We start from the raw sequence: 134,145 nt of genomic DNA, 5'->3' as shown, positions 1-134,145 counted from the left end.
ATCCACCTCTGAGGATCACTTGCTCCACACTGTCCCAGGTCCATCGATGTTGAACTTCAGCTCTGCGTCTGTCCGACCTTTTCCCAAGGATGGGTCCAGGAATGATGTGATAAAGGGCAGAAGGAGAAGATCAGGGCAGAAGGAGAAGATCGACTGCCATCCTCACTGATACACCTGTTACAGTAAGTGTGCCCTGGAAGTGGAGAAAATAAATTAAGTGAGACCAAAGGCCAAACCAAAGGCCAAGCGCAGCTTGAATGAGTGTGGCAAGGGCGCTCAGAAGAGAGCTAACCAGAAACGTACCACTAACCAATGTCACATGTCTTGTCTGTGAGGAGTTTTTTGGCTCCTCCAAGCCAGGGAGGTCTGGGTGCAGTGCCTGTTCTGCCATGGGAGGTCACACGAAGACTGCACTAAAAAAGAGCAGCCCATATATCTGTGACACTTGTAAGGAGGTGTAGAACAAACACAAATGCAAGGGTTAGCTAAGGGTTTTTGTTCTACAGTGCTTCTATAATAATTATTTTGAAATGGTTATTGTTCATGCACCTCTTATTGCCCTTTCGTTACAGCTGTTTAACCTGGCAGTACTTTTCCATTTAGGTCTTAACTAATTAGGCCTACCTTGAATAATTCTGACAAGAATAGCTTGAGCGCAACTGATTGGTAAGGCAATGATGGATTCGGGTAGAATAGTCATTGAAAATGGTGGAAAACATCTCCTACTCCATTGCCATGAAAGTGAATTAGGAAATAATGAAATAATCTCTGTAACCATTACTGAAAATGTTGTTTAAGTTAAGGATACACTGGTCTTCAAAATAATTTGAAGGTATGCGTCGAAATCGCTGAGCAGTGTACTTCAAAGCCGTGTGCCAATGCCTGTATCATTTTATCAGAAGCATGTGATCAATAATGTCTGAAGCTTTGTTTCGTCTAACAACCACCTGATTGGTTTGGTATTGATTCGGTAGAAGGCAAAAAAGCTACGCTGTGCATGCACTATGGAGTGTGGGACATCGTCTATAATAATTTGGCTGCTCTGAATTCTTTTGACCTGCAGGTGCCACTAGTGTAAACTTTGTTGATCAAAGCCTCAAGTAAATAACCTATTTTTGACACAAATGTCTGGAAAGCCTCAATGCTTCAAGAAGCTTTGTTTCCCCACCACTAATGAATACTAGGTGTTTTATATCACTTGCACTTCTATAGGCCTAAACAAAGACTTTGAAATTGGCTGTGATTACAGGGCAAAACAGATCAAATGGTCATGGTTAAATATTCAACCATTAAACGTTTAAGACCTGCTGCCACTCGGATCAGTCCCCTATATAAATGTAATTGTTAGGGAACTATTACACATATCACTTAAATTCGTACAGGACTCTCAACAAATATGGCCACTTACAAAGCATGCCTTAAAATATGTTAACGAATCAAAAAATGTTTAGATTACATGGGCTAATTGAGTGACTGCGGTGACCGATATAACAAGAGAAAACTGCTGATACACAACCACATTTCAAAATTGCACCTTGTGTATTATAGTATTCTAACGCTCAACAGTACGTTGAGACTGCCAATTGAGTTCCTAAATATATATTTTGTTTACTTTGTTGAGGCCCCCTATTGGCCATGGGGCCCTAAGCGGTTGACTTTACTAGGGCCGGCCCTGAGCACCATATAACGATCCACATATTTTCTGTTCCTTCTCTCCCATTTGTATGGCTGTGCTGGGATGCTGATGGCTAGGTTGAAGATGACATATATTTTCGACCTAGGCTGATGGCTATCTGTGCTGAGTGTGCTCATGCTCTCCATGCTCTTCTTGCCCCAAAGAACAAATCTAATGGCTGCCCATGACGTCATGCACAAATCCGGACAATAGGGTCTGCTATGGGTTTTGCTCAGTACAATTCAGCAGGCAAGCAGTTCCCACTGGTTTGCTATAACTTGACCTTCTCCAAACATGGGAATTAATCACTGCCATGCTACAGCAGATGATGGCTTAATAATGCAATGCAAAGTTGCGTAATTATATTTATCTATCAAGTCAAATGTATCTTTTACATTTAGAAAGAAATAGATAAACAATCAACTTAGGCTACACATAAATATTGATAGGCAATTCTACAATAAATGTATTGGCCTGTTTTGTGTTAGAACATGATACACACTGGTAGCATCCCACATCGCTAGTCTAGTGTAGCCAAACCTCCAAAATCTACTTTTTTGTCTCCTCATAGAGTAGTAATAAAGGCCCAGTGCACTAACTCTGTTGAAAACAATATTTTCAAAAAAACTCAAACTAATTTGTATTCTGATTTGTCAGGGGGTGCTTCAGCACCCGTACTTCTCGCAGCTATGGTTGTTGGGGAAGCCTAGATCACAAAGTGCCTATATAACCGATGTGAAATGGCTAGCTAGTTAGCGGGGTGCGCACTAATAGCGTTTCAATCGGTGACGTCACTCGCCCTGAGACCTTGAAGTAGTTGTTCCCCTTACTCTGCAAGGGCCGTGGCTTTTCTGGAGCGATGGGGTAACGATGCTTCGAGGATGGCTGTTGTCGATGTGTGCAAGAGGGTCCCTGGTTCGAGCCCAGGTAGGGGCGAGGAGAGGGACAGAAGCAATTTTATTTATTTCACCTTTATTTAACCAGGTAGGCAAGTTGAGAACAAGTTCTCATTTACAATTGCGACCTGGCCAAGATAAAGCAAGCAGTTTGACACATACAACAACACATAGTTACACATGGAGTAAAAAAAACATACAGTCAATAATATAGTAGAAAAATTTTTTTAATGTAAAAATAAGTCTATATACAAAGTGAGCAAATGAGGTGAGATAAGGGAGGTAAAGGCAAAAAAGGCCATGGTGGCGAAGTAAATACAATATAGCAAGTAAAACACTGGAATGGTAGATTTGCAGTGGAAGAAAGTGCAAAGTAGAAATAGAAATAATGGGGTGCAAAGGAGCAAAATAAATAAATAAATAAATAAATACAGTAGGGGAAGAGGTACTTGTTTGGGCTAAATTATAGATGGGCTATGTACAGGTGCAGTAATCTGTGAGCTGCAATACTGTTGCTCCTTTCCAATAAATATCGAGGGTCTTATTCTTTATGCGGATTTTAGAATATTCGCATGAAAATCTCTTGCCAATTGGAAGAACACCTACTGTAGCTAGAGTTACACAAACCAGACAGTTTTCACAATTATATGCAGCAACATATCATAGTGAGACTCCAAGTTTACTTCGATATGATGGTTATTATATAAGTATTTGCGCATAAGGCGTTCCACCACCATTTCTCGAATCATTCATTTTACTGACACAAAAAGATCCCACCATGTTGTCTTGTTTTGTACGCTTTGTACAAATAATAAAACGCAGAACTACAGGATGTTTCTTAACATAACTCTTTATTAACTAGCTACAACTACATGTTCGCCTATCTCCAACCACGATCAACTGACTATGCCCTAACCGTCTGGGTGGTCTTAACCAATCACTGAACAGTAGGATACGGCGGTAAAATGCATCCAATTATAATTCAGTATGTATTCACATATGAATATTACATCCCCCTTCTTTTAAAACAAAATACAAATGTTTACATATTCTAAGCTTTTCTTTTGAATACATGCTCTGTAGTTTGAACTCAAGGTAAGTAACCATTTATATTGCATAATACACCAACTGAATCAACATAGACTCTGAAACAATGATCCAACATACTGTTACTTTTAGAACAAGGGATTCTCAGCAACTCAGCTTTCACTGTAGAAATGACATCTTAACATTTCAAACAAATACAATACTAAAGCATTTCAAGTGAACTTTCAATAACAAGTTTACAGTCTGGAACTCTTTTAGGGCAGCGATCCGCCTACACCCTTTGACATTTCACAGGTCGAGGACAGCTCTGGGCTTGACCTCTCTTCCTGACCTTGTGCGATATGATGTTGAGCATGCTTCTGTGTCAGTCAACAGCTCTTGTGGTGTTGCAGGTAAGTATGGTGTATGTTGTGCTGTGTGTGTGTTTAGTCCATCACGTTCTCTTTCAGGGGAACAGTTCATCTCATCAGTGTGTTGTTCTTTTGTGTTCAGTAAGTGACGACGATTGCGGCGGTACACTGCTCCTTCTGCTGTGCGGACGTAATATGAACGTTCAGTGTCAGCTGGCTGGATGACGACTGCTGGTTTCCAGAGGCCATGCTCTTGGATTCTAACTGACTCTCCGTCGATCAGTGGTGGCAGTGGTCTAGCTGACCTGTCGTAGTATCGCTTTTGTTGTTGTTGTCTCTGTGCACGTTTTCCATGCATTTCATTGTAGCTGACGACCTCAGGTTGCAGCTGCTGGTTGGTGCTGGGAAGGGTTGAGCGAAGTCTGCGGCTCATCAACAGCTGGGCTGGTGATTTGAAGTTGTCAACTGGAGTGTTGCGGTATTCAAGGAGACTGAGGTAGGGGTCTCTCTTGTCTGCTTTTGCTTTGTCCATGAGTGATTTAGCAATCTGCACAGATTTTTCAGCAAGGCCATTACTTTGAGGGTAATGTGGGCTTGTGGTGACATGTGTGAACTCCCATGCTTTTGTGAAGGATTCAAACTCATTTGATTTGTAACAGGGCCCATTGTCAGATATTAAAGTCTCTACAATGCCATGCCTGGCAAAGGCTGCTTTTAGCTTGTGTATCACAGCTGCAGATGTGGTGCTGTGAAGCTTGTCGAGTTCGAAGTATCTGCTGTAGTAGTCCACTGTTACGATGTAGTCCTCGTTGTTCCAGGTGAACAGATCGGTTGCCACCACCTGCCAGGGTCGGTCTGGGATACAGTGAGGTAACATTGGCTCTTTGGTGTTTGAGGGGCGTCTTTCAAGACAGATGGTGCATCTACCAACAATGTCCTCTATTTGTTTGCACATTCCAGGCCAAAACATAATGTCCCGTGCTCTCTGTTTGCACTTTTCCATGCCCATGTGTCCAGCATGGATCTTTGTCAAAATCTCTTCTCTGAGACTGGTAGGAATAATGATTTTCTCTCCTTTGAAAATGATTCCGTTGATCTGTGATAGTTCATCACGATGGTTCCAGAATTCTGAGACGCTCTGAGGGCATTTTCTCCTCTCCTCAGGCCATCCATCCTGTATGACTTCCCTCAGCTGTGTGAGTTGAGAGTCCTTTCCTGTTTCTGCTTGGATCTCCTTCAGTTTTGTGTCACTAACTGGTAAGTTGCTGTACACAGTGTGTACTTGCATGTCCATGCCTTCACTGAGGCTGCTGTCCTTGTAGGTAAGAAACTTCCTGGAGAGTGTGTCTGCGACAGGGATGTCTTTGCCTGGACGGTGAGTGATTGTGAAGTCGTATTTTTGTAGTTGAAGGATCATTCTCTGTAGCCTTGGCGGGGCTGCAGCTAGTGGTTTCCTCATGATTGACTCAAGGGGCTTGTGGTCGGATTCCACAATGACTTGTCGTCCATATACGTACTGATGGAACCGTTTACATCCGAATAGAATGGCATAGAGCTCCTTTTCAATTTGAGCGTAGTTGATTTCACAGTCTGTGAGAGATTTGGAAGCGTAGCCGATGGGCTTTCCTTCTTGCAGTAGCACTGCACCTAGTCCATACTTCGACGCGTCCACTTGGAGTCTGAGCTCTTTGTTGGGGTCGTAGTAGGCAAGGATTGGTCCTGGTTCTCTCGTGATCAAGTCTTTCACATTCTGGAAAGCAATGTCGTGTTGCTTGTCCCAAAGAAACTCACTGGACTGCTTTAGCAGTTGACGCAGGGGTGCATTAGCATTGGAGAGGCTGGGTGCGAACTTGGATAAGTAGTTGACCATGCCAAGCACTGTTTCCAGCTCTGCACGGTTTTTTGGTGGCTCCATTTCTTTTATGGCTGAGATCTTCTGTGGATCTGGCTTGATTCCATTCGCTGTGAGAAGATGTCCGAAGTAGCTGACCTCTGTAGCGCCGACTGTGCTCTTCTCTGGGTTGAGCCGGACTCCTCTCTCGCGGGATCTTTGCAGCATCGCGCGGAGGTTTCGGTCGTGCTCCTCTTTGGTTCGACCATAGACAAGGATGTCATCCACAATTGCCACAACTCCGTCGAGGCCTTCGTACACTTCGTCGATCTTTCGCTGAAACTCGTCTTGGGCTGAGATAATCCCAAAAGGCAGGCGACGGAACCTGTAGCGTCCAAACGGTGTGTTGAATGTTGTAAGCTTAGATGACTCTTCTGTGAGCTTGATAGCCCAGTAGCCTGATCTAGCGTCCATGACGCTGAAGTAGTGTGCTCCCGCTAGCTTGTGTGTGATGCCATCTAGCGTCGGTAAAGGGTAATGGGGCCGTTTGATAGCCTTGTTCAAGTCTCTTGGGTCGAGGCATACTCGGAGCTTGCCTGTGCGTGGTTTCTCCACCACCACTAACGCGTTTACCCAGTCGGTCGGTTCTGTAACCTTGGTGACTATGTCAGATTGTTCCATGCTCTCCAACTCTTTCTTCAGACGGGCACGGAGAGCAAGGGGAATCTTTCTCGGGGGGTAGACCACAGGGGTTGCGTCTGGGTCAAGGTGAATGGTACATTCTCCTGGGAATAATCCTATTCCTGTAAAGACATCAGCAAACTCCTCCAGTACATTTCCTGTCTCTACTGGTGCTGTTACTGATAAAACTAGCTTGATGAGGTCCATGTCTAAACATGCTTTAAGACCTAGCACTGCAGGTGCTCTAGTGTCAACAACGTAAAAGTCCAACATCATGTCACTTTCCTTGTATTTGCATTTGAAAGTGCATGTGCCTTTTACTGGGAGCTGTTCACCACCATAACCAGTCAGTCTGCGCATGGTGGGCTGTAGCTCGCACTCAGATGTCAAGCTGCGGTACTTATTCAGAGGAATAATGTTTACTTGTGCACCAGTGTCTAGTTTGAACTTTAGCTTTGTGCCTTGTGTTCCTATCTCAATGTCAGCAAAGGCTTGCTCTGTCTCTGATATGTGACTTTTTTGTGTCACTGAATCAATAAACAGTTCATCATCATTTGACTCTTTGATTGACATTTCATCTTCACTCACTGTGTGTACTGTTTTTCCACGGTAAGCTCTGCACACTTTTGCAAAGTGATTCCATTTACCACATTTAGTACACTGTTTGCCTTTAGCTGGGCAATTTCCTTGTTCGCCATGCACTTTGTATCCACAATATCCACATGTTTTGGGGCGTTTTGAGTCTGTGTCGCTCTGTTTTGGAGTTATGTCTCTCTCCGTTCTGAAACGCGCTCTCTGGGCACCGGAGGTGTGCTTTGATGTCTGCCTGACTGCGTGCACTGCTTGTTCACGTGATGTGCTCGTGCTGCGGCGCGAAATGGTTTTCATCTGAGCCTGTGCTAGCTCGTGAGATCTGGCTATGTCGATAGCTTTGTCCAGCGTTAGCTCAGACCCAACATTCAAAAGTTTCTCTCTCACTCGCGGTGAGTGTATTCCAAATACGATACGGTCCCTGACCATCTCATCCTTGTTTGCATAATCACAGTCTTTCACAAGCAGACGCAGCTCAGTCACAAACGGTTCAAAAGACTCGCTAGCTCCCTGTACTTTCTCATGGAATTTGTACCTAGCGAAAATTGTATTAGTCTTCGGCACAACATATGCTTCAAAACGATCGTAGTATGTTTTCAGTACCTTTGATTCAGCCTCGGTAAGTGTCCATGTGTTGTAAATATCTCTCCCTTTTTCACCGATCCAGAGGAGCAGGTAGCTACATTTTTCCTCTTCTCCTCTTTCCTTCAGAGGACCCGTGAACATTAGCTCCACATGCTGTTTGTACTTACGCCATGCATCGGGTAAGTTTGTAGACTCCCAGTCCATTCGAGGTGAAGGAACTCCAGAAAAATCCATCTTTTAAGACCATTTACTCTGACACCATGTCTTGTTTTGTACGCTTTGTACAAATAATAAAACGCAGAACTACAGGATGTTTCTTAACATAACTCTTTATTAACTAGCTACAACTACATGTTCGCCTATCTCCAACCACGATCAACTGACTATGCCCTAACCGTCTGGGTGGTCTTAACCAATCACTGAACAGTAGGATACGGCGGTAAAATGCATCCAATTATAATTCAGTATGTATTCACATATGAATATTACACATGTCTAACAAGCAAATCATCTGTCAGCATTTATAACATTGTAACGAAATTTACTGTTTCCATCACAACTGCCGTGATTTTTTAAAATATGGTATGCCTTACTGGCATAAAAACAGAATAGAAACGTGGTTTCTGTTGTTATTTTCATCTTGACACGGTCAGTAAGCAATCTAACTGTTCTGCCACTCCAATCCGCTACGGCGCGCTGTAGTTCCAAGAGGGAGTAGTTATTAACCCGCCTACCAGCCAACACAAAAAGGAAGCTCCTGAGCCGCCATTTCATGTGCGAGCAGCTGAGAGGACGGGGTGAGTTGGTTATACAAATCAGAAAAACAAATTTTGTTTACAATAACGATTTTAATCTTCGTCTGGCTATCTCATTTTGAGGAGCAAAGATGAGCTACGGAAGGCCTCCGCCCGATGTCGAGGGTATGTCCTCGCTCAAAGTGGACAATCTCACGTACCGGACCTCGCCTGAGACCCTACGCCGAGTTTTCGAGAAGTATGGCCGGGTGGGAGACGTGTACATCCCCCGCGATCGATACACCAAGGAGAGCCGCGGTTTCGCCTTTGTGCGGTTCCACGATAAGCGCGACGCTGAAGACGCGATGGACGCCATGGACGGGGCCTTGCTCGATGGGCGGGAACTGCGAGTGCAGATGGCGCGATATGGCCGTCCACCAGACTCCCACTTCGGGCGCCGAGGCGGCAGTGGACCCCCAAGGAGGCATGGAGGCTACGGGCGCAGGAGCAGGAGGTAAGCTCTGATTCCAGTTTTAGTAAAAAAATATTGTAGTTAGCCAAGTGTACCTAGCAATTGTAATATTGATGTAACAACAGTATACTGGCCAATTTCAGCTAAATGTGCAATGTTTTTGACTTTAGCTAACGTTAGCTAGTTTGACTTTCTATAGTTAACGTAGCTAGTTAGTAGCCCAAAGGCCGGCAGATGGCGATAATGAAGTATTTCATCTTACCAATCCAAAGGCAATGTATTCAGCGGCTATACCCATCCCCGTGGACCGATTTTGTACATAAAATGTTGTACATAAAATATTCTCCATTCAGGCTGCAAAGGTGTTGATTTCCTAAACTATATTTAATGGCGAGAAGGCGGTTAAAGAGGAACTAAAACCTTTGTAGCCTGAATGGAAATTGTTATGTAAAAACCAGTCCACGTGGATATAGCCAGCTACATAAATTCCCATTGGATGGTAAGATGAAGCAACTTGATATCGCCATTTGCCGGCCTTGGGCTACTTAGTTAGCTACTACGTTATCGGTTGACTTTGCAAGCTGCAATCGCAAATCTCTAATTAGTCAATACAAAACAGACTTGTATAAACCAGGTTGCAGTTAATTTATCTAGCTAAACATTATTACATTTTCTTCTGATCCTCCCCAGTCGTTCGGCCAGCCCCCGCCGGCGTAGACGCAGTCGTTCCCGGAGCAGGAACCGCAGTCGTGGCCGTGACTACAGCCGCTCGCGGTCTCGTTCCTACTCTAGATCCCGTTCCAAGTCCCGCACACCCCGCAAGAGCAAGTCCCCATCCCGATCAAGGTCCCGCAGCCGCTCCCCGGCTTCTAACAGAGGCTCAAGGTCGAGGTCCAAGAGCATGCCCAAATCCCCCGATGACAACGGAACCGAGTCTTAGTAACAACAGTTCCAGCCCAGACCAAGTAAGATGGTACGCAGGGCATGGGAGAATGGGGTGACCATCAGACAGCCACATATGTTTGAGTCATAGAGATAGTTATAGGATGCCGCATTGCATCTGTCCTGTTATGGTGTCTGTGAGAGCATGTGCAGCGCCATTGAGGCCATTTCCATACATTTTATTCTACTATGAGTTGGTAAACAAACTGGATGGTTGGTGATTTACTGCCACCTGCAGTTATGGAATGTTTGCTCACTAGTATAATTCATTTGCTGTTGACCTGGATGGAATTATGTGATCCTTAAACCATAGGAAGTCAGTTGACTACAAAGTGATACAATTCCTCAATGGTGTTGCCCATGCTAAAACTGGCTTCTGGGCGCTAGTCTGTCTACGGTTTGAGTATAGTTTGCTGAATGTAGGGCACATCATTACGTAAGGAACAATTATAGGAGCTCTATGGTAGGACACTACAGGACAGGTTAAATTCAAATGCAGTTGGACAGTGTTCTGCAACCTTAATAGTCCTTTGGATATTTGTGTTTAGTCACCAGAGTTGCAGTGTACCAGTCAATACTGCCGAATCCTGACCCTGGCATTTTACTTGGTGTTGTGGAGGAAACTGGAAATAGAAGTAGTGTACAAAACAAACGTTAAGTTGTGTGTAGAACGTGCAAGCTACACAAAGTGAAGTCAGGAAATAGAGATGGATACCTGCAGTGCACACTGAATGTGCCCACAGATCTAATCAACAGTGTGTGGGTGTCACATCAGCTAACATTGGTTTGGGGTGGGTGTTATCTGCAGGTCAGGGGTATAGTTGGCCAAAATTGTTTACAACATTTATAAAATGTGCCAGGGCTTATATCATTTTTTTTTTGAGATGGGGTATATTTATTGCGGAGTGCTAAAATCAAACATTCGTTTACCTAAATATGGAATTCTCTCCTCCAAGCTGCGGTGTCCTGTTGTCAAACCGAGAGGGTGTGGCAGATGGCAGTGTAAGAGCAGTTAGTGTGTTGTGACGCGACCTGCCTGAGGCTGTTGGTGGGGGGCGATGGCGGTTGCTATGGAGCAGGTCGTCACTGGCGGTGCGGTGGTCCGTGCTGTCAGTTGGTGAGGTACTGTATGTTCACAGGACCACAGACAGAATGCTGCTGGCTGTACCGCTGTGTGTCTGGTCTCACTGGTGCAGGAGGGAGGACCCCAAGGTTTGTTGTCCAATAAGTGCCTGGGTAAAAATAAGAACATATTGAGTGGTAGCTGTGGGTGGGGGGGCCCTTGTAGTGTGAAGACATCCTACGTTGTTAGGAACTCTGTTCTATGCCAGTAACGTGGACAACTGACGAGCCCTCAATGGAATGGTTAAAAAGGGGTGTTTTCTATCTGATTTTAGGTTGAGAACAGTTGATTGTCTAGTTGTGTCAAACTAGCAACCTACCCTTTGACCTCCACCAATGCAGCTTGTCTTGTTTTCTTTCCAGATGTCAGACGATTGAGACTTCTTCTCTGTGGACGTCGACCAGAGCTTAAGTCTGCCCGTGGACACCTCTCTACGCCTAACAGAATACTGACCAAAAGGTTGTGACTTGGTCTAAAATGTTTTAAATGATTAATTTTGGTTTGTTGCCCAGAAATAGACTGTACTACATATTTACCAATGCGTGTAATGCCGTTGACTATAGAGTGAAGGACATGTTTTGAGGTGAACTGTATTTTGTCTCATTGTTAGTGCAGGTTTGTTGCATATTAATTTGATTTCAACTTTTATGAAGTAGCCCCCCCTCCCTTTTTTATTAATTCTTATTTAGTGTCTAATTCTCTACAGAAGGATTCCCGTATTGAGTTACTGTTCTTCTTTTGGAGGGTTGGATTTAGCAGTTAACCCAAAGAAAATGTTTTCTGTTATTTTCTAAGCAAAACCAGCAACATGTAGAGGGAAACCATATAAGCCAAGATTGCATCAAAAATATTTAACATTTTATGTAATTCGCTAACTTAACTAGGAGTGCAGATATTTTTTTTATTTTTATGTATGTACACTGAGTATACCAAACATTAGGAACACCTTCCTAATATTGAGTTGCACCTCCCCCTTTGCCCTCAGAACAGCCTCATTTCGTCGGTGTCGAAAGCGTTCCACAGGGATGCTGGCCCATGTTGACTACAATGCTTGTCACAGTTGTCAAGTTGGCTGGATCTCCTCTGGGTGATGAACCATTCTTGATACACACGGGGAGCTGTTGAGCATTAAAACCCCAGCAGCTTTGCAGTTCTTGACACAAACCCGTGTGCCTGGAACCTACTATCATACCCTGTTCAAGGGCACTTAAGTCTTTTGTCTTGCGCATTCACCCTCTGAATAGCACACATACACAATCCATGTCTCAATGCTTAAAAATCCTTATTTTACCTGTCTCCTCCCCTTCATCTACACTGATTGAAGTTTATTTATCAAGTGACACCAATGAGGGATCATACTTTTCCCTGGTCAGTTTGTCATGGAAAGAGCAGGTGTTCTTAATGTTTTCTATACTCGGTGTATATTGTTGATACATTTTATCATCTCTGGAATGCATTTGCTTTCCTGTGAATTCTAATCCCCTCTTGTGTCATCTTTTGTGCACTAGGCGCAGTTGTGTAGCAGTTGAGTATTGCTGGTTAGCTGTTAAGGTGCGATGCAGTGCTGATGGTGAGGTGACAGTGCAGTGGCTGGCGGGGGTGTTGCGGTGCCCGGTGAGTGCCCGGTGCAGTTGCCGCCCTGCTATCGACTTGGTGCTGCTGCCGTTTGCCTGGTTCTGGTCTGTAAGAATAAATCAATCACAGCTGTGGTGGCAGATCTGATCATCCCATCTCTCTCCCACTGTTGTCTTATGGTCTCTTACCATTGTTGATGTACCAATACTATTCTCTTCATCCCCTGTTTCTCCATCCCTAGCCTGGTGGAACCAGTCTGATCGCAGTGTTTAACATTGTATTATCAATCAGGCTTGTTCCACCAGGTTATCCTACCCCCCCCAACTGTGGTATAGTCCTCTGTTGTGAGCTGGTTGTACCCAGTGTTGTTGGAAGTCTTATGGCTCGATAGAGGGTTGGATAAAGGGCATCCCACTAGCTTGATAAATTAGTCAGTGCATTCTTTTGCGAACCCTCGCAAGATCTCTTGTAAATGCTCCAGGTGAAGGCTAATAAAAATGTTAGATTTGTTTTGTTATGGACTGTTATTTCGAACGGATCTTGCGAGAGCCTGTCTAATGGCAGCTTTGCACCTTCAGAGCTAGCCAAGACACAAATAAATTCATTGTTATTGAGCCAATACATTTTTTTGTAAGCACAATCCTTGAGTTAATAAAGCCGACTACAAACATGGTCTCTTGAGTAAGGTGAGAGCGCCAACCTGAACATCTGGTGGGAAAAGTACCCAATTGACTAAGTGGCAGACCACGTGTAACAACACCTGCACAGGATCGGTACATCCGAACATCACACCAGGTACAGGATGGCAACAACAACTGCCCGAGTTACACCAGGAACGCACAATCCCTCCATCAGTGATCAGACTGTCTGCAATAGGCTGAGAGAGGCTGGACTGAGGGCTTGTAGGCCGTTGTAAGGCAGGTCGTCACCAGACATAACAGGCAACGACGTCGCCTATGGGCACAAACCCACTGTCGCTGGACCAGACAGGACTGGCAACAAGTGCTCTTCACTGACGAGTCACGATTTTGTCTCACCAGGGGTGATGGTCGGATTCACGTTTATCATCGAAGGAATGAGCGTTACACCGAGGCCTGTACTCTGGAACGGGATCAATGTGGAGGGTCCGTCGTGGTCTGGGGCGGTGTGTCACAGCGTCATCGGACTGAGCTTGTCATTGCAGGCAATCTCAACACTGAGTTACAGGGAAGACATCCTGACATGACCCCAGCCATGCTGCTCGTTCTGTGCGTGATTTCCTGGAAGACAGGAATGTCAGTGTTCTGCCATGACCAGCGAAGAGTCTGGATCTCAATCCCATTGAGCACATCTGGGACCTGTTGGATTGGAGGCTGAGGGCTAGGGCCATTCCCCCAGAAATGTCTGGGAACTTGCAGGTGCCTTGGTGGAAGAGTGGGGTAACATCTCACAGCAAGAACTGGTTATCTGGTGCAGTCCATGAGGAGATGCACTGCAGTGGCCACACCAGATACTGTGTTACTTTTGATTTTGACCCCCCCCCCCCCCCCCCCCCGTTCAGGGACATATTATTCCATTTCTGTTAGTCACATGTCTGTGGAACTTGTTCAGTTTGTTTCAGTTGTTGAATCTTATGTTCATACAAATATTTACACATGTTAAGTTTGAAAATAAACGCAGTTGACAGTGAGAGGCCGTTTCTTTTTTTGCTGAGTTTTAAAAGTAAAATCAAATTAAGTTACCCAGTAGAAAGTACTACTTGAGTAAAAGCCTAAAAGTATTTGGATTTAATACGCTTAAGTATCAAAATTAAATGTAATTGCTAAAATATACTTAAGTATCAAGTGAAAGTATAAATCATTTAAAATACCTTTATATTACGCAAACCAGGCGGCACCATTTTCTTGTTTATTTTTAAGTAACAGATTGTCAGGGGCACACTCCAACACTCAGACATAATTTACAAATGAAGCATTTGTGTTTAGTGAGTCTGCCAGATCCGAGGCAATAGGGATGTTCTCTTGATAAGTGTGTGAATTGAACCATTGTTCTGTCCTGCTAAGCATTCACAATGTAATGACTACTTTTGAGTTTCAGGGAAAATGTATGGAGTAAAAAGTACATTATTTTCTTTAGGAATGTGGTGAAGTAAAAGTTGTCAAATATAAGCAGTAAAGTTTCAGATACCCCAAATAAACTACAGTAGGGTACTATTAAAGTATTTTTACTTAAGGACTTTACATCACTGCTGAAGGTCACTGACACGATTCAACCTAGTTTTTTTCCCCCCTGAGTTCTCCGTTGTCTTGAAAGCACCATAAATCCAGAGACTGACAGACTTTGATGACAACTTTTGTCACAAAGAAAGACCAACCTTCATGTTCAAGTGAGCACAGCACAACAGTGAATCCAAAAATGTCTTGTATGCTGTTGCATAAAGGATGTAATATGCCAGAATATATATATATATACACACACTGTAACTAAGAAAGTAATACCAAGTGTATGTTAGTGTAAGCTGTTAATAGCCCATGTGTCTCAGCCTAAGCATTTGGTCCCTCTCCCCCTCAGAATTTAGCCTACTGTTCTGACTTGGTGGTGCACATGTAGCCTATAGCCTGTTTTAGAGAAATGTCACCGACTATTGTGAGAGCTTTCATTGTCTGCTTATATGCCCCTGTTATTTATCCTACGGTTCTGACTTGGTGTACAGGGAGAATACTGTAAGAACGGCCCATGTTCTGAATTCTGTCGTCCATTTCAAAAGTGTTGAACAAATGGGCATATCGATTACGTCCATCTTAGCTCGCTCGTTAATGTCTTAATCGACAATACGGCTTGCCTCTTATCTGCCCCACTCATCGTTCCCTTATGCCATAGTTTGAAGCTGATTAAACCGCATGATCATTACACAGGTGCACCTTGTGCTGGGGACCAAAGGCCATTCTAAAATGTGCAGTTTTGTCACACAACACAATGCAACAATGTCTCAAGTTTTAAGGGAGCATGCAACTGACATGCACAAAAGTACCATTATGAGATCCTGAGACCCATTTTTTTTAAAGGTATCTGTGACCAACAGATGCCTATCTGTATTCCCAGTAATGTGAATTTCATAGATTAGAGCATCATTTATTTCAATTGACTGATTTCCTCATACGGTATGAACTGTAACTCAATCAAATCAACAAAATTGTTGCATGTTGTGTTTATATTTTAGTTCAGTGTATATATGTCTTTGGGTCTGTAACCATGTTTGCAAAGTTCAGTAATAGACCCATGTAATTCCAGTTGATATTGTGAGGGTTGGTTTGTTTGCGCAATGCACTGCCTGTGCGTCAGTATGGGCCTATTGTCTGATAAAGTGGATCTTCGTGATTGTATTTTCCTTCCCTTTTAGACCAAATAGGAAGTGCTGAGCAAAGTCCTACCTTGTCACAGCTCATTTGCTTGCACTTATACTTAGAGCTATGTGTTAATGATATAAGAACAAACATTTGTTTACTGAACATGAATGTAATAATGTTTGTGTGTGGTTCAAAAGTCAAAACTCATGTCAGTATTCATTATCATTGAAGGAGAATGCGGTTCTTATCGAGTTACACAAATCCACAAGGAGTCATAGAAACCATACAGTGCATCCGGAAAGTATTCAGACCCCTTTAGTCAGGATCAAGGGAAAGAAGAACGGAGCAAAGTACAGAGAGATCCTTGATGAAAACCTGCTCCAGAGCAGGTGAAGGAAGGTTTGCCTTCCAACAGGACAATGACCCTAAGCACACTGCCAAGACAACGCAGGAGTGGCTTCCGGACAAGTCTCAATGTCCTTGAGTGGCCCAGCCAGAGCCTCTGGAGAGACCTGAAAATAGCTGTGCAGCGACCCTCCCCATCCAACCTGACAGCTTGAGAGGATCTGCAGAGAACATTGGGAGAAACTCCCCATATACATGTGTGCCAAGCTTGTAGCGTCATACCCAAGAAGACTCAAGGCTGTAATTAACTGTTTTTCTACCAGAGGTTCCACTGATAGCCAGATGTAGCGGGGCAATAATTCAGTAAGGTGTCGGGACAGCTTTATGTAGGCCTTAACAGTTTGTGGGCACCGTTTGGCACCATTATAGTGCAATTCATGTATTCGTGTTGTGTAGTGGCTTTGCTGGCATGCGATATTTACATGCTAAAATCGCCACGGGTCATAAGTATGCTCACTGATAGGATTATACCTGTAAAGCACCTACTAAGTGAGAAGCTTGCAATGTGATGGTCACCCCATCTATCATGTCCTGTGTGTTTTGGTGCTGCTTGGATGAAGCTTTCCTAAAGCATTAGCTATGGAGGCGTGGCTTTAGGAAATTACGTTTCGTTTCGAGGCGTGTCAAGGCGATCAAAGTAGAGTACGTTTTTTCTCCCACTACTGTCTCGGAGCTATAGTGGGCACGGTTGTCGGTAGGCTAATATTACAGCAACAAAGCCAACGGGATGCAGGGTAGGCAAACCGACTGACAATCGCATGAGTGAGGATACCAGGGAGAGGCTTTTTTAACGGTATTTCTCCGGTATAGGCTGTGGCGTCTACATGTTTTATAACAGACAAAAATAGAAGACAAAAGGACAAACGGGTCATATTTTGCCGGCTCGAAAAGTCGACTCGCTTTCAGTCTGCAACAATGGAATTAAGTTTTATATTGCCTGCTATTCTTTTCACGCTGTTCGCTATTATTCTGGTGACAACATTGTTCAGTGCCAACGATACTTCTACTGTCTCGTCCTCTGGCTCTGCTGCATCCAAAGCGGATCACTCAGGGGAGGGATCTTTGGCGCAGTCCGGGAGAGAGGAGATGAAAACGGGATTAGCTAAATCAGGACCGTCGGTAAATCTTACGGAGAAACAGGGGACAGCAGCAGGGCTAACAACTGACAAATCGGAGGAGGACAGTGAATGTCGATCTGTCGGAAAAATAATGGATCCGGTGGCAGCGGACAGAAGGACAGTTGAGGGGCTGCCCGCTGCAGAAGTTAGGACCCATGCTGCTCACGAGAAAAAGGTGAAATCTGGCATTACCATCTCCCTGGTAGGCTAATATAATGTGCAGTATGAGTAGTGTATATGCCTAATATTTTTCATCAGGTTTGGGGAGTAGTGGATTACAAAAAAAACCTAGGTGTAATCCGTTACATTACAGAAATTTAATCAGATTACATATTTGTGAAAACATTACTTTAGGATTACTTTTCAATGCAGAAGGGATGTTTGCGGAAAAAATATTTGACACTTCTTTTTTCTGAATAGCTAGGTTTCTATCCAAATGGTGACAGATTTTAATGGAAATACTCTAGAATCCACATAAGAAAATATGTGCATTTTCCAACCAGTGGTGTTTTCACCAAATATACTTTTTGCTGATAAAAATCTGTGCACACAAATTGTACTTTTCCAGCTTAAGTTTTCATGTATCGAATAAAAATCTAAAATTCAATGTTTCCATCCCATTTTCAACTCTTCCTATAGTTTTGTCACAAAAACGGTTTCTTAAAAAAAATGTTGCTTACTGTGCAGGCTAGGGTGTGCAGGTATAGTCTACACATGATGAAATTACTATGGACAAGAACGAGATTATTTTTTTGTCAAACGGCAGCCAAACATCGATGATCATGTCACCAGAATAAGATCCTCGATATTTATTCCATTCAATTGGCAACAGATTTTCGTGCAAGTATAAAAAAAATCGGCATAAAAACAATATGCTCATTTTCTCACCAGAGATGTGTTTCCATCAAATTTACTTGTTGTGGATAAAAGTCTGTGCGTGATGACGTGGTGTACCTAATAATACATTTTTAAAAACAATTTAAATGGGTATCCATCGCATTTTCAACATTACTGATGGTTTTCTCAACAACAACAAAAAATGAGTTATAGCGAATGTCTACTCTGGTATTGGCAGGTGTGCTCTAGCCAACAGCTCACATAAATAGTGCGGATAGGCTACCAACATGAGGTTATTATGGACAAATTAGCAAGATTATTTTTATTTGTCAAAAGGCAGCCAAGCATAGATGATCATGTCACTAGAATAAGACCCGTTGATATTTATTGGAAAGGAGCATCAACCTCATCACCTTGCACTTTCACCACCCTGTGAAGTTATTTCATCTGTAGCCTAATATACTGCTTTCCCGAGTTGTAGTGGACATTTCTAGAATAATTAATTTTACCGACACAAAAACAACCCAGCATGTCTAACATAATTATTTTGTCGACATTTGGAACGTTTACCTACAATTTTCGGTTTCTTTCAGGCCTGTCATGACATGTTTTATCCGAAAACGACTTTACTCTCATAAAAAGGTTGGATGGAGACCTGGTTAGTGATACCAAATTAATTTGATGGATCGTGGGAAAAGAGCAGGTATGGGTTTTTGTAGGCTACAGTCTGTCTTCCAATGGTGCGATTGCTGTCGGCATCCAAAGATGGATCTAATTTGAATGAAACACTTGGAGGTAAAGACGACAGCAGTGGTGTAGACTACGGGCGATACGGATATAATTATTATTATTATTGATATCTACATAGCGCATTGATGGGAATCACACTGCTGCTCTCATTTAGCTATTTGCGCCTTACCGGTTGTGGATGGCTGTTCACAAATGTATATGTGTATTTTAACCCAATAATGGTAGAATTGAAGAAGATTAAGCTACCTATCAATCATTGTTTTTGCGACCAGTGGACAGCCAGTGGAACAATGCGCTCTTGCAACAGCCGCAGTACGGATCCCAAACTATGGAATAAAAGTTTAAGGGAGTTCCTCTCTTCTGAACTGAACCGTGTTGTAGTGCTCCAAAAAGTTGTTTAATTTAAGAAGTCCACGAGTAGGGCTTTTATTGCTCAATCTAATTCGTACTGATTCCCCACCCCCCACAAAGTCCATAGGCCTAACTGCATATGCTCAAACTCGCGCAAATTTGATAGGCTTCCACAGCTGCAAATTATCGAGATATCAAAGTGTCACAAACAAAAAAAGTTAACTTTAGGCCTATAGCAAATGCTGCACATGGCATTAATTGTTCATATGCAAATAGCACTTTTCGGTAGTGCTCAATGCATGCCATTCTAAAAGCAGCATTTCTTTTCCAACTCGACGCAATGAGCTCAATCAGTCCTCCATGACAACAAAATAATAAAATCATCTGATTTTGTGGCTGTGCCAGCTACTGGCCACTCTGCAGAACTGCCTCCAGAAAAAGATTCATGACGAAAATCGCAAGCCTGCGCCTCTTAAGGGAAAATTAATCAAAGTAATCAGATTATGTTACTGAGTATGGGGTAATCCAAACATTACGTTACCTATCCAATTCTAATCAGTAACGGATTACATTTAAAAGTAATTTACCCAACCGTATATTCAAATAAACTATCATTTATATATTATATTAGTCACAGAATACATTTTTAATTACTTTTTAGTTATTTAGCAGATGTTCTTATCCAGAGTGAATTACATTTAGTGCATTAATCTTAAAATAGCTAGGTGAGACAACAACACATTACAATCGTATAAAGTACAGTTTCCCTCAACAGAATACACCACTTCTCTCCTTGGTCAGGTAGGTATTGCAGGTAATGCCCATTATATGCAGCTTTCTGGACCAATAAGTTGACACTGTTTGCTACACAGCCAACTCAATGGGGTTGTTCACAATTGCAGCTGACAGTGCAGTCGACTGACTGATCTACAAAGAACGTTGGATCATAAATAACTCATTATTATTTGTAGATCAGTCATTCACAATTTACCCATGATACCTCACGCCATTGACAATGGGCGCGTTCGAGAGGATCACTATTGTCAAGTCGGTGACCATCGGTTGGTCAACACCTTCAAAATTGTGTTGCATTATGTTAAAAATAGTACGACTTGTGCCTACATGTTGACTGCATGAACTTTACATAAATCCTGATCAAAGGTCATGATGTTTTGACTGCAGTTGACTGTAAGTTTCTGCAGTTGCTCTTCACCAACTTCATACTGCAGCCATCACCTGCATTGTGGGAGGCTCTATTGTCAATCAATCATTAGGGTGTTTTTGTTTGACCCACATGGATGTGACCAAAGACATGACTGAAACAGGAACCAACTTCATGTAGGCTTTACAGTGGATACCCTATATGCAAATTAATATGATATTTGAGTCTCTCAGATTGTACAATTTCAGTGTGTGATATGGGGGTTGGTGCCATGTTTAATTTGACATTATAAAGAAAACCACATTAGTGTCTGACTTTTGGCTGTTGCAGATGCACCTCCACTGACTTCACCCCTCAACTTTTATCTACAGTCATTTGCCTTCGCCTTACCACTCAAACGCACACATTCTCACGCGGATAGACTACAAGAGCCTTGGCCAATACATCACAAATGTCACATTTCTATGGTAGAGTAAATCACCTCTGAGTCATGTCTATGCTGCAAGTAACCTAGCCTACAAGCATGCCTCAATTATTTGCTGAAGTGCACAGTGGGTGGCAGTCCAGTATGGCTGACTGGATGAACCATCACCATAGATACTGAGAAGAAACCATAAAGGTGTGAAACACTGGGGTGTCAGCACCTTGGAGAGAGGTAAGATGTGTGACATACTGCACCCCAGCACAGAGGGAGGGAGACTAACTAAGCCTGTGTGATTGTAAAGGTGACACATGGGGAGAGTCAAGTGCCAGGTCAGCAGCCTGCGGAGAGAGGTAACGAAATGGGGGAGGGGAGTGAGGAGTAGATGATACTAAGGCAGTCATGACATTTTGTCAAGCCGATTGTTGTCATGCAAATAGCTGCCGGTCTTGTTGTAATTGACCATTCATTTTAGTCATTATCAGATGTTCTTATCCAGAGTGACTTACAGTAGTGAGTGCACACATTTTCATATTGGTCATATAAGCTAAATCCTTGTAATGTCTCATTGAAGATCTAGATAACTTTTCTGGACTCTGGACTAAAACCAGTTATAAGTGTACAATATTACGTTTTGGATCTTTATAAAATACAACTTTTACATTACCCTGCAGTTTACCTAAAGAATGGGCTGACGGTGAAATAAACACACAATACATTTCAATAGAAAACTACTATTAATAGACAAGATCCTGCAACCATGGAGAGGTAAATATGTCTCTGTTTATGGAAGAATGACACTGAACTCCTTAGTCCTATCTCGGTTTACTCATTTAGCCTACTCCTGATGACCTGTTTTTCAAATTATACGAGCAAAAAATATTTTGTTCTTTCTGGGATGCTAAACCAGATAAAGCGGTTCAGATGATTAAATATAAAAGCACTATACCACTCTAGAAAAGCTTCACTTACACAAAAGTTTTACTTGAAACCTAAATGGTTCTCAAGTAAATTACTAAGAAAAGCTCATCCATTGTTTAAAAATGGCCTTTTTGCCTTTGTGCAGATTGCTATGTCTCATTTTCAATTAATTGAAGATTAAAAGTTTTTCAAAGTATCTCTCTTTTTCGAACAAGCATTGCAGAGCTGTTTACAATTTCAATTTCATCCCCCTGAAAAGATAGAACAAATATTATGGTTGATCTCAAATGTGCTGGTTGATAAAATACCTGTATTTATGGAAAATATGTTTGAAAAGGGTATTTTGTTTTAAAATTATGATGTAAATTGTAATGGTAGAGTTATGTCTTTCATGGAGTTATCAGAATTGTATGGGAAGGTTTGCTCAATCCAAGATTACAACCAATTGATTACAGAATTACCACAAAAATGGAGGAGTCAGGTGGCAGTGGGAGGAGGTAGGGAATTGGTCTATCTGCCAAATATAAACAATCAAAACTTGCTGAGGAATAAAAATAGATTTTTGATGTACCGATTCCATGGTACAGGGTGTATGAGTTGATATATAAAATGGCGCAAGATTCAAGACTTCGTGCCTTTCAGCTAAAATTATTGTACAGAATTCTTGCCACCAACAAAATGTTGAATATTTGGTGCATACAATCATCAGAGCTCTGCAGATTTAGACCATTTGTTTTGGTATTGCCCTGAGGTAGCCTGTTTCTGGTCTCAAATTCAGGAATGGCTGAAAAGCACTACAATAATCTAAAATTGACCCTAGAAAAGAATTGTTGGGAGATCTGGAGAGAGACCGGGTTAGTCAATTACTAATATACTAATCACCTTAGCAAAAGTATTTATCTTCAACTCACAATCTATGGATTCAATTCGATTAGATAGATTCAAATTGTATGTTAAACATCACAGTGTAGTTGGAAGATATATGGCGCATAGAAATCCGAAGAGGGTGGCCAGCAGAGATATGTGGGATGGGCTGAGGGAAGCGGAGGGTTGGGAAGTGGAATTGGAGACAAGTGGGAGTGGAGTTGCTAAGTGGGGGATAGAATGACTGTCAAAGATAAAAGTCAAAAGTAAAGTCAAATAAAAAAAGTACGTTTGAATGACACTGGGGGGGGGGGGGTCTTGGGCCAGTGGCTGATAGGTCACTGGTTCGGTCCCTATTTTGACCTTGTGGGAGATCTGTCGACGTGCCCTTGGGCAAGGCGTTGACCCTGATTGCTTCTGTGGGTCACTCTGGATGGGAGTCTGTTAGATGACTGAATGTAATGTAAATGTTGAGCGGCTTCACTGCAAGTAGATTGTATGTTTTAATATTCAATAATAAAAAATACTAATTGAACAACAGTGGCGACCCATCATTCAGGGCAGGTTGGGCCGAGCCCCACCTGTTTTGAGCCATACCTGTTTAGCAAAAATACTGTACATATTCACCCCTTGGGTGCTGCCATAGATTTACATTAGAAGTGCCCGCCCAAGAAGGCACAAGGTCATTGACCACAGATAAAATGACATCAAATCACGTTATATCTACTGTAGCGTTGATTAGACTGATCATGTCAACATCATACTTAAAAAATCTTAGCAAGCTAGCTAGCTAGACAAGCAGTCATCATCATGAATCACGTTGACAATCTACTGGCAAATACTTTTCAATCCTTGTCATATAAAGATAAATGATATACTGGTAAAAATATATAAACGCAACATGCAACAATTTCAATGATTTTACTAAGTTACAGTTCATATAAGGAAATCAGTAAATTAAAATAAATTAATTAGGCCCTAATCTATGGATTTCACATGACTGGGTAGCCAGGCCCAGCCAATTAGAATTCGTTTTTCCCCTGAAAAGGGCTTTAATACTCCTTAGTTTCATCAGCTGTCCGGGTGGCTGGTCTCAGACCATCCCGTAGGTGAAGAAGCCGGATGTGGAGGTCCTGGGCTCGCGTGGTTACACGTGGTCTGTGGTTGTGAAATAAACATTAAATTATCTGGCAACAGCTCTGTTGGACATTCCTGCAGTCACTATGCCAATTGCAAACCTTGAGACATCTGTGGCATTGTGTTATGTGACAAAACTGTACCTTTTAGAGTGACCTTTTATTGTCCCCAGGACAAGGTGCACCTGTGTAATGATCATGCTATTTAATCAGCTTCTTGATATGCCACACCTGTGAGGTGGATGGATTATCTTGGCCAATGAGAAATGCTCACTAACAGGGATGTAAACAAATTTGTGCACAAAATTTGAGAGATAAAAGCTTTTTGTGCATATGGAAAATTTCTGGGATCTTTTATTTTAGCTTATGAAACATGGGACCAACACTTTACATGTTACGTTTTATCTATACAGAACAAAAATATAAACGCATCGGTCAACGGCCATTGTTACAAAACAAGTCAGAAATCACAAATTCAACAACAAGTGGTTTGGAAGGAATCAGTGGCTAACCGATGCAAAGCAATCACTATTAGGTGGAGAGGGTGTATGGTCCAAGTCTGGGTTTAAGGATTTAAAACATCTGTCTGAAAGGTTATCTTTTCCAACCTTAAAACGATAAACATTCACACGTAACACCATGGCCAGATTGAATACATTCAGCATGATTTCAGCCGGGTTCATAACAACTGAGAACTCAGAACTGGGATATACAGTGCCTTCGGAAAGTATTCAGACCCCTTGACTTTTTCCACATTTTGTTACATTACAGCCTTATTCTAAAATGGATTAAATTGTCCCCCCCCCCCCCATCAATGAACATACAACACCCCATAATGACAAAGCCAAAACCGTTTTTTTAGAAATGTTTGCAAATGTAAAAAATAAATAAATAAAATATCACATCCCGTTGGCTTTGTTACTGTAATATTAGCCTACCGACAACCATGTCCACTGTAGCTCCGAGACAGTAGACAAAAGGTACTTTGATCGCAGTGACGCCCCATAGCTAATGCTTTAGGAAAGCTTCACCCAAGCAGCACCAAAACACACAGGACATGATAGATGGGGTGACCAACACGTTGCAAGCTTCTCACTTAGTAGGTGCTTTACAGGTAATCCTATCAGTGGAGAGTGCGCATGTGACCCGTGGCGATTTTAGCATGTAAATATTGCTGGGGAAAACGCATGCCAGCAAACCACTACATAACACTAAACAATACATTCATTGCACTATAACGGTGCCAAACGGTGCCCACAAACAGTTAGGGCCTACATAAAGCTGTCCCGACAGCGGCGCTTTCCTTTAAGCACTATGGAGTGAATTATTACACCGGCTACACCTTGCTATCAGCGGAGCCTCCAGTGGCAGCGAAACAGTTAATTCTGCCTCATTTACTGCGTTTTTAAAAACCATAGCAAATATGGCTGAATTTATTAAATACATACAGTGCATTCGGTAATTATTCAGACCCCTTACAAAAAAAGGTTGCAGTTTTGAAACTGCTGTAAAAGTGCAGTAACTGCATTCAACTGGTATTTTGGACACAGTAAATACAGAATAACTGCATTGTACTGCAGTTGAACTGCAGATATACTGCACTCTAACTGGAGTTACACTGCAAAATTACTGCAGTAAAAAACGGTTATTTTGGACGCAGTATTTGCTGCATACTGCAGTTATACTGCACTCTGAATGCAATCTTTTTTCGTAATGGACACTGACTTTTTCCACATTTTGTGACGTTATAGCCTTCTTCTAAAATTGATTAAATTGTTTTTTCCCCTCATCAATCTACACACAATACCCCATAATGACAAGGCAATAACAGGTTTTTCATTTTTTTTGCAAATGTATTAAAAATAAAAAACGGAATTATCACAGTGTATTCAGACCCTTTACTCAGTACTTTGTTGAAGAACCTTTGGCAGCGATTTACAGCCTTGAGTCTTCTTGGGTAGGACGCTACAAGCTTAGCACACCTGTATTTGGAGAGTTTCTCCCATTCTTCTCTGCAGATCCTCTCAATCTCTGTCAGGTTGGATGGGGAGGGTCGCTGCACAGCTATTTTCAGGTCTCTCCAGAGATGTTTGATCAGGTTCAAGTCTGGGCTCTGGCTGGGCCACTCAGAGAAGCCACTCCTGCATTGTCTTGGCTGTATACTAAGGGTCGTTGTCCTATTGGAAGATGAATCTTCGCCCCAGGCTGAGGTCCTGAGCTCTTTGGAGCAGGTTTTCATCAAGGATCTCTCTGTACTTTTCTCTGTTCATCTTTCTCTTGATCCTGACTAGGTTCTCAGTCCCTGCCGCTGAAAAACATCCCCACAGCATGATTCTGCCACCACCATGCTTCAAGGATGGTGCCAGGCTTCCTCCAGACGAAATGCTTGGCATTCAGGTCAAAGAGATCAATCTTGGTTTCATCAGACCAGAGAATCTTGTTTCTCTTGGTCTGAGAGTCCTTGAGGTGCCTTTTGGCAAACTCCAACCGGGCTGTCATGTGCCTTTTGCTGAGGAGTGGCATCTGCCTGGCCACTCTGCCATAAAGGCCTGATTGGTGGAGTGCTGCATAGATGGTTGTCCTTCTGGAAGGTTCTCCTATCTCCACAGAGGAACTCTGGAGCTCTGTCAGAGTGACCATCGGGTTCTTGGTCACCTGTCTTTATGGTTCCAAACTTCTTCCATTTAAAAATGATGGAGACCACTGTGTTTTTCGGGACCTTCAATGCTGCAAAAATGTTTTGGTACCCTTCCCCAGATCAGTCCTGTCTCGGAGAACAATCCTGTCTCCTTCGACCTCATTGCTTGATTTATGCTCTGACATGCACTGTCAACTGTGGTACCTTATATAGACAGGTGTGTGCATACTTATGTAAATAAGGTATTTCTGTTTTTTTATATAAAATAAATTTGACAACATTTCTACAAATCTGTATATTAAATCCATTTAATATACACCATCACAATTAATCCATTATATATTTTAGGCAGGTCTAATGAAACATTATGATATGAAGAAAATGTATTTCAGAAGAACCGAACACAAGTTGGCCTACTGTATGTTATCTGGCTATGTGCCATGCCATAGGCTGTAGGCCAGTTCATTTAGCAGACAAGATATTCTTATAAGTTCCGTGCCAATTATTTTATATGACAGTGCCATGTTGAAAGTCACTAAGTTCTTCAGTAAGGCCGTTCTACTGCCAATGTTTGTCTATGGAGATTGCATGGCTGTGTGCTTGATTTTATACATCTGTTAGCAACAGGTGTGGCTGAAATAGCCAATGTTTATAGTAAGAATAATATCATTGAACTTATCTGAATAAAATAAAAAGGATATTTTATTTTATTCCGGAGAATAAAAAAGTATGCAAATGAAGTGGCTCTGTTGAGCGTAAAAGAGATCATTTGAAACAGGTCCTATACACAAGATGAAGAGTTATTTGGCAAATTTGAATTATACAAACCTTAGAATGTCTTAAAAATATAAACATATATGGGCTGCAAAGATGCCATTATAGCCTATTGACTATTTGAAAAAGTTGCAAAAAAAGCTTGCTCTCTGTTCCTTGGCTAAATCAAATCAAATTTTATTGGTCACATACACATGGTTAGCAGATGTTAATGCGAGTGTAGCGAAATGCTTGTGCTTCTAGTTCCGACAATGCAGTAATATCTAACAAGTAATCTAACAAAGTAATCGAACAAATTCACAACAACTACCTTATACACATAAATGTAAAGGGATGAATAAAAATATGTACATATAAATATATGGATAAGGGATGGCTGTGCGGCATAGGCAAGATGCAGTAGATGGTATAGAGTACAGTATATACATATGAGATGAGTAATGTAGGATATGTAAACATTATTAAAGTGGCGTTATTTAAAGTGACTAGTGATACCTTTTATTAAGTCCATTTATTAAAGTGGCCAGAGATTTGAGTCTGTATGTTGGCAGCAGCCTCTATGTTAGTGATGGCTGTTTAACAGTCTGATGGCTTTGAGATTGAAGCTAGTTTTCAGTCTCTCAGTCCCAGCTTTGATGCACCTGTACTGACCTTGCCTTCTGGATGGGAGCAGGGTGAACAGGCAGTGGTTCGGGCAGTTGTTGATCTTTTTGGCCTTCCTGTGTAGCTAAGGCTGCACATTGTGTTCTTTCATCAAGTGATCATATTTTCACCCATGAGACTATTCTCAATTTAATATTGTCTTTACTAATATGTAAAATGTGTTTCGATTTAGAATGGGACATTATCAAATGGGCAGGAACAAGGGCAGGGGAAAAAAGACACATCATTGTGTTATTGACTGTACATTTGTTTATGTGTAACTCTGTGTTGTTTGATTTTATCACACCGCTTTGCTTTATCTTGGCCAGGTTGCAGTTGTAAATGAGAACTTGTTCTCAACTGGCCTACCTGGTTAAATAAAGGTGAAATAAATAAATAAAAATAAACACTCCGATAGCGAATAGAGGCCACTTTCCCACATTTTTAAGCCTGGTAGGCTTCTCTGGTTTTATAACGGAGCAGCTGAGAAATAAACATAGTAGCAGTTGGGGTCCTCCTCTTTTTAGTGTCAACCATCGAAAATCTGCTTTCACACAGGACTGCATATAAACTCAGCAAAAAAAGAAACGTCCTCTCACTGTAAACTGCGTTTATTTTCAGCAAACTTAACATGTGTAAATATTTGTATGAACATAACAAGATTCAACAACTGAGACATAAACTTAACAAGTTCCACAGACATTTGACTAACATAAATGGAATGATGTGTCCGTGAAAAAAAAGGGGGGTCAATATCAAAAGTAACAGTCAGTATCTGGTGTGGCCACCAGCTGCATTAAGTACTGCAGTGCATCTCCTCCTCATGGACTGCACCAGATTTGCCAGTTCTTGCTGTGAGATGTTACCCCACTCTTCCACCAAGGCACCTGCAAGTTCCTGGACATTTCTGGGGGGAATGGCCCTAGCCGTCACTCTCCAATCCAACAGGTCCCAGACGTGCTCAATGGGATTGAGATCCGGGCTTTTCACTGGCCATGGCAGAACACTGACATTCCTGTCTTGCAGGAAATCACACACAGAACGAGCAGTATGGCTGGTGACATTGTCATGCTGGAGGGTCATGTCAGGATGAGCCTGCAGGAAGGGTACATGAGGGAGGAGGATGTCTTCCCTGTAACGCACAGCGGTGAGATTGCCTGCAATGACAACGAGCTCAGTCCGCTGATGCTGTGATACATCGCCCTAGACCATGACGGACCCTCCATCTCCAAATCGATCCAGCTCCAGAGTCCAGCCTCGGTGTGACGTTCATTCCTTCGACGATAATTGCGAATCCGACCATCACCTCTGGTGAGACAAAACCGTGACTCGCCAGTGAAGAGCACTTTTTGCCAGTCCTGTCTGGTCCAACGACGGTGGGTTTGTGCCCATAGGCGACGTTGTTGCCGGTGATGTCTGGTGAGGACCTGCCTTACAACAGGCCTACAAGCCCTCAGTCCAGCCTCTCTCAGCCTATTGCGGACAGTCTGAGCACTGATGGAGGGATTTTGAGTTCCTGGTGTAACTCGGGCAGTTGTTGTTGCCATCCTGTACCTGTCCCTCAAGTGTGATGTTCAGATGTACCAATCCTGTGCAGGTGTTGTTACACGTGGTCTGCCACTGCGAGGACGATCAGTTGTCCGTCCTGTCTCCCTGTAGCTCTGTCTCACAGTACGGACATTGCATTTTTTGCCCTGGCCACATCTGCAGTCCTCATGCCTCCTTGCAGCATGCCTAAGGCACATTCACACAGTTGAGCAGGGACCCTGGGCATCTTTCTTTTGGTGTTTTTCAGTCAGTAGAAAGCCTCTTAGTGTCCTAAGTTTTGTGACTTTAATTGCCTACCGTCTGAAAGCTGTTAGTGTCTTAATGACCGTTCCACAGGTGCATGTTCATTAATTGTTTATGGTTCATTGAACAAGCATGAGAAACAGTGTTTAAACCCTTTACAATAAAGATCTGTGAAGTTATTTGGATTTTTACGAATTATCTTTGAAAGACAGGGTCCTGAAAAAGGGCCGTTTCTTTTTTTGCTATGTTTATTAAAGTACTGTATCTTTACTTTTAGTCAATTGGGTACTTTTCCACCACGGATGTTCAGGTTGGAGCTCTAGAAAGGAACCAATACACACAGTCAGTCAGGAAAGCAAAGGCTAGCTTTTTCAAACAGAAATTTGCATCCTGTAGCTCTAACTCCAAACAATGTTGGGACACTGTAAAGTCCATGGAGAACAAGAGCACCTCCTCCCAGCTGCCCACTGCACTGAGGCTAGGTAACACGGTCGTCACCGATAAATCCATGATAATTGAACATTTCAGTAAACATTTTTCTATGGCTGGCTACCCCAACCCCGGCCTACAGCTCCGTACCCCCCGCAGCTACTTGCCCGAGCCTCCCCAGCTTCTCCTTCACCCAAATCCAGATAGCAGATGTTCTGAAAGAGCTGCAAAACCTGGACCCGTACAAATCAGCTGGGCTTGACAATCTGGACCCTCTCTTTCTAAAACTATCCGCTGCCATTGTTGCAAACCCTATTACCAGTCTGTTCAACCTCTCTTTCGTATCGTCCGAGATCCCTAAAGATTGGAAAGCTGCTGCGGTCATCCCCCTCTTCAAAGGGGGTGACACTCTAGACCCAAACTGTTATAGACCTATATCTATCCTGCCCTGCCTTTCTAGTCTTCGAAAGCCAAGTTAATAAACAGATCACTGACCATTTCGAATCTCACCGTACCTTCTCCGCTGTACAATCCGTTTTCCGAGCTGGTCATGGGTGCCCCTTAGCCACGCTCAAGGTACTAAATGATATCATAACCGCCATCGATAAAAGACAGTACTGTGCAGCCATCTTCATCGACCTGGCCAAGGCTTTCGACTCTGTCAATCACCATATTCTTATCGGCAGACTCAATAGCCTTGGTTTCTCAAATGACTGCCTCGCCTGGTTCACCAACTACTTTGCAGACAGAGTTCAGTGTGTCAAATCGGAGGGCCTGTTGTCCGGACCTCTGGCAGTCTCTATGGGGGTACCACAGGGTTCAATTCTCGGGCCGACTCTTTTCTCTGTATATATCAACGATGTCTCTCTTGCTGCGTGTGATTCTGTGATCCACCTCTACGCAGACGACACCATTCTGTATACATCTGGCCCTTCTTTGGACACTGTGTTAACTAACCTCCAAACGAGCTTCAATGCCATACAACACTCTTTCCGTGGCCTCCAACTGCTCTTAAACGCTAGTAAAACCAAATGCGTGCTTTTCAACCGTTTGCTGCCCGCACCCGCCCACCCGACTAGCATCACTACTCTGGACGGTTCTGACCTAGAATACGTGGACAACTACAAATACCTAGGTGTCTGGCTAGACTGTAAACTCTCCTTCCAGACTCAGATCAAACATCTCCAATCCAAAGTCAAATCTAGAATTGGCTTTCTATTTCGCAACAAAGCCTCCTTCACTCACGCCGCCAAACTTACCCTAGTAAAACTGACTATCCTACCGATCCTCGACTTCGGCGATGTCATCTACAAAATAGCTTCCAGTACTCTACTTAGCAAATTGGATGTAGTCTATCACAGTGCCATGCATTTTGTTACCAAAACCCCTTATACCACCCACCACTGCGACCTGTATGCTCTAGTCGGCTGGCCCTCGCTACATATTCGTCGCCAGACCCATTGGCTCCAAGTCATCTATACGTCTATGCTAGGTAAAGCTCCGCCTTATCTCAGCTCACTGGTCACGATAACAACACCCACCCGTAGCACGCACTCCAGCAGGTATATCTCACTGGTCATCCCCAAAGCCAACACTTCCCTTGGCCTCCTTTCATTCCAGTTCTCTGCTGCCAGTGACTGGAACGAATTGCAAAAATCGCTGAAGCTGGAGACTTACATTTCCCTCACTAACTTTAAACATCAGCTATCTGAGCAGCTAACCGATCGCTGCAGCTGTACATAGTCCATCTGTAAATAGCCCACCCAATCTACCTACCTCATCCCCATATTGTTTTATTTACTTTGCTGCTCTTTTGCACACCAGTATCACTACTTACACACCTTCATCTGCTCATCATCATCTGCTCATCTATCAATCCAGTGTTAATCTGCTAAATTGTAATTACTCTGCTACTGTGGCCTATTTATTGCCTTACCTCCTCATGCCATTTGCACACACTGTATATAGACTTTCTTTTTTTCCCATTGTCTTATTGAATGTACGCTTGTTTATTCCATGTGTAACTCTGTGTTGTTGTTTCTGTCGCACTGCTTTGCTTTATCTTGGCCAGGTCGCAGTTGTAAATGAGAACTTGTTCTCAACTAGCTTACCTGGTTAAATAAAGGTGAAATAAAAATAAATAAAAAAGAGGCCAGAGTACCCGACTTAATTCTGAGTTGGATGACCATTCAAAAATGTATTTCCCCAGTCGGTGCAATTTTATCTGTGGCCAATGACCTTGAGCCTTCTTGGACGGGCACTTCATGTAAATCTATGATAGCACTCAAGTAGGCTTGAACTGTCTAGCTCTCCATGTAGATTCTGTGGTGACGTAGTGTCCCCACAAATGACAGAACACTGAGGCAATCACGGCGCAACTTGACAAAATTAACACCTATGTGCTGTGCTTTCGCTGGCTGCACCTCCATAACAGAGCTAGGCAGAAACACCTGCATTTTGGAGCTGCGTTACTCGAGACGTTGACATCAGCAAACCTCTCACCCACACGATGCCATACACATGGTCTGCCATCTGCCCGGTACAGTTGAAACTGGGATTCATCCATGAAGAGCACACTTTTCCAGCGTGCCAGTGGCCATCGAAGGTGAGCATTTTCCCACTGAAGTCGGTTACAATGGCGAACTACAGTCAGGTCAAGACCGTGGTGAGGACGACAAGCATGCAGATGAGCTTCCCTGAGGCAGTTTCTATGCAGAAATTATTCGGTTGTGCAAACCCACAGTTTCATCAGTTGTCCGGGTGGCTGGTCTCAGACAATCCTGCAGGTGAAGAAGCCGGATGTGGAGGTCCTGGGCTGGCATGGTTACACATGGTTACACACAGTAGGCCGGGTGGACCTACTGCCAAATTCTCTAAAACAACGTTGGAGGCGGCTTATGGTAGAGAAATTAACATTAAATTCTCTGACAGCAAGTCTGGTGGACATTCCTGCAGTCAGCATGTCAATTGCAAGTTCCCTCAAAACTTGAGACATCTGTGTGTTGTGTGACAAAACTGCACATTTTAGAGTGGCCTTTTATTGTCCCCAGCACCAGGTGCACCTATGTAATGATCATGCTGTTTAATCAGCTTCTTGATATGCCACACCTGTCAGGTGGATGGATTATCTTGACAAAGGCTAAATGCTCACTAAAAGGAATGTAAACAAATTTGTGCCCAAATTTGAGAGAAATAAGATTTTTGTGCGTATGGACTTTTTCTGGGATCATTTATTTCAGCTAGTGAAACATGGGACCAACACTTTACGTGCTGCATTTATATTTTTGTTCAGTATATCATACTAATTTGAGTCTCCCGGATTTACATTTACTGTGTTACGTCTAGTCTAGGAGACCAGGCTGTGTCATGTTCTGATCCCATATCTCCACACAGTTTTGCAAACAAGCGTTTGCGCAGTGGATGCGGTTTGATGTAGTTTACAATTAAAGTTACCTTTTTTTTTATTTTTTATTATTTTTATTTGAGGCAAGTCAGTTAAGAACAAATTGTTATTTATAATTACAGCCTACCGGGGAACAGTGGGTTAACAGCCTTGTTCAGGGGCAGAACGACAGATTTTTACTTTGTCAGCTCGGGTATATGATCCAGCAACCTTTTGGTTTTGGCCCAGCGCTCTAACCACTAGGCTACCTGCTGCCCCTGCTGCAGTATATCTCCGACTTCTATGCTCAGCTGTTTTGCCGCCAGTTGCTCTCATACAAGGCGTCCATATGGCAGAGGGAGACACATTCATAACTAGAGTGTAGAGGCCTGTCCGCCGTCCCGCCATAGATGGAGCCCCATCTGTGCAAAAGCCCACCATTCCATCCCATGGAATCTGTTTTTCATCAATATAGCCACGCAGCACACTGAACATCCCCTGTGCCGTTTCATGCTCGGGAATCGTGAGACAGAAGAATATGTCCTTGTGAATAGCATCCCCTGACATGTATAGCGAACATAAGTCAATGTATGGGCATCTGGGCCCTCACAACTAATGTCCATTTGGAGAGCATTAGGAGTTTTTGAGTTGTTCAGTCAGAGTTTCTCTTGATTGCTAGCAATAGCATATTTTCTTCATTGCAGTGTTATCTGACAAAGGTATTGATGTGAGTTTCTGTACCTCTGCCTCCCCACACATTGTTTTCACCATATCAATTGCACCCGGTAAAATCAAAGTCTCTGCAATAGTGTGTGGTTTCATAGCGTAGTGGGCCTAGCCATTCACCATGGGAATAATATATATATATTATTTCTTTATTTTCTCCAGATTTTGGAAATTCTCTTGTGACCCCATTTTCATGTCAGGCAAACCCACGTGGGGTCGCGACCCCTAGTTTGGAAACTGCTGGTTTAGTCCAATGTTTCTCCACCTCTTCCTCTCACTTTCTGTCTCTCTTCCTCTCTGACAGTCTGGCCAACGGTACTCGACCTCAAACCCTGCCTCAGCGCCAGTGGATATTCCAGGTAGAGACTTTGGTCACCTACAGTTCCCTGAGGGGGGGTCGTTATTGTGCCCTTTCTCCTACCGACAGACAGGGGGTGCCACAGAGAGCCCAGAGTACAGCAATGGTGAGTAAGCCACTGCTTCAATCACTGTGGATAGAGCAATGGCCACCAACTTTGGTCCTGTTGACTTATACAATTTGCCAGCTTTTGTTTCAGCCTAGCAATAACACACCCTGATTTCAGCTAATCAAGGTCTTGGTGATCAGTAGACTCAGATGTGTTAGTGTTGGTTGGAAAAAAAGCATGCACAGCATGTAGCTCTCCAGGACTTGGGCTGGTGAATGACCACTGGGATTCAAACAGCACCAAGAGAGCCTTTTCTCTCAGCAGATATGGAGGAAGTGGAAGTGCCCCTGAAATACGTCCCCGGCATGCTGCGGACCAGCCAGATGGAGAAGATGATGACCAAAGAGGAGCTGGAGGAGGAACAGAGGTCAGTGCATCTCAATACTCTGACGTTGCTTCCTCGCCTAGTCTCCTCCCCTTTCCCCATATTCAACTGCTACTGCATACCAGCAGTAACTGGCCGTGTCCGAATACCCACACTTGCGTTCTAAATAGTAGGCTTTTTGGGTATGCGAATATAGAACGTTTTATAGGATGTGACATTTTCAAAAGTTAGTATGCTTTAAATGCCAGGATGACATACTAATTTCAGCTTTTCATCGAGTAGAATTTGCTGTACACTTTTGAAGAATCCAATTGTCTTTTCAGAACCATGTGCGTTTGACAACAATTGATAATCAAAATAGGGGACACACTCTACCAAAACAAATGAATGGCGTGGAGCAAGAACAATTGCGCATTACATCGCTCTTTCTCAGTATGGACGAGCTTAGTATGTTAATATTTGTTACTTACTGCATACATTTTAACTAAACAGTACATCCTAAATAGTATGTAGTACAATTAGTACACAGTATGTAGTTTTAGTAAGTAGTACGCAAGACAGATTTTGGACATGGCCATTATAAATTGTCTTTCCCACTGTTTAACCCTCTCCTGTCCAGCGTCCTCTGCTACCTTACAGCCCCTCTCCTCCTCTCCAATCGTCAGTGTGTGTCAGTGTGTGTTGTCTCTGTGAGGCTGGCTGTGCTTGGCAGCTGCTTCTATCCACGGCACTACTGGGGACTTAGGACCAGGGCTCCGAAAACAAGGCACAGGAAAGAAAGAAACAGAAAGAAAGAAAGAAGGAAACACCCCAATGAGTTCAGGGAGATAACACAAAACTGACCTTAGATCAGTGTTCCAGGGCAGCTTCATCTTACTCCAGCAGAAACCTAGGCCTCCTATTCAGAGACCCACCCAGGCCTGGTGTCTGTCTGTAACATCTGTGTCCTGCTCTCTATTTCTGCAGGGTAGAGTTCACCACTGACTTTACCTCTCTGTAAGTCCCTCGGACAGACAGACAGACATGCAGACAGACAGGGGCTGTAGTAAAAACATGGTAAAGTATGAACATAAGAATTGCTCTAATTCATTAGGGTTGTCATTGCCTGACCATGCTAGAACGGATGGATGTGCTTAAACTCTAACCTCCGATGTGATTTTTAACCTTAAACTAAACTGACACCAAAAAGCAAAGGTATTTAAAAGTTTCAGTTCTGAAGCCCCTTGTCTTTTCAAGCATGGCCATCTAGTGACCTACCATCCAGTCCCCTGGCCTCACGCTTATACCAGATGTCTCTCAACTGCATTCCTCGAGAGACCAGCAGATGTTGCTGCCCTCAAGGACTGGACCAGTCCCATATCCCCATGTCTCTCATCCGTACCTCATGCTCCTCAACCCTTACCTCCCTCCTCCTCTTTCCTGTTCCATCCCCCCAGCTCCCCTGAGGATGTTGCCATGGTTCCCATGTGTTAAATATAAATCAGGTGTTTCTCAGGGGTGGGTAAGGTGTTGATTGGGACATAACATTTGAGGGATCACCTCAAACCAGATGGCACTTCCCCTATTTGATACAACTCATATGGCAATTCCCCATTTGACCAAGAGGTGGTGCATTGCATCACCAAACGCAGTTTGCCGTTTTTTGTCATGAGTCTTGTTCTGGAGGCAGCTCTGCAGCGGGGTCACTAGAGCTTTTTTTAATTTATTTTAGAGCTGGCACAGCCACAGTCATAAAAGCTGATATGAAACTTAACCTTAACACTAATCTTAGCCACACTGCTAAACCTAATGCCTAACCTTAAAAACGGTCATGAATTTTTACAATATAGACAATTTTGACTTTGCAGCTGGCCCATCTAGCGGAAATCGCTTAGTTCTGCCACCAGGACAAGACTCGTCCCAATAAATGTCAATCTGCTCACCAAACTCTATTTGGTAGTTATTTTGCATCTGGCTTGCTGGTTTGCTGATTTAGAGCAAACAATGCAATTATTTTATTTTGTTTCAGATTTGATCCAGACAAGGCATGTAGGATGATTGTATGATACCACCCTCTGCCTGGTCATATGTTTTTGTTTTTAGAGATCGGTTCGGTGGCCATTTTGCTCACACCATATTCCCTGTTATGTGTTGGCTGTGTTTCTCCATGCTGCACTTGGCTGTGTTGGGCTGGGCTGTACCATCATCTAGCTTTGCTGACCTATGTTCTGCACTTGTATCATGAACCACTTATCGTTAACCATCTGTGCATGTGTGTATACTAGAGTTTATTTTTTTAAACCTGCCTCTGTCCCTGTGGGCTCTATCTCTATCATTGACCAGGTGAGAGCAGCAGGGTGGAGACTCAGATTTGTTGACCTGTGTGTTTTTCCCAGGGTGCAACGGGAGCAGCTGGCAGCCATCTTCCAGCTGCTGAAGGAGAACCAGGAGACGTTTGGGGAGGTGTCAGAGGGAGACGTGGAGGAGCAGCTCAGACTCTACTCCATCTGATCCCCTACTCTACTCACACCCTACTACAACTGACTACAACATCTGATCCCCTACTCTACTCACACCCTACTACAACTGACTACAACATCTGATCCCCTACTCTACTCACACCCTACTACAACTGACTACAACATCTGATCCCCTACTCTACTCACACCCTACTACAACTGACTACAACATCTGAACCCCTACTCTTCTCACACCCTACTACAACTGACTACAACATCTGAACCCCTACTCTACTCACACCCTACTTCAACTGACTACAACATCTGAACCCCTACTCTACTCACACCCTACTACAACATCTTAACCCCTACTCTACTCACACCCTACTACAACATCTGAACCCCTACTCTACTCACACCCTACTACAACATCTGAACCCCTACTCTACTCACACCCTACTACAACATCTGAACCCCTACTCTACTCACACCCTACTACAACATCTGAACCCCTACTCTACTCACACCCTACTACAACTGACTACAACATCTGAACCCTTACTCTACTCACACCCTACTACAGTGAGGGAAAAAAGTATTTGATCCCCTGCTGATTTTGTACGTTTGCCCACTCACAAAGAAATGATCAGTCTATAATTTTAATGATAGGTTTATTTGAACAGTGAGAGACAGATTAACAAAAAAATCCTAAAAAACGCATGTCAAAAATGTTATAAATTGATTTGCATTTTAATGAGGGAAATAAGTATTTGACCCCTCTGCAAAACATGACTTAGTACTTGGTGGCAAAACCCTTGTTGGCAATCACAGAGGTTAGACGTTTCTTGTAGTTGGCCACCAGGTTTACACACATCTCAGGAGGGATTTTGTCCCACTCCTCTTTGCAGATCTTCTCCAAGTCATTAAGGTTTCGAGGCTGACGTTTGGCAACTCGAACCTTCAGCTCCCTCCACAGATTTTCTATGGGATTAAGGTCTGGAGACTGGCTAGGCCACTCCAGGACCTTAATGTGCTTCTTCTTGAGCCACTCCTTTGTTGCCTTGGCCGTGTGTTTTGGGTCATTGTCATGCTGGAATACCCATCCACGACCCATTTTCAATGCCCTGGCTGAGGGAAGGAGGTTCTCACCCAAGATTTGACGGTACATGGCCCCGTCCATCGTCCCTTTGATGCAGTGAAGTTGTCCTGTCCCCTTAGCAGAAAAACACCCCCAAAGGATAATGTTTCCACCTCCATGTTTGACGGTGGGGATGGTGTTCTTGGGGTCATAGGCAGCATTCCTCCTCCTCCAAACACGGCGAGTTGAGTTGATGCCAAAGTGCTCCATTTTGGTCTCATCTGACTCACAACACTTTCACCAGTTGTACTCTGAATCATTCAGATGTTCATTGGCAAACTTCAGATGGGCATGTATATGTGCTTTCTTGAGCAGGGGCACCTTGCGGGCGCTGCAGGATTTTAGTCCTTCACGGCGTAGTGTGTTACCAATTGTTTTCTTGGTGGCTATGGTCCCAGCTGCCTTGAGATCATTGACAAGATCCTCCCGTGTAGTTCTGGGCTAATTCCTCACCGTTCTCATGATCATTGCAACTCCACGAGGTGAAATCTTGCATGGAGCCCCAGGCCGAGGGAGATTTACAGTTCTTTTGTGTTTCTTCCATTTGTGAATAATCGCACCAACTGTTGTCACCTTCTCACCAAGCTGCTTGGCGATGGTCTTGTTGCCCATTCCAGCCTTGTGTAGGTCTACATTCTTGTCCCTGACATCCTTGGAGAGCTCTTTGTTCTTGGCCATGGTGGAGAGTTTGGAATCTGATTGATTGCTTCTGTGGACAGGTGTCTTTTATACAGGTAACAAACTGAGATTAGGAGCACTCCCTTTAAGAGTAAGCTCCTAATCTCAGCTCGTTACCTGTATAAAAGACACCTGGGGGCCAGAAATCTTTCTGATTGAGAGGGGGTCAAATACTTATTTCCCTCATTAAAATGCAAATCAATTTATAACATGCGTTTTTCTGGATTTTTTTGTTGTTATTCTGTCTCTCACTGTTCAAATAAACCTACCATTAAAATTATAGACTGATCATTTCTTTGTCAGTGGGCAAACGTACAAAATCAGCAGGGGATCAAATACTTTTTTCCCTCACTGTACAACTGACTACAACATCTGAACCCCTACTCTACTCACACCCTACTACAACTGACTACAGCATCTGAACCCCTACTCTACTCACACCCTACTAGTTTGCTGTACTACGTTTAACTCTACTTTCCCCAAACTCTACTCTGTTAATCCCACATGAAACTGACAATCAAGATTAAGGGGGCATTGTTTCAATGGTCCACTCTATTTTGAACCGCATACCCTTCTCTGAAGACTCTGAGGCGTTGAAATAACCAATAAGGTTTTGGAAAGTTGGAACTGAGTCATTTGATTGGTCTGATACAATCTAAGACACTGGTATTCAAAGTCGGGGCCCCGACCAGGGGAACTGCAGTGGGGTCGCCAACATGTATTAGTTTTTTTGTATTGTTGTTTGTAACAAAAATATCAAGAATACACATTATTGTATGGGACAATATACAATATAACGTTTTTGAGAAAGATCATTTGAAAAATACAATTTTATTGAGTAAATATATTTATTGGTTTCTTCATTTTGATAAGAGATGAAAATGTAATTAATTGAAGGTTTTTTGTTGATGTAAAAATCGAAATTTACAGATTTTAAGGTGTTGAAATTAGATTTGGGGTGGAGTCGCGAGATATTATTGGGAGAAAAATTGGGTCCCAACTGAGAGTTTGAATACCACTGATCTAAGAGGTTCTTATACCGTACACACCAATGAAAGCCAATAGTTTCGGCAAGCCTCATGGTGAAACAACATACACTTATCTGAATGCACCTTACTCCTTTCACATATTCCCTACCTTTCCTCGCCCATATCCTTCTCTCACCCATTGCTATCGCTCCTCACCCTTTCCAATGCAGCAGATGTCCTTCTCTACTCTGTGCAAGCAAACACAACATTGGCACCAACACAAACATGTACATTAGATACACCTATGTAGATTAGATACTGCTGTTTATTACTTCTTAATGGTTTAATACCATTCAAAACAATAAACACAGTGTATTTGATACAAGTAATGGTGTCATCATTGTGTCAGGGTTCTTTACTGCTGTGATGGTTGTCAAGAATCATCCTGTTCTTTCTCTCTCCACCATGTTTTTCTTTATGCCATGAAATGCTACTCTGTTAAATAGTTACTGTAATTTTAGGGTACACTACAGGCTACTGGTGGCAGTGAAAGTACATGAAACAAGTTATTACATTTTTTTGTATTTATGCCAACCGTCAATGGCAGTGTTGTATCGGTTTAAGTAGTTGATGGTTATGTTGTCAAATGTTGAGCACCTATTTTAACATTGTCAGTATTGCAGTCTTTGTAAAAGCATGTTACAATAAAGAGCTGGACTGTTAAGAGGATGTGCATTTCACAGTAACTTAATGGAAGTTAGTTGCCTGGAAGTTTCTGTGAATTTTATCAAACCGAACTGGCAACCAATAAGTTATTGTAAAATTCACTGTAACTTAATAGCCAGTAACTGCTAGTAACTTATTGTACTTTCACTGAACTTTTCTCAATACAAGATAGCTTAACATTAGTTGACCACTACATAGCATTCTTTGTGGTGAACACACTTGGGACTCACTTGGCCTCAATCTCTTGGTTGGCAGTAAACTGACCTTCCTGCTACACAATCAGGCCAGTGAGCGTGACAGAGATCAGCCTCAGTAAGTTACTGTGAATTTTACAATAACTTCTTGCAGCAAGCTGAGAGTAAATTATTGAAAAATAAACATTATCTTCCTGGTGACCAACTGCCATTAAGCTAATGACAAATATACAGTAAACCCTCTTAACAGTGCAGCTCTTGGTTGTCACAAGCTTTTACAAAGACTGTAGAACTGGGAGTGGACAAATTAGGTGCTCAACCATCATCAACATAATGAAAAATGCACACCTGTACCCTTAACGGTACCGACCAGTACCAGTACCTAACAATGTGTGCCATAAGCACATCTGAAGTATCCTATAAGCAATGTTCCCTCTAAACTGTGCGTGTGTGAGTTGTTAACATGTTGATCTGAAGTAAAGGTGTTCAGTTTAATTGCACGACAAGCCTCCTTGCATTTGTAACATTTGGTGACAAGGATGGCCGAGTTTAGCTTACCTCCACCATCTCCATTTCTCCCTGTCCCTGGAGATCCACCTGTTCCATGGAATCCCTGGTTTCAATGCTTTCAGTTGTATATGTAGCTATCAATCTGCATGGAGCTGCCGACGCACGAAACAGCCAGTGGATAACAAGTTTACATCGGTGTTCCAAGCTCTCGAGGAACACTACAGTGGCTCACGCAGTATGATCATGCATCATTTTCTCTTCGGGCAAGAGCTCAACTGCCGGGTGAGTCCGTAGCTACACACTACAACCACACCGATCGCAATCATTGGGACTGTCTCACTGCCAGTCTGTTACAAAACCACCCTGGCCACACAGTTCTACATTGCAACAGCTGGCGCTAACATCCTGGGACTGGACTTATTTCATGCCCTAGGGTTGCGCATGTGCAGCACTTGCCTACACCAGTGTCTATGGAGTACTCACAACTGTTTGAGGGGTTAGGTCACCTCAGAGGTTTTGTCCATCGGCCTACAGTCAACAAAGAGGTCAAGCCAGTAATCCAGCCATTGCGGAGGAAGCCCATTGACAAGAGATTTGACAACCTCCTGGAGGATGACATCATCAAGCCCATTGATTTCTTGTCCTTGGGTCTCTAACCTGGTCGTTGCGCCCAATTAACTTCTCTAGGGTAGGGGGCAGTATTTTGACGTCCGGATGAAAGGCATGCCCATAGTAAACTGCCTGCTACTCAGGCTCAGAAGGTAGGATGTGCATATTATTAGTGGAGTTGGATAGAAAACACTGAAGTTTCTAAAACTGTTTGAATGATGTCTGTGAGTATAACAGAACTCATATGGCAGGCAAAAACCTGAGAAAAATCCAACCAGGAAGTGTGGAAATCTGAGGTTTGTAGTTTTTCAAGTGATTGCCTATACAGTATACAGTGACTTAGGGTTCATTTTGCACTTCCTAAGGCTTCCATTAGATGTCAACAGTCTTTAGAATGTTGTTTAATGCTTCTACTGTGACTGGGGAGAGAACAAGAGGTCCTGGAGTCAGATGACTGAGAGAATGACATGAGTTTAGTGGCGTGCGCTCATGTGAGAATGAGCTGTGTTCCTTTTCTTTTTTGAAGACATTGGTATTGTCCGGTTGGAATATTACTGAAGATTTATGACTAAAACATTCTAAAGATTGATGCTATACATTGTTTGACATGTTTCTACGAACGTAAATATAACTTTTTTTGACTTCGTTGTGACATTTTGCGCGCGCTTCATGCATTTGGAGTAGTGGACTAAGCGCGCGAACAAAAAGGAGGTAGTTGGACATAAATGATGGACTTTATTGTACAAAACAAACATTTATTGTCGAACTGGGATTCCTGGGAGTGCATTCTGATGAAGATCATCAAAGGTAAGTGAATATTTATAAAGTAATTTTTGTCATTTCTGTTGACTCCAAAAAGGCGGGTATCTGTATGGCTTGTTAGCACTGTACTCAGATTATTACAAAATTTGCTTTCTCTGATTTAAAAAAAATCTGACACAGCGGTTGCATTAAGGAGAAGTGTGTCTATAATTCTTTAAATAACTGTTGAATATTTTTTTCAATGTTTATGATGAGTATTTCTGTAAATGTATGTGCTCATTCACCGGAAGTTTTGGGAGGCAAAACATTTCTGAACATTACACGCCAATGTAAAATGGGGTTTTTGGATATAAATATGAACTTTATCGAGCAAAACATACATGTATTGTGTAACATGAAGTCCTATGAGTGCCATCTGATGAAGATCATCAAAGGTTAGTGATTAATTTTAGCTGTATTTCTGGTTTTTGTGATGCCTCTCCTTGCTTGGAAAATGGCTGTGTGGTTTTTCCTTGTTTAGGTGCTGTCCTAACATAATCTAATGTTATGCTTTCGCCGTAAAGCCTTTTTGAAATCGGACAATGTGGTTGGATTAACGAGAAGTGTATCTTTAAAATGGGATATAATAGTTGTATGTTTGAGAAATTTGAACTTGTAAGATTGTTGTTGTTTTGAATTTGCCGCCCTGCTATTTCACTGGCTGTTGAATAGTGTGTCCCGCAGGTGGGACGCTAGCGTCCCACATACCCCAGAGAGGTTAAAGGTGATCTTCGGATCTGCATGGACCGCAGGGCCATGAACAAAGAGATTATTTCCGACAAGTACCCGCTACCAACCGCTGAGGGGCTCACAACCCACTTTTATGGGTCCACGGTATTCAGCAACTTGACCTGAGGCAGGGATACCCCCAGGTTCCCCTGGCACATGATAGCCAAGATCTCACTGCATTCATACACACGGGGCTGTTCAGGTACAAACGCATGCCATTCGGACTCAGCTCCGCGCCCAGCTGTTTTCCCAAAAATTATGACTCTTCTCCTGGCAGGCATCCCTGGAGTGTCAATCTATCTGGATGACATTGTGGTGTACGGTGCATCACAGACAGAGCATGAATCTGACTTACAGCAGCTCTTTCATCAGCTCTTCAAGAACGGGGCCAGACTCAACACTGAAAAGTGTTCATGGTGTCAGACGTTGAGTTCCTTGGATACAGGCTCTCCAGCCAGGGCATCACCCCCATCCTGTCCCATGTGGATGCCATTCTCACCTTGCCTGAGCCTCAGTCCGCAGCACAGCTGACGTCATTCCTTGGCATGGCAACATGCTACTTAGTTTCTTCCAAACTACGCTGAGACAACCGCTCCTCTTCGACGGCTTCTGAAAAAAGACGCACCATGAACATGGACTCAGGACTGTCGGGATGCTATTTATTTAAATTTTTTATATTTTTTTTACCTTTATTTTTTTACAATGATGGCCTACCCCGGCCAAACCCGCTACAATAACTGCTACGCAGGAGCTCAAGGTGCAGCTCGCATCGATCCCAACACTGGCTCACTTCGACACATCAGCACAAACGATTGTCACCTGTGATGCCTCGGCACTCGCCCTTGGATCTGTTTTGCCTCAACTGCATGGAGGCGTGGAACGGCCAGTGGCTTTTGCCTCACGGGTTTTGTCTCCGACTGAACAAAAGTACTCTGTGGGAGAGCCGGAGGCCCTGGCTTGCATGTGGGCATGCGAGCGCTGGCGCTGGCACTTGTACTTGTACGGCAGACCATTAAAACTCTGCACAGACCATCAAGCCCTCACAGCACTTCTGGTCACACATGGTTCCGGACACAAGCCTCTATGGCTTTTCAGATGGGCAGATCATCTGTACCAGTACAATTCCGATCTTGAGTTCACCCCAGGATGCCACAACGTTGTGGCTGACCTGCTGTCCAGGACGATCTCACCTGCATAAATGGTGTGCATGGCAACAGAGGGGGACGACGACAACTGTGTCCACATGCTACAGTCACAATGCAGGAACTCAAACAGGCATCACAGGATGACAAGCTGCTCACAAGGCTTCACACCTACATCAGGTAAGGATGGCCTGCTAGGGTGAATGGAGACCTACTGCTGTTTTCTTTATTTTTATTATTTTCTACATTGTAGAAATAACACTTATGAACTCATGTAGTAACCCAAAAAGTGTTAAACAAATCAAAATGTATTTGAGATTTGAGATTCTTCAAAGTAGCCACCCCTTGCCTTCATGACAGCTTTGCACACTCTTGGCAATCTCTCAACCAGCTTCATGAGGAATGCTTATCCAACAGTCTTGAAGGAGTTCCCACATATGCTGAGCACTTGTTGGCTGCTTTTTCTTCACTCTGCGGTCCAACTCATCCCAAACCCCAAGAACAGTTGGGTCTGGGTCCTGTTTGTTCCCTCTGTCCTCCAGCATCCAGTGTCCAGTGTTGCTGCAGCATCGTCCCTCCTCCATCACCGACCCAGGCCGATGGACGCACTCCCCCCCACCCCCCTGCTCCCTCTCCACCTCTCTCCCCTTCCTCCTTCTACACCTACAGTGCCTTGCAAAGTATTCACCCCCCTTGGCATTTTTCCTATTTTGTTGCATTACAACCTGTAATTTAAATTGATTTTTATTTGGATTTCATGAAATGGACATACACAAAATAGTCCAAATTGGTGAAGTGAAATGAAAAAAAAAAGACATGTTTCAAAGATTTCTCAAAAAAAATAAAGGGAAAAGTGGTGTGTGCATATGTATTCACCCCCTTTGCTATGAAGCTCCTAAATAAGATCTGGTGCAACCAATTACTTTCAGAAGTCACATAATTAGTTAAATAAAGTCCACCTGTGTACAATCTAATTGTCACATGATCTGTCACATGATCTCAGTATATATACACGTTCTAAAAGGCCCCAGAGTCTGCAACACCACTAAGCAAGAGGCACCACCAAGCAAGCAGCACCATGAAGACCAAGGAGCTCTCCGAACAGGTCAAGGACAAAGTTGTGGAGAAGTACAGATCAGGGTTGGGTTATAAAAAAATATCAGAAACTTTGAACATCCCACGGAGCACCATTAAATCAATTATAAAAAAATTGAAAGAATATGGTCCCACAACAAACCTGCCAAGAGAGGGCCGCCCACCAAACTCTCAGACCAGGCAAGGAGGGCATTAATCAGAGAGGCAACAAAGAGACCAAAGAAAACCCTGAAGGAGCTGCAAAGCTCCACAGCGGAGATTGGAGTATCTGTCCATAGGACCACTTTAAGCCGTACATTCCACAGAGCTGGGCTTTACGGAAGAGTGGCCAGGAAAAAAGCCATTGCTTAAAGAAAAAAATAAGCAAACACGTTTGGTGTTCGCAAAAAGGCAAATGGAGGATCCCCAAACATATGGAAGAAGGTACTCTGGTTAGATGAGACTAAAATTTAGCTTTTTGGCCATCAAGGAAAACGCTATGTCTGGCGCAAACCTAACACCTCTCATCACCCCAAGATTACCATGGTGGCAGCATCATGCTGTGGGGATGTTTTTCATCGGCAGGGACTGTGAAACTGGTTAGAATTGAAGGAATGATGGGTGGCGCTAAATACAGGGAAATTCTTGAGGGAAACCTGTTTCAGTCTTCAAGAGATTTGAGACTGGGACGGAGGTTCACCTTCCAGCAGGACAATGACCCTAAGCATACTGCTAAAGCAACACTTGAGTGGTTTAAGGGGACATACTTAAATGTCTTGGAATGGCCTAGTCAAAGCCTAGACCTCAATTCAATTGATAATCTGTGGTATGACTTAAAGATTGCTGTACACCAGCGGAACCCATCCAACTTGAAGGAGCTGGAGCAGTTTGGCCTTGAAGAATGGTCAAAAATCCCAGTGGTTAGATGTGCCATGCTTATAGAGACATACCCCAAGAGACTTGCAGCTGTAATTCCTGCAAAAGGTGGCTCTACAAAGTACTGACTTTGGGGGGGTGAACAGTTTTCAGGTTCTTTTGTCTTATTTCTTGATTGTTTCACAAGAAAAAAATATTTTGCATCTTGAAACTGGTAGACATGTTGTGTAAATCAAATGATACAACCCCCCCCAAAAAAATATATTTTAATTCCAGGATGTAAGGCAACAAAATAGGAAAAATGCCAAGGGGTGGGGGTGAATACTTTCGCAAGCCACTGTATGAGCAAAAATGTCAAAATATATATTTTTGCTTTGACATTGTGGGCTATTGTGTGTAGATTGATGAGGGAAAACAACTATTTAATACATTTTAGAACAAAATTTGGAAAAAGTGAAGGGGTCTGAATACTTTTCGAATGCACTGTATATACATTACCAGTCAAAAGTTTGGACACACCTACTCATTCAAAGGTTTATCTTTATTTTTACTATTTCCTACATTGTAGAATATTAGTAAAGACATCAAAACTATGAAATAACACATGGAATCATGTAGCAACCAAAAAAGTGTAAAACAAATCAAAATATATTTTAGATTTTAGATTCTTCAAAGTAACCCCCCTTTGCCTTGATGCGGGTGGTGCAGTCACACTCTTGGCATTCTCTCAACCAGCTTCATGAGGAATGCTTTTCCAACAGTCTTGAAGGAGTTCCCACATATGCTGAGCACTTGTTGGCTGCTTTTCCTTCACTCTGCGGTCCAACTCATCCCAAACCATCTCAATTTGCTTGAGGTCAGGGATTGTGGAGGCCAGGTCATCTCATCTGATGCAACACTCCATCACTCTCCTTCTTGGTCAAATAGCCCTTACACATCTTGGAGGTGTGTTGGGTCATTGTACTGATGAAAATGACAGTCCCACTAAACGTAAATGATAGTCTCACTAAACGCAAACCAGATGGGATGGCATATCGCTGCAGAATGCTGTGGTAGCCATGCTGGTTAAGTGTGCCTTGAATTCTAAATAAAACACAGACGGTGTCACCAGCAAAGCACCATCACACCTCCTCCTCTATTCTCCACGATTGGAACCACAAATGCGTAGATCATCCGTTCACCTACTCTGAATCTAACAGACACGGCGGTTGGAATCAAAATCTCAAATTTGAATTTCCATAGGTCTAATGTCCATTGCTCATGTTTCTTGGCCCAATCAAGTCTCTTCTTCTTATTGGTGTCCTTTAGTAGTGATTTCTTTGTAAAAATTCGACCATGAAGGCCTGATTCATGCAGTCTCCTCTGAACAGTTGATGTTGAGATGTGTCTGTTACTTGAACTCTGTGAAGCATTTATTTGGGCTGCAATCTGAGGTGCAGTTTTTTAAATTAACATATCCTCTGCAGCAGAGGTAACTCTGGGTCTTCCTTTCCTGTGGCGATCCTCATGAGAGCCAGTTTTATCATAGGGCTTGATGGTTTTTGGGACTGCATTTGAAGAAACTTTCAAAGTTCTTGAAATCTTCCGCATTGACTGACCTTCATGTCTTAAAGTAATGATTAACGGTCATTTCCCTTTGCTTGTTTGCGCTGTTCTTGCCTTAATATGGACTTGGTCTTTTACCAAACAGGGCTATCTTCTGTATACCACCCCTACCTTGTCACAAGACAACTGATTGGCTCGAACGCATTAAGAAGGAAGAAATTACACAAATGTACTTTTAACAAGGCACACCTGTTAATTGAAATGCATTCCAGGTGACTACCTCATGAAGCTGGTTGAGAGAATGCCAAGAGTGTGCAAAGCTGTCATCAAGGCAAGGTGGCTACTTTGAAGAATCTGAAATCTAAAATATATTTGGATTTGTTTATCACTCTTTTGGTTACTACATGATTCCATATGTGTTATTTCATAGTTTTGATATCTTCTTCACTATTATTGTACAATGTAGAAAATAGTAAAAATAAAAAATTAACTTTGATTGAGTAGGTGTGTACAAACTTTTCGCTGGTACTATATATATATATATATATATATATATATTCCGGACTCAGACATTGCTAAAATCGTCCTAATATTTCTATATTTCTTCATTCCATTCTTTTACTTTTTATATTTGTGTGTATTGTTGTATATTGTTATATATTACTGCAGTGTTGGAGCTAGGAACACAAGCATTTGACAACTTTTTAAAATTAATTTAACTAGGAAAGTCAGTTAAAAACAAATTCTTATTTACACTGAAGGCCTACCAAAAGGCAAAAGGCCTCCTGTGGGGACGAGGTTGGGATGTAAAAAAATTATATATATATATATATATATATATATATATATATATATATATATATATATATACTGCTCAAAAAAATAAAGGGAACACTAAAATAACACATCCTAGATCTGAATGAATGAAATAATCTTATTAAATACTTTTTTCTTTACATAGTTGAATGTGCTGACAACAAAATCACACAAAAATAATCAATGGAAATCCAATTTATCAACCCATGGAGGTCTGGATTTGGAGTCACACTCAAAATTAAAGTGGAAAACCACACTACAGGCTGATCCAACTTTGATGTAATGTCCTTAAAACAGTCAAAATGAGGCTCAGTAGTGTGTGTGGCCTCCACGTGCCTGTATGACCTCCCTACAACGCATGGGCATGCTCCTGATGAGGTGGCGGATGGTCTCCTGAGGGATCTCCTCCCAGACCTGGACTAAAGCATCCACCAACTCCTGGACAGTCTGTGGTGCTACATGGCGTTGGTGGATGGAGCGAGACATGATGTCCCAGATGTGCTCAATTGGATTCAGGTCTGGGGAACGGACAGGCCAGTCCATAGCATCAATGCCTTCCTCTTGCAGGAACTGCTGACACACTCCAGCCACATGAGGTCTAGCATTGTCTTGCATTAGGAGGAACCCAGGGCCAACCGCACCAGCATATGGTCTCACAAGGGGTCTGAGGATCTCATCTCGGTACCTAATGGCAGTCAGGCTACCTCTGGCGAGCACATGGAGGGCTGTGCGGCCCCCCAAAGAAAAGCCACCCCACACCATGACTGACCCACTGCCAAACCGGTCATGCTGGAGGATGTTGCAGGCAGCAGAACGTTCTCCACGGCATGTCCAGACTCTGTCACATGTGCTCAGTGTGAACCTGCTTTCATCTGTGAAGAGCACAGGGCGCCAGTGGCGAATTTGCCAATCTTGGTGTTCTCTGGCAAATGCCAAACGTCCTGCACGGTGTTGGGCTGTAAGCACAACCCCCACCTGTGGACGTCGGGCCCTCATACCACCCTCATGGAGTCTGTTTCTGACCGTTTGAGCAGACACATGCACATTTATTTATATATATATATATATATACAAAACACACATCATGACAAGAGAGACAACACAACACTACATAAAGAGAGACCTAAGACAACAACATAGCAAGGCAGCAACACATGACAACACAGCATGGTAGCAACATGAAAACAACGTGGTAGCAACACAACATGGTAGCAGCACAAAACATTGAACAAGCATTATTGGCTACAGACAACAGCATAAAGGGCAAGAAGGTAGAGACAACACATCACGCAAAGCAGCCACAACTGTCAGTAAGAGTGTCCATGATTGACTCTTTGAATGAAGAGATTGAGGTAAAACTGTCCAGTTTGAGTGTATTGCAGCTCATTCCAGTCGCTAGCTGCAGCGAACTGAAAAGACAAGCAACCCAGGGATGTGTGTGCTTTGGGGACCTTTAAAACCTCTACAGGATCGGTGGGTCCCCAGCGGGACAGTTGAGCTAGCCCTTTGGGGACCTTTATCAGTATGTGACTGGCAGAACCGGTGTTGTATGTGGAGGATGAGGGGTGCAGTAGATATCTCAGATAGGGGGGAGTGAGGCCTAAGGCCACTACACCTGTAATAACATCTGCTAAATATGTGTATGCGACATATACCATTTTATTTTATTTATTTATTTAATTGGCTATTTTTTATTTTTTTTAATGATTTATCTTTGAATCGTGTACAAAAAATGTATTGCCTTTTAAAGATTTCTGTGGAGAGAAACATTGAGTATAAACACATTTTTTCCTATACTTGTGAAAAATAAATAAAAGCGTATCGTAATTTCTTAATAGATATTTGAATATGCTCCTCTCCAGTTCTTGCTCATCAACGCCTTCCTTTAAAAACGTGACACGCATAGGTTGTGTGACAGGTCACGTGATGGTAGAGGAGCAACGGGACCAGCCGGAAGGAGGGGTGAGCCGATGTTTAACCCGATTGAACGACTAGTCTATCTAGCTAGCATTCCTCCTTGCCCCGACGCTTAGTTAGAAACAGGGAGAGAGAGATTTAAAAACGAGGATCGCAAATTAGAATTCAGAGACGGATTGGATTTGAATGATCAAGGCAACTCGGCTATTAACAACCGGACAGAAGGACTCGAAAAATGGCCACATATACACCGCTGAACCCGAAAGAACTGGCGAGGCGTGTTTGAACGCGACGGAATCTTTTTGTTTCGGTGTGATTAGCAAACCAAACGAGTTTTGGGAATAACCGAGGCCCTATATCCTCGGTGGATTCTTTCTTCTTTTTTTTTGATGAGGAGCGCAAGATTGATGACCGCAACCTTTAACAAGGCCAGAATAGCGACATCCCCTTTAAATTAAGATTAGACTGGTGCATTTATATGTAATAATATGTAAAACCGTGGTAGTCGTAAATATTGTAACGTAGTCTTGTTTGTTTGTGCAGCGACAGAAAATGGTGAGATGACTTCTCAGAATTAAAAAGATTTCATTAAGCTTACGAAGTCAGTGGAGTGAAATGTTTTTAGCTGAACGTAAACTGATAATAGTTATGATCCGTCCCTGATAAACCAAAGGAATGAAGCCAGGACATATCTTTGGGCCTGGATACGTTTTGATCGGTCTGTGTGTATGATCGGAAGGCTCGCCACAGAAGCCAACATTCCAGTGGATTCTTAAAAACCCTGGCCTTTGTTTTGTGCTTATGAACTGAAGTCGGTTAAACCGTAAACTATGCAGTAAATCGCCTTCTAACGAAGTATTGTTGGACCTTTTTACCAAGTAAGTCTTTATTAGGCCCACGTAGCTAAGAAGAAAGAGTATTTGGTGAGAAAAGTCTAGGCCTTGTGTACAGATATGCGAGTGTTGCCTGTGGAAGCTTTATAGCTGACGACGTTACACATCAAACAAATAGGCTGTAATTATGTCGCTATTGTGAGGATCAAAGTCCGTCGCAACGTGGTGCAATGTTTATTGAAGGGCTAAGGACACTTGTCACATGTATCTGATTTGCAATCCTTGTATTTTTGTTTCATCCTTGTGCCAAAAAGCTGTCACGAGCGTAATCGTATTAATTGTAAACGTACCCAAAATAGTCGGGTGTATTATTGGAAGAGGATAAAATCACAATTAATGTGCCCTTTGGAACATCGGCGTTGTATCAACCTTGGACAAGCTTCATCGATTTACAGATGGCTTTATTCAGGGTGAAGGTATAGGAATAATTTCGGCAACGCAATCTTTTACTTTATGTTCATTTCTGGACCCTCAATCGATTGAGGAACAAACAAACATAAGCGGACGAGGAAGTCAAGGCTAGCTTGTCAAGCTAAAGTAAAGGGCTACGCAGAAGGGGAGAGGAAAAGGTGAGCGTTCGTCTTTCATCAGCTGTATAGAAATAAATTCGGCTCGGCGGTGATGTAACCGTCCAAACGACCCTAATTTGGACCGATTTAATGTCTGAACCGTGTTGCTTGGTAGATCTCTGTGCCTTTATTGCTATCATACCGTAGCTGGAAATACGAACAATTTAGCTGCGAGAACTAGGCCTAGGCTGTACTACGCACAAAGTGAACCATTGGTCAGCCGTTACAGTAGCCGGTTATTGCCTAACCGTGTGATTTCAGAGAAACGAAGGCCTTGCTAACCCTTTACGGTAATTTGCATAACGTCAGCCCGGACCGTGTGTCGTAATCACCGGGGTGTTTTCGTCGTTTCCCTGAGGCCTTTCCTGGTGGCTGTGGAATCTGCCTAGGTTTACCTGCTCTGCACAAACAGGATGTGCACTGTTGCCTGGATTTAAAGCAATAGTTGAGAGCTGAGGACATTCATTCACCAGTCGGTTGGACTAAACTGGTTTAAAGTGCTAGTGATAATAATAACACTTTATTGCTGAGTTTGTTGCACAATAGACATATCACTAAAGGACTAGTAACATACTAACATACTGGACTTTCTGTATACAGAATCATAGGTCTTCCCTCAGTCCTCAAGACATTTGATCTATAGTCAGGGGCTTAGTTCATGGCTAGACATCCATAGTCAATCCATAGGATTGTTATTCTTTTTCATGTGAGAAGGTCTTCGTCGCGTGTCTGTCCGCCGCTCCCAAAATGGCCTCCAACATGGCGACCTCCGACCTGTCCGAGACGTGGAGGAACTGTTTCGAAGAGGAGCTGATCTGCCCCATCTGTCTGCACGTCTTCTCCGAGCCCATCCAGCTGCCCTGCAAGCACAACTTCTGCCGGGGCTGCATCTCCGAGGCCTGGGCTAAAGACTCCTCCCTGGTCCGCTGCCCCGAGTGCAACCACGCCTACAGCCAGAAGCCCGCTCTGGAGAAGAACCACAAGCTGTCCAACATCGTGGACAAGTTCAACGCGTTGTCTGTAGAGAAGGCCGCCTCGCCGGTGCTGCAGTGTATTCTGTGCCGCCGTGGCCCGCCGCTCCCGGCTGTCAAGGTTTGCCTGCGCTGTAGCGCCCCCTGTTGCCAGAGCCACGTCCAGACACACCTGCAGCAGCCCTGCTCCGCCCTGGGACACCTGCTGGTGGAGGCTGAGGCGGTCAAGGCCTGGACGTGTCCTCAGCACGACGAGTACAGACTGTACCACTGTGAGGCAGAACAGACAGCCGTGTGTCAGTACTGCTGCTTCACACGATGCCATCCCAGTCACGGACACGGAGTCACCGACGTGGAGCTACGCCGCAACGATATACGGGTAAGACTAAAATCTGTCTTTTACACACACTCCTTTGATTTAAGAACAAAGCGCCTCAAATTGGGTATGTGTGTGTGTGTGTGTGTGTGTCGGAGTGTCAGTCTTCGAGTGTATGCATTTTTCAATTGTGATCCAATCCAACCCCCATTCTCATCTGTTGAGAGTGACAAACAATGTGTTGGAGGGGTGGAACAATGAGGGGTTTAAGCCAGCCTTATCTCCCCAGCACAGGTGCATCCTCGCCTGGGACCACCAGCCGGGAGAATGGGGGGGAGGAATGAATTGAGATTCTTCACTCTGTTCTGTGGTAGAAGAGAAGGAATGGTTGTTTATGGTTTCCTTTTTGTTTTCTTGTGATTCTCTTATTTCCTGGGTTCTAGAAAGGAAGGCTGTGGTTGGTTTAAAAATGACCAACTATCCCCAGGTTGGGGATATGAGGGGCTAGTCAGTCATACAGGCTTTTCTCCTGACTCATATTGGTGACTACTTCTGGCTTCTTACTCTGTTTTATGGCTCTGTTAATACTCAGCGTGCATTAGCTTGTTTGTAGCCTATTCTCTCTGTGTGTGTGTGTGGGGTTTGGGGGGGGGGGGGGGAGAGAGATCAACCACATTGGAAGGGTTAGGAAGGTTCTTGTATAATGAACTACAGTGTGAATTCCTGTCCTCTGATTTTTCCCTGTGGCTGACTACCATCTCCATTTGTAATGAGTGACTCTGGGAGCCTGAAGTTAATGTACTGTGACAGTGTTACTGCTTAAGTGCATCTTGTGGTGGTGGCAGAGGGGGTAGAGATGCTCCCATGACCTCTCCACCATGGTCCCCAGCTCCACCCCACCTCCCCAGGGCATGATTGTCCTACCTCCCCATATCACTCTTCTCCACTGGGGGTCCTGGTGGAAAATGTTAGATGTGCCATTTCTACCCATCAGTCACCCCCCCAGTACCCCTTAAAGGTATTGAATATCCCCCATCCAGAGAGGTACTGCCCCAGGCTTCTGCTCTGAGCCTGAATCTATCAGCATTCAGGTCACAGACCACTACTACTGTGGGCATGCAGGAAGATACTATGAGAGCAGTGTCCTGCCATACTTGTAATATTTGCCCCCAGGAAGTGTAATTGTGGCGTGGCACTCTGGTTTGGCCAAAACACCAGCCCAGAATAATTAGTGTTTTGACAACAGTACCATGAGTGGGCCTAGTGCATGTGGTGTTCTGAGAAAGGAGGAGAGAAGAGTATCTCTCTCGCTCATTCCTCATTCACCAGAAATAGCGATTGGTTGCCATGACAGCTCCCTCCCTCAGATAAACTGTTTGTTAGATGGAGACTAAATTGGCTGCCTCAGCCAACTAGAGGCCTGATGGCGTTTCTCTTCTCATGTGATTTTATTTTATTTGTTCAGCTATGTATGAGGAGTTATCGAACCCAACTACGAATGACGTTACCGTTTCTCTCTCTCTCTCTCTGTCTCTCTGTCTCTCTGTCTCTCTGTCTCTCTGTCTCTCTGTCTCTCTGTCTCTCTGTCTCTCTCTCAGCAAAATCTATTGCGGCAGCAGGAGAGGGTGGAGGAGAGAGTTCAGGACATCGATGAGCAGCTCTGTAAACTCGACTCTGACAAGTGTGTGGTGGAGGTATGTCTGACACTCTTTCTCCCACACCCCAGCCAGTGAGCACAGACTGCACACACCCATGCATGTGTACCAGCGGTGTGTGTGTGTATGTAACGGTGTGTTCCCTCCTACAGGATAGAGTGTGTGAGCTAAAAGAGGAGGTGCGTGTGCAGTACCAGCGGATGCAGCACTTCTTGGAAGAAGACCTGTCCCGAACACTGGAGGTTCTAGAGCGGGCGCGTTCTAGGTTCTGCCAGGAGAACGCGGGCCAGGTCCTAGCTCTGGGAGAACAGAGACACGAGGCCCAGAAGCTGCTCAGCTCGGTCCACACGGCCTTCGGCAAGGCTGAGGAGCTGGGCTTCATGAAGAATACTAAACCTGTCAAGATCCTCATGGAGAGGTGAGAGATACAAAAAGGCACTTACAGACATGGCTTATTGCACACATTACAACTGTAGTCATGTTACAATTGTCCTTCTACACATTACTATTTTATTTATTTAGAACAGAATTCCAAACTCCTTACATATCTTTTTGACAGGATCAGACATGTAGCAGGGAGACAGAGCAGAAATGCGCGGGGATCGAACCGGAACTATAGTTTTAATGGAGAGCTAATATACCAGGCTTGTTACATACATATTTGTGTGTTGCAGGTCTCAAGCGTGCGTGGGAAGTACGCTCCCTCCCTACAAGGTGGGCAGTCTCAACTCTAAGCTGTTCCTGTCAGAACTCTCCAAGAGAGAGAAGAGCCTACGGAAAACACTGGAAGGTAGGATCAAGAGAATCATCTTTACAGAATCTTCACTCCTGTATCTGCTTGTTTGTGTTGGTAGATCAAGGGAATTCATATTTGGCTTTGTAAGTCTGATCCCCCTCTCTCTCCCTCCCCCCTCCAGCCCCCCTAGCCCCTCCCTCCTCGTTCCTCCAGTCCGTCCAGGCGTATCCCAGCGGCCTTGGCTCCGGGGCAGAGAAACGCAAACACTCCTCTGCGTTCCCAGAAAGCAACGGAAGTGCCGGGAAAACATCTGCTTCCGGGTTCAAGGACTCCTCATCCAAGCAGCCCTACCTAGGCCCAAACTCTGCCCCCGGGGAGGGCCAATCCTCCAATCAGCAGCCTCTGGTTCCCTGTGGCCCCTCCCACATGAACGAAAATGGCGGAACAGGAAGTGGAAGTGGCTCTCTAACAAATCACCATTCAGGGTCTGTGTTCAGTCCCTCCCACTTCCCCCCTGCTGGCGGTAGCTCCTCCCATACTTCTCAACAGGCAGTGCTCCCCCAGTATGGCGGGCGTAAGATCCTGGTGTGTACCATGGATAACTGCTACTGCTCTGGGGTACCCTCTGTGTCGGGCCACCGCGGCCACCCTCCCTACCCACGTTCAGGCTCCTTTCCCTGGGTAAGCACCCAGGACTACCCCCCTCCCCCTGGCCTGGCCTCTGGAGCTCCGGCCATGCAAGGGCTGGCTGTCAGAGACTGGATAGATGCACAGCAGACTCACAGACACACAGACTTCTATGGCCTGTATGGGCAGCCCTCCACCAAGCACTATGTCACCAGTTAACACACATACATACATTTATCTATACACACACATACTTCTACAGGCAAACAGCTCTCTACTAAGCACTACGCTACTAGTTAAATAAACACGTCTACACATGTAGACATACATGCATACATACATGCATACATACATACATACATACATACAGGTACACACAGACGTTCACTTCTACATATTATACGGACAGTCCTCTGCTAAGCACCATGTTACGACTCGTATAGATGCACTTACAAGCACTCTCGGGGGCAGGGTTGACATGCATTCGTTGTCTCTGTCAGACAGACACAGTGTACTGTATGATGATATACGTGTCTTTGTGCAAAAACTGTTGACGCTGAAGCACTTTGGCTCAACTGAAATGTTTTAGCGACATCTCCTTCCCCGTCGTAGTGAGATCGATAGCCTTATGTTATAATTATTTTCCATGTTTATTGAACATGGTCTGATAACTGTAAAGAGAACAATGGTTTATTACTGTTACAGCTCTGGTTTTGTCTCCTCTCCTTGCTGAGTTCAGGGATGTACTGTGCAGCTTGAACACACTCGCTCTTCCAAGTTCTCTTCTGTGTGTCGGCTGGGACCCCCTCCCATGCACTTTGGGGGATGGGGTGTGTTGGGATTTCTCTCTGTGTTGAAGTTGCTCTGTAGACAGGTCTAGGATTAGCTTACCCTCCCTATAGACACAGGTCCAGGATCAGCTTACCTGTCCCCCAGTCCTTACCTTAAACATCAGTGGGTCAAATGGCAGAAACTGTCCCTAGATCAGGGTTTAGGAGCAACTGTAAACCTACTTCATTATGGACCTTCTTTATTCCCGTTGATCCAAATCCCATCGGAGAGGGGATCTGACCCCCTTCCGTTGTGCTGCCAGGCTTTCCATCGGATTGAATTCTTCCATCTGAGAGAGCTCCTTTTTTAATTTTATTATTATTAATATATGGATCATGACACGAGTGATTCCCATATGGCATATGAGTAATCATACCATATGAGCAGGTATCATGTTTGTCTTGAAGACGATTGGACTCGTAGACAGGATGGTGGCTCGGCGAGCAACTACATGGCCTGGACTGTACTGGACAGACCAAACAAATCAACTCAAGCATCTGGGAGTGTGACGGTGACTATGCGTTAATAATGTACTTCCTGCAGGGTGACGTCACTTCCTTTTAACAAGCACACGCTCTCAGCTTCCTGTTTGCAGCTGTAAGCATGCGGGGAAGAGTTTTATAAAGCACTCTGGAATAAAACATTTAAAAAAACCAAGAAATAAAAAAAGATGAGTGGAAGTAATGGTTGAGGGTTTTTTTTCATGAACTTTTTCTAAGAAACTGGACTGTTTGACTTCAGCATTGGTTAAAAAACATGCTGGAAAGGAACTGTTACAAGAACAGTCGACCAATAGAAGAAGAAAAAAAATCGAACTTTTTTTTTTTTTTTTTGTAAATATTTTGAAATGAAAAATAAAGGACGTCAATTGGAGGGTTCCAAATAAATCAAGGCATTTAATTAAGTTACTTCCTTCCATTTCTTGATCACAACCCAAGTCTCTTCCTCTTTTCTCTTGTCAGACTTTATTTTCAGATCTGTCAAGTAAATAGTTTCTTACTGATACTGAACTACACTTCTACATTTATGTGGATGCTACCATGATGATGATGATGATGGATAATCCTGGCTGAATCGTGAATAATGAGTGAGAAAGTTAGACGCACAAATATCATACCCCCAAGACGTAATAACCTCCCACCATTACAATAACAGGTGGTGAGCATTTTTATGATATTTGTGTGTCTAACTTTCTCAGTCATTAATCACGGTTCATTCAGGGTTATCCATCATGGTAGCATCCACGTTCATGTATAATGTTTAAACATATTCTATTCTTATTTACATTAAGTCACCCCAAAATGACTACATGATTTACCGTTCATTTCTTTTGGGCACTAAACAACCAAAACAAACAGCAAATGCATCCAACAAATGTGTAGAGTCACAAGCTTGATGTAGTCATTGTGTGCTATGAATATGGGACCAAATACTTAACTTTTCACTACTTTAATACACATATGTGAATTTGTCCCAATACTTTTGCTCCCCCAAAATGGGGGTGACTATGTACTAACAGTGATGTAATTTCTAATAGGTTCACCCAATATGCATGAAAATACACTCATTAAAGCTGACAGTCTGCACTTTAACCTCATAGTCATTGTTTGATTTCAAATCCGAGTATAGAATCAAAAGAAGAGAAAATGCTTTACTGTGCCAAAAATTAGAGTGCCCTGTAAACATCATTGCTTGGTATGTGGTGGGTTGAAGAGGAGACTCCCATAAGAATACAACCACCACACCTGGGTGTTCGTCTGAGTGAAACTCCCAGAAGACCCTGTGGTCAGGGATGGTAGACATGCAGTCAAAGTTGTGCTGCTCTTTCTCTGTAGTGATGAGTCGGGGGTGGGAGCCTCTTTCCCTCCATCTCACACACTGGATCAAAGTCATTCAGCTCTGTCTCTGGTGGAGTCAGGGGTGGGGAAGTTGGTAAAACCTTGAGGATAGGTTATAAAGAAAGCTGAGCTCCACTAAACAAACTGGTTGGAGAAGTCATCTTATCTCTGAGGCAAGGTTGGTCTGTGGAGAGCCAGGCGCCTGAATCTGGGTCAGAATCTTGGGTTGGCTGTCCGCTCCCTCACCCATACAGTTGTCTGTTAACCAGAGAAATTACCGAAAGAGAAACTGAGATCCACCCACTTCGCCCACCAACAGAACTACATACTAACATCAGTAGGTTTTTATTGCAGTGGAAACTTCATGGGTAGTGGAGGCACATCCTGAGAAAGAGAGAGAGGAATCTGTCTATCAGGGTGGGTGTGTTTCAGGCTGACTAAGCTGTAGCTTTAAAGCTTTCTGCCACCTAGCACTTTGGACCTCAATCCTCTTCAGCTAGCAGGGATGATCCACTATTAGAGTGTGTGCTTGTGTCAGAGAGTTTTTATTTTTGTATTATTTTTATTAGCCCATCCGCAAGCTAGCTGATTCTCCTTTGGATGATAACAGTAACTTTGTTTTACATTTGAGTTCTTTACAGCTATTTTGTTACATATACATTATTTATACATTTCACATTTATGATATTTCTATACACAGTATTACATGACAGAAAATAGTTTGGTTTACACATTAAATGGTACTCAGAAATATCTGGTATACATGATACAGTACATGTTCTTTTTGGTACTAACTATTACAGATCATGAGCTTTTAGCATAGGGGAGATTTTGTGTATGTGTGAAGAGAGGAGGACATTACTATCTGCTCGTCGTCAACAAGGTTTGGCTTGACTAATACGTTTCTTTAAACCCATATTCCTAGCTAGGCCATGCATGTGCAGGTTCACTAATCTCTCCATCATCAGCGTGTCGATACCTAGCTCTGGTCCAGGGCATTAGTGTGGCTTGCTAACGCTGAGCTCCGTATTAGCAAGCTGCACTTAATGCCCTGGACCAGAGCTAGTTGATGTACGATGGTTTGGACAGTGAGGTGAATTGTAGATCAGATAATCTGCAGCAAAGCACGGAGTTTAGGCCGACCCTGGCCAACAAACAGTATCACATGACTCTGTTAATAAACGAGCCAGCATAGCACCGACAGAGATGATCGCCTCGCTTCGAGTTCTTAGAAAACTATGCACCATTTTTTTTAATGTATTATTTCTTACATTGTTACCTCGGGAAATCTTAAGTCTTATTACATACAGCCGGGAAGAGCTATTGGATATAAGAGCAATGTCAATTTACCAACATTACGACCAGGAATACGACTCCTGAAGTGGATGCTCTGTTCGGACCACCACCCAGGACAATGGAGCTAATTCCAGTAGGCGATCCAAAACAACGACGCAGCAGACGAAGCGGCCACCTGGCCAGGCTCCGCAGACGTGCACACCGCTCCCGAGTATACTACTAGCCAATGTCCAGTCTCTTGACAACAAGGTAGATGAAATTCGACCAAGGGTTGCCTTCCAGAAAGACATCAGAGATTGTAACATTCTCTGTTTCACGGAAACATGGCTCTCGGGATACATTGTCGGAATCGTTTCAGCCACCGGGCTTCTCCATGCATCGCGCCGACAGAGATAAACACCTCTGGGAAAAGGAAGGGCGGGGGTGTATGCTTTGATTAACGACTCATGGTGTAATCATAACAACATACAGGAACTCAAGTCCTTCTGCTCAGCTGATCTAGAATTCCTTACAATCAAGTGCCGGCCATTTTACCTACCAAGAGAATTCTCGTCAGTTATAGTCACAGCTGTGTACATTCCCCCTCAAGCAGACACCAAGACGGCCATCAAGGAACTTCACTGGACTATATGCAAACTGGAAACCATACATCCTGAGGCTGCATTTATTGTAGCTAGGATTTTTAACAAAGCAAATTTGAGAACAAGTCTACCTAAACTCTTCCAGCATATTGATTGCGCTACGCGCATGCGCAATACCCTCGACCACTGCTACTCTAACTTCCGCGATGCATACAAAGCCCTCCTCCGCCCTCCCTTTGGCAAATCCGACCATGACGCCATCTTGCTCCTTCCGTCTTATAGGCAGAAACTCAAACAGGATGTACCAGTGACGAGAATCATTCAACGGTGGTCCGAAGAATCGGAAGCCACGCTTCAAGATTGTTTTGATCACAAGGACTGGAATATGTTCTGGTCAGCCTCAGAGAACAACATCGACCTATACGCTGACTCGGTGAGTGTGTTTATTAAGAAGTGCATTGGAGATGTTGTACCCACTGTGACTATTAAAAGCTACCCTAACCAGAAACCGTGGATGGATGGCGGCATTCTCGCAAAACTGACAGCGCGATCCAGCGCATTTAACCATGGAAAGAGGTCTGGGAATATGTCTGATTATAAACAGTGTAGCTATTCCCTGCGCAAGGCAATCAAACAAGCAAAATGCCAGTACAAGGACAAGGTGGAGTCGCAATTCAATGGCTCAGACACGAGACGTATGTAGCAGGGTCTACAGGAAATCACGGACTACAAAAAGAAATCCAGCTACATCACGGACACCGACGTTACGCTTCCAGACAAACTAAACACCTTCTTTTCCCGCTTTGAGGATAATACAGTGCCACCGTCGCAGCCCGCTAACAAGAACTGCGCCCCTCCACTCTCCTTCTCTGTGGCTGACGTGAGTAAAACGTTTAAACGTGTTAACCCTCGCAAGGCTGCTGGCCCAGATGGCAACCTAGCCATGTCCTCAAAGCATGTGCAGACCAGCTGGCTGGTGTATTTACGGACATATTTAATCGCTCCCTATTCCAGTCTGTTGTCCCCACATGCTTCAAGATGGCTACCATTGTTCCTGTACCCAAGAAGGCAAAAATAACTGAACTAAATGACTACCGCCCTGCAACACTCACTTCTGTCATGAAGTGCTTTGAGAGAATAGGCAAGGATCATATCACCTCCACCTTACCGGCCACCCTAGACCCACCTCAGTTTGCATATCGCCCCAACAGGTCCACAGATGATGCAATTGCCATCACACTGCCCTATCCCATCTGGACAAGAGGAATACCTATGTAAGAATGCTGTTCATTGACTACAGCTCAACATTCAACACCATAGTACCCTCCAAGCTCATCATCAAGCTGGAGACCCTGGGTCTGAACCCTGCCCTGTGCAATTGGGTCCTGGACTTTGACAGGCCGCCCCCAGGTGGTGAAGGTAGGAAACATCTTCGCTGACCCTCAATACTGGGGCCCCACAAGGGTGCGTGCTCAGCCCCCTCCTGTAATCCCTGTTCACCCATGACTGCGTGGCCATGCACGCCTTCAACTCAATCATCAAGTTTGCGGACGACACAACAGTAGTGGGCTTGATTACCAACAACGACGAGATGGCCTACAGGGAGGAGGTGAGGGCCCTCGGAGTGTGGTGTCAGGAAAACAACCGCTCACTCAATGTCAACAAAACAAAGGAGATGATCGTGGACTTCAAGAAACAGCAGAGGGAGCACCCCTCTATCCACATTGAAGGGACAGCAGTGGAGAAGGTGGAAAGTTTGAAGTTCCTCGGCGTACACATCACGGACAAACTGAAATGGTCCACTCACGCAGACAGTGTGGTGAAGAAGGAGCAACAGCGCCTTTTCAACCTCAGGAGGCAGAAGACATTTGGCTTGTCACCCAAAACCCTGACAAACTTTTACAGATGCGCAATTGAGAGCATCTTGTCGGGCTGTATCACAGCCTGGTACGGCAACTGCACCACCCTCAACCACAAGGTTCTCCAGAGGGTGGTACGGTCTGCACAACGCATCACCGGGGGCAAACTACCTGCCTTCCATGACACCTACAGCACTCGATGTCACAGGAAGGCCAAAAAGATCATCAAGGACATCAACCACCCGAGCCACTACCTGTTCACACCTCTACGATCCAGAAGGCGAGGTTAGTACAGGTGCATCAAAGCTGGGATAGGCCATCTGACTGCTAAACAGCAATCACTAATTCAGAGAGGCTGCTGCCTGCATTGAGGCCCAATCACTTGCCACTTTAATAAATGGATCACTAGTCACTTTAAACAATTGCACTCTAAATAATGCCACTTTAATAATGTTTACATATCTTACATTACTCATATCACATGTATATACTGTATGTTATACCATCTATTGCACCATGCCTATGCCGCTCGGCCATCGCTCATCCATATACTTACATGTACATATTCTCATTCACCCCTGTAGATGTGTGTATTAGGTAGTTGTTGTGGAATTGTTAGATTACTTGTTAGATATTACTGCACTGTCGGAACTAGAAACACAAGCATTTTGCTACACTCGCATTAACATCTGCTAACCATGTGTATGTGACAAATAAAATTTGATATGCTAACCCTATTATCTGTAGCGCTCATGGGCAGATAGACTCAGGAAGACATGGGCTTGGTGGGTGAGGTAGGAAGATGTATTAGGTGTATTGAGAGTATGAAATGTTAAGATAAATCAAACCAAAGTGATTTACATTCTTATAATTCATGATCCTTTTCCCCTCCACGTCTCCCCCACCTTCTGTACAACTCCCACTTATGTCCTATCTGTTGGTGGGATATGAAATCTGTTTCCTGTTTCATCTGTAATCATCGCAACTCAGACGTGATTGGTTGAAGAGAAAGAGGCCGGTAGGAAGCGTGCTGGTCTCTCTCTCTCTCTCTCTCTCTCTCTCTCTCTCTCTCTCTCTCTCTCTCTCTCTCTCTCTTGATTAAAGAGGAGAAAAAGGCAGTAATCCTGTCACCTCAAAGATAGGCATCACACTCCCCTCTGTCTGGCTCCTCATGTTGCCCACACACACGACTTTTATGCACAGAAAAACCAACCACAGAACTTAGTCATTCAGATTGTTGAAGATAACAGGCCTTAAAGGCCCAGATTGTCCTGTATTTTATATCTATTTTCACACTATACATTTTTAAATGTATCCTTTATTTAACTAGGGAAGTCAGTTAAGAACAAGTTCTTATTTACAATAACGGCCTACACTAGTCGAACCTGGATGATGCTGAGCTAATTGTGCGTCGCCCTTTGGGAACTCCCAATCACGGCCGGTTGTGATACAGCCTGGATTCAAACCAGGGTGTCTGTAATGACGCCTCAAGCACTGAGATGCAGTGCCTTAGACCGCTGCGCCACTCAGGAGGCTGGAATAATACTGTGAAATAGTGAAAATTATCATGATGCCTTTTTAGTGTAAGCTGTTTGAAAGACTGCCTGAAATGTCAGCCTGTTAGGGTGGGATGGAGTTTTTGCCTGCCTGGTGACATCCCCAGGCAGTAAATTAGTTAATAGACCAATAAGAAATAGAGATCCAAATCTTTCTGCCAATAACAGCTAATTTTTTGTTTTCTGCTGCCCACTCAGAAAATTCCCAGAAAATTCTCACTTGAGAAATTGATCTATGCAAAAGTATGTGGACATCCCTTCAAATTAGTGGATTCGACTATTTCAGCCACACCCATTGCTGACAGGTAAAAAATAAAATTCAGCACACAACATTGGCAGTGAAATGGCCTTACTGAGAGCTCAGTGAATTTCAACATGGCACTGTCATAGGATGCCACCTTTCCAACAACTCTGTTCGTCAAATATATGCCCTGCTAGAGCTGCCCTGATCAACTGTAAGTGCTGTTAATGTGAAGTGGAACCGTCTAGGAGCAACAATGGCTCAGTCGAGAAGTGGTAGGCCACACAAGCTCACTGAACGGGACCGCCAAATGCTGAAGCAAGTAAAAATCATCTGTCCTCAGTTGCAACACTCACTACAGAGTTCCAAACTGCCTCTGGAAGCAATTTCAGCACAATAACTGTTCGTCGGGAGCTTCATGAAATGGGTGTCCATGGCCAAGCAGCCACACATAAGCCTAAGATCACCATGCGCAATACCAAGCGTCGGCTGGAGTGGGGTAAAGCTCGCCGCTATTGGACTCTGGAGCAGTGGAAACGCGTTCTCTGGAGTGGGGAATCACGCTTCACCATCTGGCAGTCAGACAGACGAATCTAGGTTTGGCAGATGCCAGGAGAGCCCTACCTGCCCCAATACATAGTGCTAACTGTAAAGTTTGGTGGAGAAGGCATAATGGTCTGGGGGTGTTTTTCATGGTTCGCGCTAGGCCCCTTAGTTCCAGTGAAGGGAAATCTTAACGATACAGCATACAATTACATTCTAGACTATTCTGTGCTTTCAACTTTGTGGCAACAGTTTGGGGAAGGCCCTTTCCTGTTTCAGCATGACAATGCCCCTGTGCACAAAGCAAGGTCCATAAAGAAACGGTTTGTCAAGATCAGTGTGGAAGAACTTGACTGGCCTGCATAAAGCCCTGACCTCAACCCCACCAAACACTTTTGGGATGAATTGGAACGCCGACTGCGAGCCAGGCCTAATCGTCCAACATCTGTGCCGACCTCACTAATGCTCGTGGCTGAATGGAAGCATGTCCCCACAGCAACGTTCCAACATCTAGTGGAAAGCCTTCCCAGAAGAGTGGAGGCTGTTAAAGCAGCAAAGTGGAGACCAACTCCACATTAATGCCAATGATTTTGGAATGAGACGTTCAACGAGCAGGTGTCCACATAGTTTTGGTCATGTAGTGTACTTAATTGTTACCCATAAATGATTTGATAGAGATAAAAACTGCTGCTCTGTGCCCAAATATGTCTTAAAAAAATGTTTATTTAACTAGGCAAGAACAAATTCTTATCTACAATGACGGCCTACCAAAACACCTCCTGCGGTAAATAAAATAAATAAAATATAGGACAAAACACACATCACGACAAGAGAGGCAACACAACACTACATAAAGAGAGACCTAAGACAACATAGCAAGGCAGCAGCACATGACAACACAGCATGGTAGCAACAACAACAACAACATGGCAGCAGCTCAACATGGTACAAACATTATTGGGCACAGACAACAGCACAAAGGGCAAGAAGGTAAAGACAGCAATACATCAAGCAAAGCAGCCACAACTGCCAGTAAGAGTGTCCATGATTGAGACTTTGAATGAAGAGCTAAAACTGTCCAGTTTGAGTGTTTGATGCAGCTTGTTCCAGTCGCTAGCTGCAGCGAACTGAAAAGACCCAGGGATGTGTGTGCTTTGGGGACATTTAACAGAATGTGTCTGACGGGTGTTGTTTGTATGTGGAGGATGGGGGCTGCAGTAAATATCTCACATAGGGGGGAGTGAGGCCTAAGAGTTTAAAAAAAAAATAAGCATCAACAGTGTGTCTTGCGACGGGTAAACAGTGATGACCAGTTTACAGAGGAGTATACAGTCATGGCCAAAAGTTGAGAATGACAGAAATATTAATTTTCACAAAGTTTGCTGCTTCAGTGTCTAGATATTTTTGTCAGATGTTACTATGGAAAACTGAAGTATAATTACAAGCATTTCATAAGTGTCAAAGGCTTTTATTGACAATTACATGAAGTTGATGCAAAGAGTCAATATTTGCAGTGTTGACCTTTTTTTCAAGTCCTCTGCAATCCGCCCTGGCATGCTGTCAATTAACTTCTGGGCCACATCCTGACTGATGGCAGCCCATTCTCGCATAGAGTTTGTCAGAATTTGTGAGTTTGTGTTTGTCCACCCGCCTCTTGAGGATTGACCACAAATTCTCAATGGGATTAAGGTCTGGGGAGCTTCCTGGCCATGGACCCAAAATATCAATGTTTTGTTCCCCGAGCCACTTAGTTATCACTTTTGCCTTATGACAAGGTGCTCCATCATGCTGGAAAAGGCATCGTTTGTCACCAAACTGTTCATGGATGGTTGGGAGAAGTTGCTCTCGGAGGATGTGTAGTACCATTCTTTATTCATGGCTGTGTTCTTAGGCAAAATTGTGAGTGAGCCCACTCCCTTGGCTGAGAAGCAACCCCAAACATGAATGGTCTCAGGATGCTTTACTGTTGGCATGACACCAGACTGATGGTAGCGCTCACCTTGTCTTCTCCGGACAAGCTTTTTTCCGGATGCCCCAAACAATCGAAAAGGGGTTTCATCAAAGAAAATTACTTTACCCCAGTCCTTAGCAGTCCAATCCCTGTACCTTTTGCAGAATATCAGTCTGTCCCTGATGTTTTTCCTGGAGAGAAGTGGCTTCTTTGCTGCCCTTCTTGACACCAGGCCATCCTCCAAAAGTCTTCGCCTCACTGTGTGTGCAGATGCACTCACACCTGCCTGCTGCCTTTCCTGAGCAAGCTCTGTACTGGTGGTGCCCCGATCCCGCAGCTGAATCAACTTTAGGAGACGGACCTGGCGCTTGCTGGACTTTCTTGGGCGCCCTGAAGCCTTCTTCACAACAATTGAACCGCTCTCCTTGAAGTTCTTGATGATCTAATAAATGGTTGATTTTGGTGCAATCTTACTGGCAGCAATATCCTTGCCTGTGAAGCCCTTTTTGTGCAAAGCAAGGATGACGGAACATGTTTCCTTGCAGTTAACCGTGTTTGACAGCGGAAGAACAATGATTCCAAGCACCACCCTCCTTTTGAAGCTTCCAGTCTGTTATTCGAACTCAATCAGCATGACAGTGATCTCCAGCCTTGTCCTCGTCAACACTCACACCTGTGTTAACGAGAGAATCACTGACATGTCAGCTGGTCCTTTTGTGGCAGGGCTGTTTTTTGGGGATTCAGTTAATTTGCATGGCAAAGAGGGACTTTGCAATTAATTGCAATTCATCTGATCATTCTTCATAACATTCTGGAGTATATGCAAATTGCCATCATACAAACTGAGGCAGCAGACTTTGTGAAAATTAATATTTGTGTCATTCTCAAAACTTTTGGCCACGACTGTAGAGTGCAGTGATGTGTCCTATAAGGAGCATTGGTGGCAAATCTGATGGCCGAATGGTAAAGAACATCTAGCTACTCGAGAGCACCCTTACCTGCCAAACCATAAATTACATCTTTGTTATCGAGCATGGTTAGGATGGTCATCTGAATCAGGGTTAGTTTGGCAGCTGGGGTGAAAGAGGAGCGATTACGATAGAGGAAACCAAGTCTAGATTTAACTTTAGCCTGCAGCTTTGATATGTGCTGGGAGAAGGACAGTGTACCGTCTAGCCATACTCCCAAGTACTTGTATGAGGTGACTACCTCAAGCTCTAAACCCTCAGAGGTAATAATTACACCTGTCAGGAGAGGGGCATTATTCTTACCAAACCACATGACCTTTGTTTTGGAGGTGTTCAGAACAAGGTTAAGGGTAGAGAAAGCATGTTGAACACTAAGAAAGCTTTGTTGTAGGGCGTTTAACACTAAATCCAGGTAGGGGCTAGCTGAGAATAAGACTATCATCTGCATATAAATGGATGAGAGCTTCCTACTGCCTGAGCTACATTGTTGATGTAAATTGAGAAGAGCGGGGGCCTAGGATCGAGCCTTGGGGTACTCCCTTGGTGACAGGCAGTGGCTGAGACAGCAGATGTTCTGGCTTTATACACTGCACTCTTTGAGGTAGTTAGCAAACCAGGCCAAAGACCCCTCAGAGACACCAATACTCCTTAGCCGGCCCACAAGAATGGAATGGTCTACCGTATCAAAAGCTTTGGTCAAGTCAATAAAAATAGCAGCACAACATTGCTTAGAATCAAGGGCAATGGTGACATCATTGAGGAACTTTAAGGTTGCAGTGACACATGTATAACCTGAGCAGAAACCAGATTGCCTACCAGAGAGAATACTATAGACATCAAGAAAGATTTCCCAACACTTTGATAAACAGGGCAAAATAGAAATAGGCCTGTAACAGTTTGATCTCCCCCTTTAAAGTCGCATTAGAAGGGGTGGGAGATGAGCAAATGCTGGACGGGCAAGCAGGCATGGCTGAGTCAAATAGGAATCCTGACTTAATGAAGTGGTGATTAAAGAGCTCAGCCATGCACTGCTTGTCAGTAACAACCACATCATCAACATTAACTGACATGGGCAGCAAATTACACCCTATTACCTATGTAGCGCACCACTTTTGACAAGGGCCCAAAGGGCTCTGGTCAAAAGTAGTGCACTGTGTAGGAAATAGGGTGCCATTTGGGACGTAGCCTCTCGGTCTGGGCCCAGAGATTTAACGACATCTACACTTTGATCTTAACGTCGGAGCATAAAGATCTAGTTTAACAGACACTTTGATCCAAAGTCACATAGTTAGCAGCATATATATTCAGATAGTGCCTGGCCCAAGTAGGAATCGAGAGAGAAAGAGTGTTTCACAATCGGTCTTTGTAAGAGCACAGAGACCTTTTATAGTCCCACAGCCACAGGCCCTCAGAATGCATCGCACTCTCACACGCACACAGCTGGATGTCAGTGTTTTATGGCCAGTGTTCTCTCCCCTGTAGCAGATGCAACACCCTCACAACTATGTGCAGCAGGCCTGAACCAACCACGGAACAGCTGTGGTCTGACTAGTAGTTAACATAGGCCTGTAAGAGTCGACAGTGGCGGAAGGCTGCCACCCACACACACACACACACACACACACACAGAGAGAGAGGAAGCTGCCCCATTCAGGGGCCCAACCAGCTGGGCCTTTTCAATGTCAAAACCAGCTGACCCCACCTGTGTGAGGCGAGGTTGGTCTGTGACCCCACCTGTGTGTGTGAAGCTAGTGTTTCGGAGATGCAAAGGGCTCTGGTGTGGGGTCTCTCCAAGGACTGGCAACGACAAGGGTATAGGCAGCGAACATGTAAAGTGGTGTCCTCCACAGCTCATCACACAGAACTGTGTGTGTGTTGGCGGGGCCTCTTTACACTGCCACTACAGCTCAGAAAGAAATGCAATTTTTCTCATCACATTTTATTCGCGGACCTTCAATCCTTGGACAGATCACATTCAAGAATATCAAAAGGAAAAAGCCTTGTGTAAATGCCCTCTAAAACACAAGACAATCAAACACTTGAGAAATACACTGTCATTTAATCCCCATTAAAATCTAACACCACCAGTGGAGGCTGGTGGGAGGAGTTATAGGAGGACAGGCTCATCGTAATGGCTGGAATGGAATGACCGGAACAGAGTCAAACATGTGGTTTCCATGTTTGATACCGTTCCAATTATTCCATTTCAGCCATTACAATGAGCCCATCCTCCTATAGCTCCTCCCACCAGCCTCCACTGATCAACACACACATTACATATGCAAATACAATAGATTACATAGTACAGGTGTAATATATACTCTACTGCATGCACATAACATATGAATAGGGGAGCCAGGTAGCCTAGTGGTTAGAGCGTTAGACTTGTAACCGAAAGGTTGCAAGATCAAATCCCCGAGCTGACAAGGTAAAAACATGTAATTCTGCCCCTGAACAAGGCAGTTAACCCACTGTTCCTAGGCCATCATTGAAAATAAGAATTTGTTCTTAACTGACTTGCCTAGTTAAATAAAGGTAAAATAAAAAAAATATATGGGGGCGAGTTATATACAATTGATCATCCAAAATGTAGTCCTTTTCCATTTTATTTATTAGGCTTTGTCCAAAATGGCACACTATTCACTAGATAGGGCTCTACTCATATGGGCTGTGGTCGACTCTAGTTCACAATTTAGGGAACAGGGTGCCATTTCAGAGTTGCCCTATAGTGTTTTTTTATTTTTACATATTAACACACGTAACCTTTTCACAGGGGAGTAAAGCACAGTATACAATGTTGCCCTGTCATCCTAGTAAACCACACACCGTATCTGTTATTTGTAAGCAAATTACCCTCTACTTCACCATAAATAAAGAATTACAAAAATATACCCTACTTCCAACAGAACTGCAGCGAGAAAAGAGCTTGGAGCAAGGAATAAAAAACTGAGCAAACTGTACGAATAAGAAAAATGTGGCAAGAGAGGAGAGAGAAAGAGATCGAATGAGAGGGGGAGAGAAGTAGTCTGGGTAACAGTCTGTTTTGCTACCATTCCACTCCTTGCCACTCCTGTGATGCTTTGGCATACAGTATGACAGAGTAGAAGGAGTGGAATATAAGACAAACGGACTGGTACCCAGGCTAGGAGAGGGAAGAGAGAAGAGAGGCTGGTGTTGTGGTGAAGGACAGTAGAAAGGTCTGGAATGTCCTGGGGCGGAATTTCTTAACAGGGTGGAGGTGATATGGTTAGGCTGGTGGGTCTCCTGGGATGGGTTTCCTTCCCTTTGTACCCCCAAATACAAATACTCCATTTTGAAGAGCAACAATGGAAGTTGTAGTTCTAGCGAGAATTGTAGTTTAGTAAACAATGTGTAGTGACCAGCAAGGCAGTTAAAAACGTTCTTCAAGTCCATGTTTAGTGCGTACATTCACAGGTACAACACGTCCTCCCACAGGCTAAGAGGGTGTGTGTGTGTATGAGAAAGCAGACAGCTGTGCTACTTCTTCTTAGCATTGACACTCTTGCAGACCCAGTTCATTCCGTCCTGAAAGGAAACAGAAAGAATAAATGTTACTTCCTGAAGTGAAAACATGAATTGACCCCAACCCCTGTTGTAGATGTATGGGTTAGGGCTGGTGTCTCACCTGTACCCCCTCTCCAGTGAGGGCGGAGCAGGACTGGATCTGCCAGACGCGGTCCCGGATAGTGTGCAGGTTGAGTCCCTCAGCGATCTCAGAAGCTGGGGCAGCCGTCAGCAGGTCTTGCTTGTTGGCAAAGATCAGCACTGGAACCCCACTCAGCTTCTCCTCATCCAACAGCTCAGCCAGCTCCTAGAACACAAACACAAATCAGCCTGGGATCCCAATATAAACTTAAATATACGTAGAATATGCACATTACACAGCCCAGAAACATCACTGAAGAGAATGAAAACTCACCTGTCCCGTCTCTTCAAATCTTTTTCTGTCTGCACTGTCGATGACGTAAATCTGAAATACGGTAGTATCTCCATTCAAAATGATTAATCACACACTACTGGTGTGTGTATGTATGTATGCACATATATAAATATAAAAGTCATACCCCCGTAAAGGAAGCCATGGTTGAGCCACTCACCAGCACGTCAGTGTTCTCAAAGTAGTTTCTCCAGTAGGGTCTGATCTTCCTCTGTCCCCCGATGTCCCACACATTCAGCTTAAAACCCTGAGACTGAACACTCTTTATGTTGAATCCCTGGAGAGAGAGGGGGGGCTTGGGTTTAGAAGTGTTAAGGCTCAATTTGAACAAACCTAACGCAATGGTAAAACTAAGTGCTGGCAGCAGGGCTGGGTTTCGCGGAATAAACAAGCTGTAGGTGTGACGAGGGCTTGGCCACTCACTGGCCAATCAAGGTGTTCCATGGCTTAATACTGGATGAGTTTCTCTCAAGTTCTGTAGGTTATTGACGGTCTTTGTAAGTTATTGACAACTAACATACTCTTTAAACGGAATCATGGCTCTCTCCGGATATACCGTCACCATCCATACAGCCAGCTGGGTTCTCAGTACACCGCGCAGACAGGAATAAAGAACTCTGAGTTGAAGAAAGGTGGGGGTGAATGTTTCATAATTAACTACTCATGGTGCGATTGTGATAATGTACAGAAACTCAAGTCCTTTTGTTCACACGACCTAGAATACCTCACAATCAAATGCTGACCGTATTACCTCCCAAGAGAATTCTCTGGTTATAGTCACAGCCGTGTATATTCACCCTCAAGCCGATACCACGACGGCCCTCAAGGAACTATACTGGACTTTGTTCAAACTGGAAACCATATATCCTGAGGCCGCATTTATTGTAGCTGGGGATTTTAAAGCAAATTTGAGGAAAACGCTACCGCAGTTCTATTAACAACTTGACTGTAGTACTCGCGCTGCTAAAACACTCGACCACTGCTACTCCAACTTCCGGGATGCCTACAAGGCTCTCCCCTGCCCTCGGCAAAACAGATCATGACTTAATTTTATTTACCTCATCCTATAGGCAGAAACTCAAACAGGAAGGACCCGTGCTAAGGTATATTCAACGCTGATCTGACCAATTGGAATCCAGGCTTCAAGATTGTTTTGATCACGCGAACTGGGATATGTTCCTGGTAGTCTCTGAGAATAACATTGACGTATACACTGAAACGGCGACCGAGTTCATCAGGAAGTGTATGGCGGATGTTGTTTCCACTGTAACTATTAAAACCTACCCAAATCAGAAACTGTGGACAGATGGCAGCATTCGCGCAAAACTGAAAGTGCGAACCCCTGCATTTAACCATGGCAAGATGACTGGGAATATGGTTGAATACAAATACTGTAGTTATTACCTCTGTAAGGCAATCAAAACAGGAAAAACGTCAGTACAGAGACAAAGTGGAGTCGCAATTCAACGGCTCAGACACAAGACATAAGTGGCAGGGTCTACAGACAATCACGGATTACAAAGGGAAAACCAGCCACGTCGAGGACACCGGCGTCGTGCTCCCGGACAAGCTAAACACATTCTTCACCCGCTTTGAGGATATCACAGTGCCACCGACGCGGCCCGCTTCCAAGGACTGTGGGCTCTCATTCTCTGTGGCCGACATGATTAAGACATTTAAACGTATTAACCCTCGCAAGGCTGTCGGCCCAGACGGCATCCCTAGCCGCATCCTCAGAGCATGCGCAGACCAGCTGGCTGGAGGTAACTGAACTAAATGACTATCACCCCGTAGCACTCACTTCTGTCATCATGAAGTGCTTTGAGAGACTAATCATAGATCATATTACCTCTACCTTACCTGACACACTACCCACTTCAATTTGCATACTGTCCAAATAGATCCACAGACAATGCAATCGCCATCGTACTGCCCTATCCCATCTGGACAACCTGAATACCTATGTAAGAATGCTGTTCACTGACTATAGCTCAGCCTTCAACACCATAGTATCCTCCAAGCTCATCATTAAGCTCGGGCCCTGGGTCTGAACCCCACCCTGTGCAACTGGGCACTGGACTTCCTGACGGTCCGCCCCAGGCGGTGAAGGTACGAAACAACACCTCCACTTCGCTGATCCTCAACACAGGGGCCCCACAAGGGTGCGCGCTCAGCCCCCTCCTGTACACAACAGTTGTCGTCTACAAACTTGGCGCCGGAAGAAATGGCAGCAGTTTTACAGGCTTCTAACCAAATGTGTTTTTTCCAGCGTTATTTGTAACTTATTTTGAACATAATGTTTCTGCCACCATATCTTACGGCAAAAATTAGCTTCTGGATATCAGGACAGCGATCACTCACCTCGGATTAGACAAAGTTTTTTTTCTTCAACAAGCAGGAAGCACAGGATATACTGCGAACACCCGACAAGGCCGACATCCCCGTTATTAGCAGGAGAAAGAGACGCAGGTACAGAGGACACAGAGCGGGTGCCTCGTAAGGATCCAGAGAAGGCGAGTGGGAAAGCTGCCGTCAATATTACTCGCCAACGTACAATAATGGACAATAAATTATACGAGGTACGATCACGAATATCCTACCAACGAGGCAACAAAAACTGTCACATCTTATGTTTCACGAAATTGTGGATGAATGAATGATGACATGGATAGTCAGCTAGCAGGATCCGACTAGATAGAACAGAACACTCTGGTAAGACGAGGGGGGGGGGGCGTACATATTTGTAAACAACAGCTGGTGCACGAAATCTAAGGAGATAAACTATAGACCACACTATTTTCCAAGGGATTTCTCATCTACACTTTTTGTGGGTGTTTATTTACCACCACAGACAGACGCTGGCACTAAGACCGTAGTCAGTCAGCTGTATAAGGAAATAAGCAAACAGGAAACCGCTCACCCAGAGGCGGCGCTCCTAGTGGCCGGGGACTTTAATGCAGGGAAACTTAAATCAATTTTACCTCATTTCTATCAACATGTTAAATGCGCAACCAGAGGGAAATAAATTCTAGATCACCTGTACTCCACACAGATGCGTACAAAGCTCTCCCTCCACTTGGTAAATCTGACAATTCTATCCTCCTGATTCCTGCTTACAAGCTAAAATTAAAGCTGGAAGCACCAGTGACTCGGTCTATAAAAAAAAGTGGTCAGATGAAGCAGATGCTAAACTACAGGACTGCTTTGCTATCACAGACTGGATTATGTTCCGGGATTTTTCCGATTGCATTGAGGAGTACACCACATCTGTCACTGGCTTTATCAATAAGTGCATCGATGACGTCGTCCCCACAGTGACTGTACGTACATACCCCAACCAGAAGCCATGGATTACAGGCAACATTCGCACTGAGCTAAAGGGTAGAGCTGCCACTTTCAAGGTGCGAGACTCTAACCCGGAAGCTTATAAGAAATCCTGCTATGCCCTCCGACGAACCATCAAACAGGCAAAGCGCCAATACAGGGCTAAGATTGAATTGTACTTCACCAGCTCAGACGCTCGTCTTATGTGGCAGGGCTTGCAAATTATTACAGACTACAAAAGGGAAGCACAGCTGCGAGCTGCCCAGTCACATGTGCCTACCAGACGAGCTAAATCACTTCTATGCTCGCTTCGAGGCAAGCAACACTGAGGCATGCATGAGAGCATCAGCTGTTCTGGACGACTCTGTGATCACGCTCTCTGTAGCTGACGTGAGTAAGACCTTTAAACAGGTCAACATTCAGACGGATTACCAGGAAGTGTGCTCCGGGCATGTGCTGACCAACTGGCAGGTGTCTTCACTGACATTTTCAACATGTCCCTGATTGAGTCTGTAATACCAACATGTTTCAAGCTGACCACCATAGTCCCTGTGCCCAAGAACACTAAAGGCAACCTGCCTAAATGACTACTGACCCGTAGCACTTACATCCGTAGCCATGAAGTGCTTAGAAAGGCTGGTAATGGCTCACATTAACACCATTATCCCAGAAACCCTAGACCCACTCCAACTTGCATACCGCCCAAACAGATCACAGATGATGCAATCTTTATTGCACTCCACACTACCCTTTCCCACCTGGACAAAAGGAACCCCTACGTGAGAATGCTATTCATTGAACGCTGAGCTGTAGTCAACCCCATAGTACCCTCAAAGCTCTAAACTAAGCTAGGGATCCTGGGACTAAACGGCTCCCTCTGCAACTGGATCCTGGACTTCCTGACGAGCCGCCCCCAGGTGGTGCACATCTGCCACGCTGATCCTCAACACTGGAGCCCCTCTGGGGTGTGTGCTCAGTCCCCTCCTGTACTCCCTGTTCACCCACGACAGCATGGCCAGGCACGACTCCAACATCATCATTAAGTTTGCTGATGACAACAGTGGTTGGCCTGATCACCAACAACGACGAGACAGCCTATAGGTAGGAGGTCAGAGACCTGGCCGGGTGGTGCTAGAATAACAACCTATCCCTCAACGTAACCAAGACTGAGGAGATGATTGTGGACTACAGGAAAAGGAGGACCAAGCACACCCCAATTGTCATCGACGGGGCTGTAGTGGAGCAGGTCGAGAGCTTGCTGCTACTCTCTGTTTACCACATATACACAGTCACCATAACTATACATTCATGTACATACTACCTCAATTAGCCCGACTAACCGGTGTCCCCGCACATTGGCTACCCGGACTATCTGCATTGTGTGCGTCCCCCCCCAACCAACCCATCTTTACACTGCTGCTACTACTACTACTACTACTCTCTGTTTACCATATATGCCTAGTCACTTTAACCATACCAACATGTACATACTACCTCAATTAGCCCGACTAACCGGTGCCTGTATATAGCCTCACTACTGTTATTATTCATTGTCTTTTTACTGTTGTTTTTGTATTTCCTTAATTATCTATTGTTCACCTAACACCTCTTGTTTTAACTTAAAAATTGCACTATTGGTTAGGGTCTGTAAGTAAGCATTTCACTGAATACACTTGTATTCGGCGCACGTGACAAAAAAAGAGCTTTAATTTGATTTGTAGGCCTGATTACCAACAATGATGAGACAGCCTACAGGAAGGAGGTGAGGGCCCTGGCGGAGTGGTGCCAGAAAAATAACTTCTCCCTCAACGTCAACAAAACGAAGGAGCTGATCGTGGACTTCAGGAAACAGCAGATGGAGCACCCTCGTATCCACATCGACCCGACCGCAGTGGAGAAGGTGAAAAGCTTCCTCCAAGTACACATCACCGACGATCTGAAATGGTCCAACCACACAGACAGTGTGGTGAAGAAGGTGCAACAGCATCTCTTCAACCTCAGGAGGCCGAAGAAATGTAGCTTAGGCCCAAAGACCCTCACAAACTTTTACAGATGCACAATTGAGAGCATCCTGTCGGACTGCATAACCGCCTGGTACGGCAACTGCACCACCCGCAATCGCAGGGCTCTTCAGAGGGTGGTGCGGTACGCACACGCATCACCGGGGGCACACTGCCTGCCCTCCAGGACACCTACAGCAACCGATGTCACAGGAAGGCCAAAAAGATCATCAAGGACATCAACCACCCGAGCCACTGCCTGTTCACCCCGCTACCATCCAGAAGGCGAGGTCAGTACAGGTGCATCAAAGCTGGGACCAAGAAACTGAAAAACAGCTTCTATTTCAAGGCCATTAGTCTGTTAAATAGCCATCACTAACTGGCTACCACCCAGTTACGTAACTCTGCACCTTAGAGGCTGCTGCCCTATATACATAGACATGGAATCACTGGTCACTTTATTAATGTTTACATACGGCTTTACTCACTTCATATGTATATACTGTATTCTATTCTACTGTATTTTAGTCAATGGCACTCCGACATCGCTCGTCCTAATATTTATATATTTTTTTATTCCATTCTTTTACTTTAGATGTGTGTGTATTGTTGTGAATTGTTAGATGCACTGTAGCTAGCTAGCTCTTAATTTGATTGTTTTAGCACTGGGAAAATAATAAGTACACAATGTGGCAATATTGGTTGTTTTTATTCTGTGGCATACATACCAGTGGTTCTTATTATATTCTTCAACAATTACTGTTTGTAACACAAGCATTTCACTACACCCTCAATAACATCTGCTAAATATGTGTATGTGACCAATAAATTTGACTTGATTTGATAAATACCAATTCGACTGGGGGCACAGAATATTCTCATCCTAGTCCACTGTGGATAGATAGTTCAGTTTACAGTATTAAATAGCATAGGGTACAGTAACGAGTGATAGCAACAAAAAAAATTTAAAAGGGGAAAAAACATCCACCGTTTGCTCAATATGTTGGAGTGCTGACAGGCAACATCTTAATTGGCTTCAACAAGTATTTACCTTTACGCATTGCACTTCTACCGCAAAAAAATATATAAATACTAGGCTCCCCTAAAGGTGTGTTCCTCATTACCTGTGTGGGAGTGATGTGACTGATGTCCTCAGAGGCCAGTTGTTTAAGTAGCGTGGTCTTTCCTCCGTTGTCCAAACCCAACAACAAGATCCGAACCTCCTGATCAGGTGTGCTCTTTAGCTTTCGAAGGATTGACAGCAAACCCTGCAATATATCAAAACCCAATCCATTATGGGTTATCCTGAGTCGTGACATGACCAATGGAGGAGCAACAGGAGCATACCTGCTATTTGCCAGAAGATTCCGACCCTACCGTTATGCTCGTTTACAAGGGTTCAGAACGCAATCATGGTTACATTAAAGGAAAATCCACCCAAAACCAGTAATAACTTTAATTTACAGTGTTAAATAACAATGTGAAAACAATATTTTTTTTGAAAACAAATGTTTCATTTTGGCGTTGTAATAAGGTTGGTAGCAACATGGAAAATCGTGGTGAAAATCTGTTGCAGCTCAAATAGACTACAAATTCCACAACGCAATGCTCGCTCTATGAGCGGGCTAGCTAGCAAATGTAGCTACACACAATAATACCAAAAACAATATTAGCATGTAAAGCAACTACTTAGTGCAGTTTGTTTAAGCTATTTTACAGCTATCAATTTAGGAGTCTACAATCTCACCATATTCAACCTGCAGATAGATGTGCCGCTAACATTCGCAACGGCAGATATACTTTTGAGGAAATTGGAAACGTTGCCCACGCTACGTCAATGGGCCGTACGGTGCATTCTGGACGATTCTGGGACAAGGAGTGAATGGAAGTCTTGGGCGGTAGCTTAAAAACCCAACAGGGAAAACAATTTTGTCAACAAGAAGCACAACATTACAAATATTTTCCGAGATGTGAGATAATTAACCTGCTATCTGTAATATCTTATAGCTTTGGAATCGTAACATTACGTACTTTCAAATAAAATAGGCACGTTTATTGAGAAGGGATTACGTGAAGATTAGTTTAGCAACCGCTTGACGCAGCATGTCAACATTAACGCGATTGGTCGACAGTCTGCTGGTTGGGGCGTTATGTTCCTTAATTAAATAGATTCCTATATCCTTCTATAATATCTCTGGCAACGGCACCATGCTATGCACCCTGAACTAAACAGGCAGACAAATAAGAAAAATGTTTTAAACGCTCCGTTAAAAAAAAAAAAAAAAAGATGATCAATGGCTCATTCGAGAGAAGACATCGGCCAGTATTGAAATCATTTTCGCGATCTAAAAGTCTTATTAACTTCCAGTATTCCTATTAACTTCAAATGTAGTGAGAGCCACGATCACAGTGCCACGTCAAACCGGCCGGAATTCTGCCTGCTTGAATGCCAATAACTCAGATACACAAACTTGAAATGATACGGGGAATCGATAGAACATCACTCGGAGACGCACAAAAACAATAACATTCAAAATGGGTGAATCTTTCCTTTAAGACACCATGGAGGTGGCGCAAAATATATAGTACCAGTCAAAAGTTTGTCATTCATTCCAGGATTTTTCTTTATTTTTACATCGTTGAATAATAGTGAAGACATCAACACGATGAAATAACACATATGGAAACATGTATTAAAAAATATTTTTTTTAACAAATCTTAATATATTTTAGAATTGAGATTCTTCAAAGTAGCTACCCTTTGCCTTGACAGCTTTGCACACTCTTGGCATTCTCTCAACCAGCTTCATGAGGTAGTCACCTGGAATGCATTTCAATTAACAGGTGTCTTGTTAAAAGTTCATTTGTGGAATTTCTTTCCTTCTTAATGCGTTTGTGACAAGGTAGGGGGGTATACAGAAGATAGCCCTATTTGGTAAAAGACCAAGTCCATATTATGGCAAGAACTGCTCAAATAAGCAAAGAGAAACGAAAGGCCATCATTACTTTAAGACGTGAAGGTCAGTCAATCAGGAACATTTCAAGAACTTTGAAACTTTCTTCAAGTGCAGTTGCAAAAACCATCAAGCGCTATGATGAAACTCTCATGAGGACCACCACAGTAAAGGAAGACCCCGAGTTGCTTCTGCTGCAGAGGAGAAGTTAATTAAAGTTACCAGCCTCAGAAATTACAGCCCAAATAAATGCTTCACAGAGTTCAAGTAACAGGCACATCTCAACATCAACTGTTCAGAGGAGACTGCGTGAATCAGGCCTTCATGGTTGAATTGCTGAAAAGAAACCACTACTAAAGGACACCAATAAAAAGAAGAGACTTGCTTGGGCCAAGAAACACGAGCAATGGACATTAGACCGGTGGAAATCTGTTATTTGGTCTGACAAGTCCAAATTTGAGATTTTTTGGTTCCAACCGCCGTGTTGTGAGAAGCAGAGTAGGTGAACAGATAATCGCTGCATGTGTGGTCCCCACCATGAAGCATGGAGGAGGTGTGATGGTGCTTTGGTGACACTGTTGGTGATTTATTTAGAATTCAAGGCACACTTAACCAGGAAGGCTTTTTTCATGTTATCCAGAGCGTTGGTGACTGTAACTGTGCTGCTGGCAACAATTTAGTTATGCTTTTTGCCTATGTTTACTGACACAGGCCATATTCAATGGGTGTTGAGTGTTTGTAAATTCATCAGTTATTCTACGCTCTGGCACACAGACGAGAGTGCTCTGAAATCGAGTAGATGGCCAGACTGAATTTACAAACGCATCCAAAATGATTACTTGCATAGTGGAGTATTTTGTTAAGACATGTAGCTAGCTAGCTCTGCAGGTAGCTAATAAACCAGGTTCAATGTTAGCTAGCTAACATTAGGCTATATCTAGCTAAGCAAATGGCTCTGAGATACGAATAATTAGGTCATACACGTAACATTAGCGAGCCAGCCAGCTAACGTTAGCTTGCTAGGTAAACAATGAACCAATCACAACTCATGATGTTACTACCCTGAATGAATCTGCAGGTAACTTAGCTAACCAACCAGGTTCAATGTTAGATAGCTAACATTAGGCTATAGCTAGTCAAGCAAATAGCTCTGAGATACGAATAATATGGTCATACACGTAATGTTAGCTAGCGAGCCAGCCAGCTAATGTTCACTAGCTAGATAAACAATTAACCATAATCACAGCTCATGACGTTACTATCCTGCATGAATCTACAGGTAGCTAACCAACCAGGTTCAATTTTAGCTAGTTAACCTTAGGCTATAGCTAGCCAAGCAAATGGCTCTTTCTGTCAAAATTAGAAATGTGTCATATCTGAAAATGTAGCTAGCTAGACTATCTTGTATACATCATTCCTGGTTGGACGCGTCTCCGCTCTGATGCCATGGTTGCCCTTAGTTTGAATATGTAATCCTGAGACACGTGTTGTTGTCTCAATCTCCTTAGCTATCATACTCAAAATCCACTGATTTCAAAACTCAGTCCTCCAGAAGGTGGAGAGCAACACTTATGCAGTTTGAATACACGATACATTAAAAAAAAGCCTCGGTAGAAAGGATTACCTAGACATACTGACAGGCTCAAATAGACAGAAGTGTGCTATATGGCAGACCAATCCCAAATCATCTCTCGGCATGTCCAGCCCACTCGGGGCGGCAGGTAGCCTAGTGGTTAGAGCGTTGGGCAGGTAACCGCTAGATCGAATCCCCGAGCTGACAAGGTAAAAAGTTGTCCTTCTGCCCCTGAACAAGGCAGTTAATCCACTGTTCCTAGGCCGTCATTGTAAATAAGAACTTGTTCTTAACTGACTTTCCTAGTTAAATAAAGGTTACTTAAAAATATATATATATATATATTTAAAAATAAATCTCTGCCAATTATGGCTAGTGGAAAGGTTGCCGACTTTCTGTGCCTAAACCAACCAGGCTCGTAATTTAACAATTTTATTCGTATTTACAGATGGCGTACAAGGTTGTTATTAAGGCACATGAAAGTTCACATGTTCGAGAAGGCATTTCTGCCAAAAAACATGTTGATAAAAAAAATATATGTTCAAACGGCTCTTCTGTGAAGTAGTGACCAGCGACATACACCTAGTTTCCTCAAACGGGTTTTTGGGTTACTACATGATTCCATATTTGTTATTTCATAGTTTTGATGTCGTCACTATTATTCTACACTGTAGAAAATAGTAAAAATAAAGAAAAACCTTTGAATGGGTAGGTGTGTCCAAACTTTTTACTGGTACTGTATGTGCCGGAAAACGTACCTTAATGGGATATGCCACTGTACGGCAAATGTTACCTTTATCCACACTGATACATTGAGAAGATTGAAATACTGCTAGTTTTCCTGGAAAACTGCCCTTTTCGTGCTCATGCTAGCTAGCAGTAGCCACTGCAGACATTTTGGAATGACACGTCGTGTTGAACAACAAAGTAGCTGATCGGCCGATGGTGCCATTTCAAAATGGCTGCGGTGGCTACTGCTAGCTAGCATGAGGTTGAAAAGGGCCGTTATCCAGAGAAAATAGCAGCATTTCAATCTTCTTGATCTATCAGTGTGGATAAATGTACAATTTGGAGTACAGTGGCATATCCCATCCCTGCTTTGAGGGACATTTTTCAAACCATATCTCGGGCCGGCTCAACAGTGTCTTAATGTAACCATGATTGCGTTCTGAACGTTGGGAGGTGAACGTTGGGAGCCGGCTCGCATATCAGAAGAGCCGAATCTATTTATAAAAAATAAAAAAATTAAGATATGAATAATCAAAAGATTTAAATGAATAGAATGAACTAATTCAAAGAACAAAATGTAAAAAAATAATATAGGCTTAAATGCTCAAGTGCACACATTCGTTCTGACTGTCTACTCAGACTAACAGCCCCACCTGTTGTTCCTGTCAATCTGACACGCAGTGTCAACCAATGAACCAAAGATGCGTGAGGGAAGGCCGAGCAAACTCACAGTCACACACTTAGCAGCCGAGGAGAGAGAGGAAGGACAGCTGTGAAAACAACAGCTGGAAAATGAGTCGGAAGCACAGTAGCATTTGGATTTATTTTAATAATGTAGACAATGTTAGAGCACAGTGTAGTATTTGCCAAAACAAAATCTCATATAAAGCCGGTTCTACGCACAACCTACACCGGCATATGCAAACTGTGCACCCAACTATGAAGCTAGCTGTAGCGGAGCTTCGAGAAACTAGCGGGCCTGCTAATGATAGTGGTGGAGCCAGCACCTCCACACGTGGAGATGTATCCACTCAGTCAAGTAGGCCTACTCCACGACCCACAGCAACGCAGTCTTCTATGGACCAGTTTATGACAAAGTCTATGTCTGTAGCAAAACAAGGCCAAATTGATATTGCATTGGCTAAAATGATTGTCACAGCTTTCCAGACATTTTCGATCGTGGAGGACTGAGTTTTAGAAATTATAGCAATAGTCTAAATCCAATGTACACAATTCCAAGCAGGAAAACCCTTTCAAAATCACTTATTCCACAACTGTACGAGAGCACACAGGCTTCAGTGTGGGAAAGAGTCCAAAAAGCTACTGCAGTTTGTCTTACCACTGACTGCTGGACATCAAGGGTAACTACTTCTTACATGTCGGTTACATGTCACTTCATTGAAGATTTTTCAATGTCTAGCTGTCTTCTGGACTGCTTTGAGTTCAGCTACAGATACACCTCAGAACTTGGCAGAGGAACTGTTGAGTGGCCAGAAAATGGCAAGTAGATGGAAAAGTGGTCTGTTGTGTTAGCGACAATGCACTTAAAATGGACCCATCATCCATGTCTTGCCCACACAATCAACCTGATTGTAAGAGATGCTCTGAAGGTGATGAAGCCCACTGTGGACAAAGTGAAAGCAGCTGTGGCATACTTCCACATGAGCACAGTAGGTGCTGAAAAACTAAAGTCTACACAACGCCAGATGGGGATGCCTGAGCTGAGGCCTAGACTGCACTACTAGGTGGAATTCAACATTTTATATGTTGAAGCGGTTTCTTGAGTCAAAGGATGCCACCATCTCTACCCTGACCATTGTCAATGCACCTGTTGATGCTCTGACCCAAGAGGAATGGGAGGTGGTGGAGGAGGTGTGCAGAGTCCTGGAACCCTTTGAGCAGGTCACTGTGGAGATCAGTGGAGAGAGGTACAGTAAGCAATTATTACTACATCATTATTTAATCCAGTATTATATATGAGCAGGAGATCAGAATGTAGTATCAGTAGATAAAACATGAACCTAAACTAATAAGTTACTGTTCTCTCTTTTCAGCTATGTGACAGCCTCAAAAATGATACTCCTGTGTAAGGGTCTGCAGCGAATCACAGCCAGCCGCCAGAAAGAAGCAAATGTAACCACAGGACATGGGACAGAGCTGATGGAGACCCTATGTTCATCAATGGACAGAAAGTTCCACAGAATGGAATATAATTACGTGCTATCAGAAACCGCTGCCCTTGACCCCAGGTTTAAGAAGTTAGCCTTCAGTGATGCCAGAGCGATTGATGAGGCTCTTCAAAGAATAACCTCAGCAGCAGGGAGGGACAGCCCCAGCAGTTAGCTGGCTCAGGTACCAGGGCAACAGGAAGAAGAGGGATCAGATGGAGCAGAAGCACCAGCAGCAGTGCCACAAACGTATGCTGTTTGGATGCTGTTTGATGAGAGAACAACTGGGGATGCAGCATGAAGGAATCCCTCAGCAGATGCCATAATGGAGGTCCGATCCTATTTGCAGATCCTCTGAGCTGGTGGAAGAACAAGGCCTCTGTCTACCCACGGCTTACTAAAGTCATGACAGGGAGACTCAGCATAGTGGCCACATCTGTTCCCTCTGAGAGGGTCTTCTCGAATACGGGACAAATTACTGAGATAAGAAACCGCATCAGCCCCTCGAAACTGAGGCAGCTTGCATTTCTGAATGCAAATCTCTCATGAAAGCAAATTATGGTCAGCATTGCTGTGTGCTGCTGGTTATAACGGGCGGCAGGTAGCCTAGTGGTTAGAGCGTTGGACTAGTAACCAAAAGGTTGCAAGATCGAATCCCCAAGCTGACAAGGTAAAAATCTGTTGTTCTGCCCCTGAACAAGGCAGTTAACCCCTAGGCCATCATTGAAAATAAGAATTTATTCTTAACTGACTTGCCTAGTTAAATAAAGGTAGAATAAAAAAAATATGGCAATAAAGGAGAGAAAAGAGGGACCAGTTTAAGGTTTTAAGAGGGATGCTGCAGTTTTGCATATTGTTATTTATTTTTCTTTGTTACATTTATATGCACTTTGTTTATATACATTAAAAACGTTATACTTCATAGGTCGACTGATTAATCGGCATGGCCGATTAATTAGGGCCGATTTCAAGTTTTCATAACAATCGGTAATCGGCATTTTTGGACGCCAAATATGGCCGATTACATTGCACTCCACGAGGAGACTGCGTGGCACGCTGAACACCTGTTACGCGAGTGCAGCAAGGAGCCAAAGTAAGTTGCTAGCAAGCATTAAACTTATATTATAAAAAACAATCAATCTTCACATAATCACTAGTTAACTACACATGGTTGATGATATTACTAGTTTAACTAGCATGTCCTGCGTCGCAAATAATCAACGCGGTGCCTGTTAATTTATCATCGAATCACAGCCTACTTCTCCAAACGGATGATGATTTAATAAGCGCATTCGCGAAGAAAAGCACTGTCATTGCAATGCCTTTCTTAAAATAAATACACAAGTATATTTTTTTAAACCTGAATATTTAGTTAAAAGAAATTCATGTTAGCAGGCAATATTAAATAGGGAAATTGTGTCACTTCTCTTGCATTCTGTGGAAGCAGTCAGGGTATATGCAGCAGTTTGGGCCGCCTGGCTTGTTGAGAACTGTGTGAAGATAATTTCTTCCTAACAAAGACCGTAATTAATTTGCCAGAATTTTACATAATTATGACATAACATTGGTTGTGCAATGTAACAGCAATATTTAGACTTATGGATGCCACCCGTTTGATAAAATACTTAATGGTTCCGTATTTCACTGAAAGAATAAACATTTTGTTTTTTGAAATGATAGTTTCCGGATTTGACCATATTAATGACCTAAGGCTCGTATTCCTGTGTGTTTATTATTTTATAATTAAGTCTATGATTTGATATTTGATAGAGCAGTCTGAGTGGTGGTAGGCAGCAGCAGACTCGTAAGCATTCATTCAAACAGCACTTTCCTGCATTTGCCAGCAGCTCTTCGCAATGCTTGAAGCACAGCAGTGTTTATGACTTCAAGCCTATCAACTCCCGAGATTAGGCTGGCAATACTATAGTGCCTATAAGAACATCCAATAGTCAAAGGTATATGAAATACAAATGGTATAGAGAGAAATAGTCCTATAATAACTACAACCTAAAACTTCTTAACTGGGAATATTGAAGACTCATGTTAAAAGGAACCACCAGCTTTCATATGTTCTCATGTTCTGAGCAAGGAACTTAAACGTTAGCTTTTTTTACATGGCACATATTGCACTTTTACTTTCTACTCCAACACTATGTTTTTGCATTATTTAAACCAAATTGAACATGTTTCATTATTTATTTGAGACCAAATAGATTTTTATTTATGTATTATATTAAGTTAAAATAAGAGTGTTCATTCAGTATTGTTGTAATTGTCATTATTATATACATATATATAAATAATAATAATAAAATAATACAAATAAAAAAAATTGGCCGATTGATCGGTATCAGCTTTTTTTGGGCCTCCAATAATCGGTATCGGCGTTGAAAAATAATAATCGGTCGACCTCTACTTTAAATGCACACGTGTAATAGCATCCTTTTTTAGATTTATTTCAATTTGTGGGATGCTGCCGTTTTGCAAATTGTTATTTATTTTTCTTTGATATGGTGCAATATTCTATTATGCTGTCCCGATTGTATTCATTTTGAATGGTTAGATTTATATGCACTTTGTTTAGATACATTAAAAAGTTATACTTTAAATGCAAATGTTTAATAGCATTCTTTTTCATAACAAACCAATGCATTTTTAAATACGTTGTGGTTAAGGTATAGTATGATTTCATTTAATAATTGAATTGTTTTAACACCAATCATAGTCAAATTATCGCAAACTGTTTGACTTGAAAAAATACAAAACATATTTTCTTAAAGAGCCGTTTGTGAGCCAAAAGAGACGGTTCTTTTTGGTGAGCTGAGCCGAACGAGCCGGCTCACTGAAAAGAGCCGGAATGCCCATCACTACCAAAGATTATAGGGTCGCCTAGGAAACATGTTACATGCCTTTGGTTCCTACCCTGTTACAATTACTCGTCCATGGCATTTTCATTCGTTGTCATGTAAAACAACACTGCACTCAAAGTGCTCACTATTATTTATATTCTAAATATAGAATTACAATAAACATTCCATTTCCATGATTCCAAAAGTTCACCCAAGTGTTTTGATCTAAATCGCAATTGCAACGTTTGGTTAAAAATAAGACCCAGTATTTTTGCCCATATCGTGGCAGTGTGGAAATTATCTCAAATGAGCGCAGGAAATGCAGGAATTGATGGAAATGCAGGAAATTATTTTAGGTTGAAGTTTAATCGAACAGTATAAAACAATCCGAATGGACGAAGACCCATTGAAATCATTTAGAATATATGTATTGCCACCCTAGGGTCACGCACTACTCATACAGCAAATGTAGAACTTGTATTAATCAAAAACATAAAATACCATGAGCATGATATGATATTTTGGCCATGTCGCCCAGCCCTAAGAGGATCCAGAAAATAGAGAACTAATTCTCGAAATAATAACGCTCTCTTCAGGATGACACGGTGGTTTCAAAGATGGAACGTGTTCTGAAGCGACTGAACTAGCTAACTAATTATGTAGCTATCAACAGTTTCAATTGAGTTTACCTCGCTAGTTAGCTATACTACTAGGCTGCACATCTCATAATGATGCTAGCTAAACCAATAGAGCAACAAGACCGCTGGCGCTGCAGTCAGCTTTTCCAACATCTTCATTTTTCACCAATTTATGAAGGGTACAGTGGCAGTAATTTGAAGGGGGAAAAATGCAATAGTAGTGTTTATTATGCATTTATTCGGTTCGATCTACATTCTAACAGCAACGTATCACAGTAAATTTAACTCACCATATTGTTGCTTTAGCTAGCGATCTATCTTCCCAAGACGCTGCCGGGGTTACTAGGGCGTGATGACGTTTTACACAAGCTCACACGTAAAGCAAATGAATTTATCGTTACAATTAGCCACTTTCGCTAATATCAAAATCTCTGTGAACAAAACATTCCTCACTTCAGAAATACATTGTGTACTAGCGGAGGCATAAATACCAACACTGTGTATTTATCTATATTTTTTATTTATCATTGTGAGGTCGCGTTAGCCATAATTATGTATTTTGCCTTTGCTTTAGAAATAAAGGTAAAGATCTACTGCATGCAGAGTTTAAAAGAGGAGATGACTGAAAGTTCATATAAGTATTTATTTCTGGAGACCGACATTCGGAAAAGGAGCTGCCCCAGTCTGTGATTGGAGGAAGCGGTGCCACGTGCACCCTCCCCTACTATACCAACTGCTGAGATCTTGACGTGAAACATTTAGCAAGTTACATTGTATCATCTTGCAGTCCAGTGCTGAAAGGTAACGTATGTTTCTTCTGCTACTTTGTTGCAGATATTGATACAGTTAGTGTTTTTGTTACCAGCTATCGCTTCTCTCATATCTGGACAAAGCTGCTAGCATGCTTCGCAAAATGCGGGTAACATGACAGGCAAGTTGCATCAGTCAATGATAGCTTTACGTGATTTCAAGAATGTCCCACAATTTTTTTAGTTCTATTTAACTAGGCAGGTCAATATGATGGTCCAATGCATAATGAGGAGTGCAGCTGTTCTAGACTTGCAGAGGCACAGGATGGATGTCAACAATTCATCTAGTTTCTCGACAGTCTTGCACAATTGCTTTGAATCTAGACAACTACTTGTTTACTGCTGCGGTTAATTGCACATCGACATGTCTTTACTAAAGCCTTTTTAGGTTACTAGTTCTCTCATAGTTTAACTACAGACTCGGAAAATCTCATTTCCTTTCCTTTATTTGCACTGGTTCTGAAGAACAGGTTTTACTTGCATGTCAACCCAACCACATTGCTCCCATAGACCTTAAAACCAGTAGCTAGTGTTAGCGCTTACGTCATCCACGTAATCCTAAAAACATCTCCCGATGGTGCATGAAGCCGGAAGTATTTGAAATTGAAGCATGCCGCCTTCAAAAATCTCCGATTTCCGGGCGTTCAAGACATCTGGGAACTCGGAAAAAAATTAACTCCGACTGAGATTTTCGAGTTCACAGTTGTTTTGAATGCAACATTTCAGTAGAGAAACCAGCCTAAGTCATGTCACGATTCCAAAGCTATACGATATTACTAGAACAATTTAACTATCTCACATCTCGGAAAAGATGTGTAATGTACTTCTTGTTGACGAAATTCATGCTAATGTTGCTTTTTTGACTTAGAGCTCAATTCACTCCTTGGGAGCGCTCTCCTTGTCCCAGAATCTCCCAGAATGCACCGTGGGGCACATTAACGTCGCGTGGGCAGCGTACAAAATGGGGGTTAATAAGATTCTAATGGAGTTTCCCATCTCCTCAAAAGTATCTCTGGCCGAATGGCACCAGCAAAGGATTATGGTCGACATAGTTGTTTTCATCCTGCCTGAGAGTCAACCAGAGCCTCTAGACTGCGGCCCATGGTTGGTCTGTCAGCACGTGGTCCTGTGTGATGACAAATGTAGTAGTCAGAATTGATCACTATTTAATGAAATATCTCAATTTGTAGAGAACTTTCCAAGAATTCACCGTGGGGATCAAACATGTACATAAGAAACAGATTTTAGAGCCCCAAAAAGTTCTTACAATCGTAAATTACATAGGGCTATGTTGCTACGCAGTAGCCGACCAGTAGAGCTTCCACAAACATCTATTTTCTGCGATCATATAGCAGCGGAAGAATTCAGTTTGAGTCGTCAAGCAAAGGTTTCGCACCCTGTGTTTTCAGATCAGTGCAGATGAAGGAGAGGGGAAACTCTAGAGTATTGAGATGCAGCCGTTGATGATTGAAGTCCAGTCTAACTAGCTCGCCCTGGGGGAAATAAATACCTGTAGTTGATAATATCCTTACTTTATTCTCAACCTCATCACATCACACGCTTTCAGGCTTCTCTTCAACTCTCTGACCCCCTTGTTATTAATTCACATCTTCCTCCCAGTCCTCTCTCTCCCTCGGCCCTTACTCTCTCTCTCTCTTCACACCATTCATACAAAACGTTTGTTCATTAATTCATGTTTATTCATCCATTGACTTGGTCAGTGGTATAGTGATATGTCGCTGTAGTGAGATGCTGGACTTGGTCTGGGTTCATTCCTGCTCATTGTGCAGCTACAGCAGAGAGTGCATGACCCTGCTGTTCAAACAAACAGCTCTGACCAGCTCTGGATCCAGCCTGCTTCTAGCCTGGCTGTCCTGGGCGCATTTCAATACTCTCTAGAATGGCCTCCTTTCCATCCTCGCCTAGTCTTTTTGCGTGCACTGCTCTGATCTAAAAACCTTAGAGATTATACTTTAATCTGGAGATCTGTTTGAATTTATCCCGTTTTTTTCCACATCAATACAGATGAAAGAAAGGAGACAAGTAGAGCAAGCCACTTTTAGACTATTGAGATTTAACCCTGGTCAACATACAGTTTTTTGCTGCTGCAGATGCTACGCACTCTCTCTGGCTGTTTGAAATGGGTAGGAAGGAAATGTTCTGATGCAGACAATGCCACACTGTGACCCCAGATGAACTTTGATTGAACTCTGGAAGGGTGGTTTATTAATTAAACTGATTCTGTTACGTAGTCTCCTGTGAGAGAATCAACTCTGGTTAGTTGTTTGCTGAGTGAGAGAGAGACACACACACACACACACACCGCAGGAACCACAGGGAGGGCTGCCCCAAGGCTGGGTTCAAAAGTTATAGCTCTGAGCAGGTCTGATTGGTTAGGAAGTAGGTTACCCAGAGAACCCTGGGAGGAGAGATTTTATTATTATTTTATTTTTACAAAGGAAACTGCGGATGCAAATTATATGATACTGTAATAACATACTGTATGTGGTTCCAAGATTAGTCCTACACTTTTTTTAAGCTTACACTAAAGTCAAGGCTATTCTAACAACTGAAAACAGAAAGACTCATGTGTTTCTGTCTTTCCAGAGGCAGACTGGAAGGGCTGAGTGGACCAGGTTGGCACAGGACCAAGGAGCCAAACGTTGACTGCAGGCTCGACTCGGTTTGGGACAGGCGAGGTGTTTTGGAGACCATATTTGTGACTTTAGACCTAGGTTGTGAGGCGGAGGGTCGCGATGGCAGGGAGCGGGTTTGACATTGACATGCCACGGTGGGATCAGTCCACGTTTATGGGAAGATTGAAGCACTTTGCCAACATCACAGACTGGAGGACAGCACTACTGCCGGACTCACGACTGGACGAGGCTAAAGCACTGGTGGAGAGCTGCAGGTAGCGCACACACAGACACCACGAGGTTAGAGCATTTGGCCAGTAACCCAAAGGTTGCTGGTTCGAATCCCAGAGCCGACAAGTAGAAACATCTGTTGTTGTGCTCTTGAGCAAGGCACTTAACCCTATTTGCTCCAGGGACACTGGTAAAATGCTGGACCCTGGCTCTGACCACAACTCTCTGCTGGTGTCTCAGGTGGAGTTGGGATATGCTAGAAACACATTTCCAATACACACTTGCACATGTGTCTAATAGGACAAATATAATTAAGCACCCACCAAATGATATTATTATTATTATTATACCACTGAAGTTGTAATTCTTTTTGTTCCCTGTGATGAGAATTTGGGTTCTGTGTGGTTCTCCTGTTCTAGAGCGGGGTCCGTTCCCCCTGGCACCACAGAGGAACAACTGCACTACGCCAAGAAGCTCTATGACTCTGCCTTTCACCCTGACACTGGCGATCGCATGAACCTGATTGGTCGAATGTCCTTCCAGGTACCTGGAGGGATGGCCATAACGGGCGGTATGCTACAGTTCTACAGGTACACACACACACACACACACACAGATTTGACAACAACAGATCTTTAGGATAGCCAACCATGGGTGAGTTTGGAGCGATGACTTCTTATCCTACATTTATATTCCTCTTTCCCCACTCTCTTTCTATCATTTTCTCGTTCTCTCTAGGACAGTCCCCGCTGTAGTGTTCTGGCAGTGGGTGAATCAGTCATTTAATGCTCTGGTCAACTACACCAACAGAAATGCTGCTTCCCCCATCACACCCAAGTAAGACCCTGCAGACCACACACACCCACACACTGCTGTGTTGAATGTATTGCAATGTACATGGAGAATATTAAGAACTATTTAAATGTCTTAAACTCAATCTCTTTTCTCTACCTCTTCAGTCAAATCGGAGTAGCCTATTTAACAGCGACTAGCACTGCTCTAGCCACTGCTGTGGGACTTAACTTCTACACAAAGGTACAGTTCAAAGAACTCAACACACAGACTGGTTTGTTTGATTACATGTTCAACCTCCCCTTACCGTCTTGTCTCTGCCCTCCTCTGTAGAGAGCCCCTCCACTGGTGGCGCGCTGGGTTCCGTTTGCAGCCGTGGCGTCCGCTAACTGTGTCAATATCCCAATGATGAGGCAACAGTGAGTACATACTCAATTGAAGTCACTTGAGTATTAGCATCTATTCTGATAGTGTATTAGCGTCCCCCATGAAGACAACAGTGAGTTGTTGACCTTCTCTTTTCCCAGGGAGCTCCTGAATGGCATAGCTGTAACAGATGAGAATGGAAACAAACTTGGCCATTCCAAGGTAGCAGCACTGGGAATGTCTGGATAATTAAATATTCTACTAAATATCCTATTTCTGACTGTTACACAATAGCAGAGAAATTATATTGTACCTACTCCTCCGTTCCCACATTTTCTTTCTTTCCAGAAAGCAGCTGTGAAGGGCATCACCCAGGTGGTCATTTCCCGGATTACCATGGCAGCACCGGGCATGAGTATGTTTCAGAGGTTTAAGGAGGAGGGGAGCTGTAGAGTTTGAGCTCAGTCCTCGCTCCATAGACAATGGAAAGTGGAGCGGTGTTGGAGTGTGACCCTGTTGCTCTCTTCAATGACTCATTCCTCTCCTCTTGTTTCCACCTGCCACCCTCTCCTTTATCACATTTTTTTTCTCTCTTTCCCCCTCTCTTCTCCTAGTCATTCTCCCCGTCATCATGCAGAGACTTGAGAAATTCAAGTTTATGCAGGTGGGCCTTTTATTCAAATACACCAAATACTGCTACTAGACATGCATAGGCTAGCTAGCTACAAAGTTATTGAATAAGCATTCCTAGTTACAGTGCTATTGACTGAATATCCACAGTTACGTTGTTCTTGACTAAACATGCTGACAGTGCAGATTCTGTCTTGCGTTGCATTGCAGTTTATTGCTAACAAGCTCTGTCTTTCGGTTAACAGAGGATCACCTTCTTCCATGGACCTTTACAAGTCGTGATGGTGGGAGCGTTGTAAGTAGGACTGTTTTAGGAGGTTGCACCATGAAGATTTGTTTGGTTCAGGGTTTTTTTGGGGGGGGCCTGGTCAAAAGTAGTGTACTATGTAGGGAATAGGGTACCATTTGGGATGCACGTACATGTCTCAGTAGGCACAGTCACCTAACTATGTCTGTTTTGCAGTCTGGTCTTCATGGTGCCTGCCGCCTGCTCCCTGTTCCCTCAGCAATGGTAAGTAGCCTGTCGACTGGGCAGCATTCAGTTTTGCGCCTTCATGATGTTAGTAGCTGTTTTAGTATTAGGCTCTCCCTTGGTTTAGGTCTCACTCTCACTCTTCCTCTCCCTTTCTTTCAGCTCCATGGCCGTGTCTAAGCTGGAGCCAGAGCTAAGGGAGTCCATTTTGTGTCGTTACGGGGACCGTGTACAATACGTCTACTTCAACAAGGGCCTATGAACACACGCACACCTGCCTTCTTAATCATTGTCCAATCAGGGAGAGTGTCTGAACGTTTTTATAAATGAGCCAATCAGCATCTTCTGTTCATAGGATAAATAGCTTTCTCCTTGTTTGTCTTTGTCTTTATTTTCAAAGAATCTTTGTGATTCTGGGGGAGATGTTCTTAAAGAGTTCAAATGTGTGTTTGAATTCTCTTTTTGTACCACTAATCACCTTTTTATGCGAGTAAAGTACATGTTGGATAACATTTTTTTTTCCGCGAGGCCTGATGGAAACAAATTTGTCTGTAAACTTTCGAAATGTCGACAAAACAAAATACACTTGACAAGGTGGGATCTTTTTGTGTCTGTAAAATTAATTCTGCGAGAAATGGTGGTGGAAACACTTATGTATAAATATTGATGATAACCATCATATTGAAGAAAACGTGATATGTCGTGTGGTCCTCCCACTATGACTCAGAAAAGCATACAGTTTATTAGGTTACAGAGGAAATAAGTTATGAGTAACTGATGAAAGTGCCCGGTGCGGCGCTTGATGCACCTTTCCGCTAAATATCGAGGGTCTTAAATATCAATCCAACATGCAACAATTTCAAGGATTTTACTGAGGTACAGTTCATATAAGGAAATCAGTCAAATTAAATAAATAAATTGGGCCCTAATCTATGTAGTTCACATCACTGGGCAGGGGCGCAGCCATGGGTGGGCCTGGGAGGGCATAGGTCAACCCACTGGGGAGCCAAGCACAGACAGTCAGAATCAGTTTTTCCCCACAAAAGTGCTTTATTACAGACAGAAATACTCCTCAACATTTTTTGGGTGACAAAAACAGCAGTAGAGTTGAAAGTGCAATGGAAACCCATTTAACTTGTATTTCTTTATTCAGTCCATTGGAATTTAACTGCAAAAGTTATTTTATGTGCACTATGTCGTCATGCACAGCCTTTTATCCGCAACAAGTCAATTTGATGAAAACATATCTCTAGTGGAAAATAAGCTTTTTTTATTAAATTTTTTGAATATTTGCTTGAAAATCTGTCGCCAATTGAAAGGAAACCTAGCTACTATCTCAATGTTAATGTGCTACAGTGTATAATTCAAGTGATGCTATTCATCATGTACAGTTTGTACTGTCTGAATATCTCCAATCACACATTCCATAACTGGCTGGAAGGACAATGACTTTTTGGACATTTTGGATGTGTTCCAAATGGCACCCTATTTCCTATATAATCCACTATTATTGACCAGAATTAGAGCACTATATAGCGAAATAGGGTGCCATTTGAGAAGCAGCCTGTGTTGGTGACTCTTGACCTTGGATTCAAATATGACCAACTGTGTGTGTACACATCTCAGTGTTGGGTGCAAATAAAGAGTAGTGTATTACTCAAACAATGTAATGCCATATCAGGTTTTGCCCTCGGCTCTAGTCATCAGTGTTCTAGAAGGTTTGTGTTCACATGCTCAGAAGTGAAGCAAGTGAGTTGTGAAGAAGTCAACAATGACAACCGATTGTTATTGACAAGTAGAATTGATTCTCATTGACTAAGCTGCCTTGGTGCCTGCTGTGACAGGAGTCTAGTTCCACCCTCTGTACTGCAGTCACGACATACTGTACTGAGGTATGTTGTGGTGATGCAAAAGAACCACCAGGGGGCAATGTTTCCTTATGGACAGATCAACAACACAGCAGCAAATATATTTATAACTAACCCAGTTTTCAATGGGAGCAAATTAAACATGGTGGGCAGAACAAGCATAAGCTAGCGACATCCTATTGGCGCGTTCAAACATGTATTTGCATATTTTCGGTAGGGAACGCCTTCCATCTGAAACGCTCGTGGGCATTAACTCAATTTTCCCTTGCGCTCCTTGTAAACGACGTAATTTTAAGAAACCTTGACAAAGGATCACATCTACAAAACTTAGCGCACTCTGTTCGTAACGGATTTTAGTTTTTGGAACAGAATTGTATTGAGATCGGGTTTTTCTTCAATTAGAATATCAGCAGAATGTCGGCTCAGCTCCAGACTCCCACTGTCGGCCACTGGGTTTACTATCCTCATCATATTTGGTGGGGAGTGGAAATTCCAACCGGATGCTTCAGATTTATACTGCAGGTGAAATCTACAACAGGTGTAGACTTTACAGTGAAATGCTTAATTACAAGCCCTTAACCAACAATTCAGTTTTAAGAAAAATACCTAAAGAAAAATAATAAATAAAAGGAACAAATAATTAAAGAGCAACAGTAAAATAACAATAGCGAGGTTATATAAAGGGGTACCGGTACAGAGTCAAAGTGCGGGGGCACCGGTTATTCGAGGTAATTGAGGTAGTATATACATGTAGGTACAGTTATTAAATTGACTTATGCATAGATAATAGGGGGTAGAAGCTGTGGTCTTATGGCTTGGGGGTAGAAGCTGTTTAGAAGCCTCTTGGACCTAGACTTGGCACTCCGGTACCGTTTGCCGTGCGGTAGCAGAGAGAACAGTCTACGACGAGGTTGACTGTAGTCTTTGACAATTTTTAGGGCCTTCCTCTGACACCGTCAGGTATAGAGGTCCTTGATGGCAGGAAGCTTGGCCCCAGTAATATACTGGGCCATACGCACTACCCTCTGTAGTGCCTTGCGGTAGGAGGCCAAGCAGCTGTCATACCAGGCAGTGATACAACCAGTCAGGATGCTCTCGATGGTGCAGCTGTAGATCCTTTGAGGATCTGAGGACCCATGCCAAATCTGTTCAGTCTCCTGAAGGGGAATAGGTTTTGTTGTGCCCTCTTCACGACTGTCTTAGTGTGTTTGGACCATGTTAGTTTGTTGGTGATGTGGACAGCAAGGAACTTGAAGCTCTCAACCTGCTCCACTACAGCCATGTCGATAAGAATGGGGGCGTGCTCTGTCCTCCTTTTCCTATAGTCCACAATCATCTCCTTAGTTTTGATCACGTTGAGGGAGAGGTTGTTGTCCTGGCACCACACGACCAGGTCTCTGACCTCCCTGTATGCTGTCTCGTTGTTGTTGGTGATCAGGCCTACCACTGTTGTGTCATCGGCAAACTTAATAATGGTGTTGGAGTCGTGCCTGGCCATGCAGTCATGAGTGAACAGGGAGTACAGGAGGGGACTGAGCACTTATCCCTGAGGGGTCCCCGTATTGAGGATCATTGTGGCGGATGTGTTGTTACCTACCCTTACCACCTGGGGGAGACCCGTCAGGAAGTCCAGGATCCAGTTGCAGATGGAGGTGTTTAGTCCCAGGTTCCTTAGCTTAGTGATGAGCTTTGAGGGCACTATGGTGTTGAACGCTGAGCTGTCATCAATGAATAGCATTCTCACATAGGTGTTCCTTTTGTCCAGGTGTGAAAGGGCAGTGTTGAGCGCAATAGAGATTGCATCATCTGTGGATCTGTTGGGGCTGTATGCAAATTGGAGTGGGTCTACGGTTTCTGGGATAATGGTGTTGATGTGAGCCATGACCAACCTTTCAAAGCACTTTATGGCTACACACGTGAGTGTTACGGGTCGGTATTCATTTAGGCAGGTTACCTTAGTGTCCTTGGGCTTAGGGACTATGGTGGTCTGCTTGAAACATGTTGGTATTACAGACTCAGAAAGGGAGGTTAAAAATGTCAGTGAAGACACTTGCCAGTTGGTCAGCGCATGCTCGGAGTACATATCCTGGTAATCCGTCTGGCCCTGTGGCCTTGTGAATGTTGACCTGTTTAAAGGTCTTACTCACATCGGCTGTGGAGAGCGTGATCACACAGTCGTCCAGAACAGCTGATGCTCTCACGCATGTTTCAGTGTTACTTGCCTCGAAGTGAGCATAGAAGTAATACAGCTCGTCTGGTAGGCTCGTGTCACTGGGCAGCACTCGGCTGTGCTTCCCTTTGTAGTCTGTAATAGTTTGCAAGCCCTGCCACATCCGACGAGCATCGGAGCCGGTGAAGTACGATTCGATCTTAGACCTGTATTGATGCTTTGCCTGTTTGATGTTTCGTCGGAGGGCATAGCGGGATTTCTTATAAGCTTCCGGGTTAGAGTCCCGCTCCTTGAAAGTGGCAGCTCTACCCTTTAGCTCAGTGCGGATGTTGCTTGTTATCCATGGCTTCTGGTTGGAATATGTACATACAGTCACTGTGGGACGACGTCATCGATGCAGCGCATTATGGTGTTTTTGTTTGACCCACGTGAACGTGACCAAAGACATGACAAAAACAGGAACTGAATTTACCGTGATTACAGTGGATATGTATAAATGAATGTGGTATTTGAGGCTCTCACCAATTGATAGTACAATGTACACACACATACATTCACTGGCCAGTTTATTAGGTACAGCACCCAGTTTATGAAGATAGAGCACTCCTACAGACAGTGAGTCACATGGCTTGCTATAAAAGCAGGCAGACAGGCATCGAAGGATTCAGTTACTATTCGATTGAACGTTAGAATGGGCAAAAAGAGTTACCTAAGCGACTTTGAGCATGGTATGATCCAGTATCTCATAAACAGCCGCCTACCTGGGCTTTTTTAATGCACAACAGGGTGTAGGGTTTCCTAAGAATGGTGCGACAAACAAAAAACGTAGTCAGCGGCAGTCCTGTGGACGAAACAGCTCGTTGATGAGAGGGGTTGAAGGAGAATGGCAAGAATTGTGCAAACCAACAGGCTGGCCATAAACAGACAAATAACGGTACAGTACAACAGTGGTGTGTAGAAGGCATCTTGGAATGGACATCTCGTCACTCCGTGTCACGGATAGACTATTGCAGCAGGGTTCCACTCCTATCAGCTAAAAACAAGAAGAAGCGGCTCCGGTGGGTACGTGGTCACAAACACTGGACATTTGAGGAGTGGAAAATCATTGCCTGGACTGACAAATCCCGGTTCCTGTTCAGTCATGAAATTGAATTTGTACTGAAATCAAAATGAAAGAAAAGTTAACTTGCAAATTCATTAGTCTATGGTGTGAAATAGGCTTTTAGAAGTGCCGCCATTATTTTATTACTTATCGTTAATGCTGTCTTTGGCGTGCTTATCAATGCACAACCACCTTTTTTTATTTATTTTATTTATTTAACCTTTAGTCAGTTAAGAACAAATTCTTAATTACAATGACAGCCTACCAAAAGGCAAAAGTCCTCCTGTGTGGACAGGGGATTTTTACCCACTCTTATCGATGTATTTATTTAGGAAGTCATAAAGTGTTACATTGTATTATGTTTGAAATGCATTCTGTCATTAATGATATATTTTAACATTGCTATTTAAAAAAAACAAGTTGTAATTTATAAAATATTGCATTTGTTGTCTTCCTCAAATGAAGGGGATGAAGGACAGAATCTGATTTCATTTGTCCTTAACTCAGTCATTTCATTCAGGCAAAGTGAGTTAGCCTGCCCCGGAGCAGGTTAGTTCTGAATGATTTGTTGCCATAGAAATTTACCTGGCTAAAAGGTGAGACACTTTTGTATGACCGCTTATCCCAGGTTGAACTCAGAGTTGACCAAAGTAGCCTTGCTAACTCCTCAAACCTGCTTCGTAAGATTCTCCTCATGGCTCTCATCTCCTCCCGGTAGGCTGATCAGTCATTGTTGGTAATCAGGCCTACTACTGTTGTGTCATCAGCAAACTTGATGGTTGAGTTGGAGACGTGCGTGGCCACACAGTCATGGGTGAACAGGGAGTACAGGAGGGGGCTGAGCACGACACCCCTGTGGGGTCCCCCATGTTGAGGATCAACGAGGCGGAGGTGTTGTTGCCTTCCTTCACCACTTTGGGTCGGCCCATCAGGAAGTCCAGGACAAGATTCACAGGGAGGGGTTCAGACCCAGGGCTCTGTGCTTAGTGATGAGCTTGGAGGGCACTATGGTGTTGAAGGCTGAGCTGTAGTGGATGAACAGCATTCTTACATAGGTACAGTATTTCTCTTGTCCAGGTGGGATAGGGCAGTGTGCAGTTCAATGGCGATTGTGTCGTCCGTGGATCTGTGGGGGCGGTATACGAATTGTAGTGGGTCTAGAGTGTCGGGTAAGGTGAAGGGATATGGTCCTTAACTAACCTTGCAAAGCACTTCATTATGACAGAAGTGAGAGCTACGTGGCAATAGTCATTTAATTCAGTTACCTTCACTTTCTTGGGTACAGGAATAATGCTGGACACCTTGAAGCAAGTGGGGACAACAAACTGGGATATGGAGAGACTGAATATGTCCATAAACACTCCAGCCAGCTGTTCTGCACATGCTCTGAGGACGCAGCTTGGGATGCCGTCTGGGCTGGCACCATGAATAGGATGGGGGGATGAAAGAAAGAGTGGCTTACTCACGTCAGCCATGGAGAACCCGAGCACACAGTTCTCATGAGTGACGGGGGCCCGCGTCGGCGGCTCAATATTATTTTCCTCGAAGCAGGACAAAGGTGTTTAGCTTGTCCTGGAGCGAGGCGTCGGTGTACGTGACGTGGCTGGCTTTCTCTTTATAATCGGTGATTTTCTGGAGTCTCGTGTCTAAGCCGTTGAATTGACTCCACTTTGTCCATCTTCAATTGCCTTAATTAAGGAGGTCATAGCTGGTTCTGTTTGTACACGTCTATGTTCCCAGTCACCTTGCCATGGTTAAATGCGGTGGTACAGGATTTCTGTTTCTCTCGAATGCTGTCATCTATCCACAGTTTTTGGTTTGGATCTAATCGTCACAGTGGAAACAACATCCACTATGCACTTCCCGATGAACCTAGTTACAGAGTCAGTGTATTAATACTATTCTCACAGGGTTACCCGGAACATTTCCCAGTCCGCGCGATCAAAACAATCTTAAAGCATAGATTCCGATTGGTCAGATCAAGTTTCTGCCTATAGGTGGGGAGGAGCAGAATGGAGGCATGATCTGATTTGTCGAAGGGAGGTGAACAGTGTTTACTCCGACACATTGGTCCTGGTTAAGCAGGTAGGTGTTAAGAAGCGTGGTTTGGCGGGTCATATTTCGGGGGAAGCAAGACTCGACCTTTGCCTCCCAAGCCCGTTGGGGAGTTGCAGCGATGATAGATCGAAATTGGGGAGAAAAAGGGGGTAAAATACATTTTTTTATTTTTTATAATAAATAAATCAGCCTAATCGAACTGTAGATTTCATCTTACATTCCAGTGTTCGAACTTGTAAACAAGGCTGATTTCTCTTAATGTGACTCATTGTCCGCTTTAGGTATAATGCCAGGAGGTGTTTGTGGCTTTGACAGCTCTAATGCAGTCCCACCTCTGACACTGCCAGAACAACCGCAATGCGGATGTCGGCTAAAGTGGATCTGATTGAGTAGAGCCCTAAAACAGCCTGCTCTCCAGAAGGCACCCTATACCCTATATAGTGCTCTACTTTTGACGATAGCCCTATATAGGGTGCCAAACCCTGTTCACACTTAAGTTTTTCAACTGATGTAGAACGCATTTGGCAGTTGTGATTTTTGCCCAAAATAACTTGAGGTAATATTTGAACCAGGCTATAACTTGGACAGTGAGACTAATGAGCAGCTCCATGCTGCCATCTATCCCACTGAGGTGTAATAAGTACTGGAGACTGTCTGCCCAAGATGTCCGCCCGTTGTTTTCAAGGTAACCTACTCATGTTCGCGTACACCGATCCATGGACCGTCTATATCCGGGTTGCATCCGGTTTAATACGGACTAACATCACGTGCACTCGGTGTGCACAGGGATCAGCGACGACATCATCATGTTATCCAAAAACATGGCAGACATTTGGATGAATATAAAATGCTAATATCTTAGGCTATAAGTGATAGAAAAATAATCTGCCTCAGTGACAATGAATTGAATAATTCAATGGATGTTTTGTGCACAAATTTCAAATCTGACATCTCTATATGACCGTCTATGGAAATTGTCTTTCAGTTAAAACTGCACTACCGAAGCAAAACTGTAGGAGCAGTCAAAACTGTGCTTCTAGAACGGAACCCTGGCCCCTTGATCTATCCATTGTTTTTGGTTTGGATAAGTTCTAATTGCCACAGAGGGAACAACATTCTCCATGCACTTCCTGATTAAACCAGTCACTGAGTCAGTGTATGTCGATACTATTCTCAGAGGTGACCCGGAACATTTCCCAGTCCATGTGATCAAAACAATCTTGAAGGATAGATTCCGATTTGTCAGACCAAGTTTCTGCCTATAAGTGGGGAGCAGAATGGAGGCATGATCTGATTTGTCAAAGGGAGGGCAGCCTTGTAGCCAACCCGGAAGGGAGAATAGCAATGACTAGCGAGTCCTCGATGCATTTGGCGGTTGTGAGACAACGGAGAGTTTTATGCACAGAAATAAATGTGAGGTAGTATTTGAACCAGGCTAGAACCTGGCCAATGAGACACGACAGCTCCATGTTGGCCACCATACATGTTCAACAAGATTCTTCACCATTTACATAACGTATTGTCACACCAAAATATCAATTCCCTGAGCAGAAAAAAAAGCTGAACATTTCTTGAAACGTATTAATCTATTTTAGCATTTTTCAAGCCTTCTGATACATTTAGAATGGCATTTCCAACATAAGGCCACATTATTGACCACTGCAAGAATAACAATCAGCACCCAAAACCATTTATTAAGATCATGAAAAATGTCAGTATGCTTTATTCTTTTGAATGAAACCACAAGCATGCTCAAGTCTAAATTGCCCTCCCTGTTCTTTAGGTCTTTCACCAGAAAAAGTGCTTCAAGTACTGTGCAATTTGGGATGCAGGCTCTGTTTTCAGACGCAAAACAGCGAGAATCTCTATTTAGGCAGCACCCTTTAGTGGTGCAACATGGGAAACACTAAATCAAGGGCTGATAACTACCAACAGCACTGAGACACACACAGAGAAAGTTATTATTTCAAAGGTTTGGTTTTATTTGATAATACTGTTGTATATTTTTGTACATTGGCTGAACGTCCACAAGGGACTTAAACAAAGCACTAAACACATGCATAGTCTGGTTGTCTTCACACTCCACCTCCCTCTCTACACCCACAAAACCCTTCCCTACCAACATAGCACGTGTACATCTGAAAGCATTGGATAAGGTAGAAGAAATATGGTGCTCAAAACCAAGGGATTGCCTTCTGAAAGATAGAATGAGCACCATGTTTCTTACATCCAATCCTCTTTAGATCTATGCAAGTGCCTTTCTTGCAGGTAGGCAACTAGGGGTGAGATTCACAGGAGGTTGGTGGCACCTTAATTGGGGAGGACGGGCTCTTGGTAATGGCTGGGGCGGAATGAGATCAAATACATCAAACACAGTTTCCATGTGTTTGATGTCATTCCATTGACTCCGTTCCAGCAATTATTATGAGCCGTCCTCCCCTCAGCAGCCTCCACTGGTGAGATTCTTTCTCTCACATGCTCCCAGCGCAAGAAGACTTTCACCACTTTAAAGAGAAAGACAGAGACTTGATAGGGGGGGAAAATATATATATAAAAATCATGTAATAGAGTTAACACTGGAAAACTAAATGTACTGAAAATGGAAAGTCCACTTTTAATTTATGCTTCTGTTATTCCATCATACTTTAAATCCAAATGAATATAATATAGCGATCTACTGAGATCTGAGTAGTATGTGCCTGTCTCAGATCTCAGAAGATGCCATTTCATTTTGATGTGGTTTCCTGAGAAGTTACACTTCTCCAGGCATTGTGAGATCTGACCACCTGCGCAATGCAACTGACTGCAGTTAAGACGACCTGGAATGTGGCCTGGCTGTCTGTCCCATAAGACACCCTATTCTCTTTGTAGTGCTACTTAAAAAAAAATGGAATCCCTTTTTCTCCCCAATTTCGTGGTATCCAATTGGTAGTAGTTAGTCTTGTCTCATCGCTGCAACTCCCGTACGGTCTCGAGAGGCGAAGTTCCGAAACACAACCCAACCAAGCCGCACTGCTTCTTGACACAATGCACATCCAACCCAGAAGCCAGCCGCAGCAATGTGTCAAAGGAAACACCGTACACCTGGCGACCTGGTCAGCGTGCACTGCGCCTGGCCCGCCACAGGGGTCGCTAGTGCGCGATGAGACAAGGATATTCCTGCCGGGCAAACCCTCCCGAACCTGGACGACGCTTGGCCAATTGTGCGCTGTCCCATGGGCCTTCTGGTCGCGGCCGGCTGCGACCGGGAGGCCGCGTTGCAGTGCCTTAGAAGCCTCCCGGGTGGCGCAGTGGTCTAAGTGCTACTTTTGACCAGGGCCCATATAGTGCACTTTATAGGAATGGGGTGCCATTTGGGATACACAGTCTGCCTGACTGCAGTACAATATTAAAAACACTATAGAGAATCACACGGTTTGGTCTTTTCTGGAATTCCTCTTCAAAGTGCAAATCTAGTTCTAATGATGCAAATAATAATTATTTAAAAAAAAAAGGAGGGGGGCATAGCGGTGATGGTTATGGGGGGGGGGGTGCAGGGGTAATAATGTGATACCATAGGCATCCATCTCTATCACATGCCATAGACTGGTCCGGTGAGACATGCATTCTAGGTTATTTTAAAAATGTTGTTATTCCCATATTTGTCTCTGACTGGGATGCTTTGGTTATTCAGACAAAATGAAATGCAACCATTTATAAAAACTAAACACCTTTCTTACCAAATGTCTATTAGAACAAGCTGGGAAGTCCCGCCTCACCATCAATCTGAATTGGTCCTAACAGCATGGTTATGAGAAGCAACAAATAGCGTTTGACTAGTTAAAAAGAAAAAAAGGCATCTTGGAATATGGCTTTGAAATCAAACAGAATGAGGAAACAAGTAATGTTGAGCCATCATTGAATAGATATGGAGTCGTTCTAACCTGGGTAGTTTGACAGGGGTAGAGAGTGCACTACTTTTGACCTGGGCTCTGTTGCCATTTGACATACCCCCCAAAAATAAAAATGATCTGTCCTCCTGACGCCAGCCTCAGGGGGATGTGACATCATCATCTCCACACGACCAGTATATATGGGTCTTGTGACACTAAATAGCTACACAAACATCCTGAGCCCCTGTCTAGCGCCTTCCCCTAGCCTCTAACCCGTCTGTGTTTTGCAGTCCTGAAGGAACCGGATGGGTGTAAGCAATATGACAAATACCATTTAGGGGGCTAGGTGGAGCCATCACCATACTATTAACATATCCAGTCCCTTTAGGTCTGCAAACACAAGAGGTAGAAGCTAGAAGTTGTTTTTGGATCAGTAAACTATTAACCGAGCTCTCTTAAAATCATTCAGCTTTGCCTCATTATATTTTATATGTGTATCAAATTAATGTTGTCCTTCATACAGATTATTTTCTCCCCTAATATTTCATAAAATGTTGTTGAGAAACATATTTTTTTCTTTAATCAGGTTGTGCAGTGGGCCACTGGAAGGGGTAGGGAAGGAAAGTGACTAGGGGTCCTCGATGTCCAGGAACTCCTTCTTGGGCGGAGTCACACCGCGATACCAGGAACAGGAGCCGTCGGCCCTCTTGACGCAGGTGTAGTGGTTAGCTTGGCGACCGTGCACCTGCTTCTCTATCATCAGGTCTGTCCACAGACACTCCTCTGGAGCAGAGATGGCACAGGGCAGGGAGGGGCAGCGCACAATCTACACAGAGAGAGAGACAGATACACAGGTTAAAAGGACCAAGTACCTTACTGTAATAGATCTCCATTTAAAATGGGCAAAAAAAAATAGTGGAAAGAAAAAGTATGAGAACCCTTTGGAATTACCTGGATTTCTGCATAAATTAGTAAAAATTTGATCTTCATCTTAGTCACAACAATAGACAAACAGTGTGCTTAAACTAGTAACACAAATTATTGTATTTCTTGTGTATATTGAATACATAATTTAAATATTCACAGTGTAGGTTGGAAAAGGTATGTGAACCCCTAGGCTAATGACTTCTCCAAAAGCTAATTGGAGTCAGGAGTCAGCTAACCTGCAGTCCAATCAATGAGACGAGATTGGAGATGTTGGTTAGAGCTGCCTTGCCCTATAAAAAACTCACAACATTTGAGTTTGCTATTCACAAGAAGCATTGCCTGATGTGAACCATGCCTCGAACAAAAGAGATCTCAGAAGACCTAAGAATTGTTGACTTGCATAAAGCTTGAAAGGGTTACAAAAGTATCTCTAAAAGCCTTGCTGTTCATCAGTCCACGTTAAGACAAATTGTCTATAAATGGAGAAAGTTCAGCACTGTTGCTACTCTCCCTAGGAGTGGCCATCCTGCAAAGATGACTGCAATAGCACAGCGCAGATTGCTCAATGAGGTTAAGAAGAATCCTAGAGTGTCAGCTAAAGACTTACAGAAATCTCTGGAAGATGCTAACATCTGACAAGTCTACGATACGTAAAACAAGAATGGTGTTTATGGGAGGAAACCACAGAAGAAGCCACTGCTGTCCAAAAAAAACATTGCTGCAAGAGTGCACCTGGATATTCTACAGCGCTACTGGCAAAATATTCTGTGGACAGATGAAACAACAGCTGAGTTGTTTGGAAGGAACACACAACACCATGTGTGGAGAAAAAAAAAGGCACAGCACACCATCAAAACCTCATCCCAACTGTAAAGTATGGTGGATGGGAGCATCATGGTTTGGGGCTGCTTTGCTGCCTCAGAACAGATTTCTATCAGACAGAAAAATTCATCCAAGTTTATCAAGACATTTTGCAGGAGAACGTTAGGCTATCTGTTTACCAATTGAAGCTAACAGAAGTTGGGTGATGCAACAGGACAATGACCCAAAACAGAAGTAAATCAACAGAATGGCTTCAACAGAAGAAAATACGCCTTCTGGGGTGGCCCAGTCAGAGTCCTGACCTCAACCCGATTGAGATGCTGTGGCATGACCTCAAGAAAGCGGTTCACACCAGACATCCCAAGAATATTGCTGAACTGAAACAGTTTTGTAAAGAGGAATGGTCCAGAATTCCTCCTGACCGTTGTGCAGGTCTGATCCACAACTACAGAAAACATTTGGTTGAGGTTATTGCTGCCAAAAGGAGGGTCAACCAGTTATTAAATCCAAGGGTTCACATACTTTTTCCACCCTGCACTGTGAATGTTTACATGGTGTGTTCAATAAAGACATCAAAACGTATAATTGTTTGTGTGTTATTAGTTTAAGCAGACTGTTTGTCTATTGTTTTGACCTAGATGAAGATCAGATCAAATTTTATGACCAATTTATACAGAAATCCAGGTATTTCCAAAGGGTTCACATACTTATTTGTGCCACTGTAGCTTTTTAGCAAAAAACTTGTTCTTAAGCAAAAATTTTGCTGTCAGAGTGGGGAGGGGAAAAGTAAAAACTAGCTATTATTATTGGCAGAGAGGTTTGTTATTGGTCTATTAACCAATTTGCACTGTAAAGCCGAAACTCCCGCCCAAGCAAACCTGCTGATTAGAAGGCCCTCTGTATTTTCAACCAGCAACTAACTGATAGAAATATAGATTAAGTTAGTTTTATAAAAAAAAATTATTGTACAACAGCTGATGAAACTATGATAAAAACACAGGGAAAACAGTATTGACTGCAATGGGCCTTTAAGATTGGTTTCCCTATCCATCTATCCCTTCCACATCACTCCTTGCTTCCCACCACCTCCCTCCCTACCTTGCAGTCACAGCCCATCTGATAGCGCTGAGTCAGACTCTTCTTCTGAGTGGGGCTCATGGACTCCCAGGGCGTGATGTAGTCACACAGGGTCACATGCATCTTCCCACCTGCCTCCACCTTGCCTACAGGGGGCAACAGAGGTAGAAAGAGAAGGAGGATGAGAGAGAGCGAGGTGGGGGGGGGGGGGGAGAGAGGGAGCGCGAGAAAGAAAGGTTCTCTAAAACAGCAACAACAGATGTGGTTCTGAAACTTTATAACTGAGTCACTGAAATCAGACAGCAGCTTTTCTTTTACTCGCCTCCCCCCTCTTTAGATCGGGGCAGACATCAATAAGAAAATGGAGAAGAGACGAGAGGGTGAGTTGTTGAAATGCTTGTCGGACAGAAACTGGTTTTCACCATACTGAGGACCGTCCGTAGTCCTAAAGAATCCAGAAGAAGGAAACGCTAGCCTCAGCAGTTCCTGTTCTGGTGTTCCCTGTAATTAAGCTGAGTGTGTGTGTAGGGAAACCAGAGCGTGCATGATCTAATGCCCCTCTGTGTCCCTCTTTATGTCTACTCCGTCTGTTCCAGTTGTGCTCACTCAGCACCATCTAGCATAGCCTCATCCCAGATCTGTTTGTGCCGTCTTGCCAACTCCTATGGTCATTGTAATACCAATAACTGTAGGAGTAGGCACGAGAACACAAACAGCTCTGGGATCAGACTACTTCTAGCACACAGCGGAGGGAGAATATTCCGCCATGTCATCAGTGTCTGGTCAGGTCAGACAGATGACTAGCCTTACCGGATATTAGGTACTCCTTCTTGCCGCTAGTATCCAAGGTAACGCCACACACAGCAGAGACTGGTGAAGTGAAGATCGCCTCAATGTCCTGGTCAGGACCCTTAAACATCTATAACACAATCACAGGTAAGGGGTTAGATGAACACAGGTCTTATATCTAACAACCCCAGGTCAGGGGGGGGTTAAAGTTCATGGATGTATTTTCACCTTGATCTGCTTGACCTCGTACTGGATCCTCTTGATGGGGTTCCCATAGATATCATTCCCAGTATCCACCTCCTTCTCACCCACCACCTTCGCTCGGATCACTGCAGGGAGACAGATATGGGGTCAGAGGACATCAAGAATACACACACAAAACAACAAAGCAAAGCTTCTGTTTGAATACTTCCCTCAACAGTACAGCTCGTTAATCACCTGCAGATGGAGCCCAGGCGGCCTCTATGGCAGCTTGTTGTTCCTACATCAATAAACCCCAACACAACCCACAAACAACTTTGTTTTGACTGTTTCAGGTTGTGAACTAGCCGCCAGTACCATTCCACATCACATCATGATTTGTTAGCACATATTGGCAGGGAGGGATGTGTGCTTTCACTGATAAACAAGGGAGTGATTGAGGCACATTATCAAGGAGAGATTGCGTACGCGACATATAGCGAGAGAGACAGGGACAGTGATAGCAAGAAATCAGAACACAATGTAGTGACACTGAAGAAAGGATAGAAAGTATGAATGAGCTGTAGTTCGTGTGTGTGTGTGTGTGTGTGTGTGTTAAAAGACCTCTCAGACTACATCATGCTTCAGCTATGGGAAGGGAATGGAAAATATGAGCAATACGCAATAACGTAAAATCACCAGAGAGAAACACACACACACTTCACAGGGGTGACTGCCATTGCTCTACACCCTTATGTTCTCTTCATGGCATGGAACAGACAAATACAGAGGGGTTCACTGCTCCCCCCGCTCTCTCTTTCGCATGCTTTTCTGCACATGTAACCACTTCAAGTTCATACACATGGCGCTGACTGAGGCTGATGCGGTGTACCTGGCTGGCTCCCTCTCCTGCATTCCGTGGAGTTTTTCCCCTCGCTCGTTTCCTGACCTCATTCAGGCCCAGAGGCTAATGAGCACTAAGGACCCTGGGTATACAACAGGGTAGAGAGAACTAGTGATACATTTTTGGGGGATGCCGTTACATATCGGGATAATATTTGACAAGATATTGCGACATTGTCAAAACGATATATTATTTTTGCCCTAGTTGGCTGCAGTATTTTTTTTATGCATTTCGATGACTGGACTATGGAATTGCAATACGGTCACAGTATTGAGTTGCAATACATATAAAATTGTGAGAATAGCAGTACATATTATATCGGCACCTAAGTATCATGATATCGTATCATGAGGTCCCTATCAATTCCCAGTCCTAGAGAAAACGCTCAGCTCAGGGAAAAAGTGTAGGGGCGGCAGGTAGCATTGCAGTTAAGAGCATTGGGCTAGTAACCGAAAGGACACGAGTTCAAATCCCAGAGCTGACTAGGTGAAGAATCTGTCGATGTGCCCTTGAGCAAGGCACTCAACCCTCCTGTAAGTCACGCTGGATAAGAGCGTCTGCTAAAATGTAAAAGTGATTCGGGACTGCTGCCTGTTTAACGACTTTTGCAGGAATGATGTTTTCCTAAATAGGCACCATTTCCCCCCCTTGCTATTTCTTAACTAGGTCGTATGAGCACCCCATGTTGAGAGTGCAGCAGAAACTCTAGGGTAGCAGAGAAAGCTAAGGAGGTTAAAAACACACATCATAGCTACGCTGAATTACTTATACATCACCAGCACTAAGCAATGTCTTCCATGAAAACCATCCTGAGTTCCCCCAACCCTACCTCCACCACACTGTCCATCCCTCTCCCCATTAGAGCAGTGGTTCTAGGGGGTGACATGGCCTCCCCCGTCCCAGCCCCTGCTGGAGCAGGCTGGGAAGTCCCCTGTCTTTCCCAGGGAATAAAGATGTAAAATTAGCTGTAAGATAAATCTGGTGCAATGCATCACTTCCCACTGGTTGATTCAACATTGTTTCCATGTCACTTCAATTAAATGACATTGAACCAACGTAGAATAACCATGTGCCCAGTGAGTTCTCACTTCAGAGTGATGCTTTTGTTATACATTGTCCCTGTCCAAATAAACTTAATAAATAAGATCTGCCTACAAGCTAGACATGGGAGCAGGGACATGTGTGTGACACCAGAGACAAATGTTAATCACTTAGCTGTTAGTGTCACTACTCTGTGAGTGTGTGTGGGCTGTAGAGGATACAGACTCAGTGTTCTGTCAACTGGCGTAGTACACACACACACACACACACACACACACACACACACACCATCCTCTCCCTCTTCTTATTTCCTCTGAACATGGATGGGAGCATAGCTTAAGCATATTCTTGGCCCCTCTCTGCAATCTAACTCATTTAGATGAGCTTGGTGGGACTGTACGTATGCTCAAAATGACCAGGACACAGAGGGATTCTGAAGAGGAGCGAACACTTGAAAGTCAGAGTATCCCGCCCTGTAAGTCAATAGTGTGTTTATTTAATTTAACTAGGCAAGTCAGTTAAGAACAAATTCTTATTTACAATGACGGCCTACCCTGGCCAAACCCTAAACCGGACGATGCTGGGCCAATTGTGCGCTGCCATATGGTAGTCCCAGTCACGGCCGGTTGTGATACAGCCTGGAATCGAACCAGGGTCTGTAGTGACACCTCTAGCGCTGAGATGCAGTGCCTTAGACCGCTGCGCCACTCGGGAGATGTTTGAGAAAGATGATCATAGAGGGAATGGTCAGAAGGATGGGAGGGAAAAAGAAAGTTTGTGCCATTTCCATGGATATTTGTGAGAAGTCCTTGACTTTGTTTTTTTCTTTGGTGTACCCAAAACTGAGAGCCAGATGTTATAAGCTACCAGATCAATGCATTAGAGAGAGAAAGAGATGCATACATTTCTTTGTAGTGCATGTGTGTGTACTGTATGTCTGTGCAGTAGTGTGTGTGCACAGCACCCATCCCACTGGGCAGAGATGTAATTTCAAATGACTAGTTTTGATTTACACTGAACAAAAATATAAAAACGCAACATGTAAAGTGTTGGTTCCATACGCATAAAAATATTATTTTGCTCAGATTTTATCCACAAATCAAATAATCAGGAGGCTGAAGAAATTTGGCTTGGCACCTAAAACTTTTACAGATGCACAATTGAGAGCATCCTCTTGGGCTGTATCACCGCCTGGTAAGGCAACTGCACCGCCCGCAACCACAGGGCTCTCCAGAGGATGGTGCGGTCTGCTCAACGCATCACTGGGGGCAAACTACCTGCCCTACAGGACACCTACAGCAACCAATGTCACAGGAAGACCAAAAAGTTCAAGGACAACAACCACCTGAGCCACTGCCTGTTCACCCCGCTATCATCCAGAAGGCGAGGTCAGTACAGGTGCATCAAAGCTGGGACCGAGAGACTGAAAAACAGCTTCTAGCTCAAGGCCATCAGACTGTTAAATAGCCATCACAAGCATATTAGAGGCTGCTGCCTAGACTTGAAATTACTGGCCACTTTAATAATGTTTACATATTTTGCATTACTTATCTCATATGTATATACTGTATTCTATCCTACTGTATCTTAGTCTATGCCGCTCTGACATTGTGTGTATTAAGAATATATAAATATTTGGACGAGCAATCTAAAGTAAAGGAATTGTTAGATATTACTGCACTGTTGGAGCTAGAAAACAAGCATTTTGTGACAACAGCAATAACATCTGCTAAACACGTATACATGTGACCAATAAAATGACATCCCTGTTAGTGAGCATTTCTCCTTTACCAAGATAAGTCATCCACCTGACAGGTGTGGCATATCAAGAAGCTGATTAAACCGCATGATCATTACACAGGTGCACCTTGTGCTGGGGACAATAAAAGGTCACTATAAAAAAAATATGCAGTTTTGTCACAACACAATGCCACAAGTTGAGATTGTGCAATTGACATGCTGACTGCAGGAATGTCCACCAGAGCGTTTGCCAGAGGATTGAATCTGCCATAAACCACCTCCAATGTCATTTTAGAGAATTTAGCAGTATGTCCAACAGGCCTCACAACCGCAGACCACTTGTAACCACGCCAGCACAGGAAGTCCACATCCAGCTTCTTCACCTGCGGGATCATCTGAGCCCAGTCACCCAGACGGCTGATGAAACTGTGGGTTTGCACAAGAATTTCTGCACAAACTGTCAGAAATTGTCTCAGGGAAGCTCATCTGCTTGCTTGTCGTCTTAACAAGGGTCTTGACCTGAATGTAATTTGGTGTCGTAAGTGACTTCATTTGGCAAATGCTCACCTTCGATGGCCATTGGCTCGCTGTAGACGTGTGCTCCTCATGGACAAATCACAGTTCAAATGTACATTTTAGTCATTTAGCAGACACTTATCCAGAGCAACTTACAGGAGCAATTATGATTAAGTGCAGATTTTTGACCTAGTTGGCTCAGGGACTCAAAACAGCGACCTTTCGGTTACTGGCCCAACGCTCTTAACCGCTAGACGACCTGCTGTCTGTATCAGGCATATGGAAGACAACGTGTATGGCATCATATGGGTGAGCGGTTAGCTGATGTCAACGTTGTGAACAGAATGCCACATGGTGGCGGTGGGGTTATGGTAAGGGGCAGGTATAAGCTACGGACAATGAGCACAATTGCATTTTAGTCGATGGCAATTTGAATGCACAGAGATATCGTGACGAGATCCTGAGGCCCATTGGTTTGCCATTCATCCGCTGCCATCACCTCATGTTTCAGCATGATAATGCACAACCCCATTTCGTAAGGATCTATACACAATTCCTGGAAGCTGAAAATGTCCCAGTTCTTCCATGACCTGCATACTTACCAGACACGTCACCCATTGAGCATGTTTGGGATGCTTTGGATCAACGTGTACAACAGTGTGTTCCAGTTCCCGCCAATATCCATCAACTTTGCACAGCCACTGAAGAGGAGTGCTACAACATTCCACAGGCCAGAAATCAACAGCCTGATCAAGAAGGAGATGTGTCATGCTGCATGAGGCAAATGGTGGTCACACCAGATACTGACTAGTTTTCTGATCCACGCCCCTACCTTAAGGTATCTGTATTCCCAGTCATGTGAAATCCATAGATTAGGGCCTAATGAATTCATTTAAATTGACTGATTTATTTATATGAACTGTAACTCAGTAAAATATCTGACATTGTTGCATGTTGACTTCGTATTTTTGATTAGTGTACATTTGGTTAAGTTGTCAACTAACTTGAATTCAACAAATGTCACCATGTAAAAAAAAAAAAAAAAAAAAAAAAAAAAAGAAAAAAAAAAAAAAATACACAATTCCCTTATGTTAATGACTTTTTGAAACTCCAATCTTTTTCACGTTGATTCAACGTTATATTGATTTTTGTTGCTGAAGTAACGTGGAAACAACGTTGAGTCAACCAGTTTTGTCCCCAGCAGAATCTCTATGAAGTGGTCTATGTGTCTGTCTGTTGCTATCCCACTGCATTAGTTTGGTGCGGAACGGGAAAACCCCAGAAACATTCCTGTCATTCCTCACAGCTACACCCCTCAGAGGAAGAGGGAAAGAAGAAAGGAGGATAGAAAGAGAGAAAGAGCGAGAGAGGAGGACTGGTGTGAGACTGTAATTCTGAGAGGGATTCTAAAGCAGAATTTATACTACCCTGCTTAGTCTCCCTTGCTCACTCTCTCTTTATAATCTTCCTCTCATCCTGCTGTGCCACGTCCACAAACCAGGCGATACTCCTAGCCCCACAGCAGACGCTGAAGCACTGGAATCTCATAGGGGACTGTGTGCAGTGTTTACCCTGTATTAATTTAGCAGCAGCACACCGCCACTGCTAAATTGTTGCTGCCACACAAAAACCCCCCCCAAAAAAACAGAAGTATGTGGACACCTGCTCATCAAACATCTCATTCCAAAATCATGGGCATTAATATGGAGTTGGTCCCCCCCTTTGCTGCTATTACAACCGCCACTCTTCTGGGAAGGCTTTCCACTAGATGATGGAACATTGCTGCAGGAACTGGCTTCCATTCGACCACAAGAGCATTAGTGAAGTCGGGCACCGATGTTGGGCGATATGGCGTTTCATTCATCCCAAAGGTGTTCAATGGGGTTGAGGTCATGGCTCTGTGCAGGCAAGTCAAGTTCATCCACACTGATCTCGACAAACCACTTCTGTATGGACCTCGCTTTGCGCACGGGTGCATTGTCATGCTGAAACAGGAAAAGGCCTTCCCCCAAACTGTTGCCACAAAGTTGGAACCACAGAATTGTCTAGAATGTCATTGTATGCTGTAGCATTAAGTGTTCCCCCATCAACGCTCCAGTCACATGGCGGCGAGCTTTGCACCACTCCAGCCGACGCTTGGCATTGCATATGGTGATCTTAGGATTGTGTGCGGCTGCTAGGCCATGGAAACGGATGGAAATTTCATGATGATGGCAGCGGAAATTTCATGCACTCGGCAGTCCCGTTCTGTGAGCTTGTGTGGCCTACCACGTCGCGGCTGAGCCGTTGTTGCTCATAGACGTTTCCACTTCACAATAACAGCACTTACAGTTGACCGTGGCAGCTCTAGAGTTCAACCGGCTTGAGATGTGTGTGCGCACACAGTCAAACGTTGACACATCTACTCATTCAAGGAGTTCTTTAATTTTACTATTTTCTACATCAAAACTATGAAATAACACATATGGAATCATGTAGAAACCAAAACAAAATGAAGATTTTTTTTTTTTAAACAAATCAAAATATATTTTATATTTGCTTTTCTTCAAAGTAGCCACCCTTTGCCTTGATGACAGCTTTGCACTCTTGGCATTCTCTCAACCAGCTTCTCCTGGAATGCTTTTACAACAGTCTTGAAGGAGTTCCCACATATGCTGAGCACTTGTTGGCTGCTTTTCCTTCACTCTGCAGTCCAACTCATCTCAAACCATCTCAATTGGGTTGAGGTCGGGTAATTGTGGAGGCCAGGTCATCTGATGCAGCACTCTCCTTGGGCAAATAGCCCTTACACAACCTGGAGGTGTGTTGGGTCATTGCCTGTTGAAAAAGAAATGATAGTGGGACTATGCGCAAACCGCAAACCATTGCAAACCGTCACACCTCCTTCATGCTGGGAACCACACATGGGGAGATCATCCATTCACCTACTCTGCATCTCAAAGACAGGGCAGTTGGAACCAAAAATCTCAAATTTGGACTCATCAGACCAAAGGACAGAGTTCCACCAATCTAATGTCCATTGCTCGTATTTCTTGGCACAAGCAAGTCTTCTTATTTGTGTCCTTTAGTAGGGGTTTCATTGCAGCAATTTGACCATGAAGGCCTGATTCACGCAGTCTCTTCTGAACTGTTAATGTTGACATGTGTCTGTTACTTAAACTCTGAAGCATTTATTTGGGTTGCAACTTGAGGCTGGTAACTAATGAACTTCTCCTCTGCAGCAGAAGTAACTCTGGGTCATCCTTGCCTGTTGTGGTCCTCATGAGAGCCAGTTTCATCAAAGGGCTTGATGGTTTTTGCAACTGCCCTTGAAGAAATTTTCAAAGTTTCTTCCAGATTGACCTTCATGTCTTAAAGCAATGATGAACTGTCATTTCTCTTTGCTTATTTGAACGGTTCTTGCCATAATATGGACGATCTTTTACCAAATAGGGCTATCTTCTGTAAACCACCCCTACCTTGTCACAACAAAACTGATTGGCTCAAACGCATTAAGGAAAGAATTTACACAAATTAAACAAGGCACACCTGTTAATTGAAATGCATTCCAGGTGACTACCTCATGAAGCTGGTTGAGAGAATGCCAAGGGTGTAAAGCTGTCAAGCCAAAGTGTGGCTACTTTGAAGAATCTCAAATATATTTTGATTTGTTTAACACATGATTCCATGTGTTATTTACTAGTTTTGATGTACTCACTATTTTCCACATTGTAGAATGATAGTAAAAATAAAGAAAAATCCTTGAATGAGTAGGTGTGTCCAAACTTGACTGGTACTAATATATAAATAAACACACAAAAACAATTGTTTAATATAAAACTTTTTGGGATGGGAAAACACTTTGTGTACACTTAAATGAGTATAACCAGACAACGTTTGTAGAAAAGATGATAAAAAAAATAAGGTCAATCATTCAATCTTCGAATAACTTGAAATCACCCCAGAAAAACCTCAAGCAATGAAACCAAATGATTTTGTTTGAGCATAAGAACACAGAATTAGCCATGGCAAAATGTGTAGAATTGTAGGAAAGTAGCCCCTTTTGATCCAGAAAAAAACCTTGCTTATTTCCAATAAGACACCTGCCTGATAATATTGTATGGTGCCATGTACAGGCTACGGTAAAAAGAGCCTTAATCATTTTTTGCAAATATTGGGATCATTTTTGGGCCGGGATTATAGATAGTTGGTGTTGGCATCATTCATTTTCATTCTCTGGAATAAAAAGCACCAGAAATTAGCTTCTCACAGTCCTACACATAAAATAATTAATAATAACACATTCCTGGGGGCATGTTCCCGTGACCCTGCCACGCTCTTTGCCACCGCATGCAAAATAATCTAGGGGAAACAATGGTATGCATGTGTCACCTCTGCGTTACTATCAGACCCTGTCCTACACCTCTGCAGAATTTTCAGGTGGAGACAATGCAAGCCTTCAGATCTCTCAAGCAAAGTTACTAATCATCTCCTGCTTACATTTGAGGTTGGAAATTGGTCAATCAATTCTCATCTGTCAACAGGAAACAGCCAGTGTGGAAAAGGGTGGTTCCATGTCATTGCAGAAAACCATGACACCAATCATCTCAGATTGTTATGAAATTAGTTAAAAAACACAAAATGTTTCCAGAATGCTTGTTTTAATATAATTTCATGAGAAAGTAAGCTGATTGATTGCAACCAAATTGGCCATTTTAACATATTCAATAAATATAGTACCAAACATCCGATTTGGACCCAACTTTTTCTAACAATGAGTAAGACCTTGAAGAAGTGACCAAATCTGCCACCAGTATAGCGACTTTGGGAAAACAGACAGAACTGGCAAGTACACTACTACCTTAAGGACCAGACCTCTTGACAGAGGCTATAGTAATGACGCAAAAACAGAAGGTACACGTGAGGGCGTAACCTGTCAATCACTTACCTACGTCCGCGTTACAGAAAGCCTGTTGCGGGTGCACGGGTGCACAGCTGCAAGCTTCCACTAGCTCCTCTGCCCGCCACAAAATCAGTACCGTCAGCGTACATAGGACGCCGTTAATTGACAACGCCATTTTCTCCCGCGTTGTTTACCTTCCTTTGAAATGCGGAAAAAAAGTGTCCCTATTGAGAGTGAAATCCGCTGAGGGCTGTCTGTGTGCGAGTACAGCTACAATGAGTGTGTTGCTCCGAGACCAATGAAACGAATAACGGTTGAAGACCGCAGGTCCTGGGTCCCCACACGCAGTTTAGCAGTTCTGGGCAGGAGGAAACGAAAAGCCTTTAGAACGTCGTGAAAGAACCGCTGCTGCACTGTCCAACAGTGTGACCGTTCACTGGAGTCTGTTGCTCTTCCTTTCGGGATCAGCTGGGTTTTAAGGCTGCTGCATGTTGGACTCCTCCCCCCTCGGTAACGATTCGTCCTGCGGTAGGCACTGAAGCCCTACGTTCTAAGTTTCCCTCTCTTCATATTCTCCTCTCTTCTGAATCGCATCCCTCTTCTCCGTCTGTAGCTGCTGCTGACGTTATCAGCATATTCAGAGAGAGAGTGAGAACATTGTAAATACCGCCAATATGTATCTGTTTATTTACAGTGAAAATATTCATACCCATTGACTTATTCCACATTTTGATTACATTGTTTTTTATCTCACCCATCAACCCACAACACCCCATAATGACAAAGTAAAAAAATGTGTTAGACATTTTAGCAAATTTATTGAAAATGAAATACATAAATATCTAATTGGTTGTTGCTCATTGCTAGGCAGCCATTTTCAAGTATTGCCATATATGTTCAAGCCAATTTTAGTCCAAACTGTAACTAGGCCACTCAGGAACATTCAATGTCATCTTGGTAAGCAACTCCAGTGTATATTTGCCCTTGTGTTTTAGGTTATCGTCCAGCTGAAAGGTGAATTTGTCTCCCAGTGTCTGTTGGAAAGCAGACTGAACCAGGATTTCCTCTAGGAGTGTGCTTGTGCTTAGCTCTATTCCGTTTCTTTTTAACCTAAAAAACTCCCTAGTCCTTGCCGATGACAAGCATACACATAACATGATGCAGCCACCACCATGCTTGAAAATATGAAGAGCGGTACTCAGTGATGTGTTGTTGATTTTGCCCCAAACATAACACTTTGTTTTCAGGACATAAAGTTAATTTCTTTGCCAAATATTTTACAGTTTTTCAGTGCCTTATTGCAAACCGGGATGCATGTTTTGGAATATTTTTATTCTGTACAGGCTTCCTTCTTTTCAATCCGTGATTTAGGTTAGTATTGTGGATCAACTGCAATGTTGTTGATCCATCCTCAGTATTCTTCTATTACAGCCATTAAACTCTGTAACTGTTTAAAAGTTATCATTAGCCTCATGGTAAAATCCCAAGCGGTTCCCTTCCTCTCCAGCAACTCAGTTCGGAAAGAGGCCTGTATCTTTGTAGTGACTGGATGTATTGATACACCATCCAAAGTGTAATTAATAACTTCACCATGCTCAAAGGGATATTCAATGTCTGTTTTTTATTTTTATCCATCTATCAATAGGTGCATGTCATTGTGAGGCATTGGAAAACCTCCCTGGTCTTTGTTGTTGAATCTGTGTTTGAAATTCACTGCTCGACTGAGGGACCTTACAATTATCTGTATGTTGCACACAGAGTGAGTCCATACATCTTATTATGTGACTTGTTTAGCAAAGCTTTACTCCTGAACTTATTTAGGCTTGCCATAACAAAGGGGTAGAATACTTATTGACTCAAAACATTTAAGCTTTTCATTTTTTATTAATTTATTAATTAATAACAAGGGGTGTGAATACTTTCTAAAGGCAATGTATCTTTCCCCACTATTCGTACTATAACTATTTGCACATTGCTAAAATACTGTACATAGCTGATAATACACTGAACAAAAATATAAACACAACATGCAACAATCTCAAAGATTTTATATGAGTTACAGTTCATTTAAGGAAATCCGTCAATTGAAATAAATTCATTAGGCCCTAATCTATGGAATACAGATATGCATCTGTTGGTCACAGATACCTTAAGAAAAAGGTAGGGATGTTGATCAGAAAACCAGTCAGTATCAAGTGTGACCACCATTTGCCTAATGCGTTGTAACACATCTCCTTCACATAGAGCTGATCAGGCTGTTGATTGTGGCCTGTGAAATGTTCTCCCACTCCTCTTCAATGGCTGTGCGAAGTTCCTGGAAATTGGCAGAAACTGGAACACGCTGTCGTACACGTCGATCAAGAGCATCCCAAACATGCTCAATGGGTGACATGTCTAGTGAGTATGCAGGCCATGGAAGAACTGGGACATTTTCAGCTTACAGGAATTATGTACATTATCATGCTGAAACATGAGGTGATGGTGGCGGATGAATGGCACGACAATGGGCTTCAGGATCTCGTCAGGGTATCTCTGTGCATTCAAATTGCCATCGATAAAATGCAATTGTTTCATTGTCCGTAGCTTTTGCCTGCCCATACCATAACACCACCACCCCCATGGGGCACTCTGTTCACAATGTTGACATCAGCAAACGGCTAGCCCACACAACACCACACACTGTCTGCCATCTGCCCGCTACAGTTGAAACTGAGATTCATCTGTGAAGAGAACACTTCTCCAGCGTGCCAGTGGCATTTGCCCACTGAAGTCAGTTACGACGCCGAACTGCAGTCAGGTCAAGACCCTGGTGAAGATGATGAGCATGCAGAGGAGCTTCCCTGAGACAGTTTCTTACAGTTTGTGCAAAAAAATTGGTTTGCAAACTCACTGTTTCATCAGCTGTCAGGGTGACTGGTCTCAGATAATCCCGCAGGTGAAGAAGCCAGATGTGGAGTTCCTGGGCAGGTCTGGTTACAAGTGGTCTGCGGTTGTGAGGCTGGTTGGACGTACTGCCAAATTCTCGAACATTACGTTGGAAGAGGCTTATGGTAGAGAAATTAACATTTTAGAGTGGCCTTTTATTGTCCTCAGCACAAGGTGCACCTGTGTAATGACCATGCTATTTAATCAGCTTCTTGATATGCCACACCTGTCAGGTGGAAGGATTATATTGGTAAAGGAGAAATGCTCACTAACAGGGATGTAAACCAATTTGTGCACAAATTTGAGAGAAGTAAGCCTTTTGAGTGTATGGAACATTTCTGTGTTCTTTTATTTCAGCTCATGAAACATGGGACCAACACTTTACGTGTTGAGTTTCTGTTTTTTAGTATAAAACACTTGAAATGTCTATCTTTTTGAAACCTTGTTTACTGTTAATTTCTAATCGTTTTTTGTTGATGTGGTTTTTGTTTCTTCTCACTTTTGTTTATTGTTTATTTAATTTGCTTTGGCAATGTATACATACAGTGTGTTTCCCATGCCAATAAAGCAAATTTGAATTGAACGAGAGAGAGAGAGAGACCCTCTGAAAGGTCAGAACAGTAGGGGTTTTCTTTTGACCCCGCTGTCCCTGACCTGATAGAGATAGAGGTCAAGAGGTCAGGATTTACATCAGGCTTTCGACACTGTGGCTGTTGGTCACCAGATTTAGGATTTAACGACCAACAGTTGACCTTTAAAACAGAATATGTTGACGTACATCTATGACAACAGTTGAATGTATGGAGACACCACTGGAAGTGACACATAGTATGACAGACAGTTCAGAGGTACAAATATATGTCACTGTCACCATGGAAACTACAACAGGGCTGAGTCAACCCAATCCAGACAAATAACCTTTTAACCCTGCAGAATTTATCTTTCCCCCTTTTAAAAACACACACAAGCACATACACACACGTCAAAACAAAGTGCTGCTGTATAACAATGCAATATAGTGGCGTGATTATCTGGATGTCTCTGTTGGTGTAGCTGATGTGCTGGGTGTGTGTATGTATGTCTTTGTTTGTGCGTGTGTGTTTGTGAGAAAGAGAGAGAGAGCAGGGCGGACAAATGTACTTTAATGGCTGTGGTGATCGACTCAACTGGGAAACTATGCAGAGAATGTGCAGTGTGTGCCCAGAACTGGTGGTTTAGTCATCTTTCTGCTCTCCTCTCGCTATGAAATAACCCCAGAACAAGATGGCTGCTCAGTAGTCAGTGATCATAGTCCATTTGTAAGCACCAACTCTATCAGCACAGGCAATTAACCGTCATGATAATAAGGTGTGTGTGTGTGTGTGTGTGTGTGTGTGTGTGTGTGTGTGTGTGTGTGTGTGTGTGTGTGTGTGTGTGTGTGTGTGTGTGTGTGTGTGTGTGTGTGTGTGTGTGTGTGTGTGTGTGTGTGTGCATGTGCATGTGAGTGAGTGAGTGAGTGAATCTAAGCTAGATTCCGGTCTGACAGCAAAAGTGGATGTTCCATGTCTCAAGCAAGGCTCATCATCACGTGAGGCTGCAACACTACTTCTAACTCTTCTGCTTTCTGATGAAAGGATGTTAGGGGGTGAGGAAATGCAGATAATATACAGACGCTGTGCCCAGAAGAGATGTGTAGCAATACCAGGGCACGACAGTTGTGAAAGTGACAACTTAGTTGGTACACACTCACACATACACATGCATTTGCTCACGTACACAGCTTCTCAAACATACACAGGTAATCACACACAGACGCAACCTCCCATTGCTGTTTTGCTCAGTCCATGGTGAGATTTTACAACCACTTTAGTTACCGAAATGTATGAATCGTAAATGTAAATAAGGATGTTTTATGAATGTTGAGGAAAAAGCTTTTGTCACTTGGAGCAATAGCACCACCGTGTGGCAGACAAGACAGGGAGCAAAACAGTTGGCGAAAACAGACCTGGCAACCAGAGGGTTATACTAGAAAGCCATTTCAATGAGTTACACAGCTGACTTTAATAAGTAACCAGAAATAACTATTGATTTGTGGTCTCTCGAGTGGCATAGCAGTCTAAGGCACTGCATCGCAGTGCTTGAGTCGTCACTGCAGACCAGGGTTTGATCCCGGGTTGTGTCTTCAACTAGCTGTGACCGGGAGTCCCATAGGGTGGCGCACAATTGGCCCAGCATCATCCGGGTTAGGGGAGGGTTTGGCCGGGGGGGGCTTTACTTGGCTTATTGCGCTCTAGCAACTCCTTGTGTCGTGCTGGGCGCCTGCAGGCTGGTAGTCAGTTGAATGTTGTTTCCTCCAATACAATGTTGCAAGCTGGCTTCCGGGTTAAGCTGTTAAGAAGTGCGTTTAGGTGGGTCATGTTTTGGAGGACACATGACTCGACCTTCGCCTCTCCCAAGCCCGTTGGGGAGTTGCAGCGATGAGACAAGATAGTAATTGGATATCACGAAAAAGTAGTTATGTTTGAATATTTAGGTAAATTAGCTGGTTAAATCCTTGATTCTACTTTGTAGTATACCCCTCAGGCCAGCGTATAAAAACCCTCTGGGTTTAGAGTCATGTTATCCACCAGAGAGATGGAGACTTCGAGAAATAAGGTTATTACAGATGAAGTCGGAAGTTTACATACACCTTAGCCAAATACATTTAAACATTTTTCACAATTCCTGACATTTAATCCTAGTAAAAATTCCCTGTCTAAGGTCAGTTAGGATCACCACTTTATTTTAATTATGCGAAATGTGAGAATAATTGTAGAGAGAATGATTTATTTCAGCTTTCATTTCTTTCATCACATTCCCAGTGGGTCAGAAGTTTACATACACTCAATTAGTATTTGGTAGCATTGCCTTTACATTGTTTAACTTGGGTCAAACGTTTCGGGTAGCCTTCTACAAGTTTCCCACAATAAGTTGGGTGAATTTTGGCCCATTCCTCCTGACAGAGCTGGTGTAACTGAGTCAGGTTTGTAGGCCTTTTTGCTCGCACACACTTTTTCAGTTCTGCCCACAAATTTTCTATTGGATTGAGATCAAGGCTTTGTGATGGCCACTCCAATACCTTGACTTTGTTGCCCTTAAGCCATTTTCCCACAACTTTGGAAGTATGCTTGGGGTCATTGTCCATTTGGAAGACCCATTTGTGACCAAGCTTTAACTTCCTGACTGATGTCTTGAGATGTTGCTTCAATATATCCACATAATTTTCATGGTGCCATCTCTTTTGTGAAGTGCACCAGTCTCTCCTGCAGCAAAGTACCCCCACAACATGATGCTGCCACCCCCGTACTTCATGGTTGGGATGGTGTTCTTCGGCTTGCAAGCATCCTCCTTTTTCCTCCAAACATAACGATGGTCATTATGGTCAAACAGTTCTATTTTTGTTTCATCAGACCAGAGGACATTTCTCCAAAAGTACGATCTTTGTCCCCATGTGCAGTTGCAAACCGTAGTCTGGATTTTTATGGCGGTTTTGGAGCAGTGGCTTCTTCCTTGCTGAGCGGCCTTTCAGGTTATGCCCGATATAGGACTCGTTTTACTGTGGATATAGATCATTTTGTACCTGTTTCCTCCAGCATCTTCACAAGGACCTTTGCTGTTCTGGAATTGATTTGCACTTTTCGCACCAAAGTACGTTCATCTCTAGGAGACAGAACATCGTCTCCTTCCTGAGCGGTATGACGGCTGCGTGGTCCCATGGTGTTTATACTTGCCTACCATTGTACAGATGAACGTGGTACCATCAGGCGTTTGGAAATTGCTCCCAAGGATGAACCAGACTTGTGGAGGTCTACAATTCTTGGCTGATTTCTTTTGATTTTCCCATGATGTCAAGCAAAGGTAGGCCTTGAAATACATCCACAGGTACACCTCCAATTGACTCAGGCTAATTGACATCATTTATCAGAAGCTTCTAAAGCCATGACATTTTCTGGAATTTTCCAAGCTGTTTAAAGCCACAGTCAACTTAGTGTATGTAAACTTCTGACCCACTGGAATTGTGATACAGTGAATTAGAAGTGAAATAATCTGTCTGTAAAACGTTGTTGGAAAAATTACTTGTGTCATGCACAAAGTAGATGTCCTAACCGACTTGCCAAAAGTATAGTTTGTTAACAAGAAATTTGCGGAGTGGTTGAAAAACGAGTTTTAACTTCTTACATCTAGGCATTCCGCGGAACCCCTAGCCAACAGCCAATGGGATCGCATGGCGCAAAATACAAAAACAACTAAAATACCACAATTCAATTTTCTCAAACATACGACTATTTTACACAATTTGAAAGATAAACCTCTCCTGAATCCAACCACGTTGTCCGATTTCAAAAAGGCTTTACAGCGAAAGCAAAACATTAGATTATGTTAGGAGAGTACATAGACCAAAATAACCACACAGCCATTTTCCAAGCAAGCATATATGTCAATAAAACCCAAAACACAGCTAAATGAAGCACTAACCTTTGATGATCTTCATCAGATGACATTATGTTATACAATACATGTATGTTTTGTTCAATCAAGTTCATATTTATATCTAAAAACAGCTTTTAACATTGGCGCGTGCAGTTCAGAAAATGTATTCCCACCAAAAACTTCCGGTGAATTTACAAAATTGACAAAATACATAACAATTATTTTAAGAATTAAAGATTCAGAACTCCTTTATGCAATCGCTGTGTCAGATTTTAAAATAGCTTTTCGGCGAAAGCACATTTTACAATATTCTGAGTACATAGCTCGCCATCATGGTGAGCTATTCAGACACCCGCCAAGTTCAGGGCAACCTAAACTCAGAATTAGTATTAGAAATATTGTATTACCTTTGCTGATCTTCGTCAGAATGCACTCCCAGGACTGCTACTTCCACAAGAAATGTTGTTTTTGTTCGAAATAATCCATAGTTATGTCCAACTACCTCCGTTTTGTTCGTGCGTTTAGGTCACTATCCAAAGGGTAACGCGCGAGCGCAATTCGAGACACAAAACGTCTAAATGTTCCATTACCGTGCTTAGAAGCATGTCAAACGCTGTTTAAAATCAATTTCTATGGTATTTTTTACGTAAAATTGCGAAAATATTCCAACCGGACAATAGTGTATTCATTCAAGGAGAAAAAGAAAAAACAGCGTGCTCGCGGGAACGCGCATATCCAATCTCTTTGTCCTCAGGCAGACCACTCAGTAGCTGAGCTCCTATACTCTGCCCAGAGACAGGAGAAGGCTCAATCCACTTTCTGAAGGCTTTAGACAGCCAATGGAAGCCTTAGAATGTGCAACGTAACAGCACAGATACTGTAGTTCGAAAGGGACTAGAAAGAAGAACTACATTTCTCAGATCCTACACTTCCTGGTTTACTTTTTCTCAGGTTTTTGCCTGCCATATGAGTTCTGTTATACTCACAGACACCATTCAAACAGTTTTAGAAACTTCAGAGTGTTTTCTATCCAAATCTGCTAATAATATGCATATTCTCATTTCTGGGCAAGAGTAGTAACCAGTTTAAATCGGGTACAATTTTTCATCCGGCCGTGAAAATACTGCCCCCTATCCATATCAGGTTAATGACTCCAACCTAAGTGTATGTAAACTTCCGACTTCAACTGTATAGTCATAGTATGATTTGATCAGCAACACACATCTGCAATGCACACAGGTAATCACAGACACACACACACACACACACTTACTCATCCACACACACCAGGGATGGCACCCCTCTGTTGGAGGGGCATTTGATTTCTTTAGGAGGACCTGTTTTTTTCACGGGACCACATTTTGTTAATGGGTATTATAATAAAGACCATAGGCAAGTTGTGAGTTTCAAATTTGGGGAAGCTTACAATTTATCCTACAATTTCCACCTATCTGTGTGTATGTTATGATTAACTATTCACCCCCCAAAGCCAATACTTTGTAGAGCCACCTTTTGCAGCAATTACAGCTGCAAGTCTCTTGGGGCATGTCTCTATAAGCTTGGCACATCTAGCCACTGGGATGTTTGCCCATTCTTCAAGGCCAGACTGCTCCAGCTCCTTCAAGTTGGATGGGTTCCGCTGGTGTACAGCAATCTTCAAGTCATACCAAAGATTCTCAACTGGATTGAGGTCTGGGCTTTGACTAGGCCATTCCAAGACATTCAAATGTTTCCTCTTAAACCACTCGAGTGTTGCTTTAGCAGTATGCTTAGGGTCATTGTCCTGCTGGAAGGTGAACCTCCGTCCCAGTCTCAAATCTCTTGAAGACTGAAACAGGTTTCCCTCAAGAATTTCCCTGTATTTAGCGCCGTCCATCATTCCTTCAATTCTGATCAGTTTCCCAGTCCCTGCCGATGAAATACATCCCCACAGCATGATGCTGCCACCACTATGCTTCACTGTGGGGATGGTAATCTCGGGGTGATGAGAGGTGTTGGGTTTGCACCAGACATAGTGTTTTCCTTGATGGCCAAAAAGCTACATTTTTGTCTCATCTGACCAGAGTACTTTCCTCCATATGTTTGGAGAGGCTCCCACATGCCTTTTGGCGAACACCAAATGTGTTTGCTTATTTTTTTCTTTAAGCAATGGCTTTTTTCTGGCCACTCTTCCATAAAGCCCAGCTCTGTGGAGTGTACAGCTTAGTGGACCTATAGACAGATACTCCAATCTCTGCTGTGGAGCTTTGCAGCTCCTTTAGGGTTATCTTTGGTCTCTTTGTTGCCTCTCTGATTCATGCCCTCCTTGCCTGGTCTGTGAGTTTTGGTGGGCGGCCCTCTCTTGGCAGATTTGTTGTGGTGCCATATTCTTTCAATTTTTTAAAATGGATTTAATGGTGCTCTGTGAGATGTTCAAAGTTTCTGATATTTTTTTATAACCCAACCCTGATCTGTACTTCTCCACAACTTTGTGTAACGGGGTGAGTGGCTGGTTGCCGGGAAGTCAGGCGCAGGAGAGCAGAGATGGGTGATAACAGGAGAACTTTAATATACACCCTGGCCCACAGGCACAGGCGAGGCAGCACAAAGCACAACCACGGTAACATGAACCGGATTAAACAAAACAAACAAACCTAGGTTTGAAACAAACCTAGCGCAAGCCAGCCTGTAGCGTAACACCCTACACAAAGAACAATTCCACACACAGACATGGAGGAAACAGAGGGTAATATCCATTTAGTCTGATGAGGGAATGTGAACCAAGTGTGCGGGAAAACAAGACAAAACAAATGGGAAATGAAAGGTGGAGCGGCGCTGGCTAGAAGACCGGTGACGTTGAATGCCGCCCGAACAAGGAGAGGGACCGGCTTCGGCGGAAGTCGTGACACTTTGTCCCTGACCTATTTGGAGAGCTCCTTGGTCTTCATGGTGCCCCTTGCTTGGTGGTGCCCCTTGCTTGGTGGTGCCCCTTGCGTAATGGTGTTGCAGACTCTGGGGCCTTTCAGAACAGGTGTATATATACTGAGATCATGTGACAAATCATGTGACACTTAGATTGCACACAGGTGGACTTCATTTAACTAATTATGTGACTTCTGAAGTAATTGGTTGTACCAGATCTTATTTAGGGGCTTCATAGCAAAGGGGGTGAATACATATGCACACACAATGTTTCTGTTTTTTTTTATTATTATTATTTTAAACAAGTTATTTTTTTAATTTCACTTCACCAATTTGGACTATTTTGTGTATGTCCATTACATGATGAAGGAAAAAAGGAAACCGCACACTGTTCTTGATAGTATCACTGATATTTAATAAGCTTACGTATCGGCCTCACGGCCTTCGTCAGAGCTTTTGTGAATTTTCTAAAACAGCACCTCTATGTAGACCTAGCCCCACCCACATCCGTTCCACGTATGGAAAGGAGTTGAAGGCAAAGGAAAAATAAATAAGTGCTACCAAACATGAAATCCGAATAAAAATGAATTTAAATTACAGGTTGTAATGCAACAAAATAGGAAAAATGCCAATGCGGATGAATACTTTTGCAAGGCCAATACTCCAATAGTTGCAGCGTATGCAACTAACTAAGTAAAATACATAGACCTAAAGCCAACAAATAAAAACAGTAGAAAGTATCCTGATGAAAATGCAGGTTCTTTCAATTGCATTAATATCTCTACTCCGCCTGTCTGCCTCCCATTTGATCTGTCTGGACTTGAGCTATCTCTGGTGGAGTGCAACATTGTGTCAATTCAGCAGGTTGGTGTGTTCGGGCGGCACGCTCCATCAAAGTAATCAGGACAGAAAAACCACACACATGATCACTGCTCACATGGAGCACTCCAAACAAAAGACAATTAAAACATTGACAAAACTCCCAAATTATGGTTATGAAATAAACCAAAGTTGTTTCTCACACGTGTAGCAGGTTGTGAACTCTGCAAACAACGTTTCCACTCCGAGAATGAGGATGGTAAATGACTGTAATACAAGCATTAACAGAAATTAATGTAATCAAATTACGGGGATTAACGGTATATTTAGTAGGCCTACTGGTTATATATGATATGGGGAATTTAAAACATTTTTAAAAAGGGCAAACAATTCACACAATGAAACAATGAGTGTGCAAGGGTTGGCAGGGGACAGCGGAGCACATTCTGGAGATTTGCCACACACCCCTCCCCTTCTTCTTGTCTCAACATTTTAAATTATACTCAAGACACATTATCTTCACACATAGATGCTTTTCACTGACAGCCGCAATTTAGTAACCATCTAGGCCTATTGCCACGCACGCTGCCCAAATAGGCATTTTTATTGTACCTTTATTTAACTAGGCAAGTCAGTTAAGAACAAATTCTTATTTACAATGACGGCCTACCCCGGCAAAACCCTAGCCTGGACGACCCTGGGCCAATTTGCGCCGCCCTATGGGACTCCCAATCACTCCGGTAGTGATGCCTCTAGCAGTGCCTTAGGCTGCTGCGCCACTCGTGAGCCCTAGGACTATGCACTTGTGATTTGAAACGATCCACTGCTATTTAAAAAAATAAATAAGCTAATGATCCTCTGTGGCTAAGTCAAGCTCTCTGGTAAAGTATTTTATTTAGACAGTAGTAATTATATAATTTTGGCAAAACATCAATTTACTTTAGGGGAAGACAGCATCTGAACAGTGTATATAATGACGAGATGCTCATGTCTCCGCCCTAACAATGCGTGTCGTTGTCCCAAAGGTGGGAATGCAGGCATATTATGCCCCTAGAAACACATTGGGCTTATTCAGGACACATTTTGGCGAGAGTGACCTCTCTTGTTTCGCCTCCTCTCTGCTGGAACTAGCGAGCGTAACAGCGCCTCTCTGTCTGACTATATCTAGCCCATGCATCTGACGCTGTTCGGCCAGAAAAAGTATGACATGCCATACTCCTTTTGTACAGACAAAAGGAGACACAGGGGCGCTGATGCGCTCGCTCGAAATGCTTTATCTGAGATTGATGCATCTTTCTGATGGTGCGCGTCTCGGTCAAATGCGCAATATTTCAATATTTTATTTAGAGGGGCATGGAGGTACGGGTAGGGCGGGCCAGGCTCCCTAGGCCCCGCCCATAATGCCGGTCCTGACACACGCACACACACACAAATCCCAACCATCTGCGTGCGTCTGCTTTTAGCAGGAGAAAACATTTTACCTTTCTCTCGTTTTAGACAAAGAACAGAAAAACGCAACACATTGTGTCTGGCCTTTTCTACATTTTTTCTTCCTCTTCCTCTCCCTTTTAGCTGTGTTGGTTGGCATGACAACCATGTTTGATTCATTTGTGAGAAGTGTTTGGGGTGGATGGATGGTGAGCTAGAGAGAGGGAGGAAGAGAGAGAGGTTGTGTTCACTCCCTGGACCACATACTGCATTTTATAGTAGAAACATCTCTATCTCATTTTTGATAATGAGGTACCTAATTGAAACAGGTAACCAGGCCAGCGGTAACTGTGGTTTGTTCTTTTGACACATTTAAAAATGTTCCGTTCAATTTCCCACCAGGGCTCTTTAGATCTAGCCTGGCTTACACGACCACACAGCGAGGAAGAGCTTTTTGCACAAAATCATAATGATGAATAGCTTTTTTCTCAAAATGTATTTTTTTGCGCTTTTAGTGTGTGCACTAGAGGAGGCTGGTGGGCCGAGCTATAGGAGGACCGGCTCATTGTAATGGCTGGAATAGAATAAAAGGAATGGTACCAATCACACTTAACATATGGAAAAAGTGTGTGGAACTCCGTTCCATTGATTCCATTCCAGCCATTACAATGAGCCTGTCCTCCTATAGCTCCTCCCACCACGCTCCTGTGGTGTGTACTTTACTGTATTTATACTTGGGATGCCGCTTTTCAACAGTAAAAGTAAGAAAAATTGCTGGAGGACTTCTTTAAAGGGAAATTTCTGATTGAGACGACATATGCAGCACCATGAAAGTGTTCTTTGTGAATGTGGGAGCATTGCCTTTTAAAGGTGCATAGCCAACAAATTATGATCGGATTGAATACCGGCCTGACTCTATGGTTGTTTGTTTTTGCGTGTGTGCGCGTGTGTGCGTGTGGGTTAATGTGTGTGTGTGTGTGTGGTATATACAGTATGTGTGGCTTGGGAAGGGGACAAAGTCTCAGACTAAATTCTTCAGACATTATGACTTGTTCTTAGTTGAAGCGTCACTTTGTCCTTGAAAGTAAAATAATTCAGGCTTTTGATTGGCGATAGAAAATACATTTACTTTGAAAATTAGATCGAGGCCTTTCCAAGTAGGTCCTCCATACATATGTGTGTATGTGCGTGTCTTTCTCTTTCTTTTCTCCCTCTATCTCAAACTACTAATTTTCAGAAGTTGGCTCTCTAGAGATGAAACCTAGAGCCTTAGGCCTGTAGGGGCCAAGGAGAGTGCTAGTTGTTTGAGGTCAGGGGCAGTCAAGGTTAGGGTAGAGGAGGGAGGTGGTTGAGACAGGTTGAAGGGAGCCACAGAGGAACTACACTGGATATTTCAGAAATAATTTGAATGGGAAAGGAGAGAAGAAGAACAGAGAGGAGAGAGAGAAGAGGAGAAGAGAATATGTGAAAGAAGATTGAGCAAAGGGGAAAGGAAGAGGGAGTGAATGATACAAAAAAGAGGAGGGGAGGGCAGAAGACAGTACACTAGTAAAAAAGTGAACCCATTATAAAGGGTGTTGTTGGTGGGAATGCTACTAGGAGATAGCAAGAGAGCGATAAAAAGAAAGAAAGAGAGGAAGGAAAGAAGGGTGTTGGGCATACAGACAGAGAGAAGGAGAGAATTGTGAGTGTGTGTGTTCTGGCCTCATATCCTTGATGGTACATGTCAGTGGAGGCTCTTCAGAGGAGGAAGGGGAGGACCATCCTTCTCAATGAATTTCATTAAAATGGTTATCCTTTTTAGATAAAACTATATTAAATATAACCATGTCACTAAATAACTGATTAAAACACACTATTTTGCAAAGAGGGTCTACAGTAATCTCAACAGCAGTCTGTAGGGTAGCACCATGGTGTAGCCAGAGGACAGCTAGCTTCCATCCTCCTCTGTGTACATTGACTTCAATACAAAGCTAGGAGGTTCATGGTTCTCACCCCATTCCTTACACTTACACAGTAATTATAACAACTTCCGGAGGACATCCTCCAGCCTATCAGAGCTCTTTCAGCATGAACTGACATTTTGTCCACCCAATCAAAGGATCAGATAATGAATCTAGTACTGAAGGCATAAGCTACAGCTAGCTAGCACTGCAGTGTATAAAATGTGGTAAGTAGTTGACTCAAAGAGAAAGTTGAACAGTTTTGAACAAATTAATTTCTTCCAAAATGAAAGAGAAGCAAGAGAGAAATAGAGAGTTATTACGTAATGTTTTTTCACTTTCAGTTACTCTTATTTAGCTAGCAAATGCAGCTCGCTACTTTAGCCTACTGAAACTGTCACGTCCTGAACAGTAAAGGGGTTATTTGTTATTATAGTTTGGTCAGGACGTGGCAGGGGGTATTTGTTTTATATGGTTTTGAGTGTGTGTTTATGTAGAGGGGCATTTGATTAATATATTCTAGGGTTTTGGTCATTGTTCTATGTTAGTATATTTCTATGTCTATTCTAGGGTGTTTAGATCTTTGTTTAGGTAATTGGGATTGGGGCCTTCAGTTGGAGGCAGCTGTTTATCGTTGCCTCTGATTGAAGGTCCTATAATTAGGAGTATGTTTGTTTTGGGAATTGTGGGAGATTGTTCTTAGCACTGCTGTATTTAGCCTGCAAGACTGTTAGTTCGTTTCTTGTTTTGTTTAATAAGTGTTCACTAATAAAGTTAAGATGAGCACTTGACCCGCTGCGCCTTGGTCCATTCACTACGACGACCGTGACAGAACCTCCCACCTCCAACGGACCAAGCAGCGGAGAAAGGAGCAGCATGTGGACTATCGGGAGTTTTGGACATGGGAGGAAATTCTGGACGGGGCTGGACCATGGCACCAGGCTGGGGAATACTGTCGCCCACCGGAGGAGATAGAGGCAGCCAAGGCAGAGCGGCGCCGGTATGAGGCTATATATGCGCCGATAAGGAAGCATGAGAGGCAGC

The 134,145-nt window shown here is 43.4% G+C and overlaps 6 protein-coding genes and 1 long non-coding RNA gene across 17 annotated transcripts; 5 read left to right on the top strand and 2 right to left on the bottom strand.

Moving 5' to 3' along the window:
• Nucleotides 1-8,296: 8,296 nt before the first annotated feature.
• Nucleotides 8,297-13,121, top strand: srsf2a (serine and arginine rich splicing factor 2a). 5 transcript variants are annotated; one of them, XR_003867696.1, is made up of 5 exons: nucleotides 8,314-8,453; nucleotides 8,535-8,904; nucleotides 9,553-9,835; nucleotides 11,290-11,386; nucleotides 12,436-13,121. XR_003867696.1 is itself a non-coding variant. In XM_029698962.1 (4 exons), the coding sequence occupies exons 1-3, from the start codon at nucleotides 8,429-8,431 to the stop codon at nucleotides 9,800-9,802; spliced, it is 645 nt and encodes a 214-aa protein (XP_029554822.1). In that variant the 5' UTR covers nucleotides 8,297-8,428; the 3' UTR covers nucleotides 9,803-9,827; nucleotides 10,761-11,283. The 5 variants fall into 5 exon arrangements, 3 of the variants coding, with proteins under 3 accessions (XP_029554822.1, XP_029554820.1, XP_029554821.1); XR_003867697.1 differs by having other exon boundaries at nucleotides 8,324-8,453; nucleotides 9,553-9,827; XM_029698962.1 differs by lacking the exons at nucleotides 11,290-11,386; nucleotides 12,436-13,121 and adding an exon at nucleotides 10,761-11,283 and having other exon boundaries at nucleotides 8,297-8,453; nucleotides 9,553-9,827.
• Nucleotides 13,122-15,423: 2,302 nt separating this feature from the next.
• LOC115152650 (uncharacterized) lies at nucleotides 15,424-15,862 on the top strand. The gene is made up of 2 exons (XR_003867550.1): nucleotides 15,424-15,508; nucleotides 15,547-15,862. It is a non-coding gene; the product is annotated as an uncharacterized LOC115152650 (long non-coding RNA).
• A 755-nt stretch (nucleotides 15,863-16,617) lies between these two features.
• LOC115153479 (uncharacterized) lies at nucleotides 16,618-37,628 on the top strand. Of its 5 annotated transcripts, none has more exons than XR_003867695.1 (5): nucleotides 16,618-17,553; nucleotides 34,480-34,639; nucleotides 34,904-35,009; nucleotides 35,934-36,023; nucleotides 37,343-37,438. XR_003867695.1 is itself a non-coding variant. In XM_029698957.1 (5 exons), the coding sequence occupies exons 1-5, from the start codon at nucleotides 17,149-17,151 to the stop codon at nucleotides 37,501-37,503; spliced, it is 786 nt and encodes a 261-aa protein (XP_029554817.1). In that variant the 5' UTR covers nucleotides 16,621-17,148; the 3' UTR covers nucleotides 37,504-37,628. The 5 variants fall into 5 exon arrangements, 4 of the variants coding, with proteins under 4 accessions (XP_029554817.1, XP_029554816.1, XP_029554819.1 ...); XM_029698957.1 differs by lacking the exon at nucleotides 35,934-36,023 and adding an exon at nucleotides 37,498-37,628 and having other exon boundaries at nucleotides 16,621-17,553; nucleotides 37,343-37,451; XM_029698956.1 differs by lacking the exon at nucleotides 35,934-36,023 and having other exon boundaries at nucleotides 16,622-17,553; nucleotides 37,343-37,628.
• Nucleotides 37,629-51,122: 13,494 nt separating this feature from the next.
• On the top strand, nucleotides 51,123-59,318 carry LOC115153478 (probable E3 ubiquitin-protein ligase TRIM8). The gene is made up of 6 exons (XM_029698955.1): nucleotides 51,123-51,173; nucleotides 53,305-53,940; nucleotides 55,476-55,571; nucleotides 55,685-55,950; nucleotides 56,207-56,322; nucleotides 56,450-59,318. The coding sequence occupies exons 1-6, from the start codon at nucleotides 51,138-51,140 to the stop codon at nucleotides 57,112-57,114; spliced, it is 1,815 nt and encodes a 604-aa protein (XP_029554815.1). The 5' UTR covers nucleotides 51,123-51,137; the 3' UTR covers nucleotides 57,115-59,318.
• Nucleotides 59,319-70,482: 11,164 nt separating this feature from the next.
• arl3b (ADP ribosylation factor like GTPase 3b) lies at nucleotides 70,483-89,121 on the bottom strand. 2 transcript variants are annotated; one of them, XM_029698953.1, is made up of 6 exons: nucleotides 89,043-89,121; nucleotides 78,966-79,109; nucleotides 72,678-72,794; nucleotides 72,500-72,550; nucleotides 72,206-72,391; nucleotides 70,483-72,105 (listed from the first exon to the last, which is right to left on the bottom strand). In XM_029698953.1, the coding sequence occupies exons 1-6, from the start codon at nucleotides 89,043-89,045 to the stop codon at nucleotides 72,058-72,060; spliced, it is 549 nt and encodes a 182-aa protein (XP_029554813.1). In that variant the 5' UTR covers nucleotides 89,046-89,121; the 3' UTR covers nucleotides 70,483-72,057. The 2 variants fall into 2 exon arrangements, with proteins under 2 accessions (XP_029554813.1, XP_029554814.1); XM_029698954.1 differs by lacking the exon at nucleotides 89,043-89,121 and adding an exon at nucleotides 79,589-79,771.
• A 276-nt stretch (nucleotides 89,122-89,397) lies between these two features.
• On the top strand, nucleotides 89,398-95,379 carry sfxn2 (sideroflexin 2). 2 transcript variants are annotated; one of them, XM_029698950.1, is made up of 12 exons: nucleotides 89,398-89,553; nucleotides 92,169-92,472; nucleotides 92,848-93,018; nucleotides 93,167-93,265; nucleotides 93,388-93,463; nucleotides 93,554-93,639; nucleotides 93,748-93,808; nucleotides 93,935-94,001; nucleotides 94,201-94,250; nucleotides 94,462-94,511; nucleotides 94,680-94,727; nucleotides 94,851-95,379. In XM_029698950.1, the coding sequence occupies exons 2-12, from the start codon at nucleotides 92,318-92,320 to the stop codon at nucleotides 94,948-94,950; spliced, it is 963 nt and encodes a 320-aa protein (XP_029554810.1). In that variant the 5' UTR covers nucleotides 89,398-89,553; nucleotides 92,169-92,317; the 3' UTR covers nucleotides 94,951-95,379. The 2 variants fall into 2 exon arrangements, with proteins under 2 accessions (XP_029554810.1, XP_029554811.1); XM_029698951.1 differs by lacking the exon at nucleotides 89,398-89,553 and adding an exon at nucleotides 92,041-92,062.
• A 10,948-nt stretch (nucleotides 95,380-106,327) lies between these two features.
• timp2a (TIMP metallopeptidase inhibitor 2a) lies at nucleotides 106,328-119,108 on the bottom strand. Its single transcript, XM_029698949.1, has 5 exons — nucleotides 118,682-119,108; nucleotides 109,602-109,702; nucleotides 109,395-109,503; nucleotides 108,606-108,730; nucleotides 106,328-106,584 (listed from the first exon to the last, which is right to left on the bottom strand). The coding sequence occupies exons 1-5, from the start codon at nucleotides 118,809-118,811 to the stop codon at nucleotides 106,387-106,389; spliced, it is 663 nt and encodes a 220-aa protein (XP_029554809.1). The 5' UTR covers nucleotides 118,812-119,108; the 3' UTR covers nucleotides 106,328-106,386.
• Between the last annotated feature and the right edge of the window lie 15,037 nt (nucleotides 119,109-134,145).

Source organism: Salmo trutta, chromosome 18 (assembly GCF_901001165.1).
Source record: "Salmo trutta chromosome 18, fSalTru1.1, whole genome shotgun sequence".
In the NCBI taxonomy this organism is placed as follows: Eukaryota; Metazoa; Chordata; class Actinopteri; order Salmoniformes; family Salmonidae; genus Salmo; species Salmo trutta.
This window is presented reverse-complemented; position numbering and strand designations above follow the sequence as displayed.

Excerpts from the sequence above, each read along its gene's own strand:
- LOC115153478 (XM_029698955.1), top strand. The coding sequence starts at position 51,138 with ATGGTAGAGGAGCAACGGGACCAGCCGGAAGGAGGG. Across the intron at positions 51,174-53,304 it reads GGGACCAGCCGGAAGGAGGG|GTCTTCGTCGCGTGTCTGTC; the intron begins GTGAGCCGATGT and ends TCATGTGAGAAG. Across the intron at positions 53,941-55,475 it reads TACGCCGCAACGATATACGG|CAAAATCTATTGCGGCAGCA; the intron begins GTAAGACTAAAA and ends TCTCTCTCTCAG.
- srsf2a (XM_029698960.1), top strand. The coding sequence starts at position 8,429 with ATGTGCGAGCAGCTGAGAGGACGGG. Across the intron at positions 8,454-8,534 it reads CGAGCAGCTGAGAGGACGGG|GAGCAAAGATGAGCTACGGA; the intron begins GTGAGTTGGTTA and ends TCTCATTTTGAG. Across the intron at positions 8,905-9,552 it reads TACGGGCGCAGGAGCAGGAG|TCGTTCGGCCAGCCCCCGCC; the intron begins GTAAGCTCTGAT and ends GATCCTCCCCAG.
- arl3b (XM_029698953.1), bottom strand. Across the intron at positions 72,392-72,499 it reads GATTTGAAGAGACGGGACAG|GAGCTGGCTGAGCTGTTGGA; the intron begins GTGAGTTTTCAT and ends TTTGTGTTCTAG. Across the intron at positions 72,106-72,205 it reads TCACTGGAGAGGGGGTACAG|GACGGAATGAACTGGGTCTG; the intron begins GTGAGACACCAG and ends GTTTCCTTTCAG.
- LOC115153479 (XM_029698957.1), top strand. The coding sequence starts at position 17,149 with ATGGAATTAAGTTTTATATTGCCTGCTATTCTTTTCACGCTGTTCGCT. Across the intron at positions 17,554-34,479 it reads CTGGCATTACCATCTCCCTG|TCTGGCCAACGGTACTCGAC; the intron begins GTAGGCTAATAT and ends CCTCTCTGACAG. Across the intron at positions 34,640-34,903 it reads GAGCCCAGAGTACAGCAATG|CAGATATGGAGGAAGTGGAA; the intron begins GTGAGTAAGCCA and ends CTTTTCTCTCAG.
- sfxn2 (XM_029698950.1), top strand. The coding sequence starts at position 92,318 with ATGGCAGGGAGCGGGTTTGACATTGACATGCCACGGTGGGATCAGTCC. Across the intron at positions 93,640-93,747 it reads ATCCCAATGATGAGGCAACA|GGAGCTCCTGAATGGCATAG; the intron begins GTGAGTACATAC and ends CTCTTTTCCCAG. Across the intron at positions 94,251-94,461 it reads AGAAATTCAAGTTTATGCAG|AGGATCACCTTCTTCCATGG; the intron begins GTGGGCCTTTTA and ends TTCGGTTAACAG.
- timp2a (XM_029698949.1), bottom strand. The coding sequence starts at position 118,811 with ATGGCGTTGTCAATTAACGGCGTCCTATGTACGCTGACGGTACTGATT. Across the intron at positions 109,703-118,681 it reads TTTCTGTAACGCGGACGTAG|TGATCCGAGCGAAGGTGGTG; the intron begins GTAAGTGATTGA and ends GTCTCCCTGCAG. Across the intron at positions 106,585-108,605 it reads AGATGGGCTGTGACTGCAAG|ATTGTGCGCTGCCCCTCCCT; the intron begins GTAGGGAGGGAG and ends CTCTCTGTGTAG.